The sequence below is a fragment of the Eublepharis macularius genome, chromosome 6 (genome assembly GCF_028583425.1).
Source record: "Eublepharis macularius isolate TG4126 chromosome 6, MPM_Emac_v1.0, whole genome shotgun sequence".
Lineage (NCBI taxonomy): Eukaryota > Metazoa > Chordata > Lepidosauria > Squamata > Eublepharidae > Eublepharis > Eublepharis macularius.
In genome coordinates this window covers 102,366,979-102,474,568 of record NC_072795.1, presented here as the reverse complement: position 1 = coordinate 102,474,568, position 107,590 = coordinate 102,366,979, and the positions used below count along the sequence as shown (strand labels likewise).

The following is a 107,590-nucleotide window of genomic DNA, read 5'->3' as shown; positions in this document are numbered from 1 at the left end:
CTATCCAAAGCCATACCATACTGCTGTTATTCAAAGAACAATATACACGAATCGCTAGCATCTTTTTCACCTTAATAATTACTTCAACTGGTCCACTTTGTTGGGGGAAAAGGTTAAAAAATAGCTTTTCTTCAGAGGTGCAATGGATCTTGAATCAATAGAGAGTCAGCACATGAGTTTAGCTTTTAAAATCATTTACTTCTAAAGGAAAAAAGGTTAACAGGATTGCCTACAAAATAACAAATGCCTGGAGCTACATTTTCACTACTGGTTACAAACAAAGAGCTGGGATAACTGAATGGAGAATCTTCTTCTCCCTCTGTCTTCTTGACCCTGAAAGAAAATCACCTGACCTGTTGACCAATAACAGTTTACAAACACTCAAGTTTTCTGGGCTTGCAGATTATTGGCTTTGAGCCAGGTTCCCCTTCCAGGTCAATCTAAACAATAGCATGGTAGGTAAACACATTAACCCCATAATGAGTGAATCTCAGACCTTGCAACACACATATATTCCAACACATTTATGGTACAGGTTTCTCATATTTGTTTTACATATTGGGAAATGTCTTGTTGAGGTAGTGGTGCTCATTCGAGTCTTTCTCCATCAGGCTGCTCCCTTTGCCAAAGATTGCTGGCATTGATTGTGTGGGCCTGGTGTGGGATGCCGAGGAGAGTATAGCCATCTGTCTGGTGTACCGATTGCCCAGCGCACCAGCAGATGCTGTGCCTGGCCTGTTAGAGGCGGTGGCTGGCTGGGCCTTGGAGTACCCCAGGCTTCTGGTCTTAGGGGACATCAGTGTCCATGCTGATAATGCTACCTTCTCACAGGCCATGGACATGATAGGCTCCATGGCAGCATTAGGACTCTCCCAGTTTGCATCAATGCCCACACATCGAGCAGGACACACACAGGATTTGATCTTTGGGTTCGGGATACAGGTGGATCTGGATGAAGCTATAGCAGTGCCATGGTCAGACCACCTCATCCTGAGGGCTTGTCTGGGCACCATGACCCCCTCCTGCTTGGGCGATGAGCTGATTTATGCTCACCCGTGGAGTCAAATGGATCCAATTGAATTGCAGAACGCTCTGCAGGATCCGATGCCCCCTGGTGGCTCATTGGATGAGCTGATAGAGGACTGGAATGTCCGTTTCTCTGAAGCTATTAATGAGATCTCTCCCCATCGCTCTCACCGCCCCCGAACTAGAGTAGCTCCTTGGTATACTGATGAGCTACGACAAATCAAATGGGAGCTGAGATGGCTAGAGCGAGTGTGGCGGCGACTGCATGATGAAATGACAAGAACATCTTATAGGACGTTTATGAAGGCCTATGAGATGGCACTGAAAGCTGCAAAGAGAGACTACTATGCAGCTTCCACTGCGTCCACTAGTTCTTGCCCAGCACAACTTTCCAGAGTGATTTGGTCTTTAACGTCCCTCACACATGGGACAAATAAAAATTAAATTCGGTAATAAGCTGTGAGGCTTTTGGAGACTATTTTGCGAATAATATCTTGTCACTCCGCTGGGATCTGTCCACCACAGTTGATGCAGTATGTGTACTGGAGGCCCCTTGGTTGTCCTCAGATTTGATATTAGATCAGTTCAGGCCACTCTCCCAGGAGGAGGTGGGCAGGGTCCTTCATGCTGTGAAACCTACCACGAGCTCACTGGACCCATGCCCATCATGGCTGGTGAAAAGTGGTGGTGATGGGATTTGGGCACCGTTAGCTGACATCATTAATCTTTCTCTGAGTTATGGGTTTTTTACAGACTCACTGAAAGAGGCAGTGGTGCGGTCCTTCTTAAAGAAACCATCACTGGATCCTGCTGATCCAGCCAATTATCGCCCAGTTTCGAATATTCTGTTCCTGGGTAAGGTAATTGAGAGGGTGGTAGCGGAACAGCTGCAGGTATACCTGGGTGATGCCTCTATCCTGGATCCATTCCAGTCCAGCTTCAGGCCTGGCCATGGTACAGAGACGGCTCTGGTTGCCCTCACAGATGATCTGCGGCGACACCTGGACCGGAGTGGGTTGGCACTGCTGATACTTTTAGATCTTACAGCAGCATTTGACATGGTCAGTCATAATCTTCTGACCCATTCCCTTGCCAATGTGGGGATTCGTGGAACAGCCCTGCAGTGGCTGAACTCCTTCCTTCACAATCTAGGACAGAGGGTGGCACTCAGGGAACAGATGTCTGCTTACCATTCTTTGGTATGTGGCATCCCTCAGGGGGTGATTCTTTCCCCGATGCTATTTAACATCTATATGTGCCCCCTTGCCCCGTTAGCCCACAGCTTTGGGCTAGGTTGTCACTGGTATGCGGATGACACTCAGCTCTATCTGCTGATGGATGGTGTTATGACCTTTACTTTCTTTAGGGTATATTTTTCTTTTAATCTATCCCTTAACCCTCTGGGTAGTCTGCTGCCACCCGGAATATTTTATTCCAAGATATTTTATTTAAATTTTCCCTTTGGTAATGTTCCTAAGCGTCAGGCTCCTTCGTGGTTCTATGTGGTCCTGAAGATAAGAATGGGATATAGCAATGACAGCTACACTGGGATATAGCAAAACAAAAATAAACTTTTATTTAGTCGAGAAGCGTATCAGTTTCATAAACGTAGTTCTCGGTTCTTAAAGTTACTTCATTTACTCTCATTCACAGAGCTGGCCTCTCTTTCCCTGACTGAGTGTCCTTTCACAAACATGCTCAGTTCAGCTTCCACACAGGTTATATTTCTCTCATAAACACTTCAACATATTCAGGCAGCACACAGCTAGCCTGCTTTCTTCTGACTAAAAATTTTCTCTCTACTCTCAGTCTCAAACTGCATTCACTCCACCCACCCTCTCAGTCCTCAACCAATCATATTGTCAGAAACTGTTTTAACCTAAGTAACGCCATATTTAATCATGTAGTGTTTAGACTTCTTTCCCTCCAGGCAACACCTGCAAGGAGCCGATTCCATGGGAAAGGATCCTGTCTTATCTGCTGTTTCGACCTTGGCCAGCTCAGCGCACCTCTGAGAGTGTTTTGCTGTATGAACTTGGGGGGGGGAGGCTGGGCTCCGGGAGTGTGAAATGTAACAACCTTTGCTCTATGATTCATTCCTAGCAACGATTTGCTCGGCCAGGATCTCTAATCCTGGAATATGCACGTCTGGGCTTGAATGCTGTCTTTCACAATAAACCTTTTGAAATCAAAAGACCTTGTCTTCTTGCAGAAGGGAGTGAAACAGACTATCAAGTATGGAATGCCATAGCCTGACACATATCACTCACTCATCAATCTCCTTCACCCCCCACTCTTCACCTATCTCATCAAGCATTTAAAGATACATGCACACATTTACTTGGAATCATTACAGATGGCCTGTCTGATCTTGCTTTGGATTCCTTGGTCAAGGGTCTTGAGGCTGTGACGGTATGGTTACATCAGAGTCACCTGAAATTGAATCCCCTGAAGACAGAGGTTCTGTGTCTGGATCATGGGGCAATCGAGCTGGGAACCGGCTCCCAGAGGCCCAGGTCATGACTGTTGCCAGGTCTGCCTTTTTTCATCTTCGACAGGGCAGGCAACTGGCGCCCTGTCTTTCACCACAGGACCTGGCCACAGTAATCCATGCAACGGTCACCTCCAGGCTAGACTACTGCAACTCACTCTATCCTGGACTGCCCTTGGGTCTGACCCAGAAGTTACAGCTGATCCAGAATGCAGCGGCACGCTTCCTTACCGGAACACCCATCCAAGCACACATTCATCATGTGCTGTGCCAGCTGCACTGGCTTCCAGTGGAGTTCCAGATCTGGTTCAAGGTGTTAACCTTGGTATTTAAAGCCCTTCATGGACTGGGACCTTCATACCTGCCGAACCGCCTCTTCCATTACGTCCCCTGCAGGGTGTTGCGCTCTGCAGACAAGCAACTCCTGGTGGTCCCTGGCCCAAAGGACATCCATCTGGCGTCAACCAGGGCGAGGGCTTTTTCTGCCCTGGCCCTGGCCTGGTGGAATGCTCTCCCGCTGGAGATCTGGGCCCTGTGGGACCTGTTACAGTTTTGCAGGGCTTGTAAAACGGAGATGTTCTGCTGGGCCTTTGGCTGAGTGCCAGCGAGTGTCCTTCTTCTTCCATCTAAGACCACCATTTCTTCCGGAGCTGCCCTCAGCCATCTGCCATGCCTGTATACGGACTCCCAATATTTGTTTAAATAGCCTGCTCCTGGACCATTTTAATTATTTTTTATAAAAAATTATTGATTTTATGGTTGTTGTGGGTTTTCCGGGCTGTATTGCCGTGGTCTTGGTATTGTAGTTCTTGACGTCTCACTGAGAGATCTCTGTCTTTTGGTGCTACACCTCTGAAGATGCCAGCCACAGCTGCTGGCGAAACGTCAGGAACTACAATACCAAGACCACGGCAATACAGCCCGGAAAAACCACAACAACCATCGTTCTCCGGCCGTGAAAGCCTTCGACAATATATTGATTTTATTTTTCTGTGATTTTAATGTATTTTTTAATGTTGTTAGCCACCCTTAGCCCATCTGTGGGGAGGGCAGGGTATACATCAAATAAATAAATAAATAAAAAAGTTACGGTGAGCTTTTGAGCTGCTTGATGTCTGTGGACAGGACCATTTAGGGCGTGCTCAATAGGTTTTCTCAGTTGCATTTTTTTCAAGAAAGTAATCTGTTTAAAACTATGCCCCTCTTGAGGTCTGTGCCCAAGGCGGCTGCCTAGTTGGTCTAATGGTAGCATTGGCCCTGTCTATAGTTATGGCAAACAGAAATGGGGAAAGGGGACAGCCTTGTCTAGTTCCCCTTGCTATATGTATATCTATTGAATGTACATTGTTAGTCCTAACTGTAGCTTTTGGAGAAAGATAAAGAGCATTAATGGCATTTTAGAATTGGTCGCCAAAACCCATTTTTTGAAGTAAAAGTTTTAGATATGGTATTTCCACTTAATCAAACGCCTTCTCTATATCAAAGGCCAGAAGTAATGCAGGGGCTTTGTATGCTTCACAGAAATTAATTATAGTTAAAGTGTTACGTGTATTGTCTGGTCAAGGTGAATGTAGTTGGTTATTTAAATTTAGACAATGTTTTGGCAAATATGCTTGTAAAGATCTTTTGGTCTTGATTCAGGAAGGGTATTGGTTGAGAAGATTTAGTATTTGTAATATGGTTGTCCTTTTTTGGAGTAACTACTATTTCAGCCTCTGACCAAGATAGAGGGATGCTACCTCCTAACATAAAAGAGTTGCATGTGGCAGTTAGTGGAGTTGAAAGTAGGTGAATGTATTTTTTTGTAAAAATTTGGCAGGGAATCCATCCCTGTCTGAAGCTTTGTTATTTTTTTCAAGGATTTGATAGTGACTGTAACATCTTCTGTTGTGACTGGTTGGTCCAGATATTGTTTATGTTCTTGTGAGGTTTTTTTCCAAATTTCCTGTGATGATAAATAATTTAAAATATGATTAGTGTCAGGATTGTCTGATGTACAAATGGTTTGGTAGTATTCAGCAAATACATCGGCTAATTTTACAGAATTAGTTTGAGTTTTTCCTGGGTGCCTTTAATAGCTTGTATAGAATGTGAGGAGGTTTTTTCCTCTAATTTTCATGCAAGCAAGTTTATAGATTGGGTGGCCTTTTTTGTGTTCATCTTCTAGTTTTCTTATTCTAGATATCATTTCATTTCTAATGTTTTCTTTTTGCTCTTCATGACAGGAGGCAACGGAGATTAATTTCCCTCAAAGTACCACTTCCATAGCATCCTACACGTGGATTTGAGGAATGCCACATAGTTTGTTTCTATTGTTTAATTTCTAAAGAGACTTCAGAAGAAATTTATTTGTTAAATAAAAGTGATTTATTTAGTTTCCAATTTGTTTGATGTCATTTATTCTCAGTGTACATTCTGTCCAAGCATAGACTGTCCACAACTTGTCACCCATCCTTGATGTAAGAGTTTGACTAATTAATTTAGGAGATAAGAATATGTCATTTAAATATGTAATTTAGAAGATAAGAATATGTAATCAATCCTTGTGTATATATTGTGGATAGAAGAGAAGTATGTATAGTCTGTTACCAGTGGGTTTTGAAGATGTCACTAGATCAATAGATAAAGCCTAAGAGCCATTAATTGATCTTAGCAGCTTAGTAACTGTATTGTTAATTTTAATTGCTTTGACACGATAGGCAGTAAAATTTAAAAGGTCATTCAGAGAGGAGTGATACAAATGTTTACTGCTGACACATCGATTTACCCATGTTGAACGAAAGCAGAATTGAAAGCCAAGAGAATCAAGCACACTCTGCATGAAGACAGCTCGTCAGGTTGTTTTGATCTACAAGCAGCTCTCCACACTGAAAGCAGTGAAAGCAGCTTTCTCAGTAATCATGCTTTGCGGTATTATCCAATACAGTTTTTAAAGTTTGTATATGTACACTCACACATTATGCAATGCATTTATATTTGGTATCACTTTCATATTTATCAAAATACTTAATTTCACAGGTCAAGGGATGGTGTCATGGAAATATAAATAATAATAATAACCGTGCTTATATACCGCTCTTCTACACATATTAGTGCCTCACCCAGAGCAGTGAACAAGTTAGTGTTATTCTTATCCCCACAATGGAGCTGGGGCTGAGAGGAGTGGCTGTCCCAAGGCCACCTACTGAACTCATGTCAGTAGTGGGATTCAAACCAGTAGACTGCTGATTATGGTTTAGAACACATACTTAGTGAAACATATGCATTCTAAATAACACTGTATGAACATCACTGTAGTTCTTTTTCTAGTATGGTGTATAACTGGTGCTTCTTTATCTTTGACAGCCAATTAAAAATAGTGAACAGTATCAGATACATGTTCTGTAATTGTTAGCAGAGACCAAGGATGATCTGGTCATGTAACTTTTCTTGTCAGTTTTACTATCCATATCTCTTATCTTACAGCTGGGCATAGTGGTACTTTTGGCTAGGTAAAATGTCACATGATTGGAAATAGTAAAAAAGAATTAAATTATGATTGGTTTGATATTTATCTTTGTTATCATATGAAAAGATCTTAGATTTCTGCATAAGATAATATATAAAAATGGTAATCCAAATAGCAGATCAGGGTTTTGGCCAAAAGAAATCTCATGAAGATCTAGGCAGGAAACATACCCTTGTAATATGTGCTACGGTAACTTGAATGCATTTCATCGTTAATCTGACTGAGTTAGATTTCATTAATAAATGTTAGGAAACTTAATTCTTGTTGCGTTCATCTGTTCTATTTTTCTATGTTTTATTTAAATAAACATTTATATTTTGATACCTCACATAATGAAAACGACTAGCGTTTGTTAATGAAAGAAGCCATTAAACTCTTAGGAGGAGTCTGTCTCCTGGTTGGGAGAGTGCAACAAAAACATACATCCCGTTTAATTTGTACTGAAAAGCAGTTTCTCTAAAACAGAGAAACAAGTTTTCAGTTCTCACTTGAAGGTTTCAAGGTGCTCAGGATTTAAGATAAAACCTTCAACCCATCTTTACCGAGTGTTTAATACTTTTTACTTAATGTTTCAAAGTTATGTTTAATAGTTATGCCTAATATGATTATAAAAGCAATACTGTTTGAATAAACTTATTTGAGTTGGATTGTTAGTAAAATTACAATTTTATGAAATTTTTACCATTTTATAACATTACAACTTTGTACCAAAAAAGTTTTGCATGTAGAAGAGGTTGCGAAAAATAAAATGCCCCGTGCCCGTGCCCGTGCCCGTGCCCGTGCCCGTGCCCGTGCCCGTGCCCGTGCCCGTGCCCGTGCGGCGAAGGGGCGAAGGGGCGAAGGGGCGAAGGGGCGAAGGGGCGAAGACAAAGACAAAGACAAAGACAAAGACAAAGACAAAGACAAAGACAAAGACAAAGACAAAGACAAAGACAAAGACAAAGACAAAGACAAAGACAAAGACAGCCAGGCCCCCGGGGGTCGCGGCTGCGCCGCTCCCCCCGGCGCCCCCCGCCCCGCCTGCGGCCCTTCTGGCACACCGAGGGCCCGTCATTCCAGTCGGGGGCCTGTCATTCCAGTCCCAGAGCCCTTCTGGCACACCGAGGGCCCGTCATTCCAGTCGGGGGCCTGTCATTCCAGTCCCAGAGCCCTTCTGGCACACCGAGGGCCCGTCATTCCAGTCGGGGGCCTGTCATTCCAGTCCCAGAGCCCTTCTGGCACACCGAGGGCCCGTCATTCCAGTCGGGGGCCTGTCATTCCAGTCCCAGAGCCCTTCTGGCACACCGAGGGCCCGTCATTCCAGTCGGGGGCCTGTCATTCCAGTCCCAGAGCCCTTCTGGCACACCGAGGGCCCGTCATTCCAGTCGGGGGCCTGTCATTCCAGTCCCAGAGCCCTTCTGGCACACCGAGGGCCCGTCATTCCAGTCGGGGGCCTGTCATTCCAGTCCCAGAGCCCTTCTGGCACACCGAGGGCCCGTCATTCCAGTCGGGGGCCTGTCATTCCAGTCCCAGAGCCCTTCTGGCACACCGAGGGCCCGTTATTCCAGTCAGGGGCCTGTCATTCCAGTACCAGAGCCCTTCTCTCACACCCAGGGCCGTTCATTCCAACCAGGGGCCTGTCATTCCAGTCCCCGAGCCCTTCTGGACCACCCAGGGCCCGTCATTCCAGTCAGGGGCCTGTCATTCCAGTCCCCGAGCCCTTCTGGCACACCCAGGGGCCGTCATTCCAGGCAGGGGCCTGTCATTCCAGTCCCCGAGCCCTTCTGGCACACCCAGGGCCCGTCATTCCAGTCAGGGGCCTGTCATTCCAGTCCCCGAGCCCTTCTGGCACACCCAGGGCCCGTCATTCCTGTCAGTGGCCTCTCATTCCATTCCCTGAGCCCTTCTGTCACACCCAGGGGCCGTCATTCCAGCACAGAGCCTGTCGTTCCAGTCCCAGAGCCCTTCTGGCACACCCAGGGGTTGTCATTCCAGCATGGGGCCTGTCATTCCAGTCCCAGAGCCCTTCTGGCACACCCAGGGGCCGTCATTCCAGCATGGGGCCTGTCAATCCAGTCCCCGAGCCCTTCTGGCACACCCAGGGGCTGTCATTCCAGTCTGGGGTCTGTCATTCCAGTCCCAGAGCCCTTCTGGCACACCCAGGGGCCGTTATTCCAGTCAGGGGCCTGTCATTCCAGTCCCAGAGCCCTTCTGGCACACCCAGGGGCCGTCATTCCAGCATGGGGCCTGTCAATCCAGTCCCAGAACACGTTATCTGAGCCCAGACACTTTCCTTCAAAATCCATTCCACGTTTTCTTTGCACCTCTTTTTTTGCTCTACTGTGTTTCAATGGCGCCCATGCAAGTCAATGGGCATTCCAGTTTCCCATTATTTCCTATGGGCATTCAAGCCTCTCCCCTTATTTCCAATGGGTAATCCTGTCATTCGGGCTCATAGTTACATCTGAGACAATTCATTAGAAGGAGACTGTCGTTTTTTGCATATAATTGAGTTCGAGAGGTTTTTTTCTGCTCGCTAATTGGGGTTTTTGGAGTTGTTGCTGTGAGTTTGAATGTGGGGCTCTAAGGAAAGGAGGAGGTAGGGTTGCCAGGAGGGTGGGAAGTTCCTGGAGATTTGGGGGGGGTGGAGACTGGAGAGGGTGGGGTTTGAGGAGGGGAGGGACTTCAGCAGGGTATAATGCCATAGACGCCATCCTCCAAAGCAGCCATTTTCTCCAAAGGAACTGTTCTCTATGGCCTGGAGATCAGTTTTGATTCAGGAAGGTCTCCAGGCACCACCTGGAGGCTGGCAACCCTAGAGCGGGGGCTGGATGGGTGAGTGGAGTGTAATATGATTGGACTGTAGCTGTACTGTAGGGGGTGGAATGAACTACAGTTTTTAGTCTCTGCTGAGAGAAAGTGTTCATTCTGGGCAAAGCAGGCAAACTGTGTGATGCCTGAAAGAATCTGTGTGTTTCTGAAGGAAAATATTTATTCTAGTTAAGTCAGGCAGACTGTGGGGAAGCCTGAAAGGGCCTCATTCTGCCAAGTTCAATGCATCTGTGTGGTGTTCTGAGAAATTCTGGCTAAATCAGGTAAACTGTGTGCGTGCCTGGAGTAGTCTGCGTACATCTGAAAGAGAAATTACTCTGTCTTGGTTAGGCAAGCTGTAAGACCTAAATTAATCTTTTGTCTGTGTGAATTAGATGAATGTTTATTCTGTTAGTGAAGGTCTGTGTGGAAAATTAATCAATGTGACTGGGCTTGTGAATATATAACTGTCTTTGAAACCACCATGCTTAAGAACTATTCTGAAACCAATATGCTTATCAAAACTGTACAATCATCATGCTTATGTACTTACAAATAAATTCTCTTTTTGTTTAAAGGAAAAAAATCCTTTTTCTTTTACCTCACAGCAACCCCCACATGCTGACCATTCTGTCAAACTTGCACCTATAACAAGTTAAACCAAGGAGGTTACAAGTTAATCTGAGTCTCTCTATATGTTACTAAGTATCTAGGGACGCTCAAGTGGAGGATTGTATAGTCCTCAATTCATGTGCAGGCTGTTCTTGCTAAATGCACATGAATGCTGATTTCATGGGAGCTCCCTTTGTGTGACTGCATCTGCAAGTTATTCTGGAGGACAAAGCGCCAATTCTGCTCTGTTTTTGCTGCAAGAACAAGTACTGTAGGATCCTTTGAATTGCCAATTTGCATTTCTTTAAGGTGTGAGAAAGTGTCAAGATCTGCGTTTCTTTTTGAATGGATGTGGAGGAAACAGATACTTTTAGCAGTTGAGGAGGAACAGATATCAAATATGTGATACAGAGCAAATTGAAGTGTGACTGTGTGGTCGAGTGCATTGAAAGTTGGAAGTGGGGACACATGAAATGAGGTTCACTTGAGCGTCCCTAGGTACTTAGTAACGTGTAGAGAGACTCTAAGGCAAAAGCCTTTGGTGGCTGCAAAAACATTTTGAGGGAGTCAGGGAGGCACAAACAAAACAGAAAAGATGCTCTCGTTTCAAGGTATAAGCCTGGGTATAGTAGAAAACACCTGAAGCTCTGTGTGAGTGGAAATAAAGAATGTTGGCTGTGACCACAGTCCTCCTGAGATATAAGTTTAAAGTAATGTAAGAAGGAGCTGAATTAAGGTCCAAAGCCAAAGATTTTAAAAGGATTTAAAAACAGGGTGGTATCAAAAATAAGCAAATTGTTACAGAGACATACATATCTGAACTAGATACAGTTCATTAATTTTCAGGATGCTTGCTCACTCGCTCTCGCTCTCTCTCTCTCTCTCTCTCGCTCTCTCTCACACACACACACAAACACACACACACACACAAGGAAAGAGGACATAACAACCTATTCAACATTTAACTCTTGAATCTTTTACTTGTGTTCTGCTTTAACATATTCTTTAACTTATTTTAGTTTGTGTTTTTTATTGTTTTCTGACTACAGGTATAAAAAGAATGTTTCATCATGATCAAAGGTAACTATTATCAGAAAAAGCCATTTATATTGGCAATTTTTGAAGGTTACCCACTAACCATTCACAAATTAGGGCAACTCCTTCTTTACTCTGGACATTGCCTATGAGATTGTAATCTTGTGGTAAAGGCAGTATGTTAAAATTTAACTGACCTTTAATAGACTTCAGAGGAAAGCTAAGAAGTATAAACTCACATAAACTAGGAATAGCAAATACTTAGCTATGTAAATGTTGGCATACAACTAAAAACTTTCATTCCTTAATTTGCAGCTCCTTTTTTTGGTATTAATCTTTAGTCAAATAATATGTGACCTACTTTCGCTTCACTGTACTAAGATCTCGTTTTATCGTTCTATTATCCATGAACACATTATTCATCTTAAGTAGGGCCTGGCGCAGACACAATGCTGCCCAATTTCTTAACCATTGTTAACCACATTACACAGCACCCCTCTTCTCTCCTCACATGCGTGTTCACACTCCCATTAATTTGGAGATTGAGTTATAATTAATATTACATCTACACAAGCATTTTTATTAACTATAATGTTGCAGTGAACTCCCCACCCCAGTTTATTTCTCTTTCTCCCCAAGTTGAAGGTCTCTCTGCCTCTTACTTGAGGTTCAGAAAATGAATTTCAGGCCATCTCTAAGGAAAGGTTGAAAACCAGTAGACGGAAGACAGGATTTGGCTATATCCTGCATAGGGCTCCCAGATCTTCTAGTGGGGGCAGAATATTCCCTGCTCCCAGCGTCTGCCCCCACCACCGCTTATCTGGCTTGCAGGTGAGAAAGGCACAGGAAACAGGCCCAGGAGGCAAAACCCCTCCCTGGCTAGCATGCAGCGGACATGCTCCCACTGGGCTCAATGACATCATTTCCTTGTGTCCAGCACCAGGCAAGCTCCTGCACTTCACAGGGGCCAATTTAAGACCCTGAGAAGAGTCGAAGCATGCCCACCGCCAGGCCAATGACATCACTTCTGAAAGTGACGTCTTCTCTTATGGTGGTGGCGCACCCATGCAAAGTGCACACAAGAGGAAATCACCCGCTGTAAGTGCCAGGTTCTTCCCCACCACCAGGAGGGGACCTGGCAATCTTAATCCTGCGTAATCTCATCATGCTCACTGGAAACACCACCAGCAGCGCAGAGAGAAACAAAGATTCTGCCTTTACCATTAATCAGTAATTAACACTTTGAAAAAGGATCCAGCCGAACTTGTTTCTGGACTCAACCTGCCAAGTGCCTACCTCACAGGTCTGACTTCCTGTTTAAAACCTGGTAGGGAGAAGGAGAGTCCTCCATGGCACCCCTTCCCCAGACACACATGGGCTACACTCCAAGTCTCATCCCACTGCTCCAACTGCTGTGCAAACAGGCTCTGCTCTCTTCCTGGCCGAGGAATGTAGGCAGGATGTGAGGTTGTTGCTAGGGGAGGAGAGGATGTAGAGTGACACCCTGGGATCTCCAGGGGTTCTTCCTGTGCAAGGCCAGATGGCTCTCCCATTTGCTCTTTGCAGAGGCAGGGATAGACCATGGGAATCTTGCACTTGGGATTGGGATGACGGCCCCTGGAGCAGGTTCTCCGATCTGCCGGCTGTCATTCTACTCTACGGCCATTTTCTCAGGACTGGAGCATGGCTCACAAGGTCCATCCTGCTTTCTCCTTGCATCTTCTCCCATCACGTGGTCCTTCCAATCTCCCCAATGGTTACCAATAGGCAGTCCTGTCGGTTGTTGCCCCCTGCTTGCCTCTAAGGAGCTGCCCTTCGGGAGTAGCTCCTGAGTGCCGAGTCCTGCTGCCTTTCAGTCCCACTTTTCAAGGAGGAGGAGCATGATTCTCAGGCAGTAGTTGCAGTGGCGGGGAATTGCAAGCGAGTGGCACTTCAGCCACCAGCTTGGCCCTTATTGGAAATGAGGGGAATGGGGATAAGTGAGAGGGGGGCCCTGTCTGCAACCTCAGTGTAATACACATCCCTGGGGCAGGGCTTCTCTCGAGGCATGTGTCTCTGTTGGGGTGCAGCAAGCCCAGTCATGGGAGTCTTCTGGCCTGTTTACTCTGCAGGGTGGGGGAGTGCCATTGTCAGCTGGTGATGGGAGACGTGGGCCAGCCCATGGATTGGCTATGCCTTCCCCTACCACATGTGGCGCTGTCACCTGCAGCTGCCCTCCAATTGGCAGATTCTGCCAACGTTGTCAGGGCAATCTGGAGAACATTCTCTCCTGGCAGCGTCTTGCTGGTCAACCCCCCTCAGCAGGCTGCAGCTCCCCCCCAGGGGGGTACGCACTCCATCCACTGCTCAACCAGGAGGCCTCCTTCAGCAGGGTGTCCCAGTTCGGGTGCCATGGCTATAGGGGCACATGGTCCCTGGTTGCCTGCTCCCTGGCAGGGGGAGAGGCAGTGTCGCTGTCCATCAGGGATCACGGCCTGCCCTTTGGCTGCACCATTGCTTGCCCCTTCCACGTCTTTCAGTGGGGCGGCACTGCCATTGACTGTTGCTGGCAGAATTGTCAGGGAAACAGTGGGGTGGGCGCTCTCAGCTGTGCCTTACAGGGCTCAGGCACCAGCATGACTTTCCCATGAAAGTCCATAGGGCTTTACACCACACCTGGGTGCAGGTGCTGGGCAGGGCCTTTGCTCACCTGCCAGGTTCTTTTAGCAGAAACTCTTTCATGCCCCTTGAATCTGACAAATTCACAATCCTGTTTCGTCAAGAAGTGTTACATATATCAATGTGATTTACAAGTGCATGGATGCAATTGCACAAATTCAACAAAGGCTCTAGAACACATGCACATTTTGCATGTGGGCACATTCACTTCCCCCCATGTGCCCACCCATGACCCCCCAGCCCTCAGTTTGAACCTGGGGTGGGGGCCTGACAGCCCTAAATGATTTAGATGCTGCAAAATAATTAGTGAGCCCAGACCCAGGTCTCTTGGAAGGCATTGCTAATGTTTAGTTTGCTACATAAGTTGGCTGCTCTCCCAGTAGGACAATGACTTTGGAAATACGTGCTGTAGAGAGACTTGCTTACTCCTTAGCATTTTCTCTTACACAGCCTTGAACATCAAAACACCACTGTTGGGCTTTAGAAGCAATGAATCTACACCTGCTATATTAGGAGGCTACATTTGGAGGCATAAACATTTTAAAAAGTTTTTCTTTTAAATCTTATCACAGGCACTCTTACTATGGTGGCTTATTCAAAATGTGTATACAACTGGAAAAAATATAATGTATTCCCAATATTCTGTGCTAAAATAATCCTGATGTACCTTATAGTGTCCAAGGCTGGACCTTCTCCTGAACATATCCAGGCCACAGCAGGTGGCCATGAACCTAGCTGTGAGCTTCTGGCTGCCAAACACTCCTGTAAGTACCCCAATGGCAAGAAGGAGGAGGAGGAACAAGGAGCAGCTAACCCCCTCCCCTATTGGCAGCTGAGGCCTTTGCCAGCCCTTGGGTCTTAGCTGGAACCACAGAGGCAGATGGGGAGGAGCAAGCAGTTGTAGACCCTCTGGATCCCCACATATAGTAAAAGAGAAAACCTTAAGTCAAGCTCATATTTCAGACTGGTGATACATTGTTTACATATAGCATTTTTTCTATCAATTTCAGAGTTATCTTCATGCAGACAAAAAAAGTGGATTGTTTTTTTCACTTTCCTTCAAAAAAAGAGGAAATCCTGTGACAGTAACTGAAAATATCCTACTTCCATATTATATTTTCTTTTGTGGAGGTTAGAAAAAACAGACTTTGTTTTTAAAAGATTTAAAAGGATAGCAATGGTCATATATGAGCATTTCCAGCAATACAAGTACCTTAAAATGAATGATTTACAGCAACCTCTATGAGAATTTCATGCAAAGGATTTCATCTCTATGTATAACAACCCTCCAAATACTTGCTCATGTATGTGTGTGTGACACCATGGCTGTGGGGTCTGGTGGGTGGGAGGGAAAGGTGGGGCATAGCAGAACAATCTATCTAAATCACACATTACCATTTGCCGATATTGTAGACCTACAAAGATGTTCCATGCCAAAACATCAAGCGCGCCAGATCCAGGTCCTAAGGGGAAATGATGCTGCGCTTTAGTTTAATCCATTACAGGCAGAGAGGTAATTGCTTCCTTCTAAATTAGGTATAATTACTCCCTCCCATGCCTAGAGAAACAGTTTGGTAAAGAGGCATTTAAAAAGTTATTCACGGTTTTCCTGCAACTCTTAATTCATAAGGCAATAGTCAACTTTCCCTTTAATGAGTGACTGTGGCCTACAACTCATTTGCTGGAGAGTGTGCAACTACACTTAATTCTTTGTCCTACAAGCATTTTTGTTATAAAATGGCTTGGTCCCACATCTTCTTCTTCTCTGTTGGTAGCATTCCCTGTATGAACTTGTGCACTCTTGTGGTCAGTGACTACCTTCTTCTCAGGGCCTAACCAGACATAATATTATCTTCGTGTATACTAATCTTTCTTTAAGTTGTATGCAAACTTGTTTGTACACATAAGAGGCTTTTCCAGCCACATTTGTAATCATGCTCACGATCCTTGGTCACTGTCCAAATGCACATCTTTACTGGAATGTTGCCAAGGACCTTTTATCACCTGGATGCCATCCTATGATTCCTTGCAATTTTGGGACTCCTCCTTCAAAATAAGGGGCTTATTTTTGGCACAAGATGGCACTATTAATAATTTTTAGTGGTATGTTTGTATGGAAACAAATTTGCTTGCTGATTTTTTTTCCCAAAATTGATCTTGTATATTCCAATGTTCAAATAAATGTGTGCAGGTTTATATGTTCATAGGTTCACATTTGCCTGTGCCTATCACTTGATGTCAAACAATACTGGCAATACACAACCCACATAAAGCTGAATCATTAAAAATATGGCACCTAGCACTTCCCTATTGTGCACTTTGTGAAATGCAAGCACGGTAGACAAAAAAATCTATCAACCAATCACAGTTAGGCCCTCACTGCATTTTTTCACAAAGTGGTTTGTTCCTCCTCTGCCTACTCTAAAACATCCTCAGCCATTGGACCAATTCTATGGAAAAGATTATTAGAAGACATTCAAATAGCACCTTCGTTCACATAACTTGCAGATTTCACTTATTTCAGAAGGATTTTACTTCAGGCTGTTAGTAGTGTGGCTCTGTTGATGTTTAAGCAAGTTGATCAGCATCTTTCATAGCAGATTATTTGGTGTATTTATTGTTTGTGTCTGTCGGACTGTATTCTTTGCCTCTTGGCATTTTGTTGATCAGCAATCCCAAGAGACAAGAAATATAACTGATGTCTGATCTGCTGAGGTGTTTCTCCCACAGGCGAACCTGGTTCTAGATTTCTGTCACCCACCTGTTTCCCAGATAAAGTGAGCACTCTCTTCAGGCGAGAGGACCCCCCCAGTGCCTGCCCCTACTCAAAGCATACATCTCACTCTCTTCTGTGAAGTATCCACACAGTTTACTTCACTAATTCCACATAGTGTGTTTTTTTAAATTTAATACTTGTACTTTACCTAACTTCTTCTGCCCATAAATTGCATGACTATGAACACAGGGTCTCAATAATCTGTGGAACAGCCATTTCAACACTTGGTCCAGGATTATCATCTCTAGCGCTTCCATAGATACGACTGAAATCAGAGCCAGCTCCAGAAGGGCGGGAAGGTCAGTCATTCGCTAGGAGTCCAAGCCCAGCAAAGGACCCACTGCCTCAACACCACCACCATATTCACTTCGCACTGAGCCTCCAGAGGCAGAGAGAGAAAATTACCTATCTGTATGTAGTAAAGAGAAATTACACACACATATGCACACTAAATTGTACATTTTGAATATTGGACACGTTCCCCATGGCTGCTAAAGGCCTGTTCATTTCATATTGTGAGACGAGATAAGCCCCATGCCTAGACAGTGGGCTGGCCATTCTGTAACTGTAGTCAGCTGACCTCTATTTGAACCTCACTTATTTTTGCACATATAGTTTGTATAGTAATGACAAGAAATTTTTGGCATCATTCCGTGCACCTCCTAGAGCTAAATGAAAAGGCATTTAGCCATTCAGAAACTTCTTGTCTTTCTACTCTATTTCTGTACCCTCAAAATAATATATTTAACACAGAGAAAATAGCAAAGCACATTTTGCTGAGAACATAAAAACATTTATTCAACCCTGTCACATCCAGCAAAGAAACCCTGCCAAAGTAAATAATTCCAGAGAGTGCCAGAGATAAGAGTGGGGCAAAGGAAGGGGCTTAACAGACACGGCAGAAATTACTGGGCTGTAAAGAATTACACACATACTAAAAAAAAAAAACCCTTTGTAGAGATTAAATTTTATGTGTAAATAGCAACGCCTCCAAAAGACTTCCAGTGTGGTGGATTTGAAAGCCTCCTCCCTACCGAACTGAAGAAATGAAAGCAAGTTCTAGAGATATTGATTCCGACTCTCTGGGGCAGTAAAATGACCCATTTTGCTGCCTCTATAAAATGACCCCTTCAGCTTTGCATCTTGATAAGTATAACAGATATAGTAAAACCTGAAGAACTATTGAAATTCCAAAGAAATTCCGTGTCATTATTTTTGAAATTTTCTTTGTCTTTGTTTTTATCTTTGAGCATGCTTCCAGTATGATTGCCAGTTCTAGCTTGGGAAATTCCTGGAGATTTAGGGGGAGGGGTTGGGAGGGAAGAGAGCTCAGTGGGGGTCTGATGCCCTAGAGCCTGCCTTCTGAAGCTGCCATTTCCTCCAAGGCAATTGATCGCTATAATCCAGAGATCAATTGTCATTCTAGGAGAACTCCCGGCCCCATCTTGAAGTTGGCAACCCTAATTTGCAGTGCAATCCAAAACAGACTTATACCCATCTAACTCCATTGACTCTGCTTATGTGTGTGCTGTCAATATTTTCTGCATTCTGTTTCAACTTTATGCATGTTATTATCAGGGCTTTTTTTCTGCTGGAACGTGGTGGAACGGAGTTCTGGCACCCCTTGAAAATGGTCACATGGCCGATGGGCCCGCCCCCTGATCTCCAGACAAGAGGGGAATTTAGATTGCCCTCCACGGGCAATCTAAACTCCCCTCTTGTCTGGAGATCAGGGGGCGGGGCCACCGGCCATGTGACCATTTTCACCGAGGGTGATTTAAACTTTTAAAAAACCCCTCCTTGTTCCAGCTGACCCAAAGTGATGTCATTGTGTGGTCCTGAGTTCCACCACCTCTTTTCCCAGAAAAAAAGCCCTGCTTATAGATTTAAATATTGTGATAAGGGGAGGGGCTATGGCTCAGTGGAAGAGCCAGAAATTCCCGGGTTCAGTCCCTAGCGTTTCCAGTTAAAAAGAATGAGACAGCAAGCAATGTGAATCACCTCTACCTGAGACGCTGCAGAGCTGCTGCCAGCCTGAGTAGGCAACAATGACCTTGATGGACCGATGGTCTGGTTCAGTATAAGGTAGCTTCATGTCTGTTCATGTGCATTCAAGTAAAAATGAAATAAATGTTAAAATACTTTTTAAGTATAAAAAAAAGTTGTAGACAGGCTATGGTATTTTAGAAAGAGGCACTTGTATCTGTTGAAAGAGGCACTTGTATCTGCAGGCTAATCAGAGATTGTGGCACAAACCATGCATTTAAACAAACCATGGCATATTCGTTGTGACTATTCTCTTGCTAACTCTGCTAATCAAGTGTTTGTTAAAGCTCTTGAAGAAGCGACGGAGGGGATAAACAAGAAAAAGGGAAATAATTACTGAAATTCTATTCTTTGGCATTTTCACTATGCCTGCAATTTACCAACCCATGTTGGAGATTTACCCACCCCCAGTCCCAAAATTGAGGAATGGTGGAAAAAATGGCCTCCCTGAGGCTGCAGGAATTTCCCCCTAGTCTCTATGATAAAGACCACCAAGACTAGGGGAGACAGCTTAGACTGTCACTTGGAAGTTACAACACATTTTCTCCAAACTCCATCTCACAGGCATTGCCCTCAAAATCTCCCAGCGTTTGCTAAGACAATGTTGGGAACCCTAGTTTTTATACTCAGTTTTTCCTGCTTAAATTGATCTATAATATGAATGAAAAACCTACAATGGTTAGAATGTACATGTATTTCTCTTTTGCTTTCAGTCCTGTATTAGCAGTTATATATAATATGTGGGGGGCAGGCATTGTTACATTAATGAGTGAAAATGTCAGAATTGCTCAGAAACAGATTTTTCTGTATGTAATTTTTCAGTTGAAGCTTCTGCCTCACTTAAACTAAACAAGGCAAACGTTGTGCCTGCAGGGCTACAAATTCCATTTCTCTCTTTCCTGCTTTGTTAATTTTTGACACAATGTTTTTTGTCACCAGCTGTACAGACTGATTTAGCCTCAGTAGACTCAAACTTTGTTTTGTTTTCTTTCTGTCTTTTTGGCTCTTGTCCAGCTCCTGACCACAGTTCAGCCAACAACACATTCTTTGGGTAATTGCAGGCATGTTAAAGAGATTAGGGAAAGTTCTGTGGTTAGGCCACAAAAATATGTCAGATTATTTTAATTTTAGTCCACAAACCACTTGGTCCAGATCCTTTGGCACTTCCGTAGAGTAAAGATCTCACACTGTTCAGTTGTTCCTTTAGTATACAAGTTTTTAGAGTCCATCAGTAAAAACTAGCATTGGGGGTGTGACCTGCATATGTTTTCTTGGTGTTATGGAAATTTATTTAACATTAATATATTGCCAAAAAGTGTTTGATGGAGAATGAAACAAAAATACCAAGGATCTAATACTGTTCTGCTGCAGAGAAAAACCAGGAAAAACAGATTTAGAGAGCAATCCTAAGTAGGTCTACTCAGAATCCTAGTGAGGCCAATTCAGTGGGGTTAACAGGAAGTATTCTTAGGCTGCATTCAAAAGTCTTAGCCAATGGTCAACCAGGTCAGCTACCGTGACCTGTGTTGAGGGGGTCCCCAATTGCTTGCAGCCACCACCACCACAATGGATGGGGGAAAGAAGAAGACGAGCAGGCTCCTGCTGCTACCACCACCTACAATCACCCCACCCAGGGCTTAGACAGCCAGTTCTTTGGCAGCAGCTCCCACCCATCTTGCATGGCACAAGGGCTTTCCCTTATTTGGCCTCTGCAGGGAGATGGCAGTGATTTTGGGGCCCAACCCTGAACTTTTGCCCAGGGACCCAGAATTACTAAGACCACCGCTGATTTGGAGATGGGATTGCCATGACCCCTCCCCCTCAGCCAGCCCTCTGATCAGGCCAGTGACTCAGATCTGGAGGACTTAGAGGAAGAGCCTAAGGACAAGCCTTCTACTTTTCCTAACATTATTGACTTTTCCAGATAATCTTGTCTTCTCATGATGTGATCAGTATGATAGCCTCAGTTTTGTCATTTTAACTTACAGGGAAAATTCAGGCTTGATTTGATCTAGTACCCACTAATTTGTCTTCTTGGCTGTCCATGGTATTCCAAAAGCTCTCCTCCAGCACCACATTTCAAATGAATCAATTTTCTTCCTGTCAGCTTTCTTCACTGTCCAACTTTCACATCTTCATATAGTATGGATGTGAGCCAAGGAACAGAAAATCTTGAACAATTTCAATTTCCTCATTGTCAACTTTAAAATTGTTTAATTCCTCAGTAGCCATTACTTTTGTCTTTTTGATATTCAGCTGTAATCCTGTTTTGATGCTTTCTCCTTTAACCTTCATCAGTAGTCATTTCAAGTCTACACTATTTTCTGCCAGTAACATAGTGTTTTCTGCATATCTCAAATTGTTAATGTTCCTTCCACCAATTTTCACTCCCCTCTTCTAAATCTAATCCAACTTTCTATGCTCTGCATAGAGGTTGAACAGGTGGGGACATAAATATGCATTCCTGTCTGACACTTTTTCCTACTGGAAACCATTCTGTTTCCCCAGGTTGTGCATCATAACAATCAGATGTTGTGGCATCCCCATTCTTTTAACACCATCCATAGCTTTTCATGATTCACACAGTCAAAAGCTTTGCTGTAACATAGGCTGATTTTCTTCTGAAATTCCCTGGTATATTCCATTAGCCATTGTAAATTTGCAGTGTGATCCCTATTGCATCGTCCTTTTCTGAATCCAACTTGAACATCTAGCATTTCTCATTATATAAATGGTAAGAGTCTTGCTTGCAAGGGACATTAATGTGATAGTCAAATAGTTGTTGCACTCTTTGGCATACCCTTTTTTTGGAATTGGAAAGTAGACTGAGCATTTCCAGTCCATGGACCATTGTTTTTTTCCCCATATTTGTTGACAGAGTCTTGTTAAGATTCTGATGGACTCTAGTTCTGTCGCTTGAAATAGCTCTATTGGCATTCCATCTATTCCAGGTACATTGACCCTTTTCGCACTTACGGTTTAAACCGCCCTTTATGAGCATTCGCCCCGATCGCAGTGGCTTCGGCATTGCACCTGTTCATTTCACACTGTCCACTGCAATTTCGATTTGGTGTCTGTGCTTCATTTCAAAACCTCGGTGCAATTCTGGGCTTTTGGGGCCTTGCAATTCACGTCACAGTTTTTTAAAAAAAATTGAGCATGCGTAGTGACGTTGCAATGTTGGAACCCTTCCCCCCTTTTTGCTGATTGGGCTGTCCCCTGCCCACCGGAGAGGCAATTGGTGGCAGAGTTCTGGGGGAAAACATGTACCACTCTCATTTTTTTAAATCAAGCCAGGAAAGGGTTAAAATGCTGCCGATTAATCTCCTCCCAGGAAGCAGAGGCTTGTTTCCAAAGGGCTGTGCAAAATGCTTGGGTTTTTTCCTCCTCTTTGGCAAAGTCTGAAACATGCCTGGGAGGGAGGGAAAAGCAGCCATTTAATCCTTTTCTGGCTTTTAAAGCCAGGAAGAAAGTGCAGGAACATTGCAACGTTGCAACCCATTCTTGTCTTTGAAAAAAAAAAAGAATGTGTGTGCATGCCCTAAGGGAGGAAGGAGAAAGCAGCTATTTAACACTTTCTTTGATTTTAAAGCTAGCAGGGAATTAGCAGCAAGCTTAGAAATCATTCCTGGCTTTTGAAAAAAAAAAACCAGCATGCATACCGGGAGGAAGGAAACCAACGAAGAAGCAGCCTTATGACCCTCAGCTCGCTTTACTAAAAAAAATGGTGGACAAGGAGTTCAGAGAGCTGAGGAGGGTGGGAGTGGTTAATTCTGCACAAACCAATCAGCTCCCAGGGAAAGGGAGAGGGGGGGGAGAGAAGCAAAAAGGAGGCAAAAGTGTTCACATTAGCAAAATGCGGGCCAGCTGCCAGTCGGCAGCGAACTTAAAAAAACATCGGGGTATGTCCGCAGGGGGAAAAATCGGGGATACAGCGGACAAAAAGCGGGACTGCATCCCATGACTGCTTTTAAGTGTGAAAACCTTGCAAACATGGGATGTGGAACAGGTACAAACGCGCTCTAAAAACCGAGTGCGAAATGTACCTTTGTTTCTCCCAATTACTTTGAGTGCAGCTTTTACTTAACTTTCTAGGATTTCTGGTTCTTCATCAAAAGATTCTTTGTCAAAGGTATCTGTCAACCTTCCATCTCTTCTATATAGTACTTGTGTGTATTGTTTCCATCTTTCCTTTATTTTGTCCTAGGATTTCTGGTTCTTCATCAAAAGATTCTTTGTCAAAGGTATCTGTCACCCTTCCATCTCCTCTATATAGTACTTGTGTGTATTGTTTCCAATACTGTATTTCCATGTTGATCTTTCAGCATCCCAAGCTGAGGGTTGAATTTCCCTTTGATTTCTTGGATCTTTTGGAACAGATCTCTTGTTCTTCCTTTTTGTTGTCTTCTATTTATTTGTACTGGTTAGAATACATTTCTTTGTCTCTGTGTGCAAGTCACTGAAAAGGTGCATTTAGAATTTTGACCCTATTTCTGTCACCTTTTGCTTTTGCTTCTGGTCTATCTTTAGTAATTTTAAGAGTTTCCTTAGGCATCCATTTAGGCTTCTCCTTTCTTTTGGCTACAAGAATAGTCTTTGCACATTCTTCCTTGATAATATCTCTGGTTTCAGTCCATAGTGCTTCTGGTTCACAATCAGTTAAATCTGTTCCTTACTTGCTCTTTAAATTCTTCAGGAATAGCCTTTAGATTGTATTTTGGCACTATGATCCTTTTAGTGTTCAGCTTTATTCTAATTTTTGATATAAGCAACTCATTCTCTATATCACAATCAGCTCCTAGCCTTGTTTTAGCAGAGAGAATAGAGCTACTCCTTCTTCTGCTTCCAATTATGTAATCTATTTGGTTCCTGTATTGGCCACCTGGTGATTTCCACGTATACAATTGTCTTTTTGGTTGCCTGAAGCATGTGTTAGCAATGAACAGGTTGTTGGTTTCACAAAATTCTATGAGTCACTCTCCTGCTTCATTTTGTGATCCTAGTCCAAATTTTCCAACTATGTTTGATTCTACTTTTGTATTCCAGTCACCTATGATTATCAGCATATCTTGTTTAGGTATATGATCAATTTCTTCTTGGACACTTGCGTAAAAGTTTTTGATTACTTCCTCCTCAGCCTTTATAGATGAATTATGGTTATGTTAACGGGTCTTCCATGAAGAGTGATTGATATTACTTGGTCAGATGGCATTGTAGCTCTTGACTGCTTCTGTTATGTCTCACCTTACTATTAGAGCAACACCATTTCTTTTTGAGTTTGTCATTTCCTCAGTAAAACACTTTGTGGTTTCCTGACTGATAATGTCCTCCTGGGTCTGTCCACATTAGTTCACTCACACACAGGACTGCAACGTTTAAACGTTCCATTTCTTATTTTACGATTTCTAGCTTACATGGCTTCATACTTCTCATGTTCCATGTTCCTATTATATGTGTTACACAGCTTTGGACGTTCCTTCTGCATCTATACACGTCCACAACTGGATGTCCTTTCAGCTCCCATCATTAAGAATAGCGCTATTTGTACTTGTCCTTGGCTCTTCCCCAGTAGGCAATTGAGTGCCATCCAACCTGGTGGTCCTGTCTTCCAGCACTATATCTTTTTTCATTTTCATCTCATCATAGGGTTTTCATGGTAAGAGATTAGCAGAAGTGGTTTACCATTCTTCTGCTGTGCAGTACTAACCAGGGTTAGTTGAAGTGACACTACCGTTGTCGGTGAAAGATCCTCCACCAGTGTCACCTTCCTCTACTGCTGCTGCCCAGTAGCTAACCTTCAAGAATTCCTCCACTCCCATCGCCATTGGAACATTCAGTTCACTTCTGCTGATGTGACCGTTGATTCCTGAGGGGGGTGGATGCATCTTAGTCTGGTGTCTCAGCTTTGACCATTTCACCTTGAGTGACTCTTCCAGGAGTTTAAACTCTTGAACAAGCCTGTGCTCCTAATGATGTTGCCCTCAACTTCACTGACACACTCAAACCCCCTCACCATGTTAAGATCTGTATCCAAGAGTACATTTGACTACTAACCACATTTACTCTCCCTGATGGTAGAAAGTAGTTGGGGGTGATTTTTGAAGGAAAAATAACTGCCAGGGAAAGGGTTACCAGCCCAATCTGTCACATGTGCACCCCCCTGCCAATCTTCATCTCCCACTCACAAACTGTGTTTTAAAAACCAAGAGGGGGAAGCTTACACTAGACATGCATGGCATGTTCAGCCTTTGCTAGTAGAGCTAAATAGCAAGATTTATGTGCTCAGCTACTGTTGATGTCCAGTTTTGACAGTTTTATTTTGATAAATTAGTCTGGAAGTTGAAAAGTGAGCAAAAGTGATGCAATAGATAACATTTTCTGGGGTGCTAATGTAACATGGCATCCTGGCATGGCTAATACTTTTTTTTGGCTCCCAACTGTTTTTTTTTAATCGGGGTCAAGATGTGCCAATCTTGAAGCCATTGAAATGCAGCTACTGGTAGCTGAATTCTTCCCTTATTCAGGAATGGTCAATGCTCATGGCAAATGAATCATATTAGGGGTTCCTTCATGGATGTTGAAGCCCATCAAATTCTGATGAAAATGCAGCTGAACACCCTAAGACTCCCATTTCATAGAGGCATTCATTTAAACTCTTGGGGTGGGGGGGTTAAGCCATGTAAAGAAGCCTTAAAAATGCCCTTGAATAACAGTTTTATCTGAAGTCTAGTTGTATGCAAAAGTGCAAATGAAATAGAGCTGCTCGTTCATATGGATTTCTTGCATATGCAGTTCTGCACGTAGATCTAACATTTAATTATATGTCTTTGGGATAAAACCAGCCTAAAACTGTAATTAGATTCCATGTACTGCAGAGATATTTCTGGAGATAATCATGTGTTAGCAGAAGAGGCAATTCATGCAAAACCTTTCCCCAAGTGCAGGGTTTTGAAATGCAGACTGGGGAAGGGGGTATGCTATTTTCTGCCATATGAATACACTGTATGGACAGGGTTTTGCACTAATATTTTGGTACAGTCCAAAGACTCCATTCTGAACTTCGAAATCCAAAAACAGATATAGCATCTGCAATGAAAGCTCAGTTCTGAGATATAATCTATAGATTCATAGCATAGCACTTACAGTTTATTTATCAACCACACTAGCAATAGATGGTTTTAACAGTCTTTATCACCCAAGTGATAAACTTTGTTGAACCATTTATTATAAGTTTATCATCTTTCATTTAATATTCTTATATTCTTAGCCAAGATAGGCTTTAAGGACCTAACCAAGTTATTATATAAAGCCAAGGCAGTATCAGTATCTTGAGCTGCAAGGATTCCATCCCTAAGTTTGAGAAATGATTCGTTATTCAACACACGTTGTATTTCAGATTGGAATATGGGGGGCCATTTCAACTGGATATCTGCAGTAGTTTTAGTTTGAGGTATTGGAAGGATGCTGGTTATTCTGCCATTCAAAATAATTTCAGAAAAACAGATGTGAAATATGAGTGGCTGATGGTCACTTTCTGGGGGACACCCCAGTGAAAACTATGAGATATCATCCAGAATAGCCAGTGATACTAGTAAGTAATCAATCACACTTGAACCCTTCTGACTAAAATAAGTGAATTCACCATACTTATCGCCTTCCATACTACTATTAACTATTACTAAGTCAAATTTAATCAACTGATAAATTTTTTTCCTAGTTTTATTAATCAAGTGATCTTTTGTTCTCCTTTCCTCATTATAAAGATCCATGGCATAATCATCAACCTGATCTCTTGAAGTGCTATTACTGATACGGGCGTTAAAATCTCCCAGCAACATAATCTTTGCCTTAGGAAATTTAGTCTCAAGTTCAAGGAGATAATTTTCCCAGCCAAGTCAACAGCGTTCATAGTAATAAGGAGAGGAATAGGGAGGAATATAAACATCACTTAACTAAAATTGTCTGGTTTGTAAACATCAGAAGGCAAGCCATTGGTTACAGTACATTTAACAGATGTGGATATCAAACATGCCAATCCACCTCTAGGCATCCTCTGTTATTTGAAGGAGTGGCATTAAGAGTATAAGATAGATATTCCTTTAATACGAAATCTGTTATTAGCCAAGATTCTTGATTACAAACTATATCATAATAATAACATCTAACAATTGTAAATGAGGGATCCTGAATATTATTTAGCCAACCTTTTGTGTTCCAGGAGATAAATTTTAGATAGTGCCTACAGCGGGTCCCTGTCAGTCAATCAGAAATGGAAATCTGAGATATATTCTCCAGAGATTCATAACATATTGCCCCTTACTTCTCTCTCTACCAAAGTTATGATTAACATTAATAATATTAGTTGTTACAGAAGGAAAGCATCTTTGGCCTAACTGTAAAATAAAGTTTGCTCTTATAGCTGTTTCATTAGTTTTAAAGGGTTGATGTATATCAACATGAACCACCATTTTTGATTTACCAGCAGTTAATTTAACTGGAGATAGAGGGGTAGCGCAAAACTTAGTTACTCAACTCATAATGATTACGTAAATTATCAGCTTGTGTTGAAGTAGGCTGAGACAAGGTGGGGTTGTTAGTCAGTTCAGAATAATTAAATTTATAGTTGCCTGTCTACATCATTATTGGTCTGTTCAGAGGCAATATCCATATCGTTCATTATCATTAAATCAGCGCTCAACTCCTCTCCAGTTTTCTCATCAGCCTGGTACTGTATCCTATTCTTGCCATGTAAATCATTATTTACATTACTGTCTACTTGTTTATCATCAAATCTATTTCTTTTTACACCCAATAATGGAGTAATATGACTCCAGACTTAAATATGCAAGTAACCCATACATTATATTTTAGCAATGAATTCTTGCATTTCGAAATAATTGAGGGCAACTCTGCTGAAATAGAAGTTACTACACATTTCATATTCAGTCTTGATGCTGGTAACACATTTATGTCCTGCAGCTGGGACGGGGGCTGCCAGATGTTGGGATCCAGCTCCCTGCCCTGGATGGGACACCACTGGCAACTTTGCCAGTGGTAAAGAGTCTGGGTGTGTTCCTGGATGCCTCCCTATCGATGGAGGCCCAGGTCACGGCGGTTGCCAAGTCTGCATTTTTCCATCTTCATCAGATCAGGCAACTTGCCCCCTACCTGACGCCCCAGGACCTGGCTACAGTGATCCATGCAACGGTCACCTCCAGGCTAGATTACTGTAACTCACTCTACGCTGGGCTACCCCTGGGCCTGATCCGGAAACTACAACTGGTCCAGAATGCGGCGGCACGGGTCCTGACTGGTATACCTTACCAGTCACACATCACACCTGTCCTGCGCCAGCTGCACTGGCTTCCAGTTGAATTCCGAATCAGGTTCAAAGTGTTGGTTCTTACCTTTAAAGCCCTGAGTGGGTTGGGACCGGCATATCTTCGGGACCGCCTCTCCCTGTACGTTCCCCGGAGATCGCTCCGATCAGCGAATAAATATTTACTTGTGGTCCCCGGCCCTAAGGAAGCCCGCCTCGCTTCAACCAGGGCCAGGGCTTTTTCAGTCCTGGCCCCAGCCTGGTGGAACGCTCTGTCAATGGAAACCCGGGCCCAGCGGGACATATTATCGTTCCGCCGGGCCTGTAAGACAGAGCTGTTCCGCCAGGCGTTTGGTGATTGAAGGGGGCGGTGCCATGTCGGCCTCCCACCTTTGGGGTGGGGAAGGTTCTCCCCACCACTGCACCTTGTTAATTTGTTTTATTATTTGTATATTGATTTTAGTTTTTGTTTTTATCAATTTTAACTGTTCACCGCCCAGAGCCCCTGGGATGGGCGGTATATAAATTGAATAAATAAATAAATAAATAAATAAATATGTCAATGCTATGTCTTGATCTGACAGGCAAATTGATCAAGTGTTCCTAGTTGGCTCTAATTTGAAACTTTGATTTCCATCTAGAGGTGTAACCACTAGATAATTTAATTTAATTTATTACATTTATATTCCGCCCTCCCTGCATCAGCAGGGAATACTGGGAATACTGAAAATTAAGCAATCTTAAGCAAATACATGCCTTTTTGAGACTGGAGTATGTTTCTAAAAGGGTTGTATTAAAACCAGCTCTCTCCAGTAATAGCTTGCAAACTTTTTTACTATTCATATCACATTATAACCACGTGACTGACTTCATGAACATCTATTCATTTTATCTATAGTATAGCATTGCACTGCTTTCTGTTTTGAAGCAGTTGTAAGAATACCCTGTATATCAGCCATTCTAGATTTAATCTCTTCCAAAGTTATATTAATTTCTGATAGACTCCGAAATAACTTTGCAGGCAATTTACTAGTCAGCAAACACTGAGTGCCCACAAAGTCAAGATCAAATGAGGTTTTCTCCTGGACACATTGAGGCAATCCAAAAGAGGAATTTTGACCACCATTACCAATGAGGAGTTCTTCTGCAAAAGATAAGTTGCCGATGCTTTGTTGTGGTGATTCTAAATTATCTTCTTCAATGAGAGGTGGGTAACGGTTTGAAGTTTCGAATAGGGCTACAAAACCCTGTTAGCTTATCCACTTTATGTGGAATATGCCGACGATGCAGATAATTATCCAACTTAGATTGCTTTAAAGGAGGAGGACTGCTGTTAGGAGGTTCATTAAATGGTCTAGAGCTTTTTTTTCTGTTTGCGAGTCATGTCTATCACCGATTACACCAACATAAATCAATTACAATATGTCTTGTTAACAGAGTTTTATCTCGCACAAGTCTCCAACCAGTTGCTTCTTTATGGTAGATTTCAGCTATTCCAGTGTGTGTCAGTTGCAATTCCAAAAACTCTTCAAAAGTAACTATTGAGCTCAAACAGAAAGACCAGCCCAAGCAATTCCATCTTGCATAGTTCCTGTCTACTTTCTTTCTTGAACAGAGGCATCAAGGAGACAGCAAATCATACACACTTCATTCTATACAACAATCCTTCAGAATGGAGCAATCAACTAAACTTATTCTGTCTGACTAAACCAACAGTTGTTTCAGTTGCTCACACTGAAGGGAGCTTCATCATTTGCCAAACAGAGTAGATAAGATAGAGTCACTTTTTCAATTGAGGCACCTCCAGCTGACACTTTTAGCTGATATCTCTTCCTCATTTAACTGTCGGTATTGCAGACTTAGGTCAAATCCACATTACTCATTCTAAGTCGCATGTTCCCCGCATTCCCCACGCAATCCCGAGTGCCGGTCACATTACCTCATTAAACAGACGCATTTCATTCGCATTTCTCCCGAATATGTGGTCACAGGTTTTCATCGGGAGTTTCACGGTGGCCATGAACGGTCCAATGCGCAATTTACGCAGTTTTTTTAAAAACCACCCCCCTTCCTGTCTCTCCGGCCATTCCGAGAGTTCCTATTGGCTGATTCAACTTGCAAGTGCTCCGTAGTCTGCAAAAGACTGTTTTTGACTTCATAGCATTGGATTTATTGATTATGCTGTTTCTGAATCAAATCTGGTAGTTTGAAAAATCATTTTGGGGTGAATCCACCCTCAGAATGGACTTGCGAAACTTCCTTTTTAACTGTTTATTTTTTTATTTTATATTACTGTAATATCGAAATTATGAAATATCGAAATAATGACACTCCAAGGAAGTGAAACTTCAGTAAAATTCAGGCACTGAACTGTCCTGCATAGGAAATGCCCACGAAAGCTTCCCACATGCTTCCAAATTTCCAAAAAAGAAACGGGAGAGAGCCATCAGTGCTGTCAGTGCGGGAAAGAGAGGCATCATTATCTTCAATGATGTTTCTTTATAAGGCAAGATCGAAATAACGGAAAAGTGTGCTCAAAAAAATAAAAAAAAATGGGCGGGAAAAAAAGGTCCTGCCCAAAAAAGCGGTTTTCGAGCGGCCGTGTGACCGGAGGGACGCGCGAGAAAGACGGATTGGAAGCAGGAATGTGAATGAAGAGGAAAAAATCATGGATTGGAGGCAAACGGAAGATATCCGATAAACATGCGGGTAATGGGTGAATGTGGATTCGACCTTAATTATTCCTGAAAGAAGAGTTCCAAGCTTAAGTGTATTACTGGCCTGCTCCCTGGTTTGTGTGTATGTTCGTTTATATGCCTATATGTCTAGAGGCTTCCATAAGTCATGAAGATCGTTTCAAGTATCTGAAGAAGGGAGCTTTGACTCTTAAAACTTATACACTGAAAATCGTGTTTGTCTGTAAGGTGCCATCGGACATAAATCATGAAGGGTTTGAATTGAGAGTAGCCTGAAAGGTACAATTTATGGTTTGTCTGGCAATTGATATTTACTGGTGCTGAAAAATTAGTGCATATGATCTATAACAGTTTTCTGGTGTGGGGGATACCTGGCACTTTCTGCAAGCTGCTTTCTTGAAAAAGCAAATGAGATTATTGAAAACATCATTGACAAGCAGTGCTGAACCAAAAACAGGTCAATAAAAGCCAAGACCTTTTAATTTCATTCTGAAATATAACACTAAATCCTCTCTATGAAAACAGAACAGGCATCATCTGGCTGGCTTATAAGAAACAGGCATGCTCCTTCTGGGTCAGATAAGATTTGCTAGAGCAGCTGATGCAGAAGGCACAGACACATGATATCAATTGCTGTCCTCCAACATCAGTTTGAAATGTACGGTATCTGTCAGCTGTAGTGGGAAAGAATGCCAACTAAAAGCCAAAATGGTCCAGTAGCAGACTAGTGGAGGATACAAAAGATTCCTTAAAATCATCAGTGAATTTTTAAATGAAAAGAAATAATGCATAGCCTGAGTATAAACTACAGCTGGCTCAAGCAATTAGCTGCAACAAAAGCACATGTCATGGGGAATGGGAGAGGGAAATATGGCCAGGCAATCACTGCTTGGGCTTCGTTTTGGTCATTGTGCTAGTGCTGGATGAGATCAAGGAATTTTGCAGAGAGGCACGATCTTGTCTGTGCGTGGCTTGCGCATGGGATGTATGCAGAACCTTGGAAGGACACATGGAAGTCATGAGCAGCTCCACTGGTCACAATCCCTGCACACATTCACTAGCTAGTGTCTTGATCAACAGAATAAGGCTTTTAAATTAATTCTGATAAATTTCCAAGGCATTTAAGTCAGTCATCTGATGAACTAATTAAATTATTGTTGGGGAAAAAATTGTGCTATTTTCCAAAGGATCTGTACTGATCTATTAAATTATTTTGCTTCTTTTCCTCCGAGAAGTTTAAGGCAGCATTTCCCTTTCTTCCCATTTGATCCTCCCAACAACCCAAAGGCTTAAAGAGAGTGATTGGCTTGAGGTCATTCAGTGAGAATCATAGCTGACTGGTGATTTGAACTTACATTTCTCCAGGCAAAATCTAGCACTCATTATTCTCTCTGATACTGGAACAGTGGTAACTCTTACTCTTATCAAAAAATATAATTTCATCGCATGAACCATAGTACTCTTTGTGAGCAGTCCGTCTATATTTGTCGCTCTGTCAAAATCAGTTCTGTTCTGCTCCAAGTTTCCAAGCGGACTCCAGGGACATGCATATATTTTTAAAACAGAATCAATGAAGTGAATTCACATCAGTTACTGACTCATGGGCTGGAGCGTGAAGCGGGGCTGTTGTTGCTTAAGCCTCAAGGGGTGGTGGTTAAACTTGTTGGGTAAATTTCAGAGAGAGAAACTCTTTGCTCATGCCACAGGAAAAGTTGCTGAGATCATGAAACTTTAAACGTCTAATAAGCGCCTGCTCTCTTGACATTGTTTTCTACTTATAGTAACTGGAACTAGGCCAAGCTCCTTATCCCCTCAACTGCTGCAATTCTACACTCAACTGAGAACTTGGCTTGAAAGGGGCTTTGCATTCCTTTCTTATTCCCCTCACAGACACTCAGTGCTGAGAATAAATCCTGCAGTTAAGGTTTTGCAGGCTATGAGTCTGCTTTCCGTCTTTCTAAATCTTCCCTTTTGTCAGCAAGGAGACTCATACATGGAAACCTGAGGTCCTATGCTAACTTAAGGTGGTTACTTTTCTTTCAAATGAAGGACTGGGATGGCAGTAATTTTGGGGGACTTATCAGATAGCAAAAGAAACATTTCATTATCAGTCGTGGATTTTGTAGCGTATATGCATATTATTAGAGACTCGAGCCAATGAGAGGTTATGGATCACCTGTGAGAGGGGGGAGGAGAAGAGAATGGAGGAGAAAGGCAGTCAGGTAGAGTTCAGTCAGAGAGGTAGAAATAGGGATAGGTGCATGTGTGTGTTATGTGCCATCAAATTGCCTCCGAACCATGAAAGACCTATCGTTAACAGATTTGTTCGGATCTTGCAAAATAGAGGACATGGCTTCTTTTATTGAGTCAAATCATCTCATTTTGAGTCTTCCTCTTTTCCTACTGCCTTCAACTAATTTTCATCCTCCTCTTCTAAATCTAATCCAACTGCCTATGCTCTGCTAAGATGTTGAACAGGTGGAGAGATAGATATGCATCTGCATATCTCAAATTGTTAATGTTCCTTCTACCAATTTTCACTCCCCTCTTCTAAATCTAATCCAACTTTCTATGCTCTGCATAGAGGTTGAACAGGTGGGAACATAAATATGCATTCCTGTTTGACACTTTTTCCTATTGGAAACCATTCTGTTTCCCCATATTCTGTCCTAATGGTAGCCTCTTGTCCGAAGTACAGGTTGTGCATCGAAACAATCAGATGTTGTGGCACCCCCATTTCTTTTAACACCATCCATAGCTTTTCATGATTCACACAATCAGAAGCTTTGCTGTAACATAGGCTGATTTTCTTCTGAAATTCCCCTGTATGTTCCATTAGCCATCATAAATTTGCAATGTGATCCCTACACCTCTTCCTTCTTTGAATCCAACTTGAACATCTGGCATTTCTCATTCCATATATGGTAAGAGTCTTTGCTATAGAATTTTGAGCATTAGTTTGCTTGCATAAGAAATTAATTCAGTGGTCCGATAGTTGTACTCTTTGACATCAGCTTTTGCATTTTGCATTTTTGCATTTAGATGTTGCATTTTCAGTCTGTGGGCCATTGCTTTATTTTCTATATTTGTTGACAGATTCTTGTTAAGATTCTGATGGACTCTATTTCTGTAGCTTGAAATAGCTTTATTGGTATCCCATCAACTCCAGATGCTTCATTTCTCCCAATTGCTTTGAGTGTAGCTTTCACTTTACTTTCTAAGATTTCTGGTTCTTTTTCAACAGATTGTTCTTTGAACATATCCACCCCAATTTTACTTCCCCTTGGGGGAGGCAAAGATGAAATAAACAAACCCTCTCAGCAGCAATCTTTGCCAGCTCTGTGGAGAGGGGAAATTGACAGAGCCTTTGCCTCTGTCTTTTAAAATTATCCTTCCCAGCTAACATTGTGTCTCCCTTCACTTGAGCATCATCATGTAAGAGGTGTTGTGTGGCGAGACCCCTTGAGTGACTCTTCCAGGAATTTAGACTCTTGACCAAGCCTGTGCTCCTGACAGTATTGTTCTCAGATCCACTGACACACTCAAACCCCCTCACCATGTTATGGTGTGTATCCAAGAGGGATAGGTATCCTGTACTAAACAGCTTAGTCTGTTTCAGGGAGTCAATAGGTTAGGCATTAGTAAGAGGGTCAAGGCAGAATCCGGAGTTCAGCTAACCTCATCTTCTGAGTCTGGGTCCAAGGGTGACTGGACTGTGAAAATATGGGGACTGAATAGGTGATGTCCACAGTTCCAGTATTTCTGTCAGTGTGATAAGTGCAGTAAAGAAGGGACCAGATATCCCAGGGTTTAGTGAGCCTTCCCCAGATAAAATCAATCCATGTCTGCGAATTCTGTAGTTCTGCAAGTGGGTACCACAGTATAACGAGGAAACAACTGTTAAAAGAGAAAGACTTTTAAACCATTTTGCTTGCCAACCAAAACATGCCTTTTATGGAAGAGACAATAAACATATTGTTGTTTTGTTAAAAGAAAGTTTATGTGGGTCCAAAGGGAAAAAGCACAAGTCGCCACACAAATTGGTGCTGACTTCACCAGATCCACTAGGGTAACTTCACTGAGTTACTCAGCTGTCTCAGTAATTGCATTTCGCCTTACTGACCACGTACAACCAAATTAAATGCTACCCTTCTCTAGTGGGGACTTGCAATTATGGGTCAAACTAGGCATGCATGTTTTTTAAGAGTTAGGTCCAGGTTCCCCAGACCCAAATTGGATTCTCCACAGCAGGGGAAGGAACACCACTGCAGGGGAAGAAAGAGCTCCTCCCTTCCCCTCAAAGCTGTTTCCCCATGTCAAAATAGCACGGGGGGGGGGGCGGTACTTCCTTATTTTAACTGCTCCACATGCATGAAATACTCTATGTGGAGTAGCAAAAACAGAGTGCCCCCCCTCAATATTTTGGAAAACAGCTTGAAGGGGGAGGCAGGAGCCCTTCATTCCCTGCGGTAGCATTCTGAGGCCATTTGGGCTCTCCTTTATTTTGCTCGTCTAGTTTGACCCTCTGTTGCTGGACTGAGGGGAAAGTTTAGGAGGGGCTGTGCGGCATCTACTGTTGGTTTATATGAGATCAGCCCCCTTAACGTGTTTACCTTATAGTCCCAGAGTAATCCTTACAACTGGGAAATAAAAATCAGCAACAGCCATTGAGGCAGGTGATGGGGAAAGGGGGTTAAGAAGGAACGTGATGTCACAAGGCAACTACTTGGTACAAGTGATTAGAGTTTCCAGATGCAAACCCTGAGTTACACTTCAATAGCTTGGCAGTGAAGAGAGAGTACGTAGGAGTTAAACTTCCTGCGACTCTGCTGCTTTATTTGCCCACCATAATACTGAAGCAGGAGGAGCCTCTGCTTTCTACAGTCTCTCTCCTTACAACATATCAGGATCCTCTTTGTACAATCTAGAGTAACAGAGATACTAGAATAATTCCCTTTTAGGGATGAGGATGTAATGGAAAACTCTCCTACTGGGCACTAGAGAATGTTATCACTGTAGGAAGTGTAAATATAGAGATACTGATAGACACATTCCAGATACTGTTATATACATTCTTTCTTAAGATGGGCTTTGATAGACATTCTGGATGTGCTATAAACTGTTTGCTGGACATGTCATGTCACACAAAAGAGGTAACTGAGCAAAAAAAGGTGATATACTGGTCCTAACATCATTTCCTTTGGGTCTTTCTTTGTGTCCCAACTCTCTATACATGGGGGAGTAACATGCCAAGGAAAAGAAAGCTTTTACAGAGAACACCTGAATCAGATCCAAAATTCCTTTGTCTGCATGTGCTCCTTATATCTGGTCCTGTTCTACAGCTCATGATATTAAAGACTGCAGGGGACAGCCCAAGGAGTTTGTTGCTTTTACGGTCACTGAACTTTCTAAGTATCTTAAAAGAATGATGCAAAGTATGAACCACAGAGCTCTCTGTGTGCTGAGCGCATTAGAAAGGGCCCAGTATGAGAAAGGTTTCTCGTTGCAGCTGTTAAAAGGCTAGGGAAGTAGCTGAGAATGAGGACGGGCTGGCAGGAGAGAAACCGAGGGTGACCAGAACATTTTAGGCTCTGCTTGTTTGGGACCTGCCAAGAATCTCCCTGCAGACTATTTAAATAACTTGCAGTAACTTTAAAATCAGTTGAAGCAAGATCTGCAAGCATAAACATCTAGTCAATCCAGAAACTGGCTTATAAGTCCTAACCTTTCTCCCATAAATTTTATCTCATGACATTTCCTTTGGGTCTTTTGATCTAAAATTTTGATCTAAAATTTTTTAGTACTGATGTGTGTCTAGCAGCAAGGACTGAGGCAGGTTTTACTCAAACTAAGATGATTTTCTGGCTTTGACATACACACAAAATTTTAACTGACACAGAAATTTTTAAAAATGACCAGTTAGCCCTGGTCAGTTAGCCATGCTACCTCCTGACTAAATGGAAATCAGAGGATGGTTCTATTGTAAATCTTCAACTGATAGAGTACTAACCTTATATACTACCACCAGCCCATCTCTCAATGGAGGCAGGTTGCTGAATTGTGTACCATCTTCACTAGGCATTTCCTTCTAAATTAAAGGCACAACAAGAGCTCTGGCCTGTGTTGACTGACAATTCATATCTCATCCATTTCCTTCAGAATATGAACTTCCAACAGAAACTACCTATTGGCTTATTAAAAGTATGTAGGTTTTCAGCAGAACCACTGTCCACAACTGGAAATTTAATTATAGCCGCCACAACCCCCCGCCCCCTAATGTTAAAATAAGATTACAATTGCTGTCTAGTCAGGACATTTACAGCCACGATTTTATGGCAGCATTAACAATGCTGTACAACAGTGTTTTGAAATAGGTTCTCATAATGTTTGTTGTGAAATGTGGCATTAGGAGGAGAACCCTGTTGCAGAGTTCTATTGGTTGTACCATGCAGATGGTAAGTGGGTCATCTGAATTCCTTGTTATGAGCACAGATCATGAGCCAAACTACAAGTGACTCCTGACACAGGTTGGACACTTGTCAGCTTCCCTCAAGTTTTGATGGGAAATGTAGGCAGCTTGTCAGAATGTTGGACAAGTGACAGTTGAAAAGTCCATTGGACAGCAGTCGGAGAGCCAAGCTGCAAGACCAGGACACCTACATTTCCCATCAAAACTTGAGGGAAGCTGACAAGTGTCCAACTTATGTCAGGCATCACAGGTAGCTTGGCTCACAGTAGCCAAGTAGACCAGTGTAATGTAGCATGCAGAGGTGGGACTTGGATTGGAGTGTCCTAAATTCAAACCCCCACTCGGTGGTGATAATGGGCCACTCATTATCCTTCAGTCTGATCTATCTCAAAGAGTTGTTTGTGGGGAAAAAATGGGATAATTTCTCTGTATTCAGCCTTGAACTTAATTGATGAAGAACAGAATATGAAAGGAATAGATTAAATCATAATTGTGCATGGGCCTTTAGAAGAACTGCTTAACTCAGCCAAGATGTTGCATGCCAGAATTCGGTTCCATGAACTAATGATGTGCTTATTCTTCACTGCCAAAACAGCCGACCATCACTAGCCATTTCAAATTGGCTTGAAACCCAGACTGAGAACTGAGATAGCCTCAGCTGAGCTATAGAAACAGAAAGTGGCAGCATCACTAGAGATGTGTAGCAACATTTTATTAATATTTCTGGTTCATTTGTTCTTTATTAATTTTATTAATTACTTTTATTCTTAATATAGTGTGAGTTCATTTATTCTTTTTGTTATGCATTTCCATTGGTTTCAACAAGAAATTCCCTTTGGGCTGTAACATTTATGGATTCAACTTTCAGAAATCGTACCACTCATCCATTGGATCATGGTTGCCGTACATAAGACAGACAGCAGAAAGTGTCCCTATTTTATAGACAATGAAAGTACAGTACCTTTCTGGCTCTAACTTATTTTCTCTCAACTAAATGAGATAAAATGCCCAAGTATTGTGCTGCTCACCCTTCTCTGCCAAATTTCAACCAGATGAGAGCGAACATCTTTGTTTTGTGAGGAATCATAATCTGGCCAGGTGCCAGGTTTTCTGGCACCTGAGGCCAGGGGCAGCATCAGCACTGTTGCTGCCCCCGCACTCACACGCGTGCACCTGGACTGCGTGATAACATCACGCAGCAAGCAGCTGGGACGGCATGTGTGCATCCTCCCAGCTGTCCCTCTCATTTGTTCCGCGCGCCACCCTGGCCACCTACTGCGCCTGGCCTGCAGCTGCTGCGCCCAGCCGGGAACATGTGCTGGCGGTGGCGGCAGCATGGGGCAGCTGAGCGGGAGGGCTGGGAGGCTGCAGCAGCTGCGAGCCAAGTGCAGCAGGTGGCTGGGGAGGCACATGGGTGGCTTCCCAGCCCTCCAGTACTGCCCCCATCAGCTCTGTGGCATGCGCCCCCACCACTGGTGCCCCCTCTGGCGCCTCAGCACTCAAGGCAGCTTCCAGACCTGCCTCAATGGACGCGCCAGCCTTGTTCATAATTCTCAGTTGCACAAAAGGCATAAGGAGACATTTGGCAACCCCAGAAGGCAAGCAGCACCACAGTGTTGACAGAGACTTTCATTCAACACCACAAGAAAGGTTGGTGAAGGGAGCGTGGTAGAGCGGACAGAGAAATTTGCATTTGGTAACAACCCAAGAAAGTTCGCTGCTTATAGGAAAAAAAGACCAGAATCCCACAAAACTTGAACTTCCCATTTTCAGTTGAAAACTGCCATTGGTTCTTATTGTCCAGAAATGCAATTTGTTATCTCTCTGGCCCTCTGGTGAAATTCTTTGCACTGGAAAATAGAGTTCAGTTTTATACCTGAAATAGCTATGGTAACTGCATTAGGACTGTACCTCCTTGGTGCCACTCAACCAACTAAAGATCCCAGGGCTGAGCTGTTAGTACAGCCAGCATATTTTCTGGTTAGTGCTTCTGAGATGATATGAAAGTTAGCTAGTTGGCTTTGGATGGCAGCAATTCTATGAGCTAAGGCCTTTGAAAGAAGTCAATTAGGTCCCCTTCTTCTGAGGTAGCGAATCACTGCCCTCAGAGCTAAGCTACAAGAGACGAATTACACAAGGAAGAGCATTTATATTATGACTTGGACAACTGAATTGTATTAACTATATTTATTGTATTCATTGCATGTTATTTATTTGCACTTTGCACGTTTGCACTATTGCAACATTTATATAAAAGTCAGCATTAATTGCATATTTCTGGACTTGTTGCTTGTACTCCTCACTATCCGGTTTTCTCCCCTTGTTTGGCTTAGTTTCATATGGACTAGCAGGATTAGCTATGGCCATACTAGAAGAGCTCTACAATCCTGTCTGTGTCAGGCAGGCAAGCCAGCCTGCTTGCCATAACTGTGAATGCATGTCTACTGGGGGGGGGAGGATGGGCTTTCTTCCTGTAGTGTAGCTTCCTTCACTATGCCTATGCTTTGCTAAGAGACCTTATCAGTGCAGCTGGTAGTGTGTGGGAACCAGGCATGGGAACTTCGGCTGGGCATCTTTTGCAGGACTTTCGCTGACTTCAACTGACTTGTTTGGACTGGGGGAGGGGAACTGGAGTATAACCTCTCAGGGAAGACCCTACCTCAGCATTCTGGGCACTCTCTATGTATTAGTGCACTTCTAGGGAGTTTTATCTGAATAAAGACCCTTTTAACTCATACCGCTGTGTTGGATGAAGTGGAGGGTCTGAGAGAATCCCCTAACCAGGACTCTGAGGCAAACCAAGAGCCTCATGGACTGAGGGAGTTTGATAAACTCTCTGATACTGTGTATTTGAGCCTTGAATCTCTCTTTGGCAGGAAATAAGGCTGTGTAATATCAACCCCTGGGATTGGCAAGCAGCATGATGCTTCTGGATTGGCCAAGGCTGTTTAAATACTAAGGACTTGGCCTTCTGCCTTAGTTTGGTTGACAGAGCAATACCTGATTTAATTCACGCTCCGTGTCCAGATGCTACCTTCAGCTTCTCGTTTCTTCCAACTTCTCTACACTATCTAAGCAAGTCTAGATTTGGATATGGGTGCCCGTAACACAGCCAAGTGCTGGCAAATATTAATAATTTGTTTAGCGGTTGCTTTCTGTTTGATTCATATTCTGTGCTGCTGCCACTGCTAAGAGCAAAATTAGGAATGGCCACAAAGAAAAACTTGCAGCAGCCAAATCATCCCAACCTTTTTTGGATCACAGCCACTTGTGACACCAAGCAAGCTTATTTGGAATTGGATTGCCAGCATGGGAATGGGAAATCCTGCAGATTTGAGGTTGGAGCTTGGGGAGCCTAGAGTTTGGGGAGGGGTGGGAGTTCAGCAGCCATGTGATGTCATAGAGTCTATTTTCTAAAGCTGCCATTTTCTCCAGGGCAACTGATCTCTGTTATCTGGAGATCTGTTGTAATTCTGGGAGAACTCCAGGTCCCACCTGTAGGATGGCAACCATACTTGCAAACCTGTTCCACCACAATCAATGCACTCGCTCACCCTGCAAGCCAACCTTCCCCCCCCCCACTTTTCCTCACCGTCTTTTTCCCAACTGAGCTGTGCTGTAATGCCAGAGTGCCATTTGGCAGGGAAAGAGCACAAGTCCTTTGAAGGGCTAGAACTGGGGGTGGGTGAGGGGAAGAAAGACACACAGAAGCAAGCAGCCCTACACCATTTCAGCAATGGAGTTTTGCTCTGCCCCATTCCCACAGTGGTGATGGGGGGAGCATCCACACAAATACTTTCCCCACAACCATTATGAAGAAACTCTTTTGGACCGGATCAAAGTTGTTAAAATTATTATTATTATTCAGGTTTAAATGGGAAAGTTCAGAATAAGTATGGCTTCATGTGGATGTTCCCTTTAAATGTGGGGTGCTTCCTGTTCTCTCTATGTAGGGGGAAATCCCCAATGTCAACAGGCAGGAAAACTGCCCAGTAGCCCTTTGTATTATTGCCTCCAATTCTTTTTCCTCTGAGCAGGAATTTTGCAATGAGATACCCAAGTAAGTACATCTTCCTATTCAGAGAAAAATTATTCCATTATTTGAATGCCCATTGCAACAAAAACTTTGGAACAAAAGACTTCTACCTCTCCTTGAATGGCAACCTTCACTCCCATCCCCTTACATTTCTATCTATCGTATATCTCCTGCTCCAGTTCTCCTGAGTGTGTGACAGAGTGCAGGAAGTGCCCGAAAGCTTGGCAATCAGCGTGGGAAGAGGGAAACGAGTGGTGAGTGTTAAGTAAAGCACTGTGGAAACTATCCAGGGACTTTAGTCCAGCATTACTCTCTCATTGTTCCCTTCTGTGCTGCTTGCTGGGGAAGGAGGCAGTTACACACCTCACCAATTTATCACAGTACAAAGACACACTGCATTAATGAATCTCCTACTTAGAAACAGAAGGACTGCGGGAGGGGCAGGAATCATAATGATTTGTGGCATCAAAATCTGTTGCATTTTATAGAATAAAATCTCGGGGAAAGGAGTCTGAAGGCACTGAGCCAGCTCCAACTAAATTAGAGCCCCACTGCTTTAAAAAAAAAAAAAGTAACCCACAAGGACCAATTTTAACCTCATGTTTCAAACTGAAACAAACAAGCAGTATGGAGAGTTAAGAAACATAGGTAGCCTCCCAATATGAAAGCACACAGGGTTTTTTAATTATATGCTGAGGTTCAAAGATAACTTCAAATTTAAAAGTTAAATAGGCATATGAAATAAAAGCAAGCAAGCGCTCCCGCAGGTTTGTAAGGTCTGTGATATTTGGAACTGATGCTGGTTTTTCAATACCCTCAAATAGCAGCATTAATGTGACATTAATAATCATAGGGTTGTCATAGGTTGGAGGTGACTTAACGGCACATAACACACACACACACAATAATGGGGAGGGGTTCTAGGCCTTAAATGTTCACAAAGAATTGGGGAGCAGCTGACTGGCATGGGTGGAGGTGGGCAGCCTAAGCTGTGCTGGGCACAGAAAGAGAGAGAACAAAAGGCAGAGCTTTTTTAGAGATGCAGAGAACCTGCCTGTTTTAAGAGGAAGCTTCTCCACCACTGAGTTACTCTAGAGTTGACTGGCAACTACCAAGAGAATTGGGGTGGTGGTGGTGAAGACTCACCAGGATACCATCCTGCAATGCTGCAACACCTTTTTTAGCTCCATAACCAAACAAGATGGCACCATATCGCAGGACATGCTAGGATTTCCCCAATCTTATTTATTTATTTACTGAATTTATACCCTACCTTTTCTCCCCAGTGGGAACCCCAAACGGCTTACATTAATCTCCTGTCATCTATTTTATTCTCACAAGTCACAACCACCCTGTGAGGTAGGTTAGGCTGAAAGAGTGTGACTGGCCCTAGGTCACCCAGTGAACTTCCACAGCAGAGCAGGGATTTGAACTTGGATCTCCCAGATCCTAATCCAAATTCTAACCACTAAACTACACTGCCTGTCTATGGTAAAAACTATAGAGTTTTGCAGAATCCTAGAGAGTCCCTCAATGCAGTGACATCACTTCTAGTAACTTAGCCAGACATGATGTTGTGGAGTGCTGCTCTGGCTGCTCAATACCCCCTCATCTCTAACTGGTGCAAGGGCAGACAACTGAAGTACCTGGGAAACCTAGTTTAGGAAGGAGAGAGTCCTCAGTAGAGTATAATGTCCAAGAGTCCACTCTCTAAAGCAGCTATTTTCTCCAGGGAAAATAGTCGGTAGTCTGGAGACCAGTTGTAATTCTGAAAAAGATCCAGGCTGCGGCCCAGACTCTCTGTAATGTGTGGAATTTGTAGACTGAGGGACAAACTAGACCTGATGGCATCCTCATGTCCATCCCAGAGACATCGCCACCATTTTAAAGCCTAAAATGAGTGGCTGAAAAATACCACAAGGGCTTGCAGCGCGGAGGTGTAGCCATTTCAGCACCCGAAAACATGGAGCGGGGAGAGAAGAGTGCCTCATCCTTCCATACGGCCAGTCTGATCAGGATTGGCCCTTGTACCATTTTTTTGGAATTGCTCGTTTTAGGCTTCAAAATGGTAATGGCGTCCCTGTGGCAGACAAAAGGACACCGTCACGTTTAGCTTGGCCCTGAACAGATGTGAAAGGTCTGTTATTTGTTTGCATGGCAAGTAACATTATTACGTGCCAGCACCTGTACGGAACAAAGGCCCATTAGAAAATGCAGTGCTTTCTATTTGTTGAGCTCTAAAGCACAAGTGCTCCTTTGCAGAAGAATTATTAAAATTGTCTGAGCTAGTCTTTCCCTCCCTTCATTTTAATGGAAAGTCAACAGCCATGACATTTCACTTCCATCCTTTCAGTTCCTTTTGACATAACTGTACCTTTTCACCAATGTTGCTTGTTTACCAAAGATTTTTTATCCACCCCAAGGCAGAGCTATTAACAAAATTGCTCTCACGGATTTAAAAAACTGACAGCCATAAGAACTTATCTGGGGGGCTTCTTAGTCAGAAATGCGTCTGACTCTTCTGCAAAGACCAGAATAATCTCCCAGTGTTTTTTCATTTTATTTTTGAGCCTGCTTTTGAATAGGAGAGTTATGTATTTGTCTGTGCAAGTCTTGCAGCTTAGGCATTTCAGGGGCATTTACCACAGGTTTAAAATAAGTTTGTGGCATTTTTTGCACTGAAGTAGAGACATTACGGGGAATCAGCTAAAAACTAGCAAACACTCTAGGTGTGTGTTTTTCTCTTACCATTTTTGTGTATGATGGCATTATGAGAAGGCAATGACAATGGAAGCTAAACCACCTTTTCCTCAATTTTCTTTTCATAGATGAATGTGCTTATACACACGTGGATTCCACGTAGGGACAGGCTTGTGTGGTTTCCCTGTGGTTAGTATGGCTCCAGATGCTTTGCAGTTACAATGGGGTTTCTACATGGCAGGTTTCCTTCAGTTTCCCTTCCCAGCCAGTCCCCAGGCAGCAGCCATCCCCTCTCCACAAGGCCACTGGGTAGGGTTCCCAGGTGCCCGCCAGTGGCAGGCAAACTCCCAGGGCTTTGCCTCTTGCCTGCTGACCTGCCAGTAATTGGTGGCCCCCTCGGGAATATGTGCAGTGCGCATGCTCCTAGGGGGTGTGGTGATGTCAATTCCAGGGGTGACATCATTGTGCAGGCCCTGCACAAAGCATGATGACATCACTTCTGGCACAATGAAATCACCCCTGGAAGTGATGTCATCATGCTTTCCACGAGGGACACCACACAACTGGCATGAGGTAAGTGGCAACCCTACCACTGGGGCTTTTTTGAGTTTTTTAAAAATTGGCAATTGAATATCGTTATACCACTATAATTTTATTATAGTGCTGAATATTCCCATTCTTGTATTTTTTAAAAAACAAACGTGACCCAGTGGCACAGGGAGGGAATGGCTACTGTGGGGACAGTGTCTGGGAGAATGATTGACCCCCTGGGCAGAAAAATCCAAACTTTCCCACTCCAACAGCAGCCACCCAGACTCTGCTATGATCTTTCCCAAAACTTTGCATCCAACCAGGTTAGAAACACTGGGGAGTGAGGGGGGGATTAGAAGGTGCACAATTGCACCATGATGCTGTGGGGGAAGCAGAGAAAAAATGCTTCCCAACAGTATTGAACTTGGGGCAGATAACCCATGGGGAAATGGCCTGTGTCTTATACATTAAATGTTAGAAATAGCAATGTCTGGTGTACTGCAGCAGCAAGAAGGAAGAAGAGCCTACCATGCAGGGGGCAGCAAGGGTCACTTAGTTGGGACGGAAGGAATTACGATCTCTGGGCAGAAAGGATAAAGGCACACCTCATACAATTGGACGTCTGGTCTGCGGTAACAGATGAAAAACCGACAGGAAACCAACAGAATGAAGCCAAATAGATAAAGCAGGATAATAAGGCAAGATCTATTATCATTAATGCTTTAAGTGATAAACAATTGTTAAGAGTTATTCATGAGCCCACGTCTAGAGAAATGTGGAGATCTCTTCTACAAATAAACAGGCAAGAATCAATTAAAACTAAAATCTTGCTAATAAGACAATTGTATCGAATTCAAATGCAGCCCCAGCAACAACTAAAAGACCATATTGCAAATTTCATGGAATTAACACAGAAATTAAGATCCCTTGGAAAGGAGATCCAGGATGAGGATTTAGCTATAATTCTGTTAAGCAGCTTTCCTCAATCTTATGCAAGCATTGTGCATGTTTTGGAAATGAGAGAAAGTCTAAGCTTAAACTATGTACTTGCAAGATTGCAAGAAGATCTTAACAGACATGACCAGCCCAAAGAACTTGCGTTAAGAGTCAGTTCAAGAAATGATTTCTTCTGCAGCATCTGCGGAAAGAGAGGACATTTAAGAAAGGACTGCAGGTTTCGTGATTCACAGAGAGTGAGCAAACCGCCACGAGGGACGGAAACAAAAGCCTTTAGGAATGCAGATACAGTTAATAGCTCACCAAATGCCGATAGCCGAGGAAGAGGCAGATTGAATAATTGTTTAAATGTTGATAAAAATGATCAAAGCTTATGCAAATGGGCTGTTGACAGTGGATGTACTAACCATATATGCAAAGAGGAAAAACTTTTTGATGAGATGAATACATATCATGAAAGATTGTATACTGCAAATGGAGAAGCTTTAACAGCTAGGGGACAAGGGACCGTATCTGCATGTTGTGCACTACCCAGTGGCCAAACTAGAGAAGTGCAGATTGCTAATTGTCTCTACATACCTGAACTTAAAACTAACTTGTTGTCTGTTTCAATGATGGCACAGAAAGGCATTGAAACTGTATTCAAAGGAGATAAATGTTTTATTAGCAATGAAGGTGAATTAATTGCACAAGGCACATTAAAGGATGGCCTGTATATGCTGGATTGCTCTGAAGGGGCAGTGAATTTAATTAAAAGCTGCACTCACAAGAATTGTACTCATTTTATTCATAGATGGCTTGGACATGCTAATATGGATTATATATATCAGCTTGAAAGGCAGAATCTGACTAATGATTTGCAAATGAGAAAATGTCCTGATGCAGAGAAATGTGTTTGCTGTATTCAAGCCAAAGGCTATCCGCACAGACAATGGAGGTGAGTATGTGGGGAAGGAGATGACAAGTTTCCTAGCAGCTGAAGGAATAGAGCATCACCTGACCACGCCATACACCCCCGAACTCAATGGGATAGCAGAGAGGAAAAATCGTTCTCTCACAGAAATGTGCAGAAGTATGCTGCAAGAAGCACAGCTACCTCAAAAATATTGGGGAGAAGCTATCAACACTGCCACCTATCTGCAGAACATGCTACCTACAAAGGGTGCAAGCAGCACACCATTTGAACTGTGGTACAACCACAAGCCCAATGTAAGGCATCTGAGAGTGTTTGGATCAAAGGCCTACACTTATGTTCCGAAGGAAAAGAGATCTAAGATGAATCTCAGAACAGAAGAAGGTATATTTGTTGGATATGCACTGGGATGCAAGGATATCGAATCCTCAACCCAGAGACAGACACGGTGAAGATCCGCCATGTGGTGTACATTGATGAAAAGGAGAAGGCAAGCAAGCCTGACACCAGAGAGTCTACACCAAAGGAAGCTGATGCAGCACAGCAGCCAGAGATTGTGCAACTCTGGGACCTGACTGAGACGCAAGAGACACCTGCAGAGCCCACAGAAAGAGAAGGGGAAGCAGAGCCAAGTGTCAGACGCTCAGACAGAACAAACAAAGGAGTTCCACCACTGAAATTCTCTTACCTGGCAAAAACAGAAGCTGTACCAGAACCTTCTAGCTGGGAAGACATAGAAGGAATGCCAACAAGAGAAGCAGAGTAATGGAGAAAAGCTGCAAAAGAAGACATTGACTCTCTGATCCAGAACAAGACATGAATTCTCACAGAACTACCACCTGGAAAAAGGACAGTAGGATGCAAATGGATTTTCAAAACCAAACTTGATGCAGATGGAGAAGTACAAAAGTACAAAGCAAGACTAGTTGCAAAGGGATATTCCCAGAAGTATGGAGAAGACTATGATGAAACCTTTGCACCAGTAGTGAAACACACTTCAGTAAGAACACTACTGAGCATAGCAGCCACAAGGAAGATGGATGTGGAGCATCTGGATGTGAAAACTGCTTTTCTACATGGAGAGCTGGAAGAAGACGTGTATATGACACAGCCTCGTGGATTTGAACAGCCCAAAGACAGAGGACTTGTATGCAAACTGCAGAAGAGCATTTATGGACTGAAACAAGCTGCAAGGGCTTGGAACCAGAAACTGAACCAAATGCTCATCAAAGAAGGATTCAAGCAGGGCGGGGCAGAACGCTGCCTGTACTCAAGAAAGAAAGACAACAAATGGACTTTTATTCTGATTTATGTAGATGATCTTCTCCTTTGTTATGAGGATCAACAAGATTGTGATGAAATAATTCAGCACCTGAACCAAGAGGTTGAAGTAAAGCGTCTTGGAGATGTCAGTTTTTACCTTGGTGTTCAAATAGAGCGAGAGGAAGATGGAAGCTATCTTCTCAATCAAAAGCAAAAGATCATGGATTTCCTAGACTACATTGATATGAAAGATGGAAAACCAACATATACTCCAATGGAAACAGATTTCCTGAAACAAAATGGAAACAATGAACCTCTGAGAAACATCAAAGTGTACAGAGAAGCAATTGGAAAACTGCTCTACCTAAGTACAGTGACCAGACCTGACATAGCAGCAGCAGTTGGAATACTGTGCAGGAGAAGTGCATCACCAAGTGTGAATGACTGGCAAGCAGTCAAAAGACTGGCAAGATACCTGAGAGGTACTGCACAACTGAAGCTCAAGCTACCAGCAAGCGACAATCCCAGACTAGTGGGATTCATGGATGCTGACTGGGCAGAAGACATCACAGACAGAAAGTCTACCAGTGGACAAGTATTCTTTTATGGTGGAGGAGCAATCAGTTGGACAAGCAGAAAGCAAGACCTTGTAGCGGCATCAACTACAGAAGCTGAATACATATCAGCAGCAGAAGCATGCCAAGAACTCAAGTGGATTCTACAACTGTTAGAAGACTTTGGGATAGATGAACCCAAACCTATACAACTCTTTGAAGATAATCAATCTTGCATAAAGCTTGCAAATACAGAAAGAATTGGATCAAGAACCAAGCACATTGACGTAAAGAATCACATTGTGAGAAATATGCAAGAAGAAGGGCTTGTTGAGCTACAGTACTGCCCTACAGAAGAAATGATAGCAGACATCCTCACCAAGCCACTTGCCAAAGAGAAATTTCAAAGTCTACGTGAAAGATTGAACTTTGTGGACTTTATACACTAGACATTGAGAAGGGGTGTTAGAAATAGCAGTGTCTGGTGTACTGCAGCAGCAAGAAGGAAGAAGAGCCTACCATGCAGGGGGCAGCAAGGATCACTTAGTTAGGACAGTGAGAGTAGCACCTCTCTTGTTTCCTGGGGGTCATTTCCTTGTCTCCTATTGAGCTAAACAGGGCAATATCCTGCTTCTTCTCTCTCCTGCCACACTTGTTCTCTCTCTCTGCAAGATGTAGTCAGATAGCTAGGGTCTCTCTCCCTCTTTCCCTCAAGTATGTAACTTCCTCAAATAAAGCTTTTGCCTCTCTAATCAGCTCAGCGTTTATTCCGCAGCGTTATTTACACTCGCTCTAACATTAAAATGTTACTAAGTTCAAAAGATTCTCTGTGCCTGAAAGCAGGGTGAGAATGGGTGGGATCCTGCCCAAATGTCCCGTGTATGCAAGGGAGAACAATTTCCACCAATCCCCCCTTCTGCTGCAAACCTTGCTTCCCTCCCCCAGGCTGTTCCTATGAATTCCCTTCCCCAGGGAGCAGCATTTGGGGGACGTCTTCAGCTGCAGCAGGAGGAGGAGGCTTCAAGCACACAATTGGATGGCTTTGGGTAGGCCTTTCCCCACTCACCTTTGCCTCTGGAGCTAGCAGGAGAACATTGGGAGGCAGAAATAATGTTGCTGGACATGGAAACATCACATCCAGCGCAACACCATGTCCACCCATCACCCCCAAGGTCCCTAGGGCCTGAAGTCCCTGTGGCTGTGGATAAATTCCTTTCATCCACAGAAATTTTACGTGGAATCCAAGCCCCTGTGTACTTTTTCAAGTGAATGGTGTGGGATTCTAAAAGAGCACAGCCTGCTATACGGTCACATAGAGAGAGACAGCTTTGAAAATTCCTCTTTGCCAATCTCTTAACACAGCTTGGTCTTAAAACAGCTACTCCTCAAACTGTTGTGTGGCGCAAGGGAAAATTTGGAGCAAAGAATGGGGTTGCCAGCCAGTGGCTGGCATCCAGTGGGAGTCTGGGGGCAGGGGCATGGAGTGGGTGCTGTCAGGCAATGATGGTGCATCGCTTCTGAGGACAACCCTGAAGTGATGCCATGCCTCTCTAGGAATCACTGAAAACTCTACCATTTTTATGATGGTTATTTCCCCCCCCCCCCTCCACTGACTGCCAGAGTGCTGCCAGGCAACAGGAGCTGGGCATGGGAGTTCCTCAATGGCAAGCCTAGCAGAGAAGCATAGCACTGAATGATTTTAGTTTAGCTGTTACTATTATTCCAGCTTGGTTCCTATTTAGGCCACTGAAGGTTCAATAACTGATTCAGCCCACCTCCAAAATTAATCCAGGCTCAGTTTCACATGGAAAAACTTAAATATTCTAGAGTTCTGTCATGCAAAGCTGGACAGAGTAAGGTAATGAATCCAGGGATATAGTTCGGTCTGTTGTAGCCTATAAGTAACACGTAAATGAGACAAGTATCTTTAGCATTACTTATTAAATGTGCAATGTGCCTTTTCTTTGTATTATTTAATTACAGTGGCTTTCACTCTCAACCTCTGAAATTTGCCCTGCCTTCTGTTCCCCAGCTCTTTGAAAGGAAAGAAGCTATAGCCTCAGAGGTAAGACCTTCCCAGATGTGTGTGGCATACACAGGATACATTTGGATAAGAGCCTTTTGGTATCCCAAGTAAACACATTTTTAAAAATTCAGCCCCTTTATTTTGGGGTGTTCCCTTCTAGGTCAGGCTCAATAGAGACTTCAGTTCAAGTTATGTTCTAATCTAGGAAAATTATTGAGGGATTGGAGCACATTTCCTATAAGGAAAGACCAGAGTCTGGGACTTTTCTGTTTAGAAAAAAGAAAACTTGAGGGAGGGGAGTTGAAACTAGAAAGATTTGAGGGTCCTGAGCTAAATCATGAATGGTATAACCAGTTTATGCTGGTCCAAATCATGCTTACGACAGCATAGCCTTCATCCTACCATCACATAGGAGCTTGTTGTGCACCTTTGTTTCTTTGTTCCTTACTCCCAGAATGACCAAATGCAGTGTATTGAATGTATGCCTTAATCATAGTAAAGTGTCATCAAGTCACAACCAACTTATGGTGACCCCTCTTGAATTTATACCTTAGCCCATCGAGGCTATGAATAGCAGCAGTATATATTTACTCCACTTGTGCTTCACTGACTAGTTGGTTATGCTCCAGCTCATCAATGATCACATCAAACTTACTGACTTAGCCAGTGGGCATTCCTCCAAAGAAAATATTGCTTATATCAGCACCAGTTCTGTAGAGTTTTTATTCCTTGATCATACTGCAGCTGACTGCACCATTACAGAATCCTGGGCTTACACTACAATCTTTAAGGTACTTTTGGATCTATGAGCAAAGCACTGCGGGGGGAAGTTGCGTATTTGTGATTGAAAAATGCAAGAATGAGGGTGGGTCTCTGGCAGGTGTGCTATATCAACATACATTGTTTGAAGAATGGGATTTTCAGCCAAGGGTATCAAGATTAAGCTGCTTAAACTAAATATTGCCTAAGTGGCTATCAGTAGTTGGTCCTTTTTTTCCTCCCAAAACAGAGAGATGGAATTTTCTCCAATAAAACTACACATGCCTGATCAAATAAAGGGGCAGCGGGATGGGGGTGGGGAATGCTCATGTAATGCAGAATTCTACTTGGTATATAAGTATTAAGGGCTGGATCATGCCCACTATTGGTATGCCAGGAGGAAGGTACAGAGACATGTACAATTCCAGCCTCCTATGGGTCTCTGCATGAGTTGCACTTAGCCAAAGCCTGTATACAGAAGTACTACAACCACATAGGATGTTACACATTTCAGCCTTCCAAACACAGCTTCCTCTTATTAGATGAGTATCACAGCAATGTTACTGGAACTATTGCAGGGGGGGGGGGCGGTCTGTATACATCAGTGTCCCAGCCCTTATCATGCTTTTATGTGCAGATCACCACATTTGTTGTTCCATTTGTTGGTGTGATGCTAATGCATGATAAGACTCTTTAGTATCCAATACTAATAGGTTTCAAAAGCACGATGAAGAGAATATTGGGTCCTGGCTAATAGTAATGCTACAAGAACAGAAATGCACGAGGAGTTGCTTAGGAGCTGTTAAGTATTCTCTCCCTGCCAAGGCAGAGGGCAGCAGATGAGAGTTTAGGAAGAGGCAAGCAGAGGAAAACAAGATATCCCCACTTTTTGCTTTTCAGTTCTGAGACGAATCGCAATTTTTACCCCTTCCCCACCCACAACCTTACCACGATGCCCAAGTTAAAGCCACCACAATTATAAAAAACAATTTATTTTTTTTAAAAATGATCTACACAATAGTGAGATACAGTAGAAAAAAAAACAGGTGGAAGAGACTTTTCCCTTTTTTTTTTACAATGCAAAGTCCATCACAGTATTGGCATGACAAATATTGTGATTTACATTTTCCGCAGACAAACATCACCACTACCAAACAGGCAAATGAGCATATGGATTTGCGTGCCCTCCCGTTTTGCTTTGTCTAATACAATCTGTGCCCAGAGTTAAGCCTTGTGCTCTTATTTACAAATGTGATCTTTTTTTGAAAGATTAATACTATTATGAAGTACCACACACAAAGCTATCTGCATCTCTAAAAGCTATGGAGAAAATGAGGTATGAGCATGAATTAAAAAACTATTTCTATTTATGTGCAAGGTGCATACTGTCATTTTAAACTGGTTAGCCTGAGAAGTGCAGCTACATTACCACCCCTTCAACATGAAGGACTATTTGCTTAGGTTTATTTCACAGTTGGGAAGAGCTATTTTTAGAGGAGAAAATATTAGTAAAAATCTTTGCAATAGTAAGCAAGATAACTGGAAAGTTGAGAAACTTTCACAGGGCAAAAATCAATAAACCAACCAACAGTGTCTACAGATCAAGGTATTTTACAAAGAGTCAGTCTTTTAAAACTAAATGCTTGGTATAATCTTGAACAACTATGGAATTTTGTTTAAGGCATAGCCTGTGTATATTACCTGTAAACTGTGGTTTCACAAGCGTTCATGAAAGCAGAACAAACCCATTGTCTATCAAGACAGATTCCTAAGGCCAAGAACATGACTATAGAGAGACTTATTCCCCCCATTAACATCCCAACATCTTCCCCCCCCCCACTTTGTGGTTGCCTCTTGCCTTCTTTCCCCTCCCCAAGTGCAACAGGTGCAGCCTTCCCAAATATGGGGAAAGCTGCACCTGTTGAAGTTCTGTCTGTCATGCAGCTGACTAAGGACTGGCAAGCCTTTTTGCATTCCTGCGTTTTTGTGAAAAGTACTTGGAGTAGACGTACAGCAGTTCTTTATTGCTTCTTTATTACTTCTTGCTTCTTACAAATCTCTGAAGTTTTCCATGGGATTTCATACACTAGATTCCCTACTCAAATACCTTTATTTCATAATACAGTGCATCACACCACTTCCCCCTTCTTTCTTTTCCCTTTACTCCCAACTAAGAGAACGCTCCTATCCCACAACCCTTTGAATTGTGTTACAATCAAGATTTGTCCAGCCTTGATTTACACACCAGTATCTCTCACAATCTCAAGCACAATTTTTTGTGGCTCTGTGCTCAATATCCCACCCCCTCAACAATTCACACATTACCAAAAAAAGCCACCGAACACATAATGTTACTTCTTAACAAGCCCTTCTCATTAAGGCAAATAATGAACAAATCTAGTCACATATATGGGCAACCCAGTCGATTCTTACATGAGGAGAAAGCATCACTAAATTTATATATTCTTTCTCTCCCCCTCAAATCCAAGATGGAGCTAGTAGGTTTTTTAAAGTTGTAACAAGTCAGTTTTTTTTTTAAAGCAGTCAGCAAATCCTTTTACAACACCAGTCCATGTTCAGCTGCCGATAGCAGATAGCTTTGTAGCTTACTTCCTTCACCAATATGGAGAGGAGTTTCCCACCCTCTCCCAGTTTTGCCATTCAGGGACTATGCCGTTAGATATCCGAGGGCTTCCAAGCTGTTCACAGCCCGTTTCATGTGTTTTCCTTGAGGACCTGAGTGTCCTGCAGTCTTTCTTGGGCAACGCTGGTGCTTGAACACCATCAGGCTTCCATTCTGCATGGACAATCTTATAGTTCTGCCCATCATTATTGTCCCAGAATTCACGCTCTCCAGTTTGGTAATAGATACAAAATTCAATCTTCTCTTCAGTAGGAATAGCTGGAGGCAAGTCAAGAGCAAAGGAAAAGGTATCATTGTCAGAGTCTCCATACACATTGTTCATGTAGACGCAATCGATGTTGGAATACGTCTTCCATGAGTCGTAGGTGATCCGGACCTGCACCTTTTTTTCAAAATACACATTTTTCACTTTCACAGTCCCCGACACAGATCTTTCTTGGAGCGTGCAGTTCTCAAGGCAGACAAAATTCTTCTGCAAGTGGTTCCGAAAGTCTAAGTAATCAACTGAAGGCTGTGTAAAGCCTAGAATCAAGTTCTTTTCCTCATGAAGTTTTAAGCCAGCTGTTATGTCTTCAAGATCTAACAAGTCAAACTGAAGATCCCATGCAGGGTTTTCCTGGAATTCAGAGAAAACATGGATGGCAGTCAAAGAGAGGCCTTTAGAGTCTGCAAAGACCACTCTCTTTTTGGTTCGGCCAGCAGAGCGTTTCCAGTCACTGCTCTGAGACTCGGTCTCGCGTTTGATATGGAGGCATGGTCTCAGAGGCTTAAATCGGTCCACAAAGTTTCTTCTACGATATTCATCAAGTGGATTGAGAAAACTCTTCACAGGTGGAGAACGGGCTAAACAGATTCTCATGGCCACATCAACAGGCATGATGGAACTGGATAGAGGCCTTGGGTCCAAAACTTGTATCATTCTGAAATTTAAACATAGGCAAGTTTGGTTTCCTTTTACATCAGGCACATACTGGGCAGAATCTCTGCAGACACTTCCTGGCTGCACTCACCATTTACATAATTCATGATTTGCTGGCTGCAGGGCTTTAAATAATTTAATCATAAGCTAGATTGGTCAGAACTGTAAATGACAGCAGGCAGAAAAACTGGAGCAATAGTAATACACTATTCAGAGTGTGGATTCCACATTGGGTTCAGAGTCAGCTAAGGGTTTGATTTTGCACTTTCATTCATCTATGAAAACTTATAATAAGGGACAGAGATACCTATACTTCACATTTATCAGGCAGTCACAGTTTATGAATTCACAAGGTGGGTATATGGCATAGTAGCAGTTATAATCAGCACACTTACATGACACTTTGAAAACTTCTAGAGTGTTTCATGTATATTAAATATGTTCACCCTACATAGAAACCAGCATTCATAAGCTCCATTTAAGCAATCTTTATTTTTCATTTGTGGGATTTCTTACAAACCGCATTGAGGAATCTCATATAATATGTTATGAAGTTCCCTGCAAGATAATCTAAAATACTGCTCATTCATGTCTGGAACAGTGCAGGTAAAAGCCATTAATCAAATTCCCTCAGGCTCTCCAGTTCTAGGTGTTTTCAGAGACACCATAAATTTAGTTCTCCTGTGAAAAACTCTGTTTACATTACATACCAGAGGCCAGCAGTAACTATTCCCCAAGCACACTTCATTGTTGCCAATTACGGTTTCCTAGGTTAGTCTTTAAAATAATGCAGTTTATAACAGAAACCACTTAAGTCTTACAATGGTTGGTTTGTTTTGAAGGAAGCAGCTTTATTGCTGCAGTTTCCTTTCACCCAAATGATATAAAAACCATTTCAGCCTTAGCATGTATATACCAACTTTATAACAGGCCCAGTGAATTTGGAATTCTCCAGGCTAGATCTGGGGGGGAGGATCCCAATTATAACCACTTAAATGGCTTTTTTAGTAAGGGGGGGGGGGAATATACATCTTACACATTTTAGCTAAATGGTCAGTTTTGATAAGGTTAATTGCAGTGAGAAACAGAGAAAAAGAGGATGACCAGGAAGACAGGACTCTTCTCTCCCCCCCACCCCCCAACTTTGCAAAATTAATCATTCCTGAAACAATTTACTTTAAAAAAAACTACCTGGAAGATAAGATTTGCTTCTTGGGAAATGACACGTTATTTTACAAGCGATGAACGCAAAGCTTAGAAGTTGGAAAGAATAACTGCAGCAAAAAAGCTTTTAAACATAACCGTTTTAGAATAAAGCAAAGCGTCCCGCCTACCAGAATCAGCTGCCTACCCAAGAAGTGCCTAGTCAGAGAACTTGAAGGCAGCCTCTCATGCCACAGCGACCAGCCCCGAATCTCAATTTCCATAGCGAGGTTCTGCTTCAGAACACCAAGAGCTACACGAGTTTTCGTGGCAAAACAGGAGCAAACCCCATTAAGGTCAATTCGGATTTACTCCAAAGCAGGTGCCGATAAGACTGCAGCGTCCGTGCAATAAGCCACTTGACTACTACACACTGGAACTAGGCTCCAAGAATCCTTTTTCTCCCCTTAATAAGGCTTACCTGGTCTAACTTCGTTACACAGAACAAAAGGAACCCGAGCCCAGCCGCGTAAAGATGCAGCAAAGGTCCGTGAGCCCACAGGCGAGGCGACCAGGGCTCCCGGATCGCTTGGCAGGGCCGCCGCTACGCTCGGAGCTCAGCCTCACCGCGGCTCTCCTCTCACCAGCTCGCCTTGCCGCTTATCAAAGGCTGCGCAGCGTTTTTCACGTGAAAGCGCCGCCGCGGCCAATCCCAGCGCGGCTGAGACGCCTGCCGAGCAATCAGCACCGGGCTGCCCGCGCCGTGATAGCTCCGCTGGCAGGCGGTGGGCTGTCTAGTCCCGGACGGGGCTGGCGTGCTGCTCTGTTGACACAGCGCCCCCCGCCCCCCGCGGCTCAAGGTCAGCCCCTGCCGGCCATCGAGGAGTTAATAGTGAATGCGGTCAAAGCCTCCGGCGCGATCGTCGCCCTCCAGACACGGGTCGAGAGGAAACTTGGCGTTCTTGAGCGCTTGCTCCAGAGGAGCCCTGCCGAGTCAGGTAGACCATACTTGGAGCGCTGGCTGCGGCAGCCTTGTACGGGTTTTCGCTTTCTCCTGCCCTTCCTCCTTCCAGAGGTTTCTCTAAGATTCCTATTAAAACAGTTTTCACATTCCGAGGGTTTTACGTTTTCTCATCAAACTTCCTACTGGCTTGTGGGCAATATTACAACTGTGAAACAGGCAGAAATTGGACAAGTAAAGCTCTCCCACACTGCACTTACTTAATTTCTGCCTCTTGTGTTGAAGTTGATAAAAGAATTAATTGCCAGGATTGTACACAAATGCCCCTCCAAACCATGGAAGCAAGTCTGAGCAAGGCATCCTCCTCTAGGCAGGCCTTTAAATGGCAAAACCTGCGTTATTTGATGTTTGCTAGCAGTCCTGAGGTCTCATTGTTATGTGACTGGAGACCTCAGCGTTTGGATGGGAGGCTCAGGCATTGTTTCGGACTGCATACTCTTGGCTCCTACTCAAGTTTCATTCAGAAATGGGTTGTGCTACATTCACTGGGTCTTCTTACTCCTAAAAAAGTGTGCACAGGATTGCAGCTTTACAGCAAACGGAGGGACATTGCCAAGTACAGGGCTATGGCCCAGCACCTGAGTGTATTCAAGTGACAAATCCATATCCATAAAGCTGTAATTCCACCTGTTTACAAACTAGGAATATACAAAATCAGTTGGTCCCTTTCACCTGCTATTCTCTGCTCTAATGGGCCACAGCTCTCCCAGATGTCAGGCAGAGATCAACTCTAAATTCCTTTTAACATCTGTAGGAGACAGACATTGAGCAGATGCTTCAACAGGGCAAAGCTGATTGGCTATTCAGTTTCTGTCTTATTAAAACTATTAAAGGCATGGATCATCTGTCAAGAAAAGAAATGGCGGTGCTCCTTATGCTTGTAGCAATAAACTGTTAGGGATTTGCTTTCTATGCAACCGCTTTCAAATGTTCACTCACCCTTTATATATTTTTAGTGTGGTGCAATGGTTAGACTAGGATCTGGAAGGCCCATGTTCAAATTTTCACTCTTCCATGGAAGCTTGCTGGATGATCTTGGACCAGTCACTCTCAGTCTAACCTACCTCACAGGGTTGTTGTGAGAAAAGAACAATGTAAGCTACTTTAGGGCCTCATTGGGGAGAAAGGTGGAGACTGAATGAATGAATGAAATGGTGCTCTTGTACCCGAGTCTCCATAGTGTTAAGGATGTGTGATGAGGCTGCTTTAAAGGCAAGCACACTGACATATATAAAAATTTCAGGTGGGTAGCTGTGTTGGTCTGTAGTAGAAGCTCAAGATTCAGGTCCAGTAGCACTTTAACGACCAACTAAATTCCCAGGGTATGATCTTTCAAGAGTCAAATCTTATGAAGTGAGCTTTTACTCTTGAAAGCTCATAGCCTGGGAATCGAGTTGGTCTTTAAGTTGCTGCTGGACCCAAATATATTAAAGTGGATCACATTGACAAGCATGAAGGTCATATACCGAATTAAACTCATTCATGAGCTTTGAGAATGTGGACACGGAAAATGCCAATACTTGTTTTAAGCTGCATTCCTCAACACCCATATATGGCCTGGAAATATATTCAATGGAAATAGAGGGAACTTCCAAATTGGTCAGGACTGGGGTTCCAGTTCTCAGACCTCCTAAAGGTATGGCTGCCTAGCCAGATGTTCACCAAATTGTGAGCAGGGTTGCCAGTGGGCCTGGAGCAAAATAACCTGTCACTTTAAAAGAAGCTTAATGTGTGGAAATAGGCAGTTGAAGCTTTTTGGGGCATAAAACCCATAAAGATTCTCTTCCCTCCCCAACAAACAGAAGCTGTCAATCCTAATAGCAAGAATAATTAGGTAACTTTCTTGTCCTTCACTGCTGTCTAGTGGAGTTTCAATGGAGTGGTTCAAAAGAAGGTGTGTAGGCAGACATGCTAATTGGCTAACATCTGGAAAACTTTCATAGAAGACAATGACAATGCTACCTACAGACCTATCAGGTGTTCCGATGGAGGAGAGAAGAGCTGGAGAGTTCTCTTCACCAAGGCCACTTGCCTCCACTGCACACACCTCACTCCCTGTCCAAGAGGATAAAGAATTGTATATGTACTTATGAAAATGTGTAATGTTTACATGGTTACATCTTCAAGATTAGTAACATGTTTCATAATTTTGAATATAAAGATGCATCTATAACTATGAGACTCAGTTTTTATCTTGTATTAGAGTATCTCCCTTGGTTGTAAGCAGGGCTTTTTTTCAGCAGGAACGTGGGGGAACGGAGTTCCGGAACCTCTTGAAAGCGGTCACATGGCTGGTGGCCCCACCCCCTGATCTCCAGACAGAGGGGAGATGAGATTGCCCTCTGCGCCGCCAAGCAGCGCAGAGGGCAATCTAAAGTCCCCTCTGTCTGGAGATCAGGGGGCGGGGCCACCAGCCATGTGACCGTTTTCTCCAAGGGCAACCCACTGAGTTCCACCACCTCTTTTCCCAGAAAAAAAGCCCTGGTTGTAAGTGCTAGACAGTATCTTACTTCCAAATAATTGTGATTAGGCTCAACCTCGTAGGTGTGTCAGAAAAAAATCTAGGTCAGTTTACATTTTCCTTGAGTGACATCCATATGTAAACTAACCTCCGAAGCAAGCTCCTTGTTGTTTGGAGCCTTGATGCAATACAGTTGACTGTACAGAAAGAGGGAGATAGCCAGTGAGAGGAAAACAGCTGCTCAAACCAACTAAGCAAACAGCTGTCAAGTCCGTTCATTCATTTCACACAAATAGAAAATGTAAGCTCGGAGGCACTGCTTAATGTTTGCCATTCTTTATATTTAAACTAAGAGTCTGTAAATAGTGTTCAGTATGATTGGATTTCATCTCACATTCAGCATGAAATAGTGTCAAAGAAAGTGCTATTTCTTTTTAGTACATCTAGCCATGAATCTGTCTTGCCTCTTGTTTTCTGTTGGTTTCCTCTTTTGATGTCCTCAGTCTGAGCTAGCCTAAAAAGCACAGAACTACTTTTAAAGGGCTGGTCTGAATGCTGGGTTTATCATGCAATAAGTAAATGCTTACCTGTATTCAAACTGGAGGTTATGACAATATTCTCAGTATTGTAGCCTGTCTCCTTGTTTCTCTTGTGCACAGATCTAAGACTAAAGTTGTCCTGGTTTATTTGTCATGACGGCCAAATGTGGGTGCTTCAATAAACTGGAATTTATTTCCTGTTCCTTTAGAATCTTGATTTGTGGATGAAAAGCAAACTCCAGTTTGTCAAAGAGCCTGAGTTCAGATGTCACAATAAACTGAGGTTGGATTGAAGATTTCCTGAACCAGAATATTTTCGGTCTCATCTCTGAACATGTGGAAAGAGCAAAGGGGAGTGCACAAACCCAAGAATAACTAGGTTTATCTGTCATGTCTGAATTAGAGATGGGCACGAACAGCAATACGAACAAAAAAAAGCCATGAACAGCCCAATCTGCTATTCGCGAACAAGCTGTTCGTGAGGCCCCATTCTAAATGAACAGGTAATTGTTGCAAGCCTTGTTCCTTGGTGTTCGTTAAACCAGACAGTCTGGCACCTGCAATCAATTCCCTTGGCAACTTAGGCAGGAATTGTCTGAACTCTGTCTGAACTCCTGCTGTTGTCCTGGAAACCCTAATCTAAGCCCAATTTAGCTTGATACACAGGTCTTCCTTTCAAGTGTGGAACTCCAAATTTGTTACAAGGGAGACTCTGGTTTGCAGACAGTGGAGAGGCAGTTGCTGTTGGCATTTTGATAGAGAGAGTGCATTGGAGCTTGAATTTTCTTTGTGTGTGGTGGGATAGGGATCTACCCCTTCAAGTTCCAGGGCTGCTGCCAGGCTCTGGGCCAAGCTATTATTTATTATTGGTACCTTTCCTGCTGCCTGCTCAGGTCAGGTTTCTGGGAGTGGTGCAGTAGGGATCTTGACTTGGATGATGGCTGGAGGAGAGCCTGCTGGCTCCCACGAACTTGTTCGTGAACAGGGCCATGTTCATGGTTGTTCGTGAGTCCCTGTTTGTGGATGGCAACGAACAACGGACGTCATGTTTGTTTGTTTTTTCTGTTCATGCCCATCTGTAATCTGAATACATCATTTGCTTCTTATTTCAGGCTTACAGTCTGTATATCTGCTCTCAAAATTGTACTTCTGTTATGGGGAGATTGTGTTACACAGAGTACTCAAACCATAATACTTGACAGCCAGTGTGGTGTAGTTGTTAGAGTGTTGAGCTATAATCAAATCCCCACTCTGTTGTGAAAGCTTGCTGGGTGACTTTGGGCCAGCCACACGTTCTTAGCCTAACCTACCTCATGGCACAGTTGTGGGGGATAATATGGAGGAGGACAATGGGGAAAAGTGCTTGTTTCTACAAGATAGCACATTGATTGCTGTGTGGGGGGGTGCATATTATGTACCCCTCCCGAGTATGACTCCTAGCATTGGGAACAGATGAAACAGAGGACAGAGTTCCTATACCTTTAATTATTCATTGCGAAGAAATGTGAACATCAGCTAAAGCAGCTTGTCATGGACAGGAAAAGCTGCACTTGATAAAAAACCTATGCAATTATTAAAGGTACAGCAGTTATGTTCTTCTTTGAATCTGGTCATGCTACTGCTTAAGAGTGATTGATCTTCTTCAACCTTGTTTTTCAGGGTTTTTAAAAAATTGTCTGAAAAACGCTTGCTCGTCTATTTAACAGTTGCAGCATAACTAAATTAAACTGACAAAATAAGAATAAAAAGTAATTGAATTTGGGCCACATGTATCCATGTATCTCGATATACAATTATTGCTCTCTTAACAAAAATGTGGAATTTCTTTCTAAAACCAGCTGGTCTCCCTTGCCAGAGAGTTGGGCAATAACCAGTATGCAATGCTTTTTTTTATAACCAATCCAGGGGAGACCCAGAAAACTACAGGCCAGTTAGCCTAACAACTGTTCAAGATATGTTAGTGGAAACCATTATTAAAGAATGATTAAGCACAGGGCTTTTTTTCAGCAGGAACGCAGTGGAACGGAGTTCCGGAACCCCTTGAAAATGGTCACATGGCTGGTGGCCCTGCCCCCTGATCTCTGGACAAAAGGGAGTTTCGATTGCCCTCCACGCCGCGAAGCGGCAATCTAAACTCCCCTCTGTCTTGAGATCAGGGGGCGGGGCCACCAGCCATGTGACCATTTTCTCCAAGGGCAACCCACTGAGTTCCTCCACCTCTTTTCCTAGGAAAAAAAACCTGATTAAGCATATAAAAGAAGAATAAGCATGGCTCCTGTAATGACCTGCCTCATCAACCTCTAAGACCTTTGAAACTGTTAACAAATAGGAGGATAAAGGAGATCCAATAAATGTTCTATAGAGTCCATGTTCTCTTAAGATTGTTTTACAAAGTCACTCACCAGAGGCTCCTAAGTAAATTTACCAGCCATGGCATAAGAGGATAGTTCTTCTCAAGGATTAATTACTGGTTAAATGCAGAAAGTAGCAGTTAGGAGTAATTGGACTGTTTTCACAATCAAAGAAAATAAACAGTGAGGTCTCCCAGGGATCTACATTGGAATTGAGTTACTTGCTTTTGTTCATGCTTGTTCTGAAATTTGGGGAAATGGCTGAGTTTGCAGAAAACACCAAATTATTCTTGATGGTAAAAACTAAAGTAGATTGTGAGGAGTTTCAAAAGGGTCTATCCAAGCTAGGTGAGTGGATTACATGAAAAATGAGGATTGATGTTAATTATATACATTGGGAAACCACCTACTGTTAAATTTACATATACACTGGATATTGTAGCATTGGAAAAGGTACAGAAGAAGGCAACCAAAATAACGAAGAGGTTGAAACTCCTTCTGCATGAGGAAAGGCTAAGAAGTTGGGGGCTTTTTTTAGCTGAAAGAAAAGGTAACTGGAGGTAGGGGACATGAAAGAGATTTATAAAATTATGCCTGGCATAGTGATAGTATATAAAGAGAACTTGATCTCCCTTTCCCATAATACTGGAAGTTAATGGGCAATAGATTTAGGAAAGTTAAAGGGGAAAAAAGTACTTCACACAACATGTGATTACTCTCAGAGCTCAGAGCTGCAGAATGCTAGTTTAGAAGACTTTAAAACAGCATTAGACAAATTCATATAGGATAAGTCTGTTTGTGACTACTAGCCAAGATCACTAGATGGAATTCCCACATTCACCAGCATAACATCTTTGAACAGAAGTGGATCTGGTTGGCCACTGTAGGAAACAGGCTGCTGGACTAGATGGAGCCCCCTGCAAATTGCAAATAAACCTTCACTCTATGCCCTTACTATCCTGTTTGTTTTTCTTCTTTCAGCCTCTGTATGCAATCCAAGACAGATAATGTATAAATTCCTGAATGCTGGTTGTCACCCACCCATTTGCAGCATTTGCAGCTGACTCCTTCAATGCTGTCATTGAGCAGAGCATTGACCTGCATTATTAATCCAAGCAAACACCCGCAGCCTCTCTGCTTCAAGGCAACCTAATTGCAAGTGGCTCAGATGTGAGGAGGACGGCTTCAAAATATGTGTCAGAGTGTCAGTTTGCTAGTCAGTTCTCAAGCCAAAGCTACGCCATGTTCTTATGTTATAATCTGTAGTTGTTTAGCTCTCTCCCTCCAGGCCCAGGTGTTGCCCAAGCTGCATGTACCCATGGGAGCGAAGAATTCTTATCACTCTGTTCCGGCCGACCTTGATGTCCTCGCCTTCTAGACAGGACTAAGGGGGGAGGCTGGGAATGGGTGTTTGAAGTGTTGTTACTTTCACTTTGTGTGTCATTCTCAACAAAGCCTTTGTTCAGCCAAGACTTACCTAGTCCTTGGCATATGGATAACTGTATCCTGAGCGTTGCCTTTCAAGAAACCTTTTGGAATCAAGAAACTTGTGCTTCTTGCAGAAGGGGGAGGCGAACTCTAGATAACTGGGATTCCATAGTCTGACAATATGGCCACTGGCAGCCTCAAATGTGACAGAAATGTGGCAGCATGTCCAGTCCCAGACTATTTAAATTCCTATGTAACTCAGTTATAGGGAGGGCTTTCCTGATGAGTAGCTTTTGCTTTTCGTAATGCTTACTCTGAAAATGATGTGATGGTAAAAAGCAGGGCTCATTTTGAGGGGGAATGTGCCAGAACGCCATTCCGGAACCTCTGAAAGAGATCACGTGGGTGGTGGCCCCACCCATGTGATTCCTTTTCCTCCCCGTGCAGCCTGTGTCTTTAGTAGTAGGCAGCGGCAGCAGCAGCAGCAGCAGCACTGAGGCGGTGCACGGCCCGCAGTGGCCTCCAGAGCCAGCCCTGCAGCCAGCTGGCGCCGCTGTGGCCTGTGCGGCCTGTCCTCCCGGCCTGCAAGCCACCTCAACGGCTCGGGGGGTGGTATTATATTCTAGTCTGTAATTGTAGTCCTATTGTATTGAAATCTGCAGAAACTTTTGGCAGCTTTGTTAAGTTACAGGAAAAAAGATGGAGAAATGCCCACATGTGGAAGCTTCATCACCAGTGCGTATTCCTTTGCAATCACAGTGGCAATGAAAGCAACATGGAGAATCCTCGGTGTGTGGAAATAGCATGAGTCAACAGTGACAGTTTGCTTATAGTTTCTGATGGAATTCAGCTCAAAGTGGGCATAGGTAAGTGTTTGCTTACACATTCTGAATTTTTCCTGAGTATCGTTGATAGAGTTTCTCTGTTTTGTTTTGCTTTTGGTCAAACGCAGCATTCATTGTTAAACTGTACCCACGTACGTGCGCGTGGGCAGCACCCTCAGGGAGCTCAGACTACAGACGTTGGACCCAGGAGTCTATTCTCTATATCCTGCTACTTCTGTCTTTTTGCTCTAAATGTCAGGACTGAGTTTTCTACTGTGTCCTTCATTTCCTTAAAAGTTTTCTTCTGTTTTTTCCTCTTTTTGGAAGAGGGACCACAAGAGAGAACAATTCCAGTGGTATCTGTGGAAGGCCTAGAAACTTAAAGGAATCTTGGGTCCATTTTCAGCTGACCTGGACAGCTTCTTATTGCTCAGAGGGCAGTCTGTTTCTTCTACCCTTTGTTCAACTGTAACTAGGGTTGCCAGATAGGCTCTAGCAAAATGCTGGACCCTGGGAGGGGTAGTCAGCTTAAGAATGATCTTCACACACAAAGTGTGCACGTGCTCCCAGCTCTGGTGTGACAATGTCATTTCCAGAAGTGATGTCATCACATCAGGCCACTCAGGCCTCTTCATCGAAGTCTCTTGGTGGTGGGGAGCTGCCTGTCCAGGCTAGCCCTCTTAGGGGGTGCCCCTCAATGGGGAGCAGAGAGGTAGGGAAGCTATGGGCCTGGTCTGTGAGTGGTGCCAGTCACTGGGTCAAGGCCTGCCTGTTCCACAGCAGTGAATGGGCCAGCTTCCTGTTGTGCCACTCCCTCCCCTTCTTCACCTTTCCCTTCCTCATCTTCTTGTCCCTTCTCTCTAACAGCCAGTTGTCCAGTAGTTTCAGGACATTTCCCCTGGACAGTCCAAGAAAATACCAGACTGACCAGGTGAAAACCAGAGACCCGGCAACCCTAACTGTAAGCCTGGCAAACATTCTAAATTCTTTGGAAATACAAGAATTCCTAAGACATATTTTGCAAATGGCAGTCTATGCATTTCTACATAATTTATGCTAATACAAATTTTAGTTCCTTTATGCAAAAAATCTTTCATCTCCAGTGCTGCATTCATGCAGTGAGAGAAGAAAAAATGGAATTAGGGACAAATGTACCTTTTTGACTAACTAATAGTGGCTATATTTGAATTGGAGGGGCTTCCACTTTGTGCTTCTGGTTCCCAACATGCCAGGGGTGCAGTCTGGTTCAAGAATGTCTATCAAGGGTTAATAACTTTTAAAAGAAATAATTCACCTCAGCCTCAAGGATGAGGTGAAGAAAAAGAAGAGATTAGCAATGGAGATCCTCTCTCAGTGATGGCAAAAGGAGAACTGAGGGAATAGTGCCCCTCCTCACATCACGGGGTGGCATTGGCAGGAAAGCGCCAAAGGGAGAGAGGGGCTTTCCTGGTCTTTTAGAAAGCTCTGGAAATCTTTTCCGTGGCTGGTTTGCATGTACACAGTCCCATATAGGACTTCAAAGAAGCCACGAATATGAACACCTTGTGCCTACTGAAGTCATGAAGGCACAGGGAGCAAACAAAAAGGCCTTAAGACCTAGTCTGAAAGACTTCCCCCTTCCCTCCTCCCCCCTTTAAAAACCAAGCTGATGAAGAGTCCTGGAAAATTCTAAAGATTGCACATTTGACTCATGTTATTTTGATTTATCTTAGTAACAAGTTTTGGTCTGGGAATCGGATTTTGCTAGACCAATGCAGCTACCTCCTCTCCTTTTATATGATTTACCCTACAGTCCAGATAAATCCTTGTTTCTTACATAGCCCCTTCAGGAGGAAGAAGTTTCCAGTGAAGAAATGGAAGGGAGGAAGAGAATACTTTGTCCCTTGTAAAATACAGCTGTAGAATAATATGTGCGGCTTGTTGCTCCTGGTATTCTCTCTCCACCACCACCAAAGCTGGGGTCAAAAGAGACTCTGCCCAAAGGAACTATTAAGAATCACTTCACTTGCTGAATCCATCATTGCATTAAGTCTCTGTGAGATTCTGTATTGATCATTCGCCCAGCAAGTCCTATGAAAGGTAGCCACTACATGGAACTAGCAAAACATATAAGGGAACTTAAGGGATTTAAAAAAAACCCACTATGTATCTTTGTCTTTTGTTACTAATTTGAACCACCATTTTTCTTAAATAACTGTTTTTCACACAGAGAGAGAGAGGGGGGGAGGGGTGGAAATAAAATAATGTAAGTTGCATGGAGAATCCCAGTGGTATTAAAAACTGAAGCAGGGAGTGAGCACAACTTCTGCCACATCTGTGTATAGCTTCTGTGCTTTGTGCATAGCTTCTGGTTAGCGGAACAAAAAAAAAATTCTGCAAACAAGTATTGCATTATAAGCTGTGATCCCTCTTGGCTTTTTCTTGGCAGCCAAGGCTGGCCTTACTATGAAGCAAACCAAAGAGTGGCTTCAGGTAGTATATTCCTGATTCATATCTCTATTTTACTGAATGCATTTTTTTTACAAAAAATTAACAGTCCAGCACAGAAGGGGGTGATCAGGACTTTTTGCTTCAGATGAGGAAAATGCCTGAGGCAATGGTTTTTCAACTTTAATGAAAAAATTGATTTTTTTTCCTGGGGTGAACATTCTATTGACTCTGGCTCAACTTCAGTATTAAATAAATAGGAAGATAATGTAATTAGATTATGAAATCAGGACTTGCCATATGTCAAAGCTGCACAATAAAGGCCAGAAACACCCAAAATGTTAGAGAGTGACATCTAGAAAAGCCAAAGTTTGTTTATCCATGCTGGTGGCAGGTGGAACATGGGCAAGTAGAAACCTGGGTGTTCTGCAAAGTGAAACAGAAAGAAAATGCAAAATATTGTCTCCAAGTTTACTGAAATTAGAAAAACCATCAACTGAAGAAAAATATCCTCTCTTCTCTCAGTTGGCCTTGGACCATCTGCTCTTTTGTTTGACATACAAGCATTCCGCAGCAGGGTGTTCTTCAACAAATAAAGAATGTATTCATGTAGTGGCAATACTTGGGTTTTTTGAGCTCTGGTTCCTGCTGACTGAAGATAGCTGCCCCCTGAAGGCTGATATTCTGTAAACCACAAGACTCCTCTGAATGGAAACTGTGTGTTTCCCCCTCAGCCATTCCAGGACAACTGTGCCTGGTGTGTGACTTACCGGTTTCTGTCCACTGTTTTATTAACATGTTTTCTTTTTATTTTCCTAGCATCAATAATCTTGGCTTAAACATAGTTGCTCTTTATGTTCAAACTTGAATATTTCCTTTTATCTCCTAGGTTTGAGATAAGAAACTTTTAAAATGCCTTTCCAAATGCTGTGTTTTTTCACATCATGATTATACAGCTGTTTGTCCATTGTTGCACAGTGTCTAGAGGTGTTTGCTCAAGGCAGCGCTTCAGTCACAAGTGAATTATGCTTTCCCAGCATTCAAAATGAAATATATTCTTGCAATCCAAAACCAGGATATTAGTTGATTTCTATTTATAATTTATTTAAATGCTTTTATCCCACTTTTCTTCCCCAAAGGACCCAAAACATCTTATAACAGAAGAAAGGCCCCATGGAAATAAATAAAGAAAACAGCAAACAGCATTCCAGTCGCTGGGTGCAGTTGCTGCTCATTTGAAGGTGGAGGCTGTGAGCTAAGAGCCAAGGACCCTTTGGCTCTTGGCTAATGGCCAAGGATTCAGTCTTCGGGGAAACCCCAGTACTTATACCTGCATTCAGTAAGGAATAAAACACACAAGAGAGACGCTATGTTGTGGGCAGGAAGTTCCCTAAGATATTCCCCAACAACGATGCCCCTCTTGTTGCCAAGTAGGCCCCCTCCCCTGCTTTGAAGCCTGCTATGAACTGTGTTAAAGTTTCCTGCATTACTGTTTCACTGCTGCACCAAAGACTGCTTTACACGTGTGTGTGTTAATACACGTGTCAGTTTCCTGTCTGCGTGTCAAGTACCCTGCTGCTGTAATAGACTGTGTAGTTTACTGACTCCATGTTTGGTTGACTGCACAAAAAGGACTCTCTTTCTGGGCAGCCCTGCCCTGACCTATATCTGGAATTCCCTGTGTGTGTTTGGACTTTGCTACAAGGGTGCCCTGTGCCTGCATTGCCATCTGCCACGGACCGTGCCTGTTCCCTGCTTTGGACTGTGTTTTGTGTGCTGTTCCCCCTGCCTCCATGGAAGCCTGCCTCATATGGGCCCAAGCCGCTGCTAGCAGCCGGGCGCCTGCCGGGGAAACCTCCAGCGAGCCTGGCTAGGCGCTCCCTGGTCAGTTCCCGCCTGGAGCCTCCCGCGAGCCGGTCGCCGAGCTTGCCCTCGCTACCGGGCAGCCTGCTATCCAGCCCCAGCTATGCCCAGCCGGCATCCATGTTCTCAGGCAGCCAGAAGACCCAGAGGAAGAGACTGCTTTGAGAAGCCATTTCGGCGAAGCGGGCACACCACGTCCGCAGCGAGAGCCCCTCGCCCCGCTCTGCATATCTTAGGAGCCGCCCCGGAGAAGGAACTAAGTGCCGACCATCCCAAGCACTTAGAGAATGCATCTCAAAGAAACCTCCGCATTCCAAAGCTGATGACATCAGGACAAGCCCTGTCCGCTGGAACATCCTTTCAGCCCACTTGGATTTCCCCCTCCCTCTTTTGTCCCCTCTTCCTGAGGTGTCACTTATCACAATCTGATTACTAAAGTGGCCCATCTAAGCCATTCAGTAGCCCATTAGAACCTTTGTTTTAAACTGTGAGAACCACCAAGTACAGCACCAGCCCCAGGGTACGTTTTGGGGTATTTAAGCTGGTCTCCCAGACCACTCGGTGCTCAGGCCATTCCCTATCCAGACCCCCCCCTTGCTGCCCGTGGCTCAGGCCATTCCCTATCCAGACCCCCCCCCCTTGCTGCCCGTGGCTCAGGCCATTCCTATCCAGACTTCCTTGCTGTCCGTCTGTGGTCCCAGTGCTGGCATTGGGCCACCTCGCTGTTGCGTCTCTGCTTCGCTTCAGGATAAGTGAGTATTCCCCCTATCATCGTTGGGAACCAGCTAATGCGAAAGTCTCTGTATTTCCTACTCTGTATTTCTTAGACCTTGTATGTTCTTTGTATGATTGTGCAAGCTAGGCTTACACTACACTCAATACACGTGTTTGGACCTTACTCCTTGTCTGCCTCTTTTTCACTAGAGTGTCTGGAATCAGGACCTCCGTAAACATAGGTTAAGATCCGCGCTTAATATTAATAGTTACAGACTGCTACAGCTAATTCCCCATTATAATAAAGAGCAGTTCTGGTAACAGTTTACTGGTGGAGAATGTGGGCATAACCCAGTTCGTGTGAATACACGTGAGTCGACACGCGTGTTTTCGGCGAACTGACTTAGAGGAAAATTTTCCAGACCTCTGTGTAAAGAGTGCAATTTAGCTCAGGGAATTAAAAGTGTGAGTGTGTGTGGCTCTAGCGAGCATTTCTATCTTGTGGGTTGGCTTTTCCCCATTTCCTCCTTCAGCCAGCTTTGGACTACTTGCCTTTTGTGGTGCACCGCGAGGCCCTCCAGCCGTTATAACCGGTGTACTGTGGGTGAGGACCTCTGAACTGGTGAAGTTCCTGGCCACCTTCCGGGCCGCCTAAACGCGTCTATGTGGGTGGGATCCCAGAAGTAGGCTCTATAGATTTATACATCCTGAAGCAGCACATATAAAATTCTCTTCCGCCCTCCCCCGTCTCTCCTAAGTCCGTCCAAACCCCGCTCCTGCCAGCACTTAGGCTTCAATCCCCGCTCCGGAGGAAACGGGAAGGGATCGATAGTCCGTTCGCTTTAGTTAGCTTTGGGAATCTAAAGCCAGGTTCCTGAAGCCCCGCGGCAGCCTGCCGCACCGTGCTTGAGAGTTTTAAGGTAGACTCTTGGGCGCCTTTCTGCTTGCGAGTTTTAAGTTAGACTCGTGAGCACACCTCGCTTGGGAGTCAGTGGGACTCTTGGGCACACTTTTGCTTGGGAGTTGTTAGAACTCTTGAGCGCACCTCGCTTGGGAGTACAGTAAGCTTTACTCCTGAGCACTTTTGCTTGGGGACTTGCAGAGGCAGTCCTTGAGCGCTTTCAGTCTTTTGGTCGAGGCTTGGAGACAGTTTAACCGTTTGTCTCTGAGCACGAGGCCTGGGGACACTTTGAGTACAGTTCTTGGGCAGAGAGCTTGAGAGCATTTGCAGCTTCTGAGCAGAGGCTTGGAAGCACCTTTCTGGTTGCCTGAGCATAGGCTTGGGAGACCCCCTTAATTGCAGTTTCTAAGCAGAGGCTTGGGAACACTTTTTGGTTTTCTGAGCGCAGAGGCTTGGGAGACCCCTGAGCTTTAGCTTCTAGGCAGAGGCTTGGAAGCACTGAGCGTTTTTGGTTCTTGGGCTTAGAGAGCTTGAGAGCACCCTCTGAGCCAGTAAGCTTTTCCTGGTCCCGTGGCTTGTAGGCAAGCTTAAAACGGGAATAGGAATTTTCCTTCTCCCCCGGTGGAGGAGAACCGAGTGTAGGACCCTGAGATACCCTTGTGAACCTAAAAGTAGAACCCTTGAAAACCCCCTGGTAAAAACCCTTGAGGACCTGAGGGAAGGATAAACCTCCCAAAAGGGACATAGAGAGGAAGAAGTTGTTAAAACCCTTGAGCAGCTTTAATCGCCCCACCCCTGGTGTCGCTGATCCACTCTTTTAACCTCCCCCGAGATCAGCCTTAAACTAAAAAGAAAAATGTACCGGGCAAACCCCACCGTGCCCCGCCTGGAGAAGTGGCTAGTGAAGAAGGGAGATTGCCCTTGGGAAGCCGGTTCCTTCAAGGGACCTGACCCGCTCCAGATAGTCAGAAGTGCCTTTCAAGATTTTTGTGAGAAAGAGAAACCCAAGTCGAGCAAGAAGGACAGATACGGAGCTTGGGCACTTTTTACTGCCTTACAGGACAGCGTGTCCCTGATAAATAAATTACATATAGCGCAGGAAGATAGTGAGCAGGAGATAGAGAGGCTCAGATTAGCCCAAGACAAAGAGAGGAAGGAGCTAGAGGAGAAAGCCAAACGAGAACAGGACGCCCTGCATCTAGAAATCCAGAGTCTCAGGGACAAACTAGTCGAACAGGAAAGAGACCATGAGGAAAAGGCAGTTGAGTGGCGCGCTGAACGCGTTAATTTCATATTGGAAAAACAAGGATTAACTACCGCCCTCCAGGACGCCCAGCACAAGGCTGAGGCGGCCACCGCTCGTGCCGACATGGCTGAGCATGCAGTAATCGAGGGACAGGAAAGAATCGCTAAGCTAACCCATGCCGCCCAGTTCATGGCAGAACACAATCACTCCAAGGTAACCTCCGCTGATCATTCCGCTTGTAAGAGGGAGCTAGAGGCCCTAAAACAGCACCTGGGGATGCAGCAGGCCGTAATTTCCGCCGTGCATCCCGCAGCCCTCTTGGCCCTCCCCGAAGGTAGTACCGACAGTTGGTCACCTCCTTCGCCCCAGCCCGAGGAAGCTCCACAGCCCCTCCATCCGATAGCTACCAAAGAAATTGTATCCATGGACGAGGATGGCAGGAAAACAGACCGGGTCGTTAAGGAAACCCGCAATTGGAGGCCCGACGAGCTCCAAGCCATAGCAGATCGCATGGGACCCCTAAACCGAGACACGGCCATCCAGTGGTTCACCCATGTGACCACCTCCCAGCCCTCTGCTAGTGGTTCCGATGTGGCCCAGCTGGCCCGCCAATGCGCTGCCCCTGAAATAGTCTCGGCCCTGAATGCCTATATCTCTAACCGAAGGTTAGCCACCCGCAGTCAGTACGGAGCAATTAAAGAAATTTGTGCATTCCTGTGGCCCACCAAGAGTTTGAAAGCCCTGTATATCGCAGAGTCTCAAAAACCTGGAGAGGACCCAGAGGCATATTTAGCTAGAAAGCAGCTTCTTGCAGAGCTAGCAGATGAGGTAGATCTGGATGCAAGCGATGTACCCGACTTTGACGAATTAGAATTCAGGAGAGCAGTCTTAGATGGACTCAATAGTACCACCCGCCTAGCACTAGCAGGAGTGGAGCCCGGGAGCATCTCATGGGGAGACCTGGAAGCTCGCATCAGAAGCATTGCTGGCCTGTTGCGAGAAACCGGCGCCATCCGCCATGTGAAGCCCCCGGCCTCTCGTAGGAAGGAGAGCGAGCCGATAAGTGCAGTCACCTATGCCAATCATGGCCCCCACTCACAATACCGACCACAGGGACGCAGCCCGTACCCGGAGGCAAGGGGAGGAATCCTGAGGGGAAGGAGCGGCAGCTTTAACCGGGGAAGGGGACCGAGGGACCACCGCCCGGGAGTCTCCTTTGCGCCCGCCCCGAGTTACAGTTCCTCCTCCCAGCAAGGACCCCACGAGCCCCGACTACAGGATGCACCCATAGCCCCTTCTCACTCGCGAGCATCGCACCCGTACCACCATCAGGTCTACCCGCCTCCAGATCAGTCTAATGCTTGGGGAGCATCGCAGGGCGACCACGAGGGCTACCGGGACCGCGGCAGCACGCCCCAGTCCAGGGACTCCCTCCGTTGGGAACTTTGGATGCGCCTCAAAAACATTGGAGCGAACATGGAGCTCTTCGACGGAAAGCCCACGTCCGTTCTAAGGAAGGCGATCATGGAGTGGGAAGACCAGCAGCAGCCCCCAGTACCTCCGTCGGCGCCCCCTTTGCCGCCAGACCCTCCCTTCTCGAGTCCCCCGATAGCTACGGTTCGAGAACGCCCGAGCCCCAACAACCCCTTTAGAGGAAGCGCCGCTTCCACCGACCAGAGTGCAGGATCAGAATAGGGTTGCCCCGAGTCCCAGTCTCCCTCCGTGGGCATAGTTGCCAAACTAAAGCCGGACACATGGGGGAGACCGACAGTGAAGGCAGGGATCGGGACTCCCGGGGAAAAGAAGAAGCCTGCCACCCTCCTCATAGATACCGGAGCTTCACTTAATATACTCCGGCCCACCTTAGTCACAAAGGGAACTCAGACCCCCACAACCATGCAGCTCGCCGGTTTTGGAGGCGGCACGCAGGAATCCCCGGTCTGGCAGGATATCCCCCTCTCCGTTGGGAACCTGGCCACCCGGATTTCGGCATGCACAAACCGAGGAGAAGATGATGGGCTTTTGGGCATGCCATTTTTCCGTGCCGAGGGACTGACCATCGACTTAGCGAACGGGCTCCTGTGGTGCATCCCGGGAGGCCCAGACTTTGTTAATGCAGTCCATCGATGCGCAGCCCTCAAGGCCCCCCTTCCTCTCGCCCCCATCACAGGAGACCCCTGGGTTCAGGACTTTCCTGAAGTGTGGGTGACAGACAAGGCCGAGTGTGGGATAGTGAAGGGCGCCTGCGTCCTGATTGAAGGAAAGGACCCCCCTCCCCAAAGACAGTACAAGTACCCAGCAGAAGCTGAGGCAGGGATAGCCAAGACCATAGAAGGACTCCTTGAGTGGGACGTCATACTCCCGATGCAGTCCATCTGCAACGCCCCATTGTGGCCAGTTCTGAAAGCAGATGGAGTGACCTGGAGAATGACGGTCGACTTCCGTGCCCTGAATGCCACCACCCCTCCAGTTGCCCCGGTTGTGGCCAAGTATAATGAGATCCTAACGGCCATTGCCGCTGGGTCCCGGTTCTACTCGGTCATAGACCTGGCCAATGCCTTCCACTCTATCCGGTTGCATGAGTCTTGCTGGTACAAGTTCGCGTTCACTTTCCGCGGCCAGCAATACGCATTCAAGCGGACACCCCAGGGATTCCACTCCAGCCCCAGCATTTGTCATGCCCATGTAGTTCAGATGTGGGAACGCCTCCAACCCTCCTCGAGGCCCCACGTACTGAGCTACGTGGATGACATTTTAGTCCACGCCCCCACAGAAGAAGTAGCCCGCCAAATCACCAGGGAAGTCCTGGAACTCCTCCGCGAGACTGGGTTCAAGGCAAGCAGGGAAAAGGCCCAATTAGTTCAGACCAGCGTCAAGTACCTGGGTCTGACCCTGGGACCCGAGGGTCGCACCCCGGACGCCCAGCGAATGGAGGTCATTTCCAAGCTGCCTGCACCCACCGATGTCCCCTCCCTCAGAGCCCTTCTAGGAACTTTTAACTTTTCCCGAGACTTCATTGAGTCCTTTGCAGACAAAGCTCGCCCCCTTTATGCTCTCCTCAAGAAGAACACTCCCTGGGAGTGGGGACCGGAGCAACAGACAGCCTTAGCCGAGCTAAAGCGCAGCCTGGCCGCAGCCCCGGCCCTAGCCCATCCAGATGTAACTCAGCCATTCTTTATTCAGCTGGCAGTATCAGACAAGAGCATAGGAGCCACGCTCACCCAGCAGCAAGCGGGGACCACTAGAGTAGTAGCCTATGCCTCTCGCAACCTAACCGCAGTAGAGACTAAGTTCAGCCCATGCGAGAAGACATGCCTTGCTCTAGTTTGGAGTCTGACCCATTGGGAATTTATCATAGGAGGCTCCCGTACAATAGTTCAAACTACTCACACGCCCCTCAAATATATCCTGTCGGGAAAAATACAAGACGGACAAGTCTCAAACGCCCGCATAGCACAGTGGACCCTGGCCCTGGTCAACCGCGGAGTAGAATTTAAAAAGGAGACCACCGAGCCACCAGCCCCATATGGCCTATTGGTAACCGGGACCGAGCACGAGTGCCCCCTGGACCCGCCACCACAGGTTGTCTGGCCAGTCACTTGGGGAGTCCCGCTAGAGGAAGCCCGACAGAACGGCTTCACATGCTGGTTCTGTGACGGCTCCTCCTTTCACGTTGGAGGCTCCCCTCGGACAGGCTACGGCGCCGTGCGAGTGAGCGACGCCCATACCCTCAAAGGTCCAGCCCGCCCCCATTCCAGCCAAGCGGCTGAGGTGCAAGCGCTTCTGGCGGTGCTTGAGTTTGAGCCCCCAGAAAGCCCACTTGCCATTTACACAGACTCGGATTGGACGGCCAAAGCCGCCACGGTCTGGCTCCCGGTGTGGCAGAATCAGGGGTGGAGAGCCAGCGATGGGAAACCCGTAGCCCACCTACAGCTATGGCAGCAAGTAGCAGCACTCCTCCAGTCTCGCTCAGGCCCAACGCAGGTGACCCATGTCAAGGGACACCAGAAGACAAATTCAGAGACCGCTTATTGGAATGACCAGGCAGACCTTGCAGCCAAGGCAGCCGCCACTGAAAGTGCTCCCCCACCGGAACCAGCCACCGATTGTCCCCTCCGCCCTGTCACCACTCGAGCACAAGCCCGCAGCCAAGCTCAGGGAACCGCAGGAACACTAGACCTAGCACAACTGCAACTATCTGACCCAGAAATAACTGACCTCCTAGCCGCAGGAAGAGATCAGACAGGGAGACTCATGATCAGAGAAGAGGAAGGCATAGTTTGGGCAGTAGATGCAGCCGGCGAACGCCATTGGGTAGTGCCATTGGAAGTTAGGGCTGACCTAATTCAGTTTGTCCACGAGCAGGGACACCGAGGCAAGGATCTGACTCTGGAAAGGGTAAAAGAGGTTGGTTGGTGGCCTGGCATGCGCACCGAAGTAGCGCAATGGGTAGACAACTGTCTGTCCTGCGCTATGGTCAATGCAGACCCCACCGGACCTAGAGCCCCCCTCCAGCATCAGAGAATTGACGGACCCTGGGCTCGCATACAAATTGACTTTATCGGCCCCCTTCCCCCCACTGCTCGCGGCAATCGCTACTGCCTCACTGTCATAGACCCCTTCAGCAAATGGGTCGAAGCGTTTCCGTGCAAGCGCAACAATGCAGCCACCACAGCCAAACTACTATTCAACAATGTCTTTTCAAGATGGGGCATTGTGCGAGTCATGGACTCCGATTTAGGCTCACACTTTATCGGAGAAGTTACACAGGAGCTTTGTAAAGCACTGGGCATCCAGCAACGGTTCCACATAGCCGGCCACCCTCAGGCTTCAGGCGCCATAGAAAGAACCAACCGGACCCTCAAGGAGGCTCTCCGCAAGATGGTTCGCTCCTCCGGGAGAGACTGGGATGAAAAACTCCCCATAATCCTAATGGCCATTAGAGGCACTACCGCAGTTCACGGGCTCACACCCCATATGGTAATGACAGGGCGAAGAATGCAGCTCCCGGAGGCCTTCTGGCTAGATACGCAGCTCCCTTCCGATATGCAGCCTGTAGTGATTAATGATGCTTGGGTCCAGGATCTGCTCTCATCCATACACGCCGTCCACATGCAAGTGGCCCAGAAGTTGGGCACAGCTCAGAAGGATATGGACCGCAAATTAGGATGGGTCAGGAACCCCAGGCAGTGGGAGGAAGGACAGCTCGTTCTGTACAGGAAGTTTTCGCAAAAGGCGCATTCGCTAGCAGCCAAATGGCAAGGCCCAGTCCCCATCACAAAAAGAGTCTCCCCAGCTGTCTATCAGGTAGCCATCCAGAGAAAGACAGGAGGAACGTGGCTAAAATACTTTCACGCCTCTCAATTAAAAGAATGGAAAGGGAAGCCGCTCCAAACCGCCCCTCCTGTGTATGACCCTGGGGGAACCGCCACCAGCCCAGCCCCCCTCTGTCCAGTGATTCGCCAGATATCCCTTCACCCTGGGCCAGAGATACCCTGTGTCCCCTTGGATAAGACCTTTGTAGCTTTAGTATAAAAGAAACAGTAGAATATGTAGATGTAAGTGTGAGTGTCAAGAGTTTTTCCAATTCTATTCTTTAACTTCATTAGGCGGGCCCCACAGTTGGGACCCTTGGGGAAGACACGGCAACCAAAGCCAAATAGGACCACCACCGAAAGTGATTCGTAATTGGATTGTAAGCCGCATGTTCGGAAAAAATTGCACAGGCAAAAGAGATTTGCTGTGTGTGAAAGTGGTTGGAGAGGCTTTAGCCCAGAGGTGAATGTATTCTTTCGAACATGGTGGAACCACCAAATAAGGTGATCCCTGTATTCGAAAATATATCACCCGCCGTGCTGGTGAAGATCCCGCATCTACGTAGATTCGGGGTCTCACCTGCCAGACCCACGCTTTCGCATGATGGTCGGCTTTGGCTTTGAGGGCCGTGCCTCCCCTGGAAAAGGATCCCCAAATAGCCCAACATCCCTCTGTTACTAATGTTCATATTCGTCATGGTGAGTTGCTATACGGCGCCACCACTTAGTACGCTTTAGTGCAAAAGTAAAAGACCCGCCAGTATTATGTAAATATGTGCCCTCTGGAATATGTTATTGGGGTGCGTTCGCCACGCACAAGGGGCAGCGTACCTCATTTACATAGCCAGAATCCCCTGCGCCAAGATGACCCCCAAATAACCCAGACCCAGTGGCGCCGACAGATCTCGGCCGCCTCCGCCGCTTTTCGATAAACGCCGCCGAGCGCCCTCGGCTCCACTTCGGCCCTTTCCGCCAGCAGCCGCCCGCCCCACGTAATCTTTTCCCTTGCCCGTACCGTACAAGGGAAAAGAAGGGGGGGAGACATATTGAAGTTATAATGAAGCCCTGCCAGGCCTTCCAAGTGAGGGCAACCTGAAAATAACCCACGCCCGTGTGCTTTTGCTTTGTGTGTTTCTTTCTTTTAACATGAAATTGGGGCCTCCCGAGGGAGTCCCTCCAAAAATTGATCCTAGGAAAGAATGTGGTCCGCTGAGGTGCATACAGGAGGTCCTGCAGGGGGGCAGAGGGAGAGAGGCGAGGCGGGGGCAGGCCATCATAGAGCATACCTTTAACCCTAACCACCCCTACTTAAAAATTATTTTAGAAAAATAGAACGAAGGTCTCCTTTAGCAACAACCCTTATAGTTAATGGAAACCGCTCTTTAGTTTTCTTTTCTTTTTAAAACGGCAAGGACAGGCCGAGCCGGACCGATAGCTCTCAGCCCGCAAAATAAAAATAGCCCGCCACCGAGCAAGGGGCACCTGAAGGCCACATAGCCTAGGCACCCAGGGACCCCTGGGGCGAGTTTGCATAATCCCGCCTAACGCACAGCCGACCCTTGCTCGACGCAAAGACGTCCCCCCTGAAATATACACGCTTTAGGAAGAAGCCTCCGCATAGGAGTTCCCCAGAGCAACAAGCTGGAAGGCTCGCTTAGTGCTCTGGGACTTCTCGTTCGAACCCCGCTTAACATACAGTGCTGGCAGAAATACGCCCTCCTTTTCCCCACTTCACTTCATTTATTTTTGCTGCAATAAACTCAGGGAACCTGTACTTATATCCGCAGGTCTCCCCAGGATATTTTCGGCACAAAAAGGAAAAGGAAGGCCAGGAGATGAGGCACCTGGCTACCCTGTGTTTGCTCGTGCTGGCAGGCACCCTAATAGAGGGACGTCCGTCCAAATTAATGCCCTACCCCCACTGGAGATGTATAAATACCCTGGCAGGAAATGAAATGATGGTCTGCAAGGTTGTGCAGCAGAACAATATGACCACCCCCACGGGTCGCACTAACTTCCGCAGTTGCGAAGAGCAGTGGATCCGACCCCCAGAGCTTGTTATTTTATGTGTAGGAGTAAAAACTCTGTCTCAAGAATTAGTATGTTACTCGCCTACTGACACAGTGTCACCACTTGCTCCGATCCCATGTATGTTTCTTCCCCGTATCAGGCCAGCCCCCACCGCAGTCCCTTTGGTAGACAAATATACCACCCCTGCCAATTTCGAAACCTCGCCATTTGTCACTGAGGCTTTCGGACCATACTGTGAAGTTGTTTTAGTGTCGGCCGCAGTATGGAAGGCAGGAGACCCCTTTAGAATGACCATCCTACTAGGCACTACTGCCACTGAGTCTGCATCAGTCACTATCACGCCCCCTTCAGGCGCAGTTCTCTCCTTTGCTATAGAACGCTGGGAGAACCTGACCTGGATTGTAAAAGAGGAAGACCTAGCCAAACACGGCCCACCCGATTGGATACTGGTTCAGCAGACGCCCGAATGCCAAACCAAGCCCCTAGTAGAGAAATTTCACCGGCTTGGGCTGCTCTTTGTAAATTTGACTCACGAACCAGGCAATTATTCCCTGCTGATCCGGACCCAGGAGACCCACACCATCCAAATTGACCCCTTGATTGCTAGCAATGAACAATTAAGCCAAGGCGGCACGCATATAGTGGGCTCCCATGTTTTGAAAACTGACATTCGAGAGAGAGTTCTAGTCCGCCCGCAAATGTCTTTAAAAGAGATCCGCATAGACTTAGCTGAACTAAATGTAACCCAGAGGCTGCCGCAGTGCGCTCCCTATCTGGAGGCCGGTAGCAAGGGTTGGAATGCATGGCTACAATTGTGGATCGATCCCTCTCCCTCTCTCTCGCGTGCCAGACGAAGCATTGCCGACTGGACTGCTCCTGCAGCCGGAGGCTTAGCAATCATGGATTCGGTCAATATTGAGACTCTCGCTAATAAGTTTGCCCATGTCACGACTAGCATCTCCGACTTAGGTAAACCGGTGGTGCAGTCCCTAAATTCCATTTCAAATGGGCAACACGAGATCAGCTCCATTTTAGTTAACTGGGAGAGTCAAATTGAAAGAGACTTTTCTCTGCTGCTCAAAGGAACACAGTCTTTTGAACGCAACGTGTCAATAGCCATGGCATGTATGCAAGCCCAACAATTAAATCAGGCTGTGGCCATGGGGCTAATTCGGCAAGCCACGGACGGGCATTTGCCCCTGGAAATTAAAAGATTGATCATGCCCAAATTGTCACCCATAGAACTGGAGCTTGAATCCTGGTGGTCTCTCGTAAATTCCTCATTCTCACCGACCACCCAGGAGCTTAAATTATTTTTATTAACGGCCAGTGCGCACGAGTCATTCCATGTGTATCCAGTCGTGCCTCTGGGACTCCAAGTCAGCGACACCGAAGTCCTCTACGCCCGCCACCCCGACCATTGGGCCCGCTTCACCCCGACCGGATGGCAGCTCGTCAGCCTCCAAGGGTGCCAGCATCGAGACCAGACCGGCTTCATTTGCCAGGACCAAGCCTTTGCACCTCATCACCCCTGTGTAGCCCCGCAAGTCGACGCCCTCAACGAATGCCCTTTTGAGGTCGTCCGGGAGAACAGCTCCGCTGTGGTCTACATTGGGAAAGGATGTGCCTGCATGCGAACGGCCTGCGACTTTGTGATCCTGAACTCGTTCCAGCTCAAGCCCGTGATCTCGGGAGTCAATCGCTGCTTTTGCAACCTGTCTTCGGTGGCAGCCTGCGACTTCACCTACACGGTACCGGTCTGGACCCAAGAAGAGATCCTGGTGGCACCCTCCATCTATCGTCATGTGAAGCCAGTTTCCCTTGGCATCGGCCTGGAACTAATCCACGAGCTCCTGACCCACCCCCAGATCCACCGCACCCTCCAGAGCATCCAGAGGGACGGGGACACCACTGCTTTGGTTGTGTCCCACAACGGAAAGGAGATTTTGGATCTTGTCCAGCGCATTAAGACCACCGGCGAGCACTCGTGGTGGGAAACCCTCTTTGGTTGGAGCCCCACTGCCACTGGAATTTACAATTTGGCGTTGCACCCAATCATCGTTATTCTGGCCTTCCAAGTTTTGTTATGTGCCTCACTACTTTATTTGGGCTGTTGGAGCCGCCGACAGCTCCAGCAACTCCAGCTGTCTTACCGTTTGGATCATTACAACCCCGACCTCCTCCTGCCCTAATGGTTATTCTTGGCGCCCTCCTTTAACCCTTGTTTGTTTTATTGCTTGTGCTGGTATGAACTATGCTTGTATTTTATTATGTGTATGGATCCTGAACCAGCCCCATGGACGCTTTGCTGCCGGACACCGCTCCGAGGCCCTCTTGTGGACTAGGGGGGGGACATATCTCTCTGCCTCCCAGCCCACGGCCCGTCTCCAAACGACCGCCAGCAGCGCCACCTCCATGAGGACTAGAACTGTGTGCCTGAAGCCCTTCTCGCCGCTCACCGACCCTGCTCTGCGGATTGTCGCAGACAGCAAGGGGGGGTGGAAGTGTGTTTTGGAGCACATGGACTAAGTTTGCTTGTTCTTGTAAATATGCAACCCAGTCCAGCAGCTATACTGCGGACTGAGCCGTCTGTGATCTTTGTTACTCTATGGTCTTATGAATTTCTCCCCATTGCTTTTATGAATTTTAACTCCCATGAATTTAGCCCCGAACTAGTCCCCCTCTCTATCTATTGCAAGTGCGCCCATGAACTTTATCCCTATGAATTTGATTTTAACCTTGAATTGCCTTTTTAACCTGACTCCCTCCGCCGAGGTAATCCTAGCATATCTATTATTTTATGAATTTGGTTTTAACCGGGACCCCTTCTGTACGGTCCCTTTTAAAGGTTATTTTATTTCTGATTTTAAGCTCGATGAATTTGGTTTTAATCTGACTATATGAGTTGGTCTTTTAATTGCAGAGTGTATTTTTCTGGCCCCCATGAACCCTTCCGCCGCTTACCCCCCCATGAATTATTTCTCCGCACTTGCTTTTACTATTGCTGCTATCATCTATGAAATCGGTTTTAACTTCCTGAATTATCGTTTTAAACCCTATGTATCTATGTATTTATGATTTTAACCATTTATGAATTAGCCTACCCTCAATGAATTATGCCTTGCTTGCACATTTCACTTTACCTTGTATGAATTGCTTTTAATCCTACATTCATGAATTGAACCATGAATTGTCTTTGCTTTTAAATCCTATGCTTATGAATTAATCCATGTATATGAATTACCCCTGGTTTTAATGCTTTTAACCCACCATGAATTCCGTATGAATTACCTCCCGCCATGAATTGATCAATGTACCCAAACATGAATTGTTGTTGTTTATATGCATGAATTGATCATTGCTGCCTATTACTATGAATTACTATTGCTATAAATTATTACTATTTATTCTGACGGTTGCACTTAGCACACCCCCTGGTGTGAACCCAGAGACCTGCAGCCCATTGGCTGATCTAAATTGCACTTATTCGGTTAGGTGGTTCTCCAAACTAAATTTTTTTTTTTTTTGTAAAATTTTTATTGGGTTAGAACATTAATATTTTTACATTACATTGCATTCAATTATCCCCTAATTTTTCTTTTCTAACCCCCTCCCTTTCCCCCCCTTTTGTTGACTTCCAACAGCTTTCCCACCCTCTGTCCCTTTTCCCTTACTTCTATTAATTTCCTCTATCTAAAACAAATATATATTCTCCATTATATTAAGCAGTACATCTTTAACTCTTTTACTTACTAAACATCCAAACTATACTTCTTTAGATAAACAATTTATCCCATTTTCCAGTTTTGAATATTTCTGTATGTCATAAACCATAAAAATTTCCCACATTTAAATCAAACAATTTGATTTGTTCTCTCTATATTAATCATTTCTTCTTTTTATAGTATTTCTATATAACTCATCACATAGTCAGTCATTTTAACTCTTCTATACATTCAGTTTGGTGCATATAAGTCTTATCAAGTAAAAAAAAAATATTGTTAATTACTCAATCCTCATGTTTAAACCGTTAATTATTCTCTATCAATATTCTATCAATTAACCTTTACATATCTATATATATCTCAATCAATTAATTAATCTAACTGCTTATAAATTCACATTTCTCTTCCTCCCCCGGTAAAGTCACCCCTCTCTTTTATACTTTTATTGTACTTCAGTAGTTCTCAAACTGCCACAGTTTTCCTCCCACCTCCCACTTCTTCTCCAGATATTGTTTCAGCTTCTCCCAGTCTGTGTTAAACTGCCCTGAGTCCAGATCTCTCAGTTTTCTTGTCATCTTGTCCATTTCAGCCATATACAGCAATTTGTAGATCCAATCTTCAATAGTTGGCACTTCTTGTACTTTCCATTTCTGCGCATACAAAAGTCTAGCTGCTGCAGTCATATAAAATATCAACGTCCTATGGTGGGCTGGGATTCCCTCCATTCCCAAGTTTAGCAGCAGGAGTTCTGGGTTCTTATTTATTTGAAACTGTAAAATTTCACTCATTTCTCTTATTATTTCCCCCCAGAACTGCCTAGCTACCTCACACGACCACCACATATGATAGAGGGAGCCCTCATGCTTTCTACATTTCCAGCATTTATTAGAAGTGTTCAAGTTTCCTAGCGCAATCTTCTTTGGTGTCATGTACCAACGATAGATCATTTTGAAAATGTTCTCTTTAATATTAATACATGTCGTTGTCTTCATTGTAGTTTTCCACAAGTATTCCCATGCCTCCATTGTTATTTCTTTATTAAAATTTATAGCCCATTTCACCATTTGTGTTTTAACTGTCTCATCCTCGGTATACCATTTCAACAGTACTTGGTATACCTTGGATATTCTTTTCTTGTCCTCTTTAAAAAGGGTCTGCTCTAGTTCCGAATTCTCTGTTCGTATACCTCCCTTTACAGAGTCCGAGTTATACAAATCTCTGATCTGTCTATACTGGAACCAATCGTAGTTCGGTGATAGTTCCTCTTGCGTCTTTATTCTAAGTTTAGACACTTCAGTTTTAGTTATTTCTTTGTACGTTAAACATTGTTGTTCATTATCAACAGCTCTCGGATCTATCACCTCGTATGGAACCACCCACAAAGGGGTTCCTTCTTGTAGGTAAATTCTGTACTTCTTCCAGATTGTATATAAACTTCTCCTTACAAAATGATGCAGGAACATCGAGTTGACCTTTACTTTGTCATGCCATAGGTATGCGTGCCATCCAAAAATTTTTTTATATCCCTCTAGGGCTAATAGTTTCTTATTCTTTAATGTCATCCACTCTTTTAACCAAACTAGGCAGATTGCATCATGGTAAAGTCTCAGGTTGGGCAGTTGCATTCCGCCTCTTTCCTTTGCATCTTGTAGAACTTTTACTTTCACTCGAGGCTTCTTGCCTGCCCAAACAAAATCTGATATTTTCCTCTGCCATTTTTCAAATTGTTTAGAGTCTCTGATGATTGGTATTGTCTGTAGCAAAAACATTACTCTTGGTAACACATTCATCTTAACTGCTGCAATCCTGCCCAACCATGACAAATTCAGTCTATTCCATTTGATCAAGTCTCTCTCTATCTGAGTCCATAATTTTTCATAATTATTCTTGAACAAATCTATATTTTTTGCAGTCAGCTCAACTCCCAAATATTTCACCTTACTAGTTACTTCACAGTCCGTTGTTTCCATTAACAATTGTTGTTTCTGCTTAGTCATGTTTTTACATAATATCTTTGACTTCTTTTTGTTAATGAAGAAACCTGCCAAGTCACCAAACTCCTTGATCTTGTCTATCACTTTTGGCATGTTCTCCAATGGATCTTCTACAATTAACATTATGTCATCTGCAAATGCTCTAACCTTGTATGAATAGTCCTTTATTTTTATTCCTCGTATTTCCTCGTCTTGTCATATTTGTATCATCAGAATCTCCAATACTAAAATGAACAACAATGGAGATAACGGGCAACCTTGTCTTGTTCCTTTACTAATCGTCAATTTCTTGGTCAGTTCATCATTCACTACAATTGCTGCAGTCTGGTCTCTATAAATTTCTTTAATTGCTCTGATGAATCTTTCTCCCAATTGTAGCTTTTCCATAGTGGCAAACAAAAAATCCCAGTTTAAATTGTCAAACGCTTTTTCAGCGTCTACAAAGAAGAAACCAACCTCTTTGTCACAACGCTTATCATAATATTCAATAGCATTGATCACTGTCCTTAAATTGTCTCTTATTTGTCTGTCTGGCAAAAAGCCTGCTTGTTCCTCCTCTATGACTTCCGAGAGCCACCCCTTCAGTCTCTCCGCCAATATCTTCGTAAAAATTTTATAATCATTGTTAAGTAGTGATATAGGTCTGTAATTTTTCACGTTAGTCAAATCTTGGCCCTCTTTTGGGATCAATGATATATTCGCTTCGCTCCAAGTGTCTGGAATTCTTTGATCCCTAAAAACTCCGTTCATCACCTCTTTTAGGAATGGTGCCAGTTCGTTGGCCATTGTCTTATAAAATTTAGCCGTAAGTCCATCTGGCCCTGGCGCCTTTCCTAGATTTGCAGATTGTATTGCCTTACTTATTTCCTCATCAGTTACTTCACTATTCAACTTATTTCTCCAAGCTTCCGAGATCTCTGGAAGTTTGGTTTTCTCCAAATATGATGCTATTGATTCTTTGGTTACTTCTTTTTTATTATACAGCTTAGCATAAAATTTATAAAAGGCTCTACTAATGGTAGTCTGCTCCAGGTACGTTTTATTTTCTTCACAGATTTTATTTATTATTTTCTTTTCCCTTTTCTTCTTCAATTGCCATGCCAAATATTTCCCAGGTTTATTAGCACCCTCAAAAGCTTTTTGATTCAGTCTTTTAAGGTTCCACTCCAATTCTTTATTACTCATTGTTGTTAACTGTTCTTGAAGAATTTTAATTTCCTGATGTATTTTCTTTTTCCCTGGTCTCTTTTTTAACTGTATTTCTTTGGCCTTTATTTTCTCCTCAATCTCTTGTCTTTTCTCCTCTTTCTTTTTCCTTGCTCTGCCATTTAAGTCCATTAGTATGCCCCTTACAACCGCCTCGTACGCGTCCCAAACTTTACTGGTTGGTACTTCTTTATTCACGTTATATTGTATAAAAAACTTTGTCTCTCTTCTCAATATTTCCATATTTTCACTTTCCTGTAGCAAGTCCTCATTTATTCTCCAGGCTTTCCTTTTTCTCCTTTTTCCAAATTTCCACATAATTGGATTGTGATCTGAGCCTACCATCGACATTATTTCTACCTCCTTAGTCCATAACGCTAAGTCCTTTGAGGCCCAGATCATATCAATTCTTGATAATGTAAGATGCCTTGCAGAATAAAAAGTAAACTGTTTGGTTTTAGGATATTCTCTCCTCCATACATCTTCGAGAGTCTCTTGTTGAATCAACTCAAAAAAAAGCTTTGGCAATAGTCCTCTTTTCTTTTGTGCTGTTGTAGTCTTTTTATCTAGTTCCAAATCTGTCACTCCATTAAAATCTCCAGCAAGAATTATCTGGTCATATACAAGATCGTCTAAATGCTTCCTTAAATCCTCAAAGAAGCTTTCCTTTGCACCGTTAGGTGCATAAAGTCCGACTACCAACACTCTCTTTAAATTCCAATTACATTCCACCGCTACAAATCTAGCTTCCACATCTCTCATAACAAATTTTGACTGCAGCTCCTCTTTTATGTACAACACCACTCCTCTTTTTTTCTTGTTAGAGGCCGCTACAAATTCTTTGCCCAATTTTCCAGATTTTAAATATTTTACATCCTGTTTTCTAATATGGGTCTCCTGCAAACAAACAATATCACATTTTTGTTTTAGTAGCCAATGAAAAATATTTTTCCTCTTATTCGGTGAGTTTAGTCCATTTACATTCCAAGATAATACATTACACTCCATATTCATGGTTTTGTTGGTAAGTCTTTTTCATTGTCCTTGATAAATCTCTCCATCTCCCGCTCAGATCTGATGCGTTTTTTTGCCCCTCCAAACTCAAAGGACACTCCTTCCGGTAACTCCCATCTGTATCTGATATTCATGTCCTTCAAAGTTTGAATTAGCACTCTATATTTTTTCCTGTCCAGTAACACTGATCTGGGCAGTTCCTTCATTATGATAATCGTCTTGCCATCAATCTCCAATGGATCTTGAAATTGTTTTGTCACAATCCTCTCTTTCATGTTTCTAGTTGTAAACTGCACAATCACATCCCTTGGTAGTTTCCTCTGGGTTGCAATTCTCGAGTTCACACGGTACGCCACATCTAGGATAGCCACAATTTCCTCCTCCTCCTTCCCCAGGTAATCAGCCAACACCTCAGTCATCTGTTCTTGCGCTGACTTCCCTTCCACTTCTGGCAGACCACGAAAACGAAGCTGCTTCTCCATGTGTTTAGTTTCTGCAACTGACATCCTCCCCTTCACCAGTCTCATCTCTGTTTGTTGCGTTTCTATTAAATTCTCCATCGCGTCTTCTACTGTTTTAACTCTCTGCTGCGTTCCTTGTAATTCACTACTAATCGTTTCCACGCCTTTTTTCACTTCTGACAGCTCCGACTTTACTGTCTGTGTAACTTCTTTGACCTCTTTAATAAGCTCCAATTTCGTGTCCTTAAGTTCTTTCATCATGTCTATAAGCTTTTTGTCCAAATTTTCTATTGCCGATTGCCACTCTTTTTTCGACATCGTGGGGCTTGCTTTAGCTCGCTCCCACGAATCTGCTCTCTTCCTTAGCTCCGTGGCGTATGTTTAAACGTTTTCCTTTTTTTCAAATGTCCCAATCTTTGCCAAAATTAATTTTTTGTATCCAAAATGTCGGGCGTCTTTTCTCTATGGTTTCTCTATGTTATTGTAATCCAAGATGTCCTACTTCCTCTTCCGCTGAAGCCGCGACCCTTCCCTTTTCAAAAATGGCGATTCCCTACTTCCTGTCCGTCGGCAAGGGCCGCTTCCCTCCAGCCACTCTATTGTTGTTACGCACTTCCTGTCTCCCGTCTTCCCACAGCAGGTCTCGCGATGGTGTCTTTTTCCCACAGCTCCAAAACCACAGGTATTCAAAACAATAGTCCGATTTTTGCAATAACTTCTTTAAATTTAGTCTCTTTTAAAATACAACTCCTGCCGAGTCTTCACCTCCTTTTCACTAGTCTATTGCAGTTTAAAAATCTACTTTCTTTCCTCTCTGTTTTTATCAATCTGTCCCGTTTCAAGAGATAGCGATCTTTACCTTCTCTTCAACTTTCTCGGGTTGTAATCGCTGTTTCGATCTTAAATTCTCCTCTCGACTTCCCTCCCCGATCGAAGCTTGGGTATGTAGGTCTTATGCCAGCCGAATTGGCCCCAGAACTGCCGCAGAGATTATAGCCGACCCGTCGCAAGGTGGGACCTCAAGGATTGGGGGGGAGACTCCTTGAGTAGAGCCCCCCCTCATCCGAGATCTAGCTCACCCTAGGGTCTTGAGCGTTCTTTGCCTGCTCCCCGCCTGAGAGCAGTCGGCCGCGGGTTATTTTCACCCCTCCGGCCGGTTAAAACGGCAGTCCGGTCAGCTCCGCAAATGGAGCTGCGTTAGACCTCCATGAATCCCAAACCGGAAGTCAGCTCCAAACTAAATTTTTGAGTGACGCCTCCTCCCCCTTCCCTTCCCACTCCTTCTTCGCTCGAAGCTCGACCACCGGACATTACTGACCACCTCGCCTTTGAAGCCAAGTTCGGAGACCCGCGCGCCTGACGTCCCGGGGTCTCCGAGGGGGGGAATTGTTGCCAAGTAGGCCCCCTCCCCTGCTTTGAAGCCTGCTATGAACTGTGTTAAAGTTTCCTGCATTACTGTTTCACTGCTGCACCAAAGACTGCTTTACACGTGTGTGTGTTAATACACGTGTCAGTTTCCTGTCTGCGTGTCAAGTACCCTGCTGCTGTAATAGACTGTGTAGTTTACTGACTCCATGTTTGGTTGACTGCACAAAAAGGACTCTCTTTCTGGGCAGCCCTGCCCTGACCTATATCTGGAATTCCCTGTGTGTGTTTGGACTTTGCTACAAGGGTGCCCTGTGCCTGCATTGCCATCTGCCACGGACCGTGCCTGTTCCCTGCTTTGGACTGTGTTTTGTGTGCTGTTCCCCCTGCCTCCATGGAAGCCTGCCTCATATGGGCCCAAGCCGCTGCTAGCAGCCGGGCGCCTGCCGGGGAAACCTCCAGCGAGCCTGGCTAGGCGCTCCCTGGTCAGTTCCCGCCTGGAGCCTCCCGCGAGCCGGTCGCCGAGCTTGCCCTCGCTACCGGGCAGCCTGCTATCCAGCCCCAGCTATGCCCAGCCGGCATCCATGTTCTCAGGCAGCCAGAAGACCCAGAGGAAGAGACTGCTTTGAGAAGCCATTTCGGCGAAGCGGGCACACCACGTCCGCAGCGAGAGCCCCTCGCCCCGCTCTGCATATCTTAGGAGCCGCCCCGGAGAAGGAACTAAGTGCCGACCATCCCAAGCACTTAGAGAATGCATCTCAAAGAAACCTCCGCATTCCAAAGCTGATGACATCAGGACAAGCCCTGTCCGCTGGAACATCCTTTCAGCCCACTTGGATTTCCCCCTCCCTCTTTTGTCCCCTCTTCCTGAGGTGTCACTTATCACAATCTGATTACTAAAGTGGCCCATCTAAGCCATTCAGTAGCCCATTAGAACCTTTGTTTTAAACTGTGAGAACCACCAAGTACAGCACCAGCCCCAGGGTACGTTTTGGGGTATTTAAGCTGGTCTCCCAGACCACTCGGTGCTCAGGCCATTCCCTATCCAGACCCCCCCCCCTTGCTGCCCGTGGCTCAGGCCATTCCTATCCAGACTTCCTTGCTGTCCGTCTGTGGTCCCAGTGCTGGCATTGGGCCACCTCGCTGTTGCGTCTCTGCTTCGCTTCAGGATAAGTGAGTATTCCCCCTATCATCGTTGGGAACCAGCTAATGCGAACGTCTCTGTATTTCCTACTCTGTATTTCTTAGACCTTGTATGTTCTTTGTATGATTGTGCAAGCTAGGCTTACGCTACACTCAATACACGTGTTTGGACCTTACTCCTTGTCTGCCTCTTTTTCACTAGAGTGTCTGGAATCAGGACCTCCGTAAACATAGGTTAAGATCCGCGCTTAATATTAATAGTTACAGACTGCTACAGCTAATTCCCCATTATAATAAAGAGCAGTTCTGGTAACACTCTATGGTCAGAATTGTGCTACTTCTAGTGATACATGAAGCCTGTTTGTATAAGCATAATGACCTCCTGTTGGCTTGGCTAGTGCCCATGACATCATTTTATGAACACCCGTTTTTCAGAAATGCCTCTGTTTCAAGAGTTTTGCCCCTCTTTTCCCCCTTCATTTTAAAAAAAGCTATTTATACATATTCTCCAGACTGGAGTGCCAGTCTTCCTTAATTGAAACAAGAGAGAAACTTTTCAGTTCACACCTCTGGTTTTCATAGCACAAGTATCCCACAACTTAAGAAATTACATCTTTCCATCCATTAAGTAAAATCTCATGCAAGGCAGAGATAATTAAAAATTCCCAGGTGTCCAGTATGAACACACTCATTGTGGCCTATCCCATGGACAGTTAGTGCTCCCAAAGGCATCTGCCTGGTAACCTTGAAATCATCTTCCTTATTTTTTTTAAAGCAATCACAATGTTGGCCACAGTACAGTATCAGAGTTGCACTAACAGGACATGTATAGAGCCTTTAGAAGTCATCTATGGAGGGTCTGCATAGAATAAGATATGGAAACATGCTTGTTCACTTATCATAATTCAGCCCATGATGGGAGACTTTATGACTTGGCATATATTTGGAAACATGGAGAAGCACATGATCTCTATCTATTACATTGTGGCAGGTGTCTGCCTATCATACCCCTGATGGCAATTATCCCAGCACCAGAAAAAGTTACTTACTTATCCTTGAGGTTTCCCAGGGTTGAATTAAGGCAAAATAACAGGGTGATACAAGGTCATAAGCCAGTTTGGTCGTTGGTGCCAATGATGTACTTATTCTGTTTATAAATAGAATCTCCATTTCATTGCTTTCATGTCGGCATCTTTTATATTAAAGGGACCCTACAAGCTTTAAATGGGGGGGGGACATTACTATTTTGTCTTCTTTTAACCTGTTTGAATGAATTAATAATAACAACATTTGATTTATATACTGCCCTTCAGGACAACTTAATGCCCACTCAGAGCAGTTTACAAAGTATGCCATTATTATCCCCACAACAAAACATCCTGTGAGGTGAGTGGGGCTGAGAGAGCTCCTAGAAGCTGTGACTGACCCAAGGTCACCCAGCTGGCTTCAAGTGGAAGAGTGGGGAATCAAACCCAGCTCTCCAGATTAGAGTCCCGTGCTCTTGTCTTGACCACTACACCAAACTGGGAAACTAGATAATTTTCTTTTTCAGAAATGCAAAATACTTTGGGGCAGTATTTTGAATATGGTGTGCATTGGCATAATTAATTAACATCTGTTTCTTAGCTTTTGCATTGCTGATAATCATTTTTAAAAATCCTACCAGTAGTCATATAAGGTTGCACTAATTTCCACCAATTCCCTTCTGAGGACTTGGGAGAGCTCCTCCAAAAGGTGCAGTACTTGCAAAGCCCTGGTACTACTTTTCATGTTGTGCACAGATGAGGCCTTGAGACGGGATTGTATCAGAGGTGAAATGAATTTTCTGCAATAATTCTCCTTAAAATTTAACTATATCGGATAGCAAGCATGTAGAGTTAACAGTCAGTGCTGGAGGAGTGAGATTTAACAGCAATCAACATTTGTTTGATTATGGTAAAAAAAATTAGTTTTGAAAAATATATTTTACATTGAATATTTCTTTTAATGTAAAAGACTTTACAAGTTTAGTCTATGACAACAGCAGCTGTAGGTGAAAGATATATCCATCTCCCTTATAGGGAAAGAGTATAGTCCTGTGTGGATCCAATGAAGATGAAATCTTGGATCATGTTGTCTGTGTGTTTGAGATTAGACAAAAATGGTTTGTTTGCCTTAAAACTATATTTAAGTTTTGGCTCTTACCAATTTGTTTTTAATTAGATAAGGGCCTGCGTTGGGACCTCATGGGGCCCAATTATTTATTCCTACTGTCGACAATGAAGTTAGGCAATTGAAGGCCAAATCCAGCCTCCCCTCTGATTCCCAAGGATTCCACACACACAATGACATGCTTAAGCATGCTGTTGTGGAGCTCAGATACTTCTCCCAATGTTGAGAAACTGGCAAAGGATGTTGTATAACTCTCTCTTTCCCAGTGGAAACAGCCACGGAGGCTCTGTAAGACTTTTTCCCTTTTGCACTTCAACTGCTTGCTGAAACCAAAACACCAGCAAATGAGTTTGAGAAGCAGAAGTGTGTAAAGAGGGCTGTATCACATATCTGTTGCTGTTTTCCCTGAGATGACAAACCAGTGCCAAGACTGTACCACCTCAGATTGCAGGTTTACATACTGAAAGCTCCTTCATACCCCTCCCCAAAAGTCCCCCAATACAGAAAAAAATGTCAAGAAAAAGGCTAAGCTATATCCTTGTCCAAGTTTGTTCGTTGATTTTAACCAATTAGGAAACATCCTTTGAGTAAATGACAGACCTCAAGTAAATCAATTTTCAGCACCTAAACTTTACCTCCCCCACCCCCGCTCTCTAAAATCTGCAGCATGTAAGCAATACTGACAGTACTACACAGATGAATGTTGTTCTGTCTTAGGAAGCTTTTTTCACATGGGATTGCTTTGGGAGTGATTCTCATACAGATGCATACTGAAAGGTAGAGCCAGAGGAGTTAGCTGTGTTAGTCTGCAGTAGCAAAATAGCAAAGAGTCCAGTAGCACCTTTAAGACTAACCAACTTTATTGTAGCATAAACGTTTGAGAGCCACAGCTCTCTTCATCACATGCATCTGATGAAGAGAGCTGTGGCTCTCAAAAGCTTATGCTTTATGCGCACCAGCAGATACCCTGTCGCGCCTGCTAGTGGTGATATCGGGGTGAGCCTTGAAGTACTCCAGACTGATGGTGCTGGGGGACTTCAACATCTATGTTGATGATGCCTCCTCTGTGCAGGCTGTGGACCTGGTGTCTTCCATGGCAGCACTAGGACTCTCCCAATTTTGTATTGACCCCTACACATCAAGCAGGCCACATGCTAGATTTGATCTTTGGTGTTTTTTTTTTTTTGAAAAAATTTTTATTGGGTTAGAATCAAATGTTTATACATTACAATCAATTTTCCCATTTCCCACTTTCTAACCCCCTCCCTTCCCCCCCCCTTTTTGTTGACTTCCAACAGTTTTCCAACCCTTTATCCCTTTTCCCTTACTCTTTATATATTCCTCTATCTAACAAATATATATTCTCCCTTTATTCTAAGCAATGCTTCTTTAACTATTTTTAATGCTCTGTACCCTAACTATGAGTCCCTTTTTTCCATAATGGATAAACAATTTATCCCCTTTTTCATAATTCCATTTTCAAATATTTCTATATATCATAAACTATGTAAACCATACATTCATATAAACCAGCCAGTTTAACTTATACTCTATATGTTATTCATTCTATCTTCTTCTCTCTATTTTGGTTATATTTGTTTACATTAATATTTCTATTCCCCTTCAATCATAAATCTATATATGATATCAATCAATTTGACTCATATATACCTTCAGATAAACATATTCAGTTTGGTACATTATACAGAATCAGAAAGAAAATATTATTAGTTAATCAATCCTTATAGTTAACACTTATGATTAGTTATTTTCTATCAATATTCTATTTATTATTCTATATATATCAATCTAATAACATAGCTGCTTAGAGATTCACTTTTGCCTCTTCTCCCCCCCGGTAAAGTCACCCCCCTCTACATTTTATTGTACTTCAATAGTTCTCAAACTGCCACAGTTCTCCTCCCACCTCCCATTTCTTCTCCAAATATTGTTTCAGCTTCTCCCAGTCTGTGTTAAACTGTCCTGAGTTCAGATTTCTCAGTTTTCTTGTCATTTTATCCATTTCTGCCATATACAGCAATTTGTAAATCCAATCTTCAATAGTTGGCACTTCTTGTACTTTCCATTTTTGCGCATACAAAAGTCTAGCTGCTGCCGTCATGTAAAATATCAACGTCCTATGATGGGCTGGAATTCCCTCCATTCCCAAGTTTAGTAGCAGGAGTTCTGGGTTCTTATTTACTTGAAATTGTAAAATCTCACTCATTTCTCTTATTATTTCCCCCCAGTACTGCCTAGCTACCTCACACGTCCACCACATATGGTAGAGGGAGCCCTCGTGCTTCCTGCATTTCCAGCATTTATTAGAAGTGTTCAAATTCCCTAGCGCAATCTTCTTTGGTGTCATGTACCAACGATAGATCATTTTGTAAATGTTCTCTTTAATACTAGTGCATGTTGTTGTCTTCATTGTAGTCTTCCACAAGTATTCCCATGCCTCCATTGTTATTTCTTTGTTGAAGTTTATAGCCCATTTCACCATTTGTGCTTTGACTGTCTCATCCTCAGTATACCATTTCAACAGTACTTGGTATACCTTGGATATTCTTTTCTTGTCCTCTTTAAAAAGGGTCTGCTCTAGTTCCGAAGTCTCTGTTCGTATACCTCCCTTTACAGAGTCCGAGTTATATAAATCTCTAATCTGTCTATACTGGAACCAATCGTAATAAGGTAGTAGTTCCTCCTGAGTCCTTATTCTGAGTTTAGATGCTTCAATTCTAGTTATTTCTTTATAAGTTAAACATTGTTGCTCATTATCAACAGCTCTCGGATCTATCAACTCATATGGAACTACCCACAAAGGGGTTCCTTCTTGTAAATAGATTCTGTACTTCTTCCAGATTGTATATAAACTTCTCCGTATATAATGATGCAGGAACATCGAGTTCACCTTTACTTTATCATGCCATAGGTATGCGTGCCATCCGAATATTTTTTTATATCCCTCTAGGGCTAGTAATTTCTTGTTCTTTAACGTCATCCACTCTTTCAACCACACTAGGCAGATTGCGTCATGGTAAAGTCTTAAATTGGGCAGTTGCATTCCGCCTCTTTCTTTTGCATCTTGTAGAACTTTCATTTTCACTCGAGGCTTCTTGCCTGCCCATACAAAATCTGATATTTTCCTCTGCCATTTTTCGAATTGCTTAGAGTCTCTGATGATTGGTATTGTCTGTAGCAAAAACATTACTCTTGGTAACACATTCATCTTGACTGCTGCAATCCTTCCCAACCATGACAAATTCAGCCTGTTCCATTTAATCAAATCTCTCTCTGAGTCCATAATTTTTCGTAGTTGTTTTTAAATAAGTCTATATTCTTAGCAGTCAGTTCAATTCCCAAATATTTCACCTTGCTTGTTACTTCACAATCCGTTATTTCCATTAACAATTGTTGTTTCTGCTTAGTCATGTTTTTACATAATATCTTTGACTTCTTTTTATTAATATAAAAACCTGCCAAATCTCCAAACTCCTTAATCTTATCTATCACTTTTGGCATGTTCTCCAATGGGTCCTCTACAATTAACATTATATCATCCGCAAATGCTCTGACCTTGTATGAATAGTCCTTTATTTTTATTCCTCGAATTTCTTCATCTTGTCGTATTTGTATCATCAGGATCTCCAATACCAAAATGAACAACAGTGGAGACAACGGGCAACCTTGTCTTGTTCCTTTACTTATAGTCAATTTCTTAGTTGCTTCATCATTCACCACAATTGCTGCAGTCTGGTCTCTGTAAATTTCCTTAATTGCTCTAATGAATCTTTCTCCCAATTGTAGCTTTTCCATAGTGGCAAACATAAAGTCCCAGTTTAAATTGTCAAACGCCTTTTCAGCATCAACAAAGAAGAAACCAACCTCTTTATCACAACGCTTATCATAATATTCAATAGCATTAATCACTATCCTTAAATTGTCTCTGATTTGTCTGTCTGGCAAAAAGCCTGCTTGTTCCTCCTCAATAACTTCCGAAAGCCACCCCTTCAGTCTCTCCGCCAGTATCTTCGCAAAGATTTTATAGTCGTTGTTAAGTAACGATATAGGTCTATAGTTTTTCACATTAGTCAAGTCTTGGCCCTCTTTGGGGATCAATGATATATTCGCTTCACTCCAGGTATCTGGAATCCTTTGATCCCTTAAAACTCCATTAATCACCTCTTTTAGGAATGGTGCCAGTTCATTGGCCATTGTCTTATAAAATTTAGCCGTAAGTCCATCTGGCCCTGGCGCCTTTCCTAGATTTGCAGATTGTATTGCCTTACTTAATTCCTCATCCGTTACTTCACTGTTCAGTTTGTTTCTCCAAGCTTCCGAGATTACTGGAAGTTTCATTTTCTCCAAATATGACGCTATTGATTCTTTATTTACCTCTTTCTTATTATACAGCTTAGCGTAGAATTTGTAAAAGGCTCTACTAATGGTAGTCTGTTCCAAATACGTTTTATTGTCTTCACAAATTTTATTTATTATTTTCCTTTCCCTTCTCTTCTTCAGTTGCCATGCCAGATACTTCCCAGGTTTATTTGCACCTTCAAACGCTTTCTGATTCAGTCTTTTAAGGTTCCACTCCAATTCTTTATTACTCATTGCTGTTAACTGTTCTTGAAGTATTTTAATTTCCTGATATAATTTCTTTTTCCCTGGTCTCTTTTTTAACTGTATTTCTTTGGCTTTTATTTTCTCCTCGATCTCTTGTCTTTTCTCCTCTTTCTTTTTTCTTGCTCTACCATTTAAGTCCATTAGTATGCCCCTTATAACCGCCTTATAAGCATCCCAAACTTTATCAGTTGGTACTTCTTTATTCACGTTGTATTGTATAAACTAGATTTGATCTTTGGGATGGGGTTAAATGTGGATCTGGAAGGGGTAGAACCGGTGCCATGGTCAGACCACTCGGTCCTGAAGGAAGGCTCGGCTGGGGATTACCCCCCCCCTTGCAAGGGTGGTGAGCTGATTTATGCTCGCCCGAGGAGACTTATGGACCCAATTGGGTTCCAGAATGCTTTGCGGGATCCAATGCTCCATGGCGGTTCATTAGATGAGTTGGTGGAGGACTGGCAGTGCTGGCTCTCCGAAGCCATCGATGAAATCGCCCCCCTTCGCCCTCTTTGCCCCCGTGCAAGACGGGCTCCCTGGTATACAGAGGAGCTCCGACAGAAGAAGCGGGAGCTAAGACAGCTTGAGCAAGTGTGGCGGCGATCTCGGGACAAAGAGGCAAGATCATCTTATAGGATGCTTATGAAAGCCTATGAGGTGGCAGTGAAGGCTGTGAAGAAAGAGTTTTATGCAGTCTCCATCGCGTCAGCTAGCTCATGCCCGGCAAAATTGTTTAATGTGGTTCGGTCATTGGTGTCCTTGCCAGAGGGAGGCCATCAAATTTTGAATTCAGATATTAGCTGTGAGGCTTTGGGGGGCTTTTTTGCTGATAAAATCTTGTCTCTCCGCCGTGACTTGCCAGCCACAGTTGATTCAGTGAATGAACTGGAGACCCCTTGGCTGTCTTTGGGGCCAATATTTGATCATTTCAGCCCACTCTCTGGGGAAGAAATTGACAGGACCCTGCGATCAGTTAGGCCCACCACATGTCCCTTGGAACCATGCCCATTGTGGCTGGTAAAGGCCAGTGCCGAGGGGCTGCGGTCCTCATTGAAGGCCATTGTTAACCTATCCTTAGGCGCCAGGGTTTTTCCTGGGCCATTAAAGGAAGCTGTGGTGAGGCCTCTTTTAAAGCAACCATCGCTGGACCCCACTGACCTGGCCTGGTTTCAAACCTCCCGTTTCTGGGAAAGGTGATTGAGCAGGCGGTGGTGGAACAGCTGCAGGGCTTCCTGAAGGATGTCTCAGCCCTAGACCCCTTCCAGTCCGGGTTCCGTCCGGGACATGGGACAGAGACATTGCTGGTCGCCCTCATAGACGATCTTCACAGACATCTGGATCGAGGCAGTTCGGCGCTGCTGATATTATTGGATCTGTGGGCAGCATTCGATACAGTCGATTATGATCTTCTGACTCACCGCCTCGCCGATGTGGGGATACGAGGGACTGCCTTACAGTGGCTTGTCTCTTTTCTCCATGGTTGGGGACAGAGGGTGGCGCTTGGGGAGAAATTGTCATCCCGCCACCCTTTGGTGTGCGGGGTCCCACAGGGAGCAGTACTCTCTCCTTTATTGTTTAACATCTATATGTGCCCCCTTGCCCAGTTGGTGCGAAGTTTCGGACTTGGGTGTCATCAATATGCAGATGACACCCAGTTGTATCTGATGATGGATGGACGGCCTGGCTCAGCCTCAAAAGTCCTGGAACATGCTTTTGCAGCCATGACTGGTTGGTTGAAGCAGAGTCGGCTGAAACTGAACCTGACGAAGACGGAGGTCCTGTACTTGAGCCACGGGGGATTAGGTTCAGGACTCCCGGCCCTTGATGGGATACCATTAGTGCCAGTTCCAAGGGTTAAGAGCCTGGGGGTGATCTTGGATGCCTCTCTGAAAATGGAGGCACAGGTCACAGCGGTTGTCAGGTCCTCTTTTTTCCATCTGCGGCAGACCAGGCAACTTATCCCTTACCTGTCAACCTGTGACTTAACTACAGTGATCCAAGCAACGGTTATCTCTAGGCTAGATTACTGTAACTCAGGCTCAAAGGGGCTGCCTTTGAGCCTGACCCGGAGATTACAGCTGGTACAAAATGCAGCGGCGTGTGTTATTATGAGAGTGCCAAATAAGGCGCATATAACACCATTCTTACGCAAGCTGCATTGGTTACCAGTGGAGTACCGGATCAGATTCAAGGTTCTAGTATTGACCTATAAGGCCCTGTGCGGTCTGGGACCAGCGTATCTATGGGACCGTCTCTCCCCATATAGTCCCCAGAGGACATTCCAATCAGGGGACAAACAGCTGTTGGGTCCCTGGCCCCAAGGAGGCCCGCCTAGCCTCGATTAGAGCCAGGGCCTTTTCGGTCCTGGCTCCCACTTGGTGGAATGCTCTGTCTGCTGAAATCAGGGCCCGGCAGGACTTACTATCTTTCGCCGGGCCTGCAAGACAGAGTTGTTCTGCCAGGCATATGGCTGAGGCTGGGCCTCCGCTGGCCTGGAAAAAAGGGGTGTATAAAACCCTCCCTGTGAAGGCTGTCCACCATCTTGTTTTAAATGTGTTGTTTTTAATGAATATGCATTTTATTGTATTTTAATTGTATTTTTAGTATGTTGGTATCTGCCCTGAGCCCGCTTGTGGGGAGGGCGGAATACAAATTTGAAATAAAATAAATAAATAAATGCTACTATACTGAAAGGTATACTCTTCCAACTATTTTTTTTGGCATATATAGGCCTTTATGATAATCACTGCAAATCCAGCCAAGTGGAGGGATGGTAGGGTAAATGGCCTGAGCACACCTCCTGTATCCAAGCTAGCTTCTTGTCTCTGTGCCTTTGGACATGTGGCAGGGGGAGCAAGGCTTATTAAGACCCAATTGCTTTCAATTGTTTTTCTTAGCATATATGTTAAAGTATAGGCTAGTAAGTTTATAAGGACTGCTATTTTGAAAACTTTTTGCTTTGAAAGCATTTTGCTTTCAGTCTAGCTTCACTCTTAGCATGATCTGAATTTTCAGTGAGTCTGCAAATTTACTCTGTGGCATGGAGCCACATCAGCTTTGAGTTTTTTCTGGACAAAGACAAAATGTTGTTGTTCATATTTCACAGAGAATCATTTTACAGATTTGTAATCCCAGCCTCTTTCTGTCATCAACCCACGTAACTTTACTGACTCCCGTTTTAAAAAATTCTAGTTTTTTAATGGATTAAAATGTTTGTATGTTCATGTCAACTAACAGATGCCTCAAGATTGTTTATTTATTCATTTCCTGCAGGAGGAGTTTGCTGTACTGATAAAATAAAAGAGCTTCAGTCTGTAACTTCTATTCCAGGTTTGGAAGTGAAACAGGCTTTCATGGTTTTTTATTTGGTTTAATTACTTTTTAGACGGCTGAAGAACATCGTTCCCTGCTTGCTTCTCAACTGAACTTGGAAGAGGAGTAAGGAAGCTGAAAGGGAGTGAAAGATTACTGGAACCTACTTAGTTGAACAAAGATAAAGGAAACATGGCAGAAAAGCTGCAGGCATCTTCACAGAAAGAAGTAAAATGGCTTTTTGTTGTTTTGCAGTGTCCTTTTTTAATTTGCAATCTACCCCATGTAAAGCTGCCTTCCACTGAGCCACACAATTGGTCTATCAAGGGCAGTATTACTTGCTCTCCAGGATAGCATGGTGGGTTTCCCAAAGGCATCCTCCTGCCCTCAGGGCTGGCCCACCCATTAAGGCTAGCCCAGCAGCCACCTCGGGCTGGAGGGGGTGCCGGCCCGGGGGCGGGGGTGTGTGCCATGGAGCTCAATTGCCCTGTGCTGCTGCGCCAACCCAGGAGTGCATGCTGGCATCACACGCAGTGATGTCATCATGCAGTCTGGTGCACGTGCGCACGTGCATGCACAGTGGCACCCCTTAAGCTGCCTCAGGTGCCCGCGATGTTGGAGCGGGCCCTGCCTGCCCTCTACCTTACCTCCTGCCACCGCTCTACAGGGTAGGGGAGAAATGAGAGGGGAGCAAAATAGCATCCTGCAACACCATAACTTCATTCCAGCTGCACAACTAGAAGTGACAGCTCCATGTCACACAAGACACGCTAGGATTCCCATGAAATTCTATGGGTTTTCCCATATTTCTGGAAAATCCTAAAGCATCCTGTGGCAGAGTGATGTCACTTCTGATTATGCAGCTGGAAGTGACGTTCCAGCATAAGTCTCAACCTCCACTCCACGGTCTCTAGCATAGGTCTTTCACATTCCCTACAATCTGATCTTTTAAAATGTAGATGCCAGAGATTGAACCTGGGTCTTTCTACACGCAAAACAGATACTATGTCACTGAGCTACATCCCGTCACCTAAGATCTGTTTTAAAAAAGAGAGTTTTGAGACCCTAAGTAGGCCTAGTTGGTGGTTGTGACCTCCAAGGCCTGTTCCTCTTTCCTCTCTAGGATCCATGTAACCTTCCTTCCTCTGAGGAGGACTATCCTATGTCCTTTCCATTCCTTTTCTCCAAGCATCTATGATCATCCCTGCAGGCCTGGAAGTTGGGACAAACTAGCTATCTAGCTATCTTAATTTTACTAAACCAGTATCTGGGAAGCTTATGAAGCAATGTGTGCAATTCAAAATGTTTGTGTGCACCCTGTATGCAGTCTTTTGGATACTGAGCCCAAGTTATCCTCCTCCTATTTCCAAGTAGGTAATAGCTTACTTCTAGGCAGTGATTAGCAACAATTCATTAGAAGTAAGCAAGATCAGAATCTCTCAGGTGTGACCAAGGTATCTTTTTCATATGAAAGTATTGCTTTTTTCAAGTCAGACTTTTGGTGCATCTTATTCAGCATTGCCTGCTCCAAGGCTCTCCAGGGACTCAGGTAGCTAAAAATATTTCACAGCCTTTGCTACCTGAGATTGTTTAGTTAGAGGTGCCAGGGGTTAATCACAGGTCCTTTTGCATTCAAAACCGGCACTTTGCCGCTGAGCCACTGGCCCTCCCTTAAAGTTGCCCCTGCACTCATTTTGTTCTGTTCCATTGTCCAGGTCAAAGGCTTTGTAGGTTTTAAAAATATTGCCAAAATTCTATATAACAGTTTTGGCACCTTAAAAAGGTAGTAAATGTATTCTGACATAAGCTTTTGACAACCAGAGCCAAATTCGTCACATGTGAAAATCTTTTGATCCTTTGCACTGGTCTTTCATAAACTAACTTGCTACTATTTTCCCTGAACGATCACAGTCAAAGCGGGTTAGCACATCATGTAGATGGGTAGATGTGCATTTCCAGATCTCCCACAAACACTGGCACCCATTTTTTGCTATCATTCCCAGTTCCCCACTCCCAAATTAAAAATTAGGTGTTATACTATAGGAACATTGCAACACCAATTTGGTTTTTAAAACTGGCAAAAAGTCACTGGTGGTGGGGAGAGGGGGGAGAATGGTAGGTACAAGGGAATGAGTGAGGAAAGTATATAGAATATCCCTATGTAGATGCTCCATGGTTACTGTAATGCTTCTCCATGTGAAGTGCGAATGACTGTATAAAGGGGGATATTCATTGTGTGGATGCCTCCTAAGAACAATGTGATTGTTAAGTTCATTGTCAGAAAAACCATGAGACTGCCTTAGCTTCTTGGCTTCCAATGGGATTTTTTTTCTTAGTTCATGAACGCATTCCATGAATGCAGTAGAGAATAAACAGAGGGGGAAACATCAGGGTAATCTAATATTTATATATAACCATAAGGAGAGAGAGAGGAGGATTTCAATGATAACTAGCAGACTCATAGAGCAAGGTCGAAAAGAGTCCAGTAGCACCTTTAAGACTAACCAACTTTACTGTAGCATACTGTAGCATACTGATGCTACAGTAAATTTGGTTAGTCTTAAAGGTGCTACTGGACTCTTTTCGATTTTGCTACTACAGACTAACACAGCTAACTCCTCTGGATCATAGAGCAAAAACTCTTCTATAATTTCCCAAAAATAATAATGTTGTTAAACACATACACTGTATTTAATTACAGTGTTGTTAATCTTCACAAGAAGCATATCAGTCTGTTAATAAACAGGACACTAAATCCACTTTATATGCTCTTTATTTTACACAGAAATAACGTCAAGTTGTTCATGAGCTGGACGTGGAATCTTGCTGCACAGTTCTGTACTTCTACTGCCTGTGTCCTTGCTTCAATAAGATGCTGATCTTCAATCCTTTTTGGCATAAGCCTTGATCTTGAAATCTGAGTAATGATCCTGAACAGTTGAAAAATATGAATTTCCAGAACAATCAGTTCCTTCTTTCTGGAAATTCAATCACCTGCTATCACAATCCTGCCTTCTTATTTGTAAAGGCAGAAATGCTAATAGGGTTTTTGTGACTTTCTGAATGGACATCATTCCTCCATAAATATTATAGGATGCATGGGATACAGTGAATATTAAGATTAATAATTTGATTATTCCACATCTTAGGTTGTGTCACTGCTTGGCTGTGAGTTGTACACAATATGGTGGCCCATGCTGAAAAAGTTTTGCATTCCTTTTAAAAATAATCTAGATAGTAACCCCTTTCTTATTCTCTTACAAGACGTGGCTAATGCCTGCATTTGGGGGTTCTTTCACAAGGTCCTTCTTGTCTAGTGAATCACAGAGAAGTCTTTGCACAGTTATTAGCAGAGTAGAATTATTTTTTCCAAGTTTTTCTTGGACTTGGTATATAAGGAAGGTCCTCTGTGAAACACACCCAAGATGAATGAAGCTTTTCTCCTCCAGATTTAGTCTGGATTCTGACTTGCATGAACCTTAAAATAGGGGTTTATTAGGACCCTGATCTATTTACTTCTGAATATTCTCTCTCTCTCCCTCTCCAGTTTCTCTAGGGCCATGCCCAGTAAGCCACACAATGTAGCTTTGGGTTTTACTAGTACGAATGACACTTCTCTTGAGTCTGAAGTTGACAAAAGAGCAATGGAACAGGCACTGGAGTTGTAAAGGAGCCACTTCTGAGCCTAGGTTTTGTGCAACATGTCTGTAATGTTTTTAGCTTCTTGCTTATTTCAAGTTATAATTGGTCTAGCTATGCATTTCAACATTTTGAAATCACTTCTAGAAACACATCGCTCCCTGCTAAGCATCACACTTGCAATGTAATCTTTTGTAAACTCTTCGGTGATGGTGTTACAATAGATGTACTAATAAAACAATAGAAATGTATGTTAAATGGCATCTAAAATGTTCTAATTTTGATTGGAAAGTTGCACAGAATATTGCTTCAAATATCTAGCCAGCATGTGTATGTGAGTTTCCTTAAGAGACCCTCAAAGGAAGCACAAAACACACTACTTGATTTTGTGGTGGAAATTACCTTACCTGCCACCCACTTGCATCATTATTTTCATTTTCCAGAATACCTTTTTGCACCACTAAAATTTTAAAAGAAGTTATTTCCTCCAAAGCACAAGAATATACATTTCTCAGGAACCCAAGCAGAAAATAAAGAAAATAAATTAAATATGATGACCAATGGTTTCTAATAAACAAAGCTGACTGATGTATGCCTTCAAAGAAAGTCTTTTCAAAACAGACTGAATTAAAGCTTTTGGAACATGTCCTTTGCTAGTTTTTGCATTAATTTGTTACCAGTTTCAAGCTAGGACTTTCAGACACATAATATTAAGTATTTGTTCTATTTTCTTGGAATGGATGACAGCTTATAAAACAATATGTGGCACTGTACAATAATATTATAGCAACAGGTACATAGGATCAGCAACGATGCAAACACAGGCATGTGGCCTTTGCTGACTGGGAAGATTTCTTGCTGTTTTAAGTTGTTGGTTTGGGTAATAAAGAGGGCAGGCTGGATTTATGTTGCTTTCATTATAATTATTATCCCTTTTTATCTTACCAGCTCCTAGGCAAAAGGAACTGGCACAGATGGTGTTCTAAGATATAAACAGATTTCTTGGCACTACAGAAATAAAGAACAGTTTGTCAGGACTTATGGACCCCATGTTCTTTGGTTCTGGACACAAATCTCTCCCACAGTGCCGAATTACATGACTCACTGTCAAACTTTGTATTTGATCTGGGAGAAAGGAAATGGCCCGGATCGTTGCATCAGGAAGTGATCGTGTCACTTAATAAAAGAAAAATGGCTTTCTAGAGGAAGAAGCAGAAAATCTAAACTTAGGTCGTATTTCTTACATGTTTGAGGGTCCTCTGGTTGCATTCGGTTGGATCCCATTGTGCTTGTAGATGCAGATCTTTCCTATTTCCCCCTTCCCCTAGCAGCCACCTGAACGCTCTAAAAAGCTAATGCTCAGATTCACGGAAACCTTGAAGACAAAATGTCATGGGTCACAAGCAGCTGTCATGTCTGTGCCTCATCCATGCCATTGTTTGATGCTGAGCTGTTATTCTGAACCAGTGTTTAATGCTGTACGTTGATATCATATTGCCAATGCCATAACTGCTTTGCTTTCACAGGCTTACTGAAGCTACAGGTGACTTATCTAACGGCTTTGGGAGCTCTCAGTGCTTCTGACCTTGTACACTGCTCGCTCCCATGGATTACTGTGTTTCAACTTTAATCTCCTGCTTTCTCAGTGTCTAGACTTGATAGTTAAAATATGTGAGAAGTTCTCAGGACGGGTTCACGCCAAAAGCTATGTTTTACTGATGGGAGGGGGGAAAGGAGTAATTGTGTTCTTTAAGAGGAATGGTTTTCCCCCATGTTGCCATTCGTGTCAACCTGTTTTTACTGCTTAGTTACTCACCTTGCTTCTGAGTAATCCTATGGACATATCTGTGGAAATGATCTGGTTCCTGAATAAAACCTTTTAACCAAGAGCCTGGATTCTTGCTGTAATGGTACAGGGGTCTATCTGCCATAGCCTGTCATCCATAGCCTGACAGGAGTTGCTGTGAAGAGGTGGAATTGATCAACAGTGTCCCTTCATGGTCTTCTGCTGACAAAGCTTCTGCCAGCACAACAGCCTTTATCAGTAGAGAAGGGAAATCGGGGTGATGTCATCCAATCCCCCTGTTTCACAGCACCCCACTGTGTCCCATGGCATTTCGACTACAAGGTTCTCATAATTCGGAGCAACAGCCTTTCAGCGATATGAGGATGTTGCTGAGGAGGGGGAAGATGCAAACCATGAATATGTTCTGCAGATGCCTTACAGGATCCAAATCATGGTTTCTTCAGTATCTCAAAATAAAGTCTACCATTTTTTTCAGAGTGGTATAACTTACTGTTGCTGTGGATGACCACGAGTATCGGTCTGAGCTCTGAAATGGACCCTCTCTTTTGTCTTTGAAATGATTCTGGCTGTTTTTAATCGATCCTCTACAGAGTAAGTGAAATAGTATTTGGGTGTGTACTGCAGCCTCGGCATTAAAGTTTTATAGGCACATCCCTAATACCTGAAACTACTAATAGCATTAACTAAACATTTTGTAACCGTGAATGTTGCAAGGGCAGAAATTCACTTGAGAGTGACCAAGAAAATGGCCTTACCCATTGTAGCTAGTGGAACTTGCTCCTTGTGGGGCAAAGGATGGACTCTAAAACCATCCTAATATGTTATTACAGCATCTTCCCAAACTCCCCCATCCTCCAACTGTGGATTTTTGGTTGTCACCTTCTAGTTGCTCCCCCATTTAAGGTGGCCCCTGATGTCCACCACTGTTGGCAGAGGGCCTTTGGAACAGCCAGGACATTAAACTGATAAAAGAATAACAGAAGTTTTATTATTAAAATTGACAAAACTAGATAAGAAAATGGCAAGATAAGCTTTGCTACCTAGCCAGCTTGAAAGAGAAAATGGAGAGTTCTAGAAGGACAGTCAAAGGGTCAAACTAGATGTTCAGGTTTTTAAAGAATTGGTTCCAGGTTCCCCAGACCCAACTTGGGTTCCCCACAGCTATACAACAGCTGTGGAAAATGGATTTAAATAATAAAGGCGAGCCCAAACAGCCTCAGAAGGAGGAAGGTCTCCTGCCTTCCTCCCCAAGCCATTTCTCCTTGCAAAATAGCACAGGGGGAGAATATTTCCTTGTTCTTACTGGTCCATGTGCATAGAATACTCCATGTGGAACAGCAAAAATAGACACACACACACTGGTTATTTTGGAAAACAGCTATTTTGGAAAATGGCTTGGTGGGGAGGGAGGAGCCCTTCCTCACTCCCCCCGCCCCGGTGGCATTCTGCGGCCATTTGGCCTCTTCTTTATTTTTTAAAAGCCATTCCCCATAGCTGCTGTGTGACTGTGAGGAACCCGAATTGGGTCTGGGAAAACCAGACCAACTCCTCAAAATTCTGCATGTCTAGTTTGACCCTAAGAATACCATTCAGCAAACAGACAAAAGGAAAAGGTCCTTAATAAATGAAGCACTCCCCTGATAGTCCTGTCTATCTAGAGTTTGCTGCCCTCTGTGGGGTCTTCTTGTTTTCTTCTTTTTTGTATACATTGCTATATTCCAACAACTAGATCTCATTCCTTCTCTATATTGGCTCCCACTAGGGTTGCCAGGCCCCCTCGATCTCCCAGAGGGAGATTGAGACCTGGCTCTTACCTGGAGGGGGGTGCGCATGCTCCTGCAAGCGTGGTGACGTCTGCTGGGAAGTGACATCACCACGCAGCCTGTTTGGGTGCGGATCGGGCCCGTTGTGGGCCCCTGTGGAGCACAGGAGCGTTCCTGTGCTCCGCAGGGGCCCACAATGGGCCTGATCCACGCCCAAACGGGCCTGATCCGCGCCCATTTTGGCACAGATCGGGTCCGTTTCGGCGCAGATTGGGCCTGTTTTAGGCCCCTGTGGAGCGCGGGAGCGTTCCTGCACTCCACAGGGGGCCACAACAGGCCCAATCCGTGCCAAAATGGGCCCAATCCACACCCATTTTGGCACGGATCAGGCCCAT

General features: G+C 44.1%; 1 protein-coding gene and 2 long non-coding RNA genes across 3 annotated transcripts; 2 read left to right on the top strand and 1 right to left on the bottom strand.

The window, feature by feature from the left end:
• Positions 1 to 52,141: 52,141 nt before the first annotated feature.
• PPP1R3C (protein phosphatase 1 regulatory subunit 3C) lies at positions 52,142 to 56,517 on the bottom strand. Its single transcript, XM_054984118.1, has 2 exons — positions 56,353 to 56,517; positions 52,142 to 54,729 (listed from the first exon to the last, which is right to left on the bottom strand). The coding sequence occupies exon 2, from the start codon at positions 54,726 to 54,728 to the stop codon at positions 53,781 to 53,783; it is 948 nt and encodes a 315-aa protein (XP_054840093.1). The 5' UTR covers position 54,729; positions 56,353 to 56,517; the 3' UTR covers positions 52,142 to 53,780.
• Positions 56,518 to 56,756: 239 nt separating this feature from the next.
• LOC129332839 (uncharacterized) lies at positions 56,757 to 60,929 on the top strand. The gene is made up of 2 exons (XR_008597343.1): positions 56,757 to 56,869; positions 60,102 to 60,929. It is a non-coding gene; the product is annotated as an uncharacterized LOC129332839 (long non-coding RNA).
• Positions 60,930 to 62,069: 1,140 nt separating this feature from the next.
• Positions 62,070 to 105,375, top strand: LOC129332837 (uncharacterized). Its single transcript, XR_008597342.1, has 3 exons — positions 62,070 to 64,537; positions 100,060 to 100,214; positions 102,772 to 105,375. It is a non-coding gene; the product is annotated as an uncharacterized LOC129332837 (long non-coding RNA).
• Positions 105,376 to 107,590: the final 2,215 nt, after the last annotated feature.

Excerpts from the sequence above, each read along its gene's own strand:
- PPP1R3C (XM_054984118.1), bottom strand. The coding sequence starts at position 54,728 with ATGATACAAGTTTTGGACCCAAGGCCTCTATCCAGTTCCATCATGCCT.